At 37.2% G+C, this 135828-nt stretch overlaps 2 protein-coding genes across 2 annotated transcripts; both read left to right on the plus strand.

Moving 5' to 3' along the window:
• Window positions 1–14477: 14477 nt before the first annotated feature.
• Window positions 14478–78402, plus strand: LOC100014624 (zinc finger protein 845-like). The gene is made up of 12 exons (XM_007477054.2): window positions 14478–14857; window positions 14998–15073; window positions 16182–16317; window positions 16844–16939; window positions 32871–33015; window positions 33330–35109; window positions 68689–68927; window positions 69216–69291; window positions 71505–71643; window positions 72141–72236; window positions 75961–76105; window positions 76446–78402. The coding sequence occupies exons 2-12, from the start codon at window positions 15038–15040 to the stop codon at window positions 78400–78402; spliced, it is 4845 nt and encodes a 1614-aa protein (XP_007477116.2). The 5' UTR covers window positions 14478–14857; window positions 14998–15037.
• Window positions 78403–90821: 12419 nt separating this feature from the next.
• On the plus strand, window positions 90822–108499 carry LOC103103455 (zinc finger protein 883-like). The gene is made up of 5 exons (XM_007477059.3): window positions 90822–91356; window positions 93315–93450; window positions 93969–94064; window positions 103945–104089; window positions 104405–108499. The coding sequence occupies exons 1-5, from the start codon at window positions 91321–91323 to the stop codon at window positions 105840–105842; spliced, it is 1851 nt and encodes a 616-aa protein (XP_007477121.1). The 5' UTR covers window positions 90822–91320; the 3' UTR covers window positions 105843–108499.
• Window positions 108500–135828: the final 27329 nt, after the last annotated feature.

The following is a 135828-nucleotide window of genomic DNA, read 5'->3' on the forward strand; positions in this document are numbered from 1 at the left end:
AATGAATTGAACAGTAGTACAAATATGTAGTTATCAATATTCCCAAAATTCTCAATAGCCCAATTAATTACAATAGCAAACAAACACACTTTCACATTTCACATAAGTTGTATGACATTTAAAAGCCTATGAATTGATGGATATTTGTCACAATTTTTACAAATGTAGCAATCTTTCAACCTTGGTAATAAACATATTTTTAAACAAAGTAAAACTCATCTTGGGTTAAGAACATAATCAAGAAATCTATATATCATTCTGGTGCAAGTAAAGTAGTGAGCTGAAGAATATAAATAAAGGGATGCTCCTTTTTTTGAGGCTTTTTAGGGGTACAAATGCCCTGAGATTAACTGCCCAACTTCCATTCACATATTTAGAAATTTGGGAAGGTTGGGGGTTATAAAATGTATTTCACTTCAGCTACAATTGGCCTTACCTCGTGGTAGGGGCAGGCAAAAATAACCAGAGATTGGTAAAAAAAATTCCAAAAACCATATTTAAAAAACCCTTAAAATCATTTGAGGTATTTAGCACATTAAATTTTCCAGAGGTTTTATACAATTGTAACCAGTTCTGAAGTCCATCTATCCTCTATGTGACAAAGGCAAAAATAGAAAAAAGGCTGTTTTGTTTTGTTTTTTTCATATATGGGCTTATTCAATAATATTTGTTCAGCACAGTTATAGCGGAAAAACAACAGAATTTAACAGTAGTTAACTCAGTGCATTCAAAATAAATTCAATCAACCTTCAGTGTAACAGAATAATATTAAATCCAGTAATATATGAACTTAAAATCACAAAGTTAAACCTTAAACAAAAAATGCAATAGAATACAGAGATTTTTATAAACCATTAGAGTTTGAAATGCCTCAAAATTTATCCTTTAGTCTCTTTGAAGTTCTTTAGGTGTGTTTTTCCCCCTCTAATTATCTATTTAAATGTCTATTGTCCAAAGGCAGAGTGGTAAGGGCTAGGCAATGGGGTTTAAGGGATCTGCTCAGGGCCCCATAGCTGGGAAGTATCTGAGGCCAGATTTTAACCCAGGACCACATGTCTTTAGGCCTGGCTATCAGTTCGCTGAGCCACCCATTTGCCTCCCCAAAGTTGAATCTTTGGGCTGAATCTTTCTTCTGGCACATAGGTGAAATCAATGAAATTACCAGAAGAGTCAAAAGGTATCCTTTTAAACAGCCCATTGCTTTTTAAGTTTCTGTTTGAAAAGTCTGTTTCTTCTCTCTCCCTTTTCTCTCTCCCCTGCTCTGATACCTCCTCCTGCCCCAGTCCATGTGGAGCCCAGGCCACCCACGTGGGGCCAATACCGCTCCTCCCTTCCCCCCCCCCCCTGTTTTGTTACCAGCTGATAGAAATTAGTCCCGAGCGATCACCTCCAAGGAACTGGGTTTGTTGGGCAGGCAGGTCACTAGGTGATTGCAATCTTGGTTGAATCAGGTGGGCCAGGTGAGCGAGAGAAAGACTGTGGGATGAGTAGGGCTGGGAGCTGGAGCACAGACAAACAGGGCCAGGAGCTGGAGCACCAGGTGAGAGGCCAGGAGCAGAAGCAGGAGAAGCAGGCAGGCAGAACTTAGCAGCCAGGGGCCAGGTGGGAGGCAAATGCAACAGGTCTGGATTGGGGACTGCAGCTTTACGAGGGTAAAAAAAAAAAACTTGACCAGAGAAATGTGGCTCAAATTAAAAGCTGAACTAAAGATCAGAAAAGAAATCAGAAGATTGAGAGTTTTTTTCTCCCTTCATGGTCTCCACCTGTAAAGATTAAAATTTAGGGGAGACTGAGGCAGGTAGAAATTAGTTTCTCTCTGCAAGGAGTATTATATTTTTTAGAGGTTTATTAAAAGTTAAGGATTAAAAGAAAATACAGGATAAGGAAAACGTGGTGCCTAGGTCACAGAGGCCTAGACAAGACCTCACCTACATAATGGAAAGAGCCACGTCTGCTCCAAAATGGAAGTCCAAAAAAGAGCTCAAAAGCCTTTGCAATCAGGTTAAATCCCTTCTCAATCTCGGCCCAGGTAAGATTACAAGGCATTCTGGGGAAGTGGAGCAAAGGCTTGTGGGGATTGAAGTCCTGGATTCCAATCCATTTTTACATATATTTCCTGTTCTGTTAAACTGAGATATTTTTTAAATATTCATTCATTGACTGTCAATTTTAAAGGGAAAAGGACCCAATTGTACAAAAACCTTTTTGTGGTGCCAAAGAATTGGAAACTGAAGGGATGCCTATCATCTGGGGTATGGTTGAACAAGTTTTAGTATATGATAATAATGGGATTCTATTGTGCTAAAAGAAATGGTGAGCAGGAATATTTCAGAAAAATCTGGATTTACATAAGAGGGAAAATTATGAGACTGGCTACAGACTAAATGATTTTTATTTAATCAAAAAGAAATAGGGGGAAAGGGTAAAGAGAGAGAAAGATTAGTTTCCTTGTTACTTCATTTAGCTTACTATTCTATGGCCACCATTTAGGTCCCCTAGCCACACTCACAGAGAAGTCCAGCCAGCACCAAACATGGAAGAAAACAGGACACTTGCTTCCTGGTTCACCATTGAGATACCCTCCTGGCTCTGTCCACCTCTGTCCTGACATTCATATTTAGGCTGATGTCAGGTATGCAGGTAGTCAACAGGAGATGATCTCACCTATGTGACCCCAGAATGGGGAGAGGATAAATTTCCTTCACACAATCACATGAACTAATATAAACAGAGCCAGGAGAACATTGTACACAGTAACCGCAATACTGTACAATGAACAACTGTGAATGATTTAGCTATTCTCAGAAAAAAAAATGATCCAAGGACAATCCCAAAGGACTTCTGATGAAAATAACTTTCCAGCTCCAGAGAAAGAACTGATAGAATCTGAATGCAGACCAAAGCATGCCATTTTTCATTTTATTTTCTTTATTTTTTTTAATGTGTCTTTTTGCATACCTTTTCAAATATGGAAATGTTTTCTATATACAAGCAGCAACAAATCCCTATCTCAGGGAGAGGGAAGGGGAGGAAAAGAAGGAGAGAGAGAATTTAAAACTCCAAATGTTGAAAATGAATGCCAAAAATTGTTTTTATATGTAATTGGGAAAAAATAAAACATTACTAAAGGAAAAAAAAAGATTACTTTTATTGGCACATAGTTGGGTAAAGTAGTTCCAAACTGTTTTTATTTCTTCTTGATAGTGTATTCATCTTTTTCATTTTTGATACTAGTAATTTGGTTTTCTTTCTTAAAATCAAATTAATTAATGGCATCTATTTCATTAGGGATTTTAAAAAAAGAAAATCAGCTATCCAACCATTTTGGAGGGCAACTTGGCACTATGCATAAAGGACTTTAAAACAATGCCTACTCTTTGACCTAGCCATACCATTGCTGGGTTTGTACCCCAAATAGATAACAAGGAAAAAGACATGTACAAAAATATTTATAGCCACACTCTTTGTGGTGGCAACAAATTTGAAAATGAGGTGTCCCTCAAATTGGGGAATGACTAAACAAATTGTGGTATATGTTGGTTATGGAATACTATTGTGCTGAAAGAAAGGGATAATGAACTGGAAGAATTCTATGTGAACTGGAAAGACCCCCAGGAATTGATGCAGAGTGAAAGAGGCAGAACCAGGAGAACATTGTACACGGAGACTGGTACAATATGACACAAATGAACTTAATAAACTTTTCTACTAGCAGCAATGCAATGACCCAGGACAATCCAGAGGAATTTATAAGAATACTATCCACATCCAGAGAAAGAACTTTAGGAGCAGAAACACAGAAGAAAAACATATGATCGATCATATAGTTCAATAGAAATATTATTAGAGTTTTAATGTTAAAAGATCACTATTGCAAATATGAATAATATGGAAGTAGGTTTTGGAAAATGATACACGTATAACCCAGTGGAATTGCTTGTCAGCTCCAAGAGGGATGAAGGAAGAAGGAGGGGAGGAAATTATGAATCATATAACCATGCAAAACTATTCTAAATTTTAAAAAAAGAGAAAAGAAAGGAAATCAGCTAGTAGTTTATATATTCAATGGTTTTTGTCATTTTCAATTTTGTTATTATTTCCTGTGATTTTTCAGGATTTCTAGTTTGTTGTTTTAATTAGGTTTTTAGTTTGTTGGTTTTCTAGCCTTTTTTTTAGTGGTATGCCCAATTAATTAACCTATTCTTTTTCTCTATTATTAATGAAGGCACTTGTAAATATACATTTCCCCCTATGTGTTGCTTTGGTTTGGCTGCATCTCAAAAATTTTGATATGTTGTCTCATTGTTATTAATTTTGATGAAATTATTGACATTCTATAATTTGTTTTTTGACCCACTTATTCTTTAGTATTGTAAAGATTAAAATTTAGGGGAGACTGAGGCAGGTAGAAATTAGTTTCTCTCTACAAGAAGTATTATATTTTTTTAGAGGTTTATTGAAGATTAAGGATTAAAGAAAATACAGGATAAGGAAAATGTGCCTAGGCCAGAGAGGTCTAGACAAGACCTCACCTACATTATGGAAAGAGCCACATCTGCCCCAAAACAGAAGTCCAAAAGAGCTCAAAAACTTTTGCAATCAGGTTAAATCCCTTCTTGATCTCGGCCCACGTGAGAATTCAAAGCATTCTGGGGAAGTGGAGCAAGGACTTCTGGGGATTGAAGTCCAGAGTTCAAGTCTATTTTTTACAGTACTAAGTTATTAGTTTCAAATTAATTTCTAGTCTTTGCTTCAAAGGGCCAATAATAAATGCAATTTTTATTGTACTATGGTCAGTAAAAGATGCAGTAAATATTTATACTTTTCTGCATTGTTTTGTGAGTTTTTTTATGCCCTAATACATAGTTTTTGTGAAGATATGCATAACTAAGAAATAGGCATATTCCATCCTAATCTCATTCAATATTTTTCAATGGTACATTGTATCTAGCTTTTTAAAATTATATTAGTTGCTTAACTTTCTTGTTTATTTTTTATTAGGTTTAACTGACTTAAAGGGGTAAGTTGAGGTGCTCCACTGTTTTAATTTCATTATTTCTTCCTGTAACTCATTTAACTTTTTCTTTAAGAATTTAGATGCTCTGCCATTTGATGCATATGTTTAACATTGATATTAATTCATTGCATATTGTGAAGATGAGATTAACTCTTCTCTGCCCATTTTTAAATTTAATTACCAGAAGTGTGTTTGTATACACTCCACTTACACTTGAGTGAGGGAGATCTGTGATCCACATGTATGAAAAGTGGGTGACAAATCAGAAACCATTGACTACCCTCTGGACAGTCCTAAGCAAAACTATAGACTATAATTTGTCCATGTAAAAAGTAGAGGAAGGCACAGGAAGTGATGCAAAGAAGTATCTTTAAAAAAAGTTCAGTCAAGTGATCAGAGCAAAGACAGCCAGAGAGACTCATACCAGCAGCATTTTACCAAAAGCACAAGCTCCAAAAAAAGAGCCTCGCAGCATATAACTAAGCATGTAACTAAGGTACATACAGTTTTACACAGGGAAAATACAACAACTTGGAGATAAGGAAAGAAAAGGGAATCAAGAACAAAACCAATTAGGGGGCAATCCCCTTTGGTACAACAAAGTACATATAAACAAATGTATTCAACCCCCCAAGGTTCAATTCTGCACATTCAGTTTTGCTCAGAAACTTCTGGACCAGCGTGCAGTCTCCAGGGGCATCTCCATGGCATCTTCCATAAGGAATTTGGTCTCTGGATTCTGGGAGGCAGCAAATGTCTTACCTTAAGAAATTTTTTTTTCTCAGAAGGAACTTAAAACTTTTCATTACAAAATAAAAACACATCCCCTCTTCCCCCACCCAGGAGGATATCAACACATACAGGGAAACACATAGGAATCACATGAGGATATATGGTCAAATCATAAGGCATATCTATTATCAAAAACATCAAAGAATCCAAAGAAATTTAAAAATAACCTCTGAGTGAAATGTAGAATATCAAAAAACATGAAAAAATTCTAGGAAAGGGGGTGGTGGGGATTCACAAATCAGGGAAATAAAAAAGAAAGAGAACAAAACCAATGATTGTTACATTGACAAAAAACCAATTAGGGGGCATTCCCCTTTGGCATAAGAGTGTACATTCAAAATAAATGAGTTCAACATCCACACTTCAAATCACCACATCCCAAAATTCATTCTGGATTCTTTGGTGCACTGTGATGTTTTTGTAAGCATTTCTATGGTACCTTATCCAAATAGTTTACTTTCTAGATTCAGGGAGGTAGCAAGTTTCTTATTCTAAAATTACTCTCAAAAGAATTTAAACTATACATTATAGGATAATAATACAATCCCCCATGAGGAGGGTGTTGCCAAACACACAGATCAACCAGGGATCCATGGCTGAGTTATGAGGTATATGAATCAATTTTCAAAAGAAACTTTAAAAAATCCCAAAATCCAAATACAAGAGAACAAATAACTTCCAGATGAAATACAAAATAGCAAAGTCTTATGTGTAAAAATTCTAAGTAAGGATACATAAGCCTACAACAGATCCTTGAGTCAGGGCCTGATTAAAGTTGTTTCTATCCCAGAAGCCTGTAGTAGTAATTATGCACTTACCCAATCAGCATCCAAGACTACAGAAAAATGTCACACTATGGAAGACAGGAAAAAGGACTAGATTTTGAAGCAGACAGGAAATAGCATTCCCTGGTCTGATTTTACCTTTGCTCTCAGGGATAGGGGAGCCAAAATGGCAGCCAAACTAAGGTAGTTGGTAGAAGTCTAGATCTGGCACAAGGGAATCCTGCATCTGACTTGGCAAACAGCCATTTCCTCAAACCCCCAAATAAATTCAAGTCCCCTGTCTTGGCATAGAATCTCATCAACCTCACTAGGATTGCTTGGTCTCCTTGATCTAGTGCTCATAGGCACTGTGTAGGTTAACTTTGTTCTCCTTGACACGGTGTAGTGGCTCCTTTGTGATGCTTTCTCCTGGAATCATATACAATCATTAATAAAAGTACCATAATATTTGACAATCAATGACAGGTTTTCATAGTTTAAAGCTTTTAGGGCTAATGGACATTTTAAACTTACCCTAGTGCAAAAAACAAAACAAAACATTAATACTGTTAACATGCTTCAAGTATAAAAAATGAGAGAAAAAAGAAAACTCAAATACTCTTGCACATACAAGGAAAAACAATAATAAAATTTAAAAAATCAAAAGCATATAGTTCACAATCAGTGAAAAAGTATCATCCAAGTAGAGGCAGAATAGAAAGATTTCTTACCCAAAAATGAGAACCATTTCCTTTTTTACTTGGCCATGATCCACAGTGTGAGTGGAAATGATTTTCACTAAGTAACAGCTTTATGAAACAGTAATACACCTGGTAATGCACATTCAAAGAAGTATCAAAATCCCCCAAATCAAAAGAGCCCATTTAATGACAATCACAAACAAACCCACTATCATTAGGATTTATATGAGTCTCTATAGCCACTTGCTGTGTGACATTAAAAAAAAAAAAACCTTTGAAACTCATGGATACTTGTCACAAGTTCTCCAGATCTATCCAATCTTTTAACCTTGGCTGAGATATTTTTAACAAAATCTATTACTGCCATCATTCCAAAGTGTGGTAGAGGAGCCCAGAAAAACACAAACCTTTGTACTGCTGATGAAAACCTTTTGGGTCTAAAATGTCACCAAGAATCTAGATAATTTTGGTGGAAGGGTAGAGTAAGCTGAAGAGTTACAATTATAAAAAACCATCCAGGACCCACTAGGCTCCATTGGAAAATCCTTCCCACCTCCCAGATGAGATTATAACCCAACACAGGGTAACTAAACCCCTAGAGAAACTTTCCTCCTCTGGTATGAGACTGTAACAGCATAAAAGGCATGTCTTTATATGTCCCAATCATTGCAATGTGGATGCAAGGACTACAATAGTGAAAATTGCTTCAGATGTCCTGAAGTCTATGCTTTTGTCAAATATAAGATTACTATAATCTTTGACTACTGTTTATTGTCTGTCTGTCCTGCTTTGCTGATTTACCTTTCTATTTCTTAGTCAGTATCAGATAATTTTGATATTTGAAGCTTTATAATGTAGGTGCATAGTTTTTTGTATGTTATCTCCAGGGCAGCTAAGTGGCACAGTGAATAAAGTTCTAGGACTGGAGTCAGAGGGACCTGAGTTCAAATCTGGCCTCAGATACTGAAGTAATGCAGGTATAACTAAGGTGGATGGATGTTGTCCACCCTAGTGAACTGGGTTTGATACTTAATGGGCTGGTTATAAGTATCACAATCCCCTTTAGTGAAGTAAGGCAGATTGAGCCTTGCCACACTAGGGTCAGAGTGCAAACCAGTCTTTCAAAATTTCTTGGTATAACAGTAACTAATTTATTGATTAACAAAGGGTAAGGAGGGAGGATTTAGAAAGGAGGATGCTCTAATTTCTAAGTTCTAATACTTCCCTATTCCCTCTATGCCCATTCTGAGATGTACTCTTCAAGATCTTGAAGCTCCCTATCACTTCTTGCTTCTAGCTAAGTATCCCCAAGCCCTCTCTATTCTACCTTACACTAAAATTCTTTTGTTGGTTTATCTGGTTGTTAATAGTTTCTCCAAGTTGACTAAGGATGAATTCAAATTGACTGAGTTAACTCCAGGCTGGACCTGGCCTGAGTTGAACGCCTCAGCCCCACACACCAACAGACTTTGGATAAAACTTTCCTCTCAGTCAGGTTGATAGAATAGAGAGATCTTCTTTAGGTGGGTTTCTTCTGTGGAAAAGGTACCTCCAAAGGAAATTGAAAGGTTTCCCTTCTTTCACAAACAGATTTAGTTCAAAAGACTCAGCAGAGAGCAGGCTCCTTCCTCTCTGGGCTTCAGGACAGGAAGAGACAGTTGTAACTTCCAAACTCTTCCTCCTCTGCCCTCTGCATTCCAGAATCCTCTCTTCAGAGTTTCTAGCATGTGCCCATGCTAGTCCCTTAAAATGAACCTTCAATTTCTCTTAAACTCACTCTTATTTCTATAATTCCATTCCTACAATACTTATAGGTTGTGTGATCCTAGGCAAGTCATTTAACTGTTTGCCTCATCTGTAAAAAGAGCTTCAGAAGAAGTTGGAAAACCACTCCACTATCTTTGCCAAGAAAAGAAATGGCTTTTGTGAAGATTAAATTTAACTTTCCCCTGATTATAACAATGAAATTGATTAACTCTCCACTGATTGTGAAGATTAAATTGTAACCTCTGGCTATTTTTAGAACACCCTACTTAAAGTTGAGTATGGAGACCTGCCAATTTTTAGATCTTAACAAGTATAAACATCCCACTTAATCCTTGAGTAGGAGGTCTGTGACCTACATTTGAGATAGTGGATAACAAATCAGAATCGACTGACTGCCTTCTGGGCAGTCCTAGAGCAGAGAGTCAACTGTTATTGGTAGATGTAAGAGAAAATGTCTTTAAAAGGGAGTGATAACTTCCTGAAGCAATTCAATTCAATTCTTCATGCTTTTGAGTTGAGGCTGGTGAAGAGGGGCAAAAGGATCTGCTGACTGGACCTGAAACCTTGTTCCTTAGACTGACACTTGGTGAGTGAAAAGCTGACTCTTAACTGTTGGCTTTTTCTAAAGAGATTTCCTCATGTCCTGGGCTACAAAGGCAGAGGCCTATCCGGTTGAGGACTAAACTCCCCTGCCTTGGTTGAGCCAGGGGGCCGGAGATAAATTACTTAATGTTTAGGCTAGATAGCTTACCTTATCCTCTCTCTGATTTCTTACTTCACTCTTTCTACAATTTGTAAATAAATTATAAATAAATCTCTTTGGAATTACATTTCTGGTGACCACACTCTTAAACAATCAAATCCTACCTTTATATAAATAAGCCCATTTTCACCCTTACATTTTGACTAAACAACTCGTTATTAGACTCTGAGCAACTTGAGAGCAGGGGCTTGCTTCTGCTCTTTCTTTTTATTTGCAGGACTTAGCACAGTACCTGGTATATTGTGGTTAAATTGTGTCTACTCTTTGTGATCCTATGGACCATGGCTGGTGAAATAAATGGTAGGGATTTGGGGATGGAATAGGATGTTATTTAGGCCAATATTAGAAGAGTAACCTGGTTTTGGGAAGGTCACCCAAGCCCAGTGCAGGCAGAGTCAGACTCTGAGAGGAGACACACACAGAACCCTATGTTATAAAATAACAGTTGCTTAATAAAATAGGGACAGTTTAGAAGGGATTTGGATATGTTACTCTAATAATAACTATCTATCTACACCTCCCTAGATCTACAAATCTCTTCACAGAGATTGTTTCTCAGTGTTCCCCTACTCTACTCCTATACTCTCTATATAACCCCAAATTACTATACTCAGCTGAACTAACACTAAAACCCTGTTTTGATAATCTAAGGGAAAGGGTCTGTGTGCAAGTCCAACAGGGCCCAACAATGGTCTCACAGTCAGCTGTTAGTTGTCACAAGAGCAGTATAGGAACTCAGCAGATGTCAAAATAGCCAACAGGATAACAGGATAATCCAAACAGCAGGTAGGATGTGAAGAACAAGCATTCAAATGCCACTGGGAAAAAGCTAATCTACCCCAGAATTCCAGAACTCTGCACTCTGCTGTCAGTCTGCCTCTGCTCTCTGCACACACTTAACTTTACCTATAACACAGGTCAACACTATCTATGAGGTTTTCTTGACAAAGATATAGGAGTCAGGAGTGGTTTGCCATTTCCTTCTCTACTGAATTAAGGTGAACAAATGATAAATGGTTTGCCCAATGTCACACAACTAGTGGGTATCTGAAGTCACAGTTGAACTTAGGTTTGCCTGATTCCAGGTCCAGATCTCCATTCACTGAGCCACCTAGCTGTCTCACCTGAGTTATGATTAAAATTCTCTGGAGGCAATATCTTGACTTAATAATTATTTATTAAATAGCAAAATGTAGGTCAGAGAGAGAGAGAGAGAAGAACTAATTGCTTGGCTGGCTACCTGGAAGCATGAGAGCTTGGGGCCAACTGGCCAGCCAGTACTTCTAGATGCTTTCTATATGAATAGCTGAGCAAGCCCAAAGTCAGACTCTGAGCCTCCTAAGTGCATGGTTCCAGAAAAAAAAGATTGACTTTCTTTCCCCTCCATCAATTTATGCCCCTCCTGAGGTCCCTTTTCCAAGCCTCTCTGGAGGACTTGGACCTCAATCAGGACAAGAGGTAGGTCTTTCAGAGACACTATGCATGATGACATGACTTTTAAAAGAGTTGAACAGAGTTGAAACATGTGTACTTTTCCCTATATGTTTCCCTACAATGTTTTCCAGTAATGCACCTAGCTGACTAACTTCAGTACCTAAGAGTATCCTTGTTTACAGATAAAACAAGGAACTTGTCTCTATCTTACCAATCCTTATCAAAGATAAAATATATAGACAAGAGGCAGGAGAACTTTACCTATTGTTAAAAAGGGGACTTTAAGGGAAAGTGGAAAAGGTTTAGGAAAGGGAACACACACAAGTAAATATATAATTTTATTAGCAAAGGGAAGGGAATGGTAGGAAAGGATGGACCATTTGATTATTTCCCACTCAGATTCTTAACCCAATAAAGTTTCTACACTAATCTTAATCTAACTAAACTAAACTAATCTACAAGTTAAATAAAGGATAAAGTCCAAACAGGGAACCCAGATTCTCACACTCTCCTGAGTTCTTGGTGGGTCAGACTGAATCCAGTTGAAGGTCCTTAAAAGATCCAGGAAGTAGAGGAATCCTCACCCAAATCACTGTCCACCAGAATGAATGGGGGAAAACACAATCAACTTTTTCTTGGTGATAATCCAAGGCAGGCAGTCTAAGAGATGGTTAATTCAGGGAGCCTCTCAGATTCACAGTTTCTGTGTTGAATCCAGGTTCAGAGACAGACAGTTGAAAAGCTATCCAAGAATTTAGAATCTTCACCCAGCCAGCTCTTAAGAATCTAGACTTAGGGCTGTCAGTCAATCTTTGTAACTTCCCTTGCTACACTATGGTCTCAGGGAGATATTATTTGAGCTTCAGCCCTTAAATCAAATGTTTTTTAGATTTCAAATCAAAAGAATGTTTTGGGAGCCAAAAAGGTGTACAAATTAATATTAACTTTCCACCCTGCCCCCTCTGATTCACTGGGGAAACATATCAGTCTCCCCAATGAATCTTTCTATATATGATATTGATACATTTCAGAATTGTCTCAGCTGGATATATATGGGCCCAAAGGTATAATACATTTCATGGAAGATCTAAATATTCTTGGGTGTTTCTTAATATGGTAAAAATGATTGATAGATGCATGGAGAAGGTGCTATGGGGAGCATTCCTCTTTGGGGTACAATGGCTCTACAATTAAAGTAAAATATTGGTGCATGGGGAATATCAAAGGGGATGGGTGACCCAACTTCCATAGTTCAGTTCATTATATCCAAGGGTTCACTCAGATCATGATGTAGTGTCTGATTTCTGGGGGTATCTCCTATTGTTGTCATCTTCTTGGTCCATCTGGAATCATGATGGTCCTTAGAACATTTTCTCCAGGAGATGTTTTCCTGGTCCAGGTCAATGGCAACATCTTTCCTGTAAAAGCTAAAATTAAATCTCAAATAATAAAATATTATATTTTAAGGGATTTATGAATGATCATTAGAAATCAAGGAATAAAGAGGATATAAAATAAAGACCATGTGCCCATGGCTGATTAAGTCATTTAAAATCCCCATGCTTAGCTTACCACTGCCACCAAGCTTGATGCCATCATGCCAAAGAGGCCCAAGAGTACTGCCCACTTGCTAATATCCTCTGTCTACAGGAAGTATAAAGCAATAGGAAGTCAGTGGACTCCCGGGAAATGTAGTTTTTTTTTAGGGTAACAGATTTTCAATCATACATTGTTTTTAAAAAATATATCTTAATATAAAGAATCTGTGAACCTATAGGATTGTTTCACATTATGGAGATCAATTTGGAACTATGTTCAAAGGATTCTAAAAGTGTGCATACTCTTTGATCCATCATTAGCAAGATTATATCCCAAAGAGATAAAAAAGAAGAGGAAGGGGGAAGGACCTATTTGTAAAAAATATTTATTGCAGTTATTTTTGCAATAACAAAGAATTGAAAACTGAGGGATTATCCTTCAATAGGGGAATGGCTGAACAAGTCATGGCATATGATAGTTATGGAACACTATTATACTGTAAGAAATGCAAGCAGGATAAAGTCAGGAAAAAAAATCTGGTTTTACATGAACTAATGCAAAGTGAAATAAGCAGAACCAACACAACATTGTGCACAGTGAAAGCAATATTTCTTAATGAACAACTGTGAATTCCTTGTTATTCTCAACTATACAGTGATCTAAGATAGTCCCAGAGACTCATGAGGAAAAATGCCTTCAGCCCTCTGAGAAAGAACTAGAGTATGAATACAGACTAAAACTATATTTCATTTTCTTCTTTTCTTTGTATCTGAGAACACTTCCACAAAACTAATAGGGAAAATGTTTTACAAGATTATACATGTAAAAATCTATACCAGATTGCTTGCCTATCTCAGGGAGTGGGGATGACAGGGAGTGAGAGGGAGAGGGTCAGAAGGGAGAGAATTTGTAACTTGAAACTTTAAAAAAAAGTGTTTAAAATTATTTTTACATATAATAGAGGGAAAAGTATTATTTAAAGGATAAAAAAGGATAGCTTTATACCTGGCACATAATAGCGGTTTAATACTCATGTCTATAGACAGCTTTTTTGAACAGTCCATTACCTAGATACTTCCTGCTCTCTCTTGAGCAGTTATTAATTTCTCAAAAACCGTTTATTAAGCACCTGCCCTGGGCTCAACGTTATGTTAAACTCTAGGGATACAAAAAGCTTATTGTTCATTTTGTTGAGTTAATTGTCATGAAACTTCACACAGCATAGACACTTATAATTTTCTCTTTTTTATTTTAAAAGCTAAAGAAAAATTTATTTTCTCTCCCTACCTTCCAATTCCTCTCTTAAATGAAAAGGAAAAATACCCTTCAAAACCGGGAATTTAAAAATTTTTTGTGCACCCTGAACCCTTTAAGAGTGTGGGGGGATCTAATGGGCCCTTCTTGAAATAGCATTTTTTAAGTGAACAAAAGAAAATATATAAGATTACAAAAGTAAACAATTGTTTAAATATAATAATAGTATTTTTTAAAAACTTAGTTCATGGACCTCATAATAAGAAAGTCCGCTTTATACATTTAATGTGGTGATAACTTAAAAGCCTCTAGAGCCTTCTTGTAGTTGCCTTCCTTCAGTCTTTCTAGACATGCGCATAAATCTTTCAGGACCTCCGACTCCATTTCCGGAAATATGGAGCCAGCTTCTGTCAAAATTAGGCAAGATACTCAGTTGAAGTTGCCAAGGAAACGCTGATTGACACTGAATAGGAGGCTTCCTAGTCGAAGTGCTCCGTCCCGGAGTAGGGCGAGAAGGCCTGGGAGGAAGTTCTTTCTGACGTCACTTCCTGTCCATCTTCGTTTGCGCTCTGATGGCGTGGCTACTTGGACTTTCTTTTTGTCTCTTCTTTCCTTCTTGTGGCAGCATTGGGAGCTGAGGCTCCTCCTGCTTTCGTCCTTCCGTCTGACCTAATGCCTCCTGCGGCATCGTCCTGCTCCTGCGTCTCCTAGAGAGTTGAGCTGCCCCCAGGAATCGGAGGTGTGCACTGAGGGGAACCGGCTGACCGGCCCTGCCTCGGGGGTCTGTGTGGGCGCAGGGCCGGACGATTCTCTTGGCAGGTGCCTGGTGAGGCCTTTTTTCTGGGCTTGGGGTGTTGGTCGGCTCCCTTGGCGGGGAAAGTGGGGACGTGAGGCTGGTTCAGCCCACTGTCTGCAAGGGGCGTGGTAGTAGACTAATGCTTGTCTGGGGTCGCTTTTCTTTCCCAGTTCTGCCTTCCGAGCCTCGGTCTTTCTTCAGGAGGACGGGATGGCCCCCGTATTCCTGACAGCGCCAGGCTTCCAAGTGAGTTCACTTGACCCTTTCTGGAAAAGAAGTTAAAATTCCCAAATGAGGCAGTTCGAACTTTTAAAGTATTCTGTACGTTCAGAGATGGAGGATAATAGAGAATCTAATTGTACATCTGAATATTTTCCTTCATAACAGTCTTGCCTCCTTGAGGTGATAAAGGAGTTGACAGTACAGAAAAAGGGAAGGTAGAGAAAACGTTAAGACTGACCCATTATTTCTAGGGTCAACGTGGTGATTGGGAGAAAGAATAACAGGATCCTTGTTACAATGCAGATCATAGTGTTTCTATTAAGTTTATTGTTAAAATTTAACGTTGTTAGAATGCCTATATATGGAATTCTATGGTGTTAAAGCCACAAGCTGTCCTGGAATTAAATTGGGAGGCAGTATAGTGAAGTGGATAAAGTGTTGACACGAATCTAGGAAAACTTTGATTTCACTTCTTAACACTGCAACTATTTCCACACTATTTAACATCATTGGATTTCAGTTTTCTCATTTGTAAAACAGAACTTTACAGGGTTTTTACCAAATTCAACCGATATAATATCAGTTGTATAAATGTACGCTAATATTAAAGATTAAAAGTCCATTTAGGTTAGCTATGGTAAATATGCTTGAATTAGCATAAAACGTTGCAAAAAGGACAAAATTACATTAAAGAATATTAATCAATAGAAATAATATTGAATAATTAATGGAGGATAATTACTTTGTTGCCTTTCAGGAATTAGTAATACTTGGAGTTTAATGATACATATTAGTATTGTGAGACACCTGATATCAAATTATGAATATTTGGAGAAAGTATATAATTCACATGTGCTCACTTAAAGAGATGATGGGTAAGGATGATTGTGCTATGTGACTTAGCTTTTTTTAGACTGTTTTCTCTACATTTCACCCATTAAATGACAATAAGTTCTTGTGTTAGTTATCCCACTTGGTTTTATTGGTTTTTGTAGAAAAACCAATCACATGCAGTACATAATAGGAACTTCTCGAGTTGTTTGTTCATAATTAAAAATATTTAGTTGATATTCCCCAAACATTTGGCTTAGAATCCCTCCCAAAAATTCCTTTTTGACGTCATTTCCTGAAGGTCCAGAGGGAATTGGTAACATTCAAGGATGTGACAGTGGATTTCACCCAGGAGGAGTGGGGAAACCTTGACACTTCTCAGAAGGAATTATACAGGGATGTGATGTTAGAGAACTATAAGAACCTTGTCTTCTTAGGTAAGTAGAGCCATCCCCTTTGACTCAGATTGTTTTGGTATATTTTGGTATATTTTTTAATTCATCTACTAAAGTAGCATTTCCTATGTGATAAACATTTGAGAATGTGTTTGCTATTCAGAAACTGATTTGCTGATTCTCTTATGGCTATCAATGGAGCAGAATTACTCCTTAATCCCAGGTGAAAGGCCTTTATCTTTTGCAGCTGGAACTGGCTAGTTGTGTTGCCTCTGAGGTTGTACCTTGCTATTATCTGTCCCTTCAGGTCAAATATTCTCCTCTAAAGGTCCAGTGTAAGTGTCTGAAGATGAGATAGTTTCATCCTTTTAGTGGGAGCAGGTTAAAACTAATTTTCTTTGTGGATAGCAAGTCTGTACATCTCAGGAAAACAATTCAGTGGATCTTTCAGAGGTTCCCTGTACCATCCTTTGGCCATCCTTAATATGCATGTTTACCTTAGATACTAAGGTGAATGATGATAGGATTATATGCCTGTCCTCAATGCTCTTTGATTTCCAATAAGCAGGACTTACAGTTTGGAAACCAGATGTAATTTCTCATTTGGAAGAAGGAGAAACACCTTGGATACAGGACCCAGAAGTACCTTGGAGCACCTGTCCAGGTGAGCCACTGAAAACCAAGCATAGGAAAGTCATTGTAAAATACATCTTCACAGGTCTTTTAGAGTAAATACCCATGAAATGCTAGACTTTGAGCTCTACTTAAAGGGCAGTTTTGTTGCTGTTGCAGAACTGAGGCTGTCTGGCATAAGCTGACCTTTCTCCCCTCTTATGCTTCTATTTTGGAGGAAAGAGTTTCCTTTAATCAGGAATCTATCTTTCTCTTTGATTTTTACTTTCCATTTTACTTTCCTTTGATTTTTAATTTCTAACAACCATTCTTTTACCTCTTTTCCAATTATCATTCTTTTAAAAATGTGTTAATTTTAATAAAAAAATAAGGGGAAATATTCCATTTTTTCTGCTTTTTCCCCTTCTCATCTTTCTTTTCTCCATGTTCTCTAGAGTTATGTTCTATTTTAATATATTTGTGATTTAAGTGCATATTCTCTTTCTCCATTATCCTTATAGTTTTTTTCCTGGTTTTGTGTTCTTAAGAAATTACATTTATGATGTTGTAATAATGATCCAATTTTAATTATCTATAATACATTCAACAATACCCCAATAATAAGTTATTTCAGACTGGATTTTTGTTATCAGAAATAGAACCTCTAACTATTTGCATGGTGATTTTTCAATACTATCCATAGGATATTTTCAATACCTCTTTTTTTCCCATTAAGTATGCTGTCAATGTGGGGCAGTGAGGTGACAAAATACTGGAATTGGAGTCAGGAAAATCTGAGTTCAGTCTTTTCCTCAGACAGTTTAACTGTATGATCCTAGGCAAATTGCTTAACTTCTTGGTGCCTCTCAGTTTACTCATCTGTAAAATAAAGGAATTGAACTTCCAAGGCCCCTTTGAACTTTTAATCTCTGGTGCCATAGACCTATAAGTAGTGGGATTACTGAATCAAAAAGTCTGTGTTGCTTTTACTATTTGTTTTGCTTTTAAAAAAGATTATTCTGTTTTATTGGTAAAGTACTTTTCCTGGTTTAATTAGTCTAAAGCATTGAAGAATTGCTTCCATGTACAATATTGTACATAGTAGAAGTTGAATAAGTTGAGTGTTTATAATTTTGTTTTTAGAACTGCCTTTTTGTGTGCTTTGACCTTGTTTCCATGGGATGTTCCTTAAATTTCAGATGTCTGGTTTGTAATAGAAATGTTCATGGCAGATTTTTTCCCATTTTCTTTCCTTCTTAGTAGGCTGATTTATGTAATAGGCTAAAACTGATTTATTTCTTTAAAGGCCATTCTCTTTCCCTGCAATCCTCCATTCTTACCAGACTTCTTCCTTATTAAGTGTGACACTTACCACCATCCTCCTAGTCAATCAGTCTCACAGACTCAGTGTCATTCTCTGAAATTAACTCCATATATCCAGTCTGTTGCCAAATCTTGACATTGTTACTTCCATATCTCTCATATACTTCCCTTTATCTCTGATGACACAACCCCAGGGAAAGACTCTCATCACCTTCTGCATGAACTTTAGCAATAGACTTGTGCTGGCGAATTTATGGTACACATGCTGGAGAGGGCTGCTCCCCTACCTCTCCATCATGCCCAAGGACATTTCTCACATGACCTGCTCCTCTGCCCAGCAGACCAATGGGAGCGCTTCCTCCCTCCTTTGTTTGGAGTGAGGCAGAGGGCTCACATACAGTGTGAGGTTTGCAGTTTGGCCACTCAATCTCTACAAGGTTCACCATTGCTGCAATAGACTAACCAAGGATTGATTTCCCTGTCTCAAGGTTCTTGTAGCATACCAGGCATCTTAGCATCTTGGAAGTATGATTTATGTATTGATATTGTATCCTGTATATTCATTTACCAGACACATGGTCAGACCACTTGATGTTCATTGTATGGAAAGGGACAGTCCAAAGGACTAGCAAATTCCTGGGCTGGCATTGACAGTGTCCTGGCTCGGAGTACATTCATTTGCAAAGTGTGGGTTGGATTAATCTCTTCCTCTGTGATTCCATCATTGTCAATGCTACCAATGTAAAAACCTATGTCATGTCACGTATTCATTAATCACCTCCCAGTTGGCATTCCTAAGGTCCCCAATAAAGGCTGGGGAGCATGTGCGAGCTTCCTCTTCCCTTCTCTTACACCTCTTACTCTCACAGGGTTTGCTTAGTATGTGCAGAGTGCTAGAGATAACAGTTGGAAAAATAAGACAGTCCCTCTTCTCAAGGAGCTCACATTCCATTCAGGGAAACAACATATATGGAAGTTTTCAGCAGCAAGTCAGATGGGAAAGTCCCTTTTCTTGGGTATTTGGGGGGGGGAATGAAAATTTTTAAAAAAATCAAAAGCTCTTTGGAGCTTTTGCCTAGTAGTGGAATCTCTTTGCCAAATATCATGGCTTTTTCTCAGTCTTCATCTTTCAGCCTTAAAACCTTGTCATTACTTTATTCTACTTAATATTCCCTTCTCTCAAGTTTTTCACAACAGGTCTCTCTTGGTTCTCCATCCACCTTTCTGACTATTCTTTCTCAGTCTCCTTTGTTTTCTAACAGTGGGTGACCCTGGGACTGTCCTAGGTGATTTTCTCCCTCTACTTTTTCACTTAGTGATCTCATCAGCTCCCATTGACTGAATGACCATTTCTAATCTGATGATTCTCAGATGTCTTTATCCATCTTTAACTTGGATATTTTGAACTAGACTTCATAGACATCTTAAAGTCAGTTTGCCAGTAACTGATCTCATCTTTCCCCCTAAGCCCTCCCTTCTTACATATTTCCCTATGGTCCAGGAGACTACCATCTTTTTAGTCTCTTAGTAGGCTCACAATCTAAGTGTCATCTTTAACTACTCATTTTCTAACACTTCATATACAATACGCAAATTTCTATCAGTTCTACCTTTATAATATCTCTTATGTAGTCCCTTCACTCCTCTGCCCTGCAACCACCCTTTTCCAGGCCATCATCACATCATAACTAGACTATTGAAGTAGCCTTCTGTTTGGTTTCCCTACCTCAAATGTCTCCTTACTCCAGTCCATCAACCACTCAACTTTAAATTGGGCTGACCATGTCACTTTCCCTATTCAGTAAACTCCATAAAATTCTCTGGCATTTAAAGCTCTTCATAACCTGTCCTCCAATAACCCTTCCAGCCTTTTTATACCTTACATCTCTTTACATTCTTTGGGATCAAGTGACACTCTCCTCCTTCATGTATCCTACTTGATGTCCCACATGCCTACAGTTTGTTCCTTATTTATCTCTACTTCTTAGAATCCTTTTTTTTTTTAAAACCCTTACCTTCCATCTTAGAATCAATATTGTACATTGGTTCCAAAGCAGAAGAGTAGTAAGGACTAGGCAATGGGGGTTAAGTGACTTGCCCAGGGTCACACAGCTAGGAATTGTCTGAGACCAGATTTGAATCTCCCATCTCTAAGCCACCTAGCTGCTCCCCTTAGAATCCTTTAAGATATAATTAAAATTTCACCTATAAGAAGCCTTTCCTGATCTTCTTTAATGGTAATGCCTTTCCTTTGAGATGATTTCCAGTTTATTCTGTATATATATTTTTTGTATATAGTTGTTTGCAACTTGTCTTGCTTCAGGCAGCTACATAGTGCAGTAGATAGAGCACTGGGCCAATAGAAGATCCAAATTTAAATTCTGCCTCAGAAACTTATCTGTCTGCTTTAGTTTTAGCTTCTTGAAATCTTTGTTGTTTTGGTCTTTTTTTCCCCATTCTATTCCCATCATGCATTTTCTGACTCCTTCCCTCTTGATGATGCATAAAAAACTTATCCCTATTACTCAAAAGTTGGTGTTAAAGGTAGGATTTACATTTCACTATTGGTTTCTGCCCTTAGCTGCTAGGGCAGAGTCAGAACTGACCTCAGCTGGATTTTTGCCCCTTTTTCTTCAGGTTCAATCCAACTTCTCATAATAGTCACTCTCCTGGAACTTTGACCCTCACTATTGTGCCTGGGTAGAATAGACATGAGTGTCTATTCCTGTTTGTAGGTATTATAATAGGTTTCTGGAATCTCTAGCCTAAGTGTTAGCCCAAATAAAAAGCAGATTAATCCCACAATTCATTCTGCTGAGCCAAATCACTTGTCTGCCTTAAGGAATAAGCCAATAATATCTGCAGAAGAGAAGAGATCCTATTATGAGTCTCAGGCACAAACCTGTAGATAATTTATGTGTTCTTGAGTGCCTGCAGCATGGATCTTGAAGCTATTTGAGAAAGGTGCAAAATGTGCTCTTTCTCAATTAATCTGTTTTTAGTACCTAAGACAATTAGTTTATCAGAATTCTTCCTTTCTTGTCCTGGAGATTTATCTGTAATTGTTCTATGGTGCATAATTTCTCCTTGTTAGGGGAGGTGGGGAGCAGTATTCCAAAATTACTAGGGATCAGAAAAAAATGTTTGCTCTTTATTGTTCACATGACCTAAAATTCTCATCTTCAAACAGTTTTTCCTGGCAATTTTTGAATAGGCAATCCTCTTAGTTGTTTCTTTTTGAAAGTTTATCCAATACTGAACTATCTTATCAATATGAACACACACATACATATAACACACACAAATATCTCTTGGTGTTCTGCTTCACCTTATCTGTTATAATGTACCTGTTCTAAAATACTTTATTGATTTTTTTATAATAGACTTAGAAATCTATTATTGTTAGAGCCACTTCATTTCCATTTGTTTGTTTTCATTAGTATCTTTGCTATTGTTGACTTTTCATTCCTACCTCTAACATAACCTCTAAGACATGAGCAAGCATTTGTTAAGCACCTTAGATTTTATCTGGTCTAGTTCTCACATTGTCAGATCAGGAAACCAAGGCCCCAATTGATTAAATAGCCCACAAAAGGTAATATAGGTACTAAAAGATAAGAAAAGGCTTCATACAGAAATTATGTGTCAGCTGGATCAAAAACAAACTAGGATTCTAAGAAAGTAGAGCTGGGAGTGGCATGAAAAGGTATAGAGATAGGAAAATGAAGTTCCATGTGGACAAATTATGAAGGACTTTAATTGAAAAATGGGGATCCCCCCAATCTTAGCAGAAATTGTGGCCTACTGGAGTTTATTGAGTTAAAGGGATGATGAGACCAGCAAGCATATGAGGGGACAACTAGATGGCTCATGGAGTAAGAACCAGGCTTAGAGATGAGAGGTTCTGAGTTCAAATATGGTTTCAGCATTTCTTAGCTATGTGACCCTGGACAAGTCACTCAATCCCCATTGCTTAGCCCTTACTGCTCTTCTGCCTTAGAGCCAATACTTAGTATTGATTCTAAGATGGAAGGTAAGGTTTTTTAAAAAAGCCATTTGAGTAGCTTTGTACAGAAAGGTTTGGTGTGAGACATAGGGCAGGAAAAATAATTATGCTACTTCTAGTAATCTAGGTGAGATTATATAGTAATATTCCTTACTAGAGTGGTATATGTGTGAGCATATATAAAGGATCATATGTAAGGGATAGTATGTTGATTTAGAAAGAACAAGGTTTTACAGTTAGGAGGTAGAGAGTCATGAAGAATCAGAAGTTGGAATGAAATTGAAAACCTAGGTGAGTAGAAAGATCATAAGAAGATAGTAGCTTTTGTTAAAAGATAATAAACACTTCTTGAAATTAAGTTCATATGATAATAGGAAATTTTCCATAGGACTGAACCTCAGGTGAGAGACTAGAGATGAATGGATGCATAGATGGATGGATGGATGGGTAGATAATCTGGGAATTAGCTACATTGAGAATAATTGAACCCATGAGAACTGATTAGGTTACCAAGAACAAGTACTAAGAAGATAGACCAAGACAGAAACTTGGTATACCCACAGTTCGGTGGCATGATACGGTTGTTGAACCAACAAAAGAAATTAAGGAGTGGTTAGATAGAGAAAAAGCCCAAGAAAGTGTCATGAATGCCCAAAGAAAGGGAAAGTACCTAATAGAGGAGGGTGGCATAGTGTAAAATGGTGCAGATGGGTCAAGAAAGATATTTGAGAAAAGACTTGTCAGATTTGGCAGGTTGTAGTTAAGTCAGGAACTTACAAGGTGTTAATAGGAACGTGAGAAAAGAATTTGAAGTGACTAGTGTGGATAAGGTAAATTCTGACAGGCAATGTTCTGAGCATGATCCATTTATTTGTAAGTAGCAGTTTCTAATAAGTGGTGTCAGTGACCTCTCAATGACTAAAGACCTTGAGTGAGGTCTGACAGGGTCTTTTATAATAATTAGCAAGATGGCAGAGCAAAATCTCAAGCAACATAGGTGTGTCTTCTGGTTGGTTTTGGATGACAGAATCAGAATTGATATAACATTATTTAGACCTCCCCTTCTGAAACCCCTTCAGCCATTGCCAAGACATGATTTGAATCACCAGACAAAGGTCCTCATGCCATGGATGTAGCCTCTGCAGTGGTGGGATGGGGAATTTACTGCTGTTGTTCAGTTGTGCCCAACTCTGTAACCTCCATGGACCATAGCTATCCCTGTGGTTTTCTTGGTAAGAATTCTGAAGTAGTTTGTCATTTCCTTTATTCAGTGGAACCTTTAGTTAAGCAGAGGTTAAATAACTTACCCATAGTCATATCTAGGAAGTTTCTGAGGCAGGATTTAAACTCCAATCTTTCTGACTGCAGGCCTAGCAGTCTATCCTCCTGGGCCATTTAGCTTCCTCCTAGGCGTATAGGAGTTAGGTGACTTGCCCAAGGCCACACAGCTAGGAAATTTTCTTATTTGATTCTTGGAAGATCAGACCTCCCATAAATCATTTATACTCCTGATTAAAGTTACAAATCAGAGTATGATAAAAGTCATTCACATGTATCCCTCCATAATGTTTAATAAAGCAGTGATAATAGAAACAAAATTATGGACTAATATATCTCCGTTGAAGTGTCAAGTTTCTGGCTGCTTGTTCTAATGCTATAACCTTAATATATGGGAGTTAGGGCTAAAGAAATTTCATCCTAGATATTCTACCTTCATGGGATTGATTTGAGAGGGAGTGGCCCCCAAACCATTAGGCTTAATCTTTCAATAATTCATCTCTTAGTCTTTGAGCTATGACCAAAAAATTGGTGAATTCTGTCAGGGGCAATCTCCTTCAGTAAATAAGCCTTAAAGAGATAGTGGTTCCTGGGGAAGGAATAAGAATGAAGGGTGGACATTCATTCTCTTTCCTAGTAACCCATTTGCAATATCCATTTCATTATCACATCATGTCTCAGGGCCCTGGTTTCCCATGCATTTGTCCAATTACTGAAAACATCTCTTCTTAGGTATTCTGGAATGGGCTTGTTCTCAGAATAGCTCTGAAGGGAAGGATTTCTCATAAAAGGTCTGCTCCTTTAGTTTAGGTTATTTATAAAGATTTTTCGATGTTTCTACCAGACTTGTTGCAGTTTAGCAAATCAAGCCTCTTAAATTTTGCTTTCCAATACCTAGTGGTGAACACAAGCTCAAACCTTTGGTCCTACTCCTATTAACAACAAAGCTATAAGAACAACATCAAGTTAAGAACCCATAGTTCTCTGAAACTTTGTAGATTTTAAGTTTTTATATACTCCTTTGTTGTGTCTTATCTTTATCTAAACCTTGTACCTAATATAGACACTGTCAACAACAGGCTGAAGGAAGAATTTTTAAAAGAATCTGTGAGGATGTAACTTGTAAATGAGTCCTTCTGTATCAAAATTTTCTTAAGAACTCAATTTAGATAAATTGAGTCAAATTCTCCAAGCCAGGTAATTATTTATGTTTCTTGGAAGAGGGCCAAATCCTCCAACAAAAACCAGACTCCTGGTTGATATCAGAAGACTCAGCATACTGGAAGAGACCTTCTTTTATAACTTTAAAAGAACAGCCAAGTTTTCCAGACAGTCACAAAAATAGTATTAAGAATAGTCATAACTTTCAAAGGATAAAGACACCCAGCAACACTGTTTATTGGTTAGTTCAACTAAGGCACAACCCTTATTTGTGGTTAGGTCAACCAGGAAGCACCCCTTATTCAGTGAAAGAACTCTTCTGATCATGACCTAAGGAGTCACTTGATGGTTATCTAGGGGAGAAGGATGTTCTCTGGGCCTACTCTGGATAAAGATGGGTGGTAGTGAAAAATACCATATCTGGTTATAAAACTCAGGTCAAAGCCAATGACACATACCCGATCATAAGTTAGGGTGCATTATATATCAATTCAGAAGGGTGGGGCTGACTCTAAGGCCTAAGCTAAAGCAGTTTTAAAACTTTACTAAAATAGTAAGAAAAACCTTCTAAAATCATGGCTTATACTAATTTAGAATTACAATGATGGTTATCATAAAACTACTGCTAACATTAATATATAATCATGTATAAGAGGGTAGGGGTATTTTCTCACTCACACTTACATTAAAAATGTAAAATTTAACAAAGTAGACATGTAAGCCATTAAAAATACTTTTCAAAATTGACATTGACTCCATTATCATTTAACTTTTTATGTCTGACATTAATTTATTTCATTCTTTATTTTAGATTTAAGTTTCATAAAGAGAGAAATTTCAGTTTCACTATTTATAATTGTCCTGTGATGCAAATTAGCAAATTATGTTGATATATTTATGAAGCTCAAATAATGACTGAGAAAAAAATTATGCATTTTAAAGTACCACAAAAGACAGAACTCTGAAAAATCTTTTAAATTGAGTGTTTAAAAAAAGACCTAGGAAATGCCAGGATTGTGTGAAGGGTGAACAATACAATTTATATAAGTCTCAAACCCAGTTTTTAGAACTTATTAATAGAACATACTTAAATCCTGGCTGAATCTGTGGACAGTTTTGCCATTTTGATCTAGCATTGGCTTTTTTTATTGGAAGATTAGGTGTATTATATTCTGAGAAGCAAGGTATTATTATCCCTTGTTGGATTAGGGAATTCAATGATTAGTCTGATACCCTCTATTTCTTCTTTACTTAAGGGATATTGAGGTACACAAGGAACTGGTCCTTCCTTAGTCCTCACTCTTAACAGGAGTAGCTGATTTCAATAGACCTACATCTGTGGAAGACTTTGACCATAAATCTTGAGGGGTATCCTTAGGAATAGGATAGATGGAATCCAACTCATCCTCTTTACTGACTGAATCTAAGAACAGCAGTGGAAAAGCTTTCAGAGATTCTTCTGGTAGATGTAATGATATATACCCAGTATCAGTACATTGGATTGTTGCTCATAATTTACACAATAAATCCCTACCAAGAAGATTCATGGGGCAGTCTGGCATACAAAGAAATGCATACTCCACAGATAAAGGACCTAAAGTGATCATTTTAGGTTGTAATTTTGCTATTCTCTCTGGTTTTCCAGTCACTCTTTTGCTTCCATGGTACCAACAGCTCTACAATCTTTAGGAATACTTTGAAAAACTGATTTGCTGGCTCCAATATCAACCAAAAGATCATATATCTGATCACCTGTTGTAACAGATACATATGGCTCTGTGCTGTTTGGAGATTGAAATGTTTCTAATATTGGCACTAGCACAGTAACATCAGTACAAAGCTCAGTCATTTCCTATCCATCCAAGTTTACATCTGCTTAAACTACATGATATTCCCAGGATTTTGCATCATCAGCTTTTACACTACTCTCATTGGTCCATATATTCTCCATGTATCATTGGTCTCATTTACAATTTCATTATTATTCTTCAGTTTATATTCTTCATTAATTTCCCTTATTTTAAATTCACTAGGATTTTCTACTAAATTTATATTATAATTTTATTTTCCCTTATGATTATTTACACTAATCATATTATTCTTTGATTCATTTAATTCATTTATATCTCCATCAACCTTATTATCATTTCATTCATTTTCATTTATACTCAACTCATTGTCCCTTAATTAAATTACAGATGTATTCTTGGTAAACAACCTTATTATCATTACATTCATTTTCATTTATTTATACTCAGCTCATTATCCCTTAATTCAATTACAGATGCATTCTTGGTAAACCTTCATAACAAACACGCACCCTTGCTGTGGTCTCCCTTGACAACCTGGCTATACTTTGGCCTAGCTCCAGACTTTACCCACTCCTGCATAGTAGTCAGATCTGGGGCTTGGGCTCCTTGGCAACAGGCATTTTGGCACTGATTTACATTTCTCATTTGATAATTATTATTATTATTCCACTGGTTATCATTATTCCAATTATTATTACTATATTGTCTATTAAATCTTCCATTTTTGTTTATCTGTCTATTGAATTGGCCTCTATACCTACATTCTGACAAAGTGGCCAACTCAATTACAAAGGAAACAATGTTTGGGAACTGATCTGCTGTCCTTAGGCCTATAGTTCTTCTTAGACTGCATGGATCTCAAAGCAGCCACTGCCTTGACCTCTTTTATCTCACTGTCTTTAGCTTTTAATTCTGCTTCCTTAAGCTTTCTTTTTAGGTCTTCCACTATAGTATCTTTCTCCTCATATCTATCCTCAGTGTCAGTGGTCAAGTATGTTGCCTTACGTCTTAGGTCTTCCAGTTCCATCTCTTCCCAGTCAGGGTAGTTATTTGTAAAAAACAACTTAATTTTGGGGATTGCATTATTAACAAAGATCCTCTTTATATGAGCTATTGTCCCTTCCTCGAGTACATCCATGTTTAGGAATGTCTTGGCTTCTTCCATGATTCTGTCTAAAAAAGGCCGTAGGTGTTTCTGTGACCTTTTGTTTTATGTATTCAAATTTTGACCAGGCATTTGGTCTCTTAGTGTGTCTCCCCATGACTTCAATAATTAATTGCCTACACTCCTTCATTCTATCATATTGTACTTTGCTATTCATATCCTCAGGGTAATGCTCTGGCCATGATGGTAAAATGGGGTCCTTCCTAGTGTCATCAAGAAATCTGTTTCTCTCTCTCTTTGTCAATAGCTCCTTCATTAATAATGCAAAGTCATTGTAATCTGGGTCAAATAAATCTATTGTCCTCTTCATCTCTTTTATTACACAGTTGGGCTCTTCTAGAAAGCTAGGGGTTCTTCTTTTTATGGACTCCAAGTCCTCTAGGGTAAATTTTTTGTATGTCTTGACCTGAAATATCTCATTCCTAGAGACTACAGGAAGATCCCTTAGTGGACATAGGGTAGCCATCTCTGCAGCCTCTTCCTGTTGTAACCTGTTGAGATTTTCTTTTCCCCAGTGTTTACATTATTCCCACACCCATATTCCGTGTTTAAAACTTTGTGTTCTCTTATATATAATTCCATCTGATCAAGTTGGTATTTCATTTGTATCACCATCAGTTTAAGTTCTGAATCCTTAGTTACTCAGATCACAATTGCCTTTAACTATTTGCCGTTGAAAAAGAAAGCCACTCTACACTTGTACAAGACATACGGAAAGATACAACATATGGGGATATATGACAAGACAGTTTTCATCTTAATTTCCATAACTGGTTTCAGCCATTGATATTCCAAACCTAATGATGAACATACATTAGGGAACAGTACAAACAAAATGTAAGGGATATGCAGAATGCACTACCACAATATCATTAAAACATCCATTACTACATATCCAGACACTTTCTAACAGGAAAAATTTGAGAAGAAAAAAAATTTTTTCCCAAGATGGCTGTTTAGAGCAGGTGGCAATAGCTCTTTAATATTTAAATACCCCTAGTAGCTCAGCAGGAGTCTGAGCATTCAGCTAGCCCCCACCCTTGGGCTATATAACTTCTTAGAGTGAAAATGGAATGTTCCACTCTTAACTGCCTTTTCTCTCTGCACCCCTTTTATAAGTCAATATTATACAATTATACAATAAGAAAACCATAAAATTTAGGTTTTACAATCTAGCTGACTCAGCCAAGTGAAATAACCATATTAAGTTAGGGGGGTTTAGGATGGAAAACATAGGGATTAACATATAAATATTTTGTTTTTATTTTTCAGAGATGGAGAGGGTAGGAATGAGGGAAAGGGATTTCTGACAGCTTAGCCCCTATTTTAAGCCACTATCTAATAATCCTATCTTAGCTACAATAAACTTCTAAGGGCCAGTCCAACAGAAAGTTCGGAGATCTTACACTGAGGATTTCTAGATGGTCCAGAGAATGGCTGGAGCTCTCATTATTGTCCCTTAGTCCACCTAAGGATATTGAAAAACTCGTATCCGCTCCTGCTTCAGAGGGCTGCTTGTAGGATGATCCAAAGATGTCCCAGGAGCACAGATCAGCCCCCTCCAGCAGCCAAACCCCAAGAGAGTGACCAGTAAACTGTCTCTCCTACCATTTGGAATCTTTATCCTGCCAGCTTTGAAGATTCTCTGCCTGTCAATCATACTTATGCACTAAGCATTACATTGCAACAATATCCTATTAGAATAATTTATATTTGATATAATTGTCTGATCTTGTTGCTTTTTTCAAAATTTTCCCTTCTAGCTAATCAGCCAGTTACCCCCTTAGGAGTATGAGATACTGTAGAGATCTAATCCTAAACATGAACACATTTCTGTCAGCATTCTTTGTAAGTAAAAGATGCTCATTTAACTTCAAATTGTGATAGACAACAAAAGACTTGGAATGGGACGTGTAAATATACCAAGTATTTAATCTCAAATTTTATACAGAGAACAATGTATATGAATTATCTACATGTAAACTGTCTACACTTCAGGACATGCTTAATATACAGATGTTAATCCCAAATCAAACAATAAACCTAAGTAAAATTGGATTTCCCTTTGAGGTAACACAAGATAGTCCACAATTTTACTTTCCTCTAAGGTAATCAATTGTACTAAAAAATCTTTTCCTTATAACCAAACAGAAGATATTTGTGATTTTAACCATACTAATTAATATCTTTGTCTCACAAACTTCTTCATCTCTGTCTAATTATGCCTATATCATTCTGAGACATTTCAAGGACTTAATTTTATACATGAATATGTAATTATCAGGAGGTAGATGATAAGCATAATAACTCATTTATTTAAGTTACATAGGATATGGAGTTAACTACAAATTCCTAGTAAAAACAATGGAATCTTTCAAAATTGAATCCTATTATATTAATTCAGAAGTGCTCGGAAATCACAACAAAAAGATTCATCAAATTTTTAAAAAATACAACTTTATCTGCCTTGGTTAGAGAGATTTGCTATGAAAGGAAGAAGCAGGGACATGATTAAAATAGCATCAAAACTAGTCTTCCAAACCTAAGTCTAAGGGCACAGAATTACTCAATCTAGGTATAAGAAGATACAACATTTTTAGTTCTATTTGATTTTTACTAAGTGTCATGTTTACTATTTGAAACAGCCAATCATACAGCAAAGTTCTGCCCCGTTCATTGGGCATAATAACCAGGCCCATGGGAAACATTCTTCTCCAAAAGGAAATAACACAATGGGGAAATTGAGTCAAGAGGATCCTACTATTCCTATAATTAGTCCTACTTATTGACTCAAGAGGATCCTACCACAACATTCCAAGGCATAGCCATGTAGTAGTTCTCAGTCTGGACTCCCTTGAGCAGCTAGAGGCATTTTGCTCAAATAGTGGATTACTGACTTAATGATCATTCAGACAATTGTACCTGCCCAAAACTTGGAACAAATTAGATTACATTCCCAGAAGATTTTACCTCAAATAGCTACTTTTCACTAATCATAGTTTAGGGCCAGATAATTATAATTACTCTCATATTGTTGCAGGAAATTAGGTAGCAATAAAAAAAAAACTAGAAGACATACAAAACTAGAAGACATACTAGAAGACACTTCAATGACCTTTTCATCTTCCTCCTCTTAAACTCATCTGGGTGTCAAAATCAGTCATTAGAAATTAAAAAAATATTTATATCCTGTAATTCCACCTAGATAATAAATATATATGATGGTTCACTCAAAAATAAGAACCCTGAAAAATACTAATTATTGCAAATATCCAGACTACTGTATATTTATCTCTTAAGGTATTGTTTATTAACTCCTTAAGTAAAATTAAGTCTCCAGTACTGAAGTCTATTAAGATTAAGTTGGTTCATAATGGAACTTCAATATTTACTATTTTAGGTATAAATTCATAATTATAAATCCTCATATAAATTGCTGATAATATAATAAACCAACTTGCAAAAGGACTGTTTATAATACAGAAGGGGGTCTAATTTTTTTTAGTGAACTAATTCACAAATTCTTTCATAGAGCTGATAAGTCTTTATAACCTTGATTTAGATAGCTCCAAGAAACCTGGGAAGTTTACAAATCAGGAGATTTTTACAAGGTCTCGCTTTTCCTTTTCCACAAAATAAATAATTATTCTTCCCTTTTAAAATATGTCCAATTAAATGCTTCACAGGTTTTAAAATTTTGACAATAACCATTAATAGCTGCACTAATAATTTCATAGTATCTAAATGAAAATTAAGTTTTCCAGTGGAAAACATTATCCTTTTAATAGCATTTGTCATATAATTTCCCAGAATTTACAATATAAGAAAATTTAGAAACACAATAACAACATTCACAACATCATAAATTTAAAGCATGAAACAAAACTTATTACTAGTTAAGTGATATCAAATCAAATGCATTTCCAAATTATTTTTCTTAGAAAACTTCATCCAATCACCTTTGTACTAATCATGCTTAACCCAGTATAGCATTTAATTAAAGAGATAATAATAATTAAGATAAACACACTTCTCTGACTGAGCAAAATCAGTTTTTTAACAGTGACGTGTAACAGTTAACAAAGCAGGTCAGGCCAGCAACCTTCACTGAGTAGGGGGGGAACACCAAAAGCTTTTCCTCAAAGGACAAATGTTCAAAGGTTATGGAAAAATATCTTTAGGAATTATAGACTTAAGAACTATATGAAAGATTTTTCTAAAAAAGATTTTTACTAAGATGAAAAATGCAAATCAAAAGTACTGACACTTAAAAAATTGAGAGAGTAGAAACCATAGCCTAAAGGGAAATTGAGCAAGCCATAATAGACCATCCAAAAATTAAAATCCAATAAATGCTCTGGTTCTGATCATTTTAGAAGTGAATGCTCTAGGGGTCAGCTAGATGGCTTAGTGGATTTAAAACCAGGTTTAGAGATAGGAGGTCCTGAGTTCAAATGTGGCCTCCTATACTTCCTACCTTTATGACCATAGGCAACTTTCCTAACCTCCACTGTCTAGCCTTTACCTCTCTTCTGCCTTGGAACCAATACACAGTATTGATTCTAAGATGTAAAGTAAGGGTTTAAAAAAAAATGAATGCTCTTAAGTTTGCAGTAGTACAGAAAGGGACTCTACTAAATTTCTTTTACCAAATGCATATGATCCTCATAACAATTCCAAGAAGAAAATAAGTATAAAAAGAAAACTAAAGATAAATAACGATGCTAAAATGTTACATGAAATTTCATCAAAAAACCTAAATAGTCCAAATTCAGATTGAGACACCATTCTTCACTTTATTTCCTCCATAATTTTTTCTCTAGTGTAAGCAATGTCTTATTTTACAACATGATAAAAGGAAAATATGTATTATATGATGATATATATATGTGTGTGTGTGTGTATATATATATATATATATATATACACATCCTGTATTATATTGCCTTGCTTGTTAGGGAGGGGGAAAGGATAGGAGGAAGAGGAAAAAAAAAAGTCATTTAAAAAAGATTTTATATATAAATCACAATTTTCTATAGAATTTTACCAGAATTTTAAGGTTTCTTAGAATAGAAAACATGTAGGCATCTTATAAAATTTTCTATATAAAGATGTTACACATTAAAAAAAACCTATAGCAATGTTGGTAATTTTCTTGATGGCAAAGTCAGAAAGCAATTTACCATATTTTCCTTTGATATTTAGCAGAACATGTTTTTCATTTATTTTTTTCCTTCAGATTGGGATACTGGGCCTGGAACTAATCAGTTAACTGAGAAAAGACTCAAAAGGGAAAATTCCTATGTCTTTAAATTGGGAGATGCATTGGAATACTATGTCAATTTGCAGAGGCAGGAGCAGAACCATGAGGAGAAGCATTCTAGGCAAGTAAAAATTAATCCAAAAGAAAAATCCTAACAAATTACAGAATTTTCAGTTTTTTAAATAAAGTCTACTTTTCTTATCTGGTCTATATAAGAAACTATAAATGTGATCTATAATTGTAGAATTTGAGACATTATTCATACTAAAGCAGAATTTAGTAGGCTATTATCAAAGTATCAATTTTCTAAATATAATGAATGTGAATTTTCTTTCCTTTTGTAATTCATATATTTTTAATAGCTTTGATAACTGATAAATGTAATACATGTAAGTAAACCTGTAGTCCCAATTCATCCATTATTTCTCATCATAGAATTCCTATTGGAGAAAATCTTCATAAAAATCATGAATATACCAAGGCCTTCTGGAACACACACATGGCCAATCATCAAACAGTTCATAATAGAGAGAAGCCTTATGAATGTAACTATTGTGGAAAAGCCTTCCGCTCAAGTTCATACCTTATTCAACATCAGAGAACTCATACTGGGGAGAAACCTTATGAATGCAATGATTGTGGAAAAACCTTCCGCTGGAGCTCACAATTTACTCAACATCAAAGACTGCATAGTGGAGTGAAACTTTATAAATGTAATGATTGTGGGAAAGTATTCCCGAATAGAACATACCTTACTGAACATCAGAGAATTCATACTGGAGAGAAACCTTTTGAATGTAATGATTGTGGGAGGACCTTCCGCTGGAGCTCACAGTTTACTCAGCATCAAAGACTGCATACTGGAGTGAAACTTTTTAAATGTAATGATTGTGGAAAGGTATTCCCCAATAAGACATACCTTAGTGAACATCAGAGAATTCATACTGGAGAGAAACCTTATGAATGTAATGATTGTGGAAAGACTTTTCGATGGAGTTCACAATTAACTCTTCATCAGAGAACTCATACTGGAGAGAAACCTTATAAATGTAATAATTGTGAGAGGGCCTTCCGTAGCAAATTGCATCTTACTCGACATCAGAGACTTCATACTGGAGAGAAACCTTATGAGTGCCATGAATGTGGCGAGGCCTTCCGCTGGAGCTCACAGTTGACTGTACATCGGAAAATTCATACTGGAGATGCTCCTTACAAATGTGATGATTGTGGAAAGGTCTTCTGTTGGAGCTCACAATTTATTGAACACCAAAGAATTCATACTGGAGAAAAACCCTATAAGTGTAATGATTGTGGAAAGGCCTTTGGCTGGCTCTCACAGTTTACTCGACATCTAAGAATACATACAGGAGAAAAAACCTATAAATGTTATGAATGTGGAAAGACCTTCCTTGACAGTACATATCTTACTGAACATCAGAGAATTCATACTGGAGAGAAACCTTATGAATGTAATGATTGTGGAAAAGTCTTCCATTGGAGTTCATATCTTACTCAACACCAAAAGACTCATACTGGAGAGAAGCCTTATAAATGTAATGAATGTGGAAAGAACTTCTGCTGGAGATCACAGTTTACTCAACATCAGAGACAACATACTGGACTGAAACTATATAAGTGTAATGATTGTGGGAAATCATTCCTTAACAAGACTTATCTTACTCAACATAGGAGGACTCATACCAGAGAGAAGCCCTATAAGTGTAATGAATGTGGAAAGAACTTTCGCTGGAGCTCACAGTTTACTCAACATCAGAGACTGCATACTGGAGTGAAACTCTATCCATGTAATGATTGTGGAAAGTCATTCCTTAGTAACACATACCTTACTCAACATAAGAGGACTCATACAAGAGAGAAGCCTTATAAGTGTAATGATTGTGGGAGGACCTTCCGCTGGAGCTCACAGTTTACTCAGCATCAAAGACTACATACTGGAGTGAAACTTTTTAAATGTAATGATTGTGGGAAGGTATTTCCCAATAAGACATACCTTAGTGAACATCAGAGAATTCATACTGGAGAGAAGCCTTTTGAATGTACTGATTGTGGGAGAGCCTTCCGATGGAGTTCACAGTTAACAATACATCAGAGAACTCATACTGGAGAGAAGCCTTATAAATGTAACAGTTGTGAGAAAGCTTTCCGTTGCAAACTAAACCTTAATCGACATCAGAGAATTCATACTGCAAAAAAATAAGTGTGATTGTCAGTGTTCTTTAGCTAGCTTTCTTGACTTACATGACATCTGCAAACTCATTAAGGAAAGAAAGCCTATATTATTATGAACGCAGAAAGACTTTACTCAACAACACATTCATTACTGAAATATCAGAAAATTCATACTAGAGAGGAACCTTTTGAATGTGAGGATTGTAAAAAAGCCTTTCATACCAACCCACATCTTACTGGATGTAAGAGACTTCAAACTGGAAAAGAAACTTTATGAAATGTGGGAACATCTTCCATTAGAACTCACAATTTACACATTATCAGATAATACAAACTCTTAAGAAAATAATTGTGAGAATTTTTTCTCAAGTGACAGTTTTACTGAATATAAGAGAATATATACTTCAGATTAATGTTATGGATGTGGAAAGGCCTTTCATCAATAGTGAACTCTTTTATTCAACATCAGTTAACTCCTACTGGAAAGAAACTCTTTATATATCATGAGAGTGGAAAGGCCTTTAAGAGCAGAGCTCTAACTCAACATCAGATTGCTCATATTGGAAAAAACTTATGAAAATAGAAACTTGTGAATAATTGAGAAGGCTTTCAACTAGTTGAGCTGAGTCAGAAAGGAAATCAGGAATTAAATGAGCTTTGAGATTGGAGTGCAATTCAGATATGAGGTTCAGAGAATTCAAAGACAAAAAGTGATAATCTGGATCAGCATTTTATCAAAATTCTCCTGCTACTCCCTCCCTCCCCTCCTTTGCCATGTAGGTTAGGATACTTCCTGCCCTAAAAGGAAAGGAACCTAGCCTCAAGACTTAATTGGCAAGGTAGGCCAAGGTTCAAGCTCTCTGGCTATTGATGCAGCCTCCCCAATCTGTGTTAAGATGACTTCCTAGTCATCTAAGGGCATAAATAGACTGTATTCACTTCTTTAGGATTTAACACATTATCTTATGCTAACCAGACTTGTTTCCATATGTAGATGAAAGGTGGCCTATCTACCTAAGCTAAGTGTTGCACCTTTATTGAGTATTTTTTTTTACACTATGGCTAAGTAATTTTTTTAACTGTTGAATGAGTATGAGCATATCATTCCATTCTGATATTTGACTTAAACTAGTAGACCAGTGTGAATCAGACTTTGTCTTAACTCCCGATATATCTGGATCAAAGTACATGGAGAAGAATAACATGTTAGTACAACAGAGAAATAAAAGGACCTAGAGAGCTTTTAATGACAGAGAGGGTTATATTCCATAGGCACTGAAGAGCCACTGAAATTTATTGTTTACGAGGAGTAATATGATCAAACTATGGGGTAAGAAGATCACTAGGTTTGTCGAGCACGGATTTGAGTGTGGAGAAGCTTTAAGGCAAGGAAACCAAATAAGAGGCTTTTTATACCTGATGAGGTTTTGATGAGGACCTGAATTAAGGTAGTGGTTATATGTGAAGAAAATGGAAAATATGTGTGTTATTGTAGAGATAATTGATAAGAGTTGACAACTGAGTGGAATTTGAGAATAAGAGTAAGGATTGCACAGGGGCTGGGGAACTGAGTGACTGGAAGGAATAATTCTTGTACAATAATATGAACACTAAAATAAGCAATATGTTCAGGAAGGTGAAAAATAATGAATTCTATCATCTACTTGAGAAACCTGTGGGAAAATTCAGTTAAAATGTCTCTTAGATAATGGATGATGTATGGTATAGAACTGAAGCTCAAGAGAGAGTCCAAAGTTGGATATATGACTGGAAGTTTTCTATGTAGAGGTGATAATTAGACCCCTAGAATGTGCTGAGGTTACTAAAGAAGATAAGATAAAGAAAAGAGGGTCCAATAATATAGAACCCACTGTTAGTGGGCATGCCACAGATGAAGACTGAGCAGAGGAGAACAAAGAGTGGTCAACCAAGAAAACCAGGAGATAATATTACGAAAACCCAGGAAGGACAGTGTAGTAAATAAATAGTGTCAAGTGCTACAGAGAGGTCAAGAACCCAAATTCAGGTATGAATTAGATTAGATGACAGTTGAGCTCTCTTTGAACTCTGGAATCCTATAATTAATTAACTGAGTACTTTGACCCTGTGTGCCCTGATTTTTTTTTTACCATTTTAAATTATAGTTATCTATCATCAATAATCAAACTACAAAATAAATAAAAATTTTACATAAATCATTAACTTTGTTTAAAGTAACACTACATACATTCACAACATAAAGCAATTTTTTTCTTTTGGTTTTTATTCTGAATCTTTTTTTAGGACTCTGAAGCTGTTCTGCTTTTCATCCTAGTTCTAGACCTCACTGATTGTCTATTTGCAGTGTCAGTCCAAATATATAGAGTATTCCAGAAATCTTAATACAGTTTTAAATTTAAACAAACTTAGAATTTCAATAAGACTTTTGGGATACCCCTGCTCCTACATGCATTGATGGATTAGCACTATGGATTTCTATCTAATTTTTAAATCATAGTCCAGACAATAGATACTTTTATCTACTTTGGTTTTCTGTGTGGATAATTAGGCCAAAATTTCAAGTGATTAGGTATCTTATATAGGAGGCTCTTCAGTGCTCTGAGATTTGAAAATAGCAGTATAAAGATGGCATTCACAAGAGCATTTAAAGAGACTCACCACTTATTGGGAATGATAAATATTATATAAACACACTGATATGTTATACTATATTTCAGGTCAAAAGAGGGTTGTACTCAATCTATATACCACATTTTGTATCACTTGATATTCGACCTTTTCATACTTATTTTTGTTTTGTAATTTCTAATATAGATGGCTTGATTGTTTTGCATTAATATTATCATACTTTATTCAGCCATCTTATCATATGTTTATGTGTTTGAGTGTGTGTGTGTTTGGCATTTTTGCACTTATATATAAAGAGGCTTTGGATATTTTGGAATAGAGGCCCTATTTTCATTTTTATTATAGATTTAGTATTCCTTTTATGGAATTTCTAGGGTGAAATGTCTGGTCAATATTTTTATTCATTGAATAGTGATATATTATTAAATATTTGTAAGTTTACCATTTCATTAATTATTTAATGAAAGTCCTCTTTTCCCCATAATCTCTACATTATTGGGACTTTGTTCAAAGTTTGAAGGTATTATGTTCATTATTTAAATTAAATTTGCAATATGATGTGTCCAGTGTCTGAAAGGGAAAAAAAAGTCTTTCAATTGGGAATGACTGAACACATTGTATTAGAAGAATTGATGGAAATTACTGTATTATGAGAAATAACAGAGATGGTTTCAGAAAAATTGGAAAGATTTGCATGAATTTATGTGAGCAACAACATTGTAAAGATTTAATTCTAAACAATGCGTTGATCAACAAAAATTAAGAGTGGACTGATGAAGAAGAATACTATCAACTTCCTAACAAAGAAGTGATGAACTCAAGTTGTAGAATACATTGGATTTGAGATACTCTTTTATATACATCCAGCATGGGAATTCATTTTATTTAATTGCATATATATTAGGAAAAGATGAGACAACATCCTCTCCTGTTTGACTATATTACTTACATTTTAAAAGTAGGACAAGAGGTATTTAATTGTTTTTCTTTCCCTATTTTCTTTTGAAAGTATTATAACAGAGACATGGAGCAGAGATATAGAATGAATTAGGGCCAAGTTTCTCATCCTCCGTGCTCCCCAAACTCCCTCCAAACAGATCTAGAAAACATAAGCTTGACTCCTGAGAGGAAGCCCTAGAAAAAAGTCTCACCATGAGTCATTTTTCTAGCTTCTGTCTGCATAGGGATATATATCTCTGGACACTGGGAACATGCAGTCTGATCACAAGCATGCTATGTGCAGAAGCACTCCAGTGTGCAGAAAGGCTATGTCCAAGTTAAGACTTGGCCTCCAGCCCATACCAAGGCATCTCAGCTTTGTGCAGGCTTTAGGAATAGGTGCCATCTAGCAGTTTTGTTTCCTACCAAGTTACAGATTGAAGGCATACTAAAGAGGGAACTTTTGACCAAGGACATTAGAACAAGTACTGGGCTCTCTACTGAGAGCATTAAGTTCAGAAACAAAGCAGGAGCCAAATCTCAAGAGTAGAGTAGAGATTCAGTTACAGTCATAAACCCAATCTGACTCCTGTAGAGGATAACCATGACATGAATCCCAGATCTCACTCTAAACCAAGAAATCTTAACCAGCCTGCTGATAGTGACTATGTCAAGTATTATATCTTGTTTAGACCAAGGGGGTAACAATCATACATTGCCCTAGATCAGACTACTTTGGGAGCACTGGACACTTGTGAGTTACCAGCCTCAGCTTCCCTAGAATAGGACACTACTCAGTACCCCCAAGAAAGTAGCAGCCTTCCCTCCAGAAGTGCTGCAGAGCCTAGACAAGAGTGACTCTAAAATATCTACAAGCAGCCTCGGGGAACACAGCCCATCCACAAATAGATTTCCTGCAAAGAGATGAAAGAAGAGTTTTAAAATGTTTTTAGAAATGAGAGTACTTGAACAAATTTGGAGGAGAGCTATGGAAGAAAAAAACTATAAGGGGAATAATTGACATGGTTAAGAGTTATAAAACCTTCCTAAAAATCAAAATAGACTATATAGAAGCTAGCAATTCCATGAGACAACCAGAAGTAATCAGAAGTCAAAAGTCTGATAATATAAGAAGAAAAGTAAGGTATTTCATAGTTAAAACAACTGATCTGGATAATGGATTAAGGAGAGAAAAATTTAGAACCATTGACCAAAAAAGGAGGCTAGTTTTTAAACTGTTTACAACTCAACTCTTAGAAGCCTCAAAATAAAACTAGTCAAAATCCAGAAAAAAATAATTCAAGTAAAGGATTCTAGTACAGTGAGAAGGACCACAGCCAATTTAGCCACCATCACTATAAAGGATGGGTAAACTTAGAATACAATATTTCAGAAGGCAAACAAAATAAACTTCTAGCCAAGAATAACTTGTCTAGCAAAATAGCATCCATAGTGAGGGGAAATGGACCATAATGAAATAGAGGACTTCCAAACATTTCTGATGAAAAGACCAGCACTTTATAGAAATTTTGAAGTTCCAACAGAAGTATGAAGAGAAACAAAAAGGTAAACATGGATGAATAATCATAAGGGACTAAGTAAAAATTAACTGCTTACATTAAAATATGGAGAAATGTTGCATGTGCCCCCTCAATGCTATCATCATTAGCAGTCATAAAGAAAGTCTAATTAGAGAGAAAGCCTGGATGTGTGATTCTTTCTTGATCTTAAGAAAACAATGTAAAGGATGGAATAAGAAATACACTGGGGAGAGAAAGGAATGACGTGGAAAAGAATCTCACATAATCTGGTTGCATAGAAATATTGAATCTCACTCTTATCTGACCTGGTCAAGAGGAAAGAATACACATAAAATTAAATGGCAAAATTCATTTAATAAGAATAGAGACAGGAAAGAGTAAAAGAGAGAAATAGGTGGATTAAGAAAAAGTAATCCTAAACAAAGGATGTACAAAAATATTTCTAGTTCTTTTGATTTGGCAAACAATAGGAATTTGAAGGAATATTTATAAATTGGTGAATGGATGAACAGGTTTTGATATATTAATATAATTCTATTGTAGTATAAGAATTGAAATAGATCATTTCAGAGAAACCTGGAAAGATTTAAATGAACTGATGTAGTGAAGTAAACAGAGCCAGGTGAATATATAATAACAACAGTATGGTAAAGACAAACAACTTTGAAAGAATTAGAATCTCTTAACATAATGATAACCACAACTCCAAAGGACTAATGATGAAACATGTTTCCCACCTCCTGATAGGTTTATTCAGTATAGGACAAGATGTTTTGTTGGACATAGCCAATGCAGAAATGTTTTCCTTGAATATACATGTTTGTAAAAAAGATTTTGGGTTTACAAGGGAGAGGATGAATATTTGCTGATTGGGAAAAAAATTTTTTTTAAAGTGTAACAAGCATAAACTCAATAAACAAAAATACAGACTCTTCATTTGTGTTTATGAGTGTAAGATGTGTGGGGTACCTCTGACTCTTATACAGGCTGCTGGTGGAGGTGTCACACCCTGATATTCCTTTGATGTAAGGAGTTACCCAATCCATTTAAAGTTAGAAAAGAACAATAAGAAAAGCACTATAACCTTAAAAGTTGCTCATAATGTTAGTTAAGTAGATAGTTGAGGGCATTTATTGGGCTCAATATCTTCCTTTGGTATCATTGTTTAAAAAAATTTTTTTGTTGCCATTTTAGGTTCACTTTCAAAATGAAATAGTAAATATTTGAATATTTTTAAGCCATATGACCATAATTTAGGCTAACTATAAAGCTATCACTTTTGGTTTCAAAGCCTTGCAATATATCCACAAAGTCAGAGCCAACCATTGTTTGTACAAAATGGATCATCTTTAAATCTCCATCTCCAACTGTCTTTGATTTGTTCTGTCATTGTTCAGTACCCCATAAACAGAAAAAGTAGACATGAGTTAATATGTGATCTATTGACACTGAATTCCTTGCCCTTTTTACTGGTTGAGATGCTTATTTCCATCTCCCAGCTTTCTTCAAATCTCAGCTAAAATCCTTTATGCATAAATCTTTTCCTAGTCCCCCTTAATGTTATTGCCTTCCCTCTAAGATTATCTCTTAATTTATCCTGCTTTGAATATAATTGTTTTTACATGTCTCCCTTATTAGATTGAATTTTTTGAGAGCAGGAACTAGTTTTGCCCCGCCTTTTATCCCCAATACTTATCATAGTACCTGGCATGTAGTAGGCTTTTAATAAATGCTTGTTAACTTTATAGGACATAATTTTGATGTTTTCATTCCCTTTATTTTGAAAGATAATTGTTTTACTAAGGATTGTGTTTTGGAGTGTAAGGTATTTTATTCGGCAATACTTGTCCTTTTATGCTCATTGGAAGTAGACTGATTTCAGCATGTGTCATTTGCCTCCCAGGTGTAGTATTAGAATTGCTACTCAGTATGGTTTCTACATAAGACAGCAGCAGCTGGTGTTCTTGACTGTCATGGCCAGCCTCTTGACATCATCCTAATATATGGGAGACAAACTGGTGTGGGTTTGCCTTATAGCCCTGTGGAAGTTAAATTTTTGGTGAAGGATTCAAGGTGTAAGGAATATTATATGAAATTTCTTAATTGTATCAAAAACTTATGGTTGCTTTAATCCTATCAATGTATCTTCCTTTCAACTTCATTTAACCAAAAGAAATTCACATGGTTTATTAGATTTTGTTTGCTGAGTTAAATCAAAAAGTGAAAAAATATAGCCAAGAACATCTCTTTTCTAAACTCCCAGGCTCTTAAAGAAGCATTTCCCAGCTATTCTTTCCCTTATTGTCCCTCATATAAAAGTATAAACATTTTAGTCAGCATCAACTCTTGCTTCTGGTGCTTAAGTAAGCAGGGCAATGGATGGAAGCTTAAGAGCTGCCACACTGGGACAGCTGGTTCTTGTGTCCCCACGCCCTGAGACTTACTTGGTACAATGCTTACACTGCCTCTGCTTTCTCTCAGTGGGTAAAACTAATTTTCCATTGTCTATGCAGCTGAGGCCCAATTGATAGTCAGAAAGTTAACTGAAAACTATGTAGGCTTCTGGTGGGGGTGGTCTCTAGTACTATGCTACAGTCTGTCATTGCTATTTCTGTCTCTAGGACAGCACTGGCAAAGATGTAGCATGTATGCAGAGCTGGCACTAAGGGAGCTGCTTTGTTTCCCCTCTTCCCATTGCCCAAGGACATTCTTTTGCATGTGCCACCTCTCTGTCCAGCTGCCCAAAGCAAGCTCTTCCTCAACTCTCTCTTCTGGCAATGCTGGGACTCAGATAACTTGAATTTGCTGTCTGGGCACTTGAACTCAGAAAAGGTTCCTCAACGCTGCTCTAGCATATAGTCATATAATCAGTATTACACCATTATTAGACAACTCCCTTTACCCAGGGGCTGGATGACCCTGTCAGGTATGTTATAGTGGAGATTCCTTAATATGGGTTTAGTTAGAAAATTCCATAGGTCTCTTCCAAAGGTTCTGTTACTAGTTGAGAGCAATTCACGTCTTCATTTCTTGCCTTTGGCACTTAAAATACTTGAGAAGTTGAAGACAGCATAAATAACTACTTTTCAATATTCAGGTTACAATGAATGCATTGAAAGAGGCAAAAAAAAATAGTCCTTGCTTTTAGCTGTCTAATAGGGAGACAACATTAAAACAAAGAAGAATGTATAAATTAGACATATATATTCCCAAACAAGTGATGGGAAAATGAGCAGCCATTCTCAATGACCCTGAAGCATATTCTGTATGTACTAGGTAGGCGTTGTGCTAGGTGTAGGTTATACAAATTCAAAGAATGAAACAAGCCCTACTTAAAAAGTGCTTATGTTCCAGTGGAGATAACAAGCATGCACATGAGCATATACAGTCGATAAAAAGTATATGAACTTTTGAAGTACAGAGTTATGTGGGAATTATATTGGCCTTAGGAAAGCTTTCATATAGAAGAAGGCGCTTGTGTTGACATCTTAAATAAAAAGATTTTAGGAAATTATGAGGAAATGGTGCACTCCAGTTGGAGGTGATGAAGGGCTGTGTGAAGAAGAGAAGGCCAGATTGATCACAGAGTACAGAAGAAAATTACTAAATGCTTATTACCTATTATGTGCCAGGCACTCTGCTAAGTGCTGAGGATACAAAAGGAGGCAAAAGACCATCCTTGCCCTCAAAGATCTCACAGTCTAATGAAGATAACACAAATAAGGTATACAAGATAAATGAGAAATTATTAATAAAGAGAAGCCATTGACATTAAGTAGGGTTAAAAGATAGGATTTTGGCTGATACAGGAAGCTGGAGAAGTCAGTAAGGAGTTAGGGTATAATATTCTAAGCATCAGGACTAGCCAGAGAAAATACTTGGAGCCAAGAGATAGTGTCTTAGTCATGAAGCAGCCAGGAGGCCAATGTCACTTGATGGAAGAATACATGGCTGGGAGTAAAGCGTAAGTATCAGAAAGCTAGGAGGGAGCTAGGTTATGAAGGACTTTGAATACCCAACAGGATTTTGGAATTTGTTCCAAGAGGCAATAGGGAGCCATTGGTTTTTATTGAGTAGGAGATGGAGAATGTGATATGGATCTGTGCTTTAGGAAAGAAGTGAATATGGTGAGCAGTATGTGACCAGGCTTGAGAGAGAGTTTGTTGCCAAGTTGTGAGGGCTTTCAAAATGCAACAAGACGTTTTATATTTGCTCTTTGAGACAACAGAGAGCTACTGCAAGTGAGTAGAAGAGTGGCATAGTTGGAAGTAAAATTTACCAGGACTGCATAGGCAGAAAAACTTTGATCAGGGATATCTTTTAGAAGACCATTGTAATAACCTAGGGAAAAGGTAAAGATGAAACAGGGTAGTGTTGTGTGAGTATAGAGAAAAGGAGACAGATGCAGGATGTTGTGGAAGAGGCATTGGCTATAGTGGGAAGATTGACTAGATGGGTTGAAGCATATCCGTCCAAGAGAGTGACACTGCTACCATAGTGAGATTTCTATTAAAGGAGCTTATACCAAGACATGGCCTTCCCGATACCATTGATTCGGACAAGGGGTCTCACTTCACTTCCCAATTTCTACAAGAAATCTACAAGAACTTGGGGATTAAGTGCAATTACCATTCAGCATATCGACCCCAAAGATCCAGGCAAGGCATGAACAAAGAATTAAAAGCGCAAATAGGTAAACTGTTCAGAAACACATTTAAAATGGACAGATGTTTTGCCTCTTGCTTTGTTCAACATTAGAACCAGGCCTAGGATTGACCTGCACATATCACCTTTTGAAATGCTGTATGGTCAGCCACTTTGGCATGGTAGGACAGTAAGTAAGTAGGTAAGCCACCTTACTTGTCCATGTTAAGAGGGAATGTGTTCTTCATGAATACTTAAAACAGATACAATGTAGGATTGAAGAACTAAGGAAACTGGGTTTGCTTGTGCAAAGAATACCATTAGATTTTTTCTTTGCATAAGATAAAGCCTGGTGATAATGTCAAGAACTTTAATAGAGAATCTCCTACAGAACCAAGGTGGATTGGACCAACTATGGTCGTGATGACAACCCCAACGTCTATAAAGGTTGATCAGAGAGATCCATGGCTCCATGCTTCACATGTGAAATTGCATCACACCCATAATATTGAGTAGCCCTAGGAAAATAATCGATAAGCAATAATAGTCCCTACTGAAAACACAGGAAAGCACATGAGAGCCACCAGAATACAGAAGAGAGAGCCCTGCATAAGTTGTAATCATGAAAGGATAGCACCCCTGAATCAAATAGTACAGTTCCAGTAAGAAATACTGCCCGTAAAACAAAAGGAAGAATGCATTTGAAAGAGTAGCAGCCACAAAGAAAAAAAAGCCTCTATAAAATTTTTATACATAGCTTCTGCCTGTCACACAGTAACAAAACAGAAAGGAACAATGTTTATAAATGGATACATAATTTTTCTATATTCTATCTCCAAGAAATGTTTACAGTAAACATTCAATAAATCTTCTAGTGAAAGGTGAAACAAGATATAGCAAACTTGCAATCACTATTCTTATGCGTAATGCTCACCCCCATCCATGAAAAACACATGGTCAGCTTACTTGCATCCATGAAGAAATCACATGTAATCCTTACTTGCAGACATGAAGAAGATTGATAAATTCTGACATTAATGAAGATTCCATCTTACTTCCATGCAAAAGTAACTTTTCACTCTTACTTGCACACTTACGTAAAAATCTCACTTGCATACATTGTTCGTGTGTTCCCAGTTCCTGACTGATTTTACCAGTGGATCCTGATTTGAAGAACACGTCTTCAATCAAGATTGGACAATGAAGAGTGACATGCTGACCGGAGAGGAAGACAGAGTTCTACAAGCAACATGAAAGGACATGGAAGGACTTTGGAACTTTGGAACTTTTGATCATGTGGATATGTAAGAGTGCATCATACATGTTACATCACATATATGCATGCACATCCTCCATTGAATTACACTGTAGTAAGATATCTCATGGATTGGGTAAGTATACAACCTGCATAGATAGTTACATGACAACAAGACACTGATGAAAATTTCCGTGGTAAATTCAAACAGATGAAGACATTTCTGCATGAGTTTGCACAGAAATTTAGAATGATGTACATATGTAAATCTGTACTAAGTACGACCTATGTACACATGTAAATACTAAGTTACTAACAGAATAATTTTTAGAGTAATTTATTAATATTCTAACTACTAATGATAGTGATAGCCTAGTGAATTTGTCCAAGGTTTGAGGAAGTAGAGACGTAGAAGTTCAGAAGTATAGAAGTAGATTGCATCATAATGGTAGATGAGCATTTGTTAGTAGTAGAAGATTGTCCTTAGTGAATTTATAGACATTAGAAAATAGGACACTTGCATATTCTTAATGTTAGTGGAATTGTTGAGATGATTTGAAAATTGTTACATGATTTGTCTAGTAAAACTATGTTCATGTGAATCCCTTACCTGACCATTTTCCTATCCCATTCTTAGCTTAGCATCTATGTAGATAGAATAGCTAAGATAAGCTAGGATTTTGTTATTTGGGGGAGGGGGGGTAAGAGAATATTTAAGATAGCAAAGGGTTAAGGATGGATAGATAGAATTATTATACAGGTAAGTATCATTAAAAAATGCAGGTTGCATTTTTTGGAGAAGAAAAGAAGGGATTGTGGAAGAGGCATGAAGAGAGAGAGGACTTACAAGCCAAGTCATGCAAGAAACAAAGCTGGGGATCTGTCTGTCAATCAAGACAAAGATTCCAAACAGAATGTTCCCAGGAGAGGCAGTTGAAGCTGGCCAGGGGGAGATGAATGGAGGAGACTTTGGCTCTGGGTTTTACTGACCAAGGGAGGCAAACCTGGCTAAAGGGGGAAGAAGCTGAACTGATCCTATTAGCTTCTGTCCCAGGCTGAAGGACCCTAGAGGGGGGCTTCTGAAATTAGGCTGAGAGACCTTGGAAGTTTTGTGAATTGAAAGAAGAAAAGAAGACTTAAGTTATCCTCCATCTCTCTGACTGTCCCCTTGTCACAGCTGTGACTTCCCAAACCCTCATAATCCTCATTTTAGATTAGGGAAACCCTCAACCCTCTCACCTCAGTTTCCTTGTCCTGTTATCCCAATAAACCCCTTACCTGAGAAAAGAAAGGAAGAAATATCATAGTCTGCTCATGGAGGAGGGGCAAAGCCACAAGCTTCAGAAGAAACTGGCAGGGAGAGGGTGGAAGAAGGGAGGGAGCGAAGGGAGGAGGAGGTTAGGAAAAATATTGATTCATTAGCCATCAAATAGTGATCAGTAGACAGCTCCAGAGCGCCCCTCTAGCAGTATCTATCTCTCTAGCAGCATTATCTCTCATTCTATCTCTATAACAAATAGGCAGCCTCAGGGTGTCACCCTACTAGTAGCAGCAGCTCTATAGTCAGCCAGAGTATCCAGTCACCACAACCAGGCAGTTTCCACACAGATCATCTATTTTATTACAATGTGTTATAGAAGTTAAAATGTTGAGATTTAGTAATTGATTGGATATTTAGGGTCCAGAAGAGGAGTAGTAAATGCCAAAGTTACAAACATGATATGCTGGAACCATGGTGGTGCCTTAAATAGACATAATGAAGTTTGGTAGAAGGAAGTGTTTGTCAGTTAACTAGCATTTATCAGGGAAACGAATAAGCATTTAAGTGCCCTACTATGTGCCAAGCATTGTGCTAAACTTGAGGGATACAGAAGCAAAAAAGTAGTCCCTGTTTTTGAGGAGCTCAGAGTCTTACTAAGGAGACAACATTTTTTAAAATATGAATGTATAAACTCGACATATATAGGATAGATTAGATTAATTCCAGAAAGAAGGCAGTAAGATTAAAAAAGACTGTGAAAGGCTTTTTTTTTTTCAGGTGGGTTGTTAGCTGAGCCTTCTTAGAGGCTAGGAGGTAGAGATGAAGGAGGAGAACCAGCGAACACTTTCTGGAGGTGAAATGTTGCATTTGAGAAATAACAAAGAGGCTAATTGTCAGTAGATTGCAGAGTATGTGGAAGAGAATATAATGTAAGAATACCGGGAAGATAGGAAGAGGTCAGATATGAAAGACTTCAGAAGCCCAAATGGTATTTTTATATTTGATCATGAAAGCAAAAGGGAGTCAATGAAATTTATTGAATATGTGAGTGATATGGACAGATTTGTGTGTAGGAATTGATATTTGACAGCTTTATAGAGGATGTATACTTGAAGCAGTTTGACCAACAACAGACTATTGCTATCGCCTAGACAAGATGGTGAAAACCAATACCAGGGTGTTTGCAGTATCAGAGGGAAGCATAAGGTATTATTAAGGTAGAAATCACAGGACTTGGCCATTGATTGGATATAGGGATGTGAGGTGGGGGTTGAGAATGAGGAGTGAGATAAGACCCAAGTTGTGAACCATGGTAACTGGAAGGATGGTGGTACTTGCACATGCAATTGAGAAATTAGGAAGAAGGGAGGGGTTAGTGGGAAAGTAAATGAATTTTGTTATGGACGTGTTGAATTTATGATAGCTTTTGGGTGCAGTTTTAAATAACTAAATGACAATTGGTGATGTGCTACTGAAGCTAGGTCTTAACCATAGGATTGACAATTAAATTTATGAACTATCCAAGAGTGTAGAGAAGGCCTAAAACAGAACCTTGAGGAGCACCCACAGGAGGGAGTATGAATTAGATAACAAATGTAAAGCATCAGAAAAGGATCAAACAAATAGAACTTGGGGAGAGTAATGTCCTCAGGAGGGAGATACTTTCCTAGGAGGAGAGATTAATCAGCAATGTCAAATGCTAGAAGAGGATGAGACCAAAGAAAACATCAGGTTTGGACACAGAGATCATTGGTAACTCTTAGAAAATATTTCCAGTTTAGTGATGAGGTTTGAAGCTATATTGCAAGGGGTTTAGTAAGAGGAAATTAAAACAGTAAATGTAGGCAGCTTTTTTATAAGACTGGCTAATAGAGGAGAGATAACAATTTGGGGAGTTAACAGGGCCTAATGAAGGTTTAAGGATAAGGGGAGAAGATAATGTAAAAATGGAAATTTGAACCCCAGACTTCAATTCCCAGGAGTCCTTGGTAGCTCCCAGAGTTCCCCATAATCCCAGGTGAGGTCATCACCTGGGCCACGAGGAGAGAGGGGTTTTTAAACGGACTCTGACTTCAGGGTCTCTCCCTGCTTCTGCTTCCAAGTACACGCAGCTCCCATCTCCTGAGATGTAGTAAGTGAAATAGAATGGGCCTTTTGGCCCTCCTAGGCACGTGCTATCTTATTTTGTATTTTCTTTATTTCTTAATCTTTAATAAACCTCTAAAATATAATACTTTTATTACTAGAAACTAATTTTAACTGTTACAATAATTAGGGTGTTAACTTGCTGGAAAAGACAGGAAAATATTAATTAAATAGAAAGATTGATCTTTGAAAGAATTGCCTCATTGTCAGACATGGGGGGGAAAGGAGGCAAGAGTGGAATATTATCATCTTCTTATCCTTATTAGAGATCTGGAGAATGAAAAAGTGGGGAAAAAAGCTTATACAGCATTATTCATCCTAACAAAAGTAATGAAATTGATGTTTGGAATGAGACATATATTTTTAGGCTTGCTATTATATAAATTTATTTTACTTTACTTTTGCCTCCTTTTTTGAATGGCTGGGGAGGAGCAGGCAGAAAGGAAGAGAAGTGGCAGTGGCAAAAGAGAAAAGATTCATTTATAAAGAAACATTTACAAAAAGGACAGAAAACTAGAAGGTCTGAAAAAAACAAGGTCAAGCAGGACAGTTTTGAAAGTAATGAGACAAATTTATGTTGGGTTTTTTTTTTTTTCCAAAGCAAGTAATATGGATCAGAGATTCAGTTTTCTACAAAATCCTCCTTTTTGTTCTGCTTTGTAAATAGAAATGTCTTTTTTATTTTGGTGTTGAGATTTAAGTTAGCTGGAGAGATTGCATGGTTTTTTGGCTTGCCAAAATACAGCACCAAACCAATGGGACTTTACATTTGACAGATATGCGGAATAAAGGCATACCAGCTGCAGCCATCAAGAACACAAAGGAAATGGAGATCAAGCAAGGGGTAATTACTGTCATTAAAATTTACCTGTTCCTACACTGCTTGGATGTACAACCTAGTTTTCTTTTTAAAGTCTGCCCAACCTAGTTCTAGGAAGTAAAACTCAAGAGGTTTTTATTACTATTATTAATTAAGCCTCAATATTTTCCATGACTTAATGGGCCACCAGTGTAGAATTTTTGAGAACTACAATTTTTTTTAACCCATACCTTCCATTTTGGAATCTATACTGAGTATTAGTTCCAAGGCAGAAGAGAGATAAGGGCTAGGAAGTGGAGGTAAAGTGAATTCCCCAGGGCCACATAGGTAGGAAATGTCTGAGGCCAAATTTGAACCAGGACCTCCTTTCTGTAGACCTGGCTTTCAATCCACTGAGCCACTCAGTTGTCCTCACTATTTTTTTCTAATGTATTATCCTGTGCTAAATATTGACTGGATCTAATAATCATGAATTTCTATCAGTGGAGAATAAGTTAATGTGATTTAATTATGTTGATAGTTTAATCAACAGGACTCAAAACTAGTCCCCTATAGTGCAGATATTATCACTTTAATAGTATGCATGCATTCAAAGAAGGAAGATTATTCTGTATAGGTTTGAAAGAAAGAAAGTTTAAATTATATTGACCTAAATGGAATCTTACCATTACATAATGGTCAGAACATGGAGACTGTTAGATTTAAAATAGTTTTGAGTGTTAAATAGTTGTAGATAAGAGAGTGGGAGCCATAAACTGTGATAATTAAAATATTTGGGAGCAAGGGAAATATATATATCAATTATAACCGCTGAAATAGGTTTTGTTTACAAGACTAAAAGTAAAAACCCAATCATCATAATGTTTTTCCATGCCTAAATACCAAATTTTTCTATACCAAATACTAAAAATATTCAAATTATTAATTAATTATTTTTTTCCTTTTGGTCAGATGTTTGTCATTGCTAGGCATAAGCTCAAGTGTCTACTAGCAAAAATGAAGCAAACAACTTAGGAAATATAGAGTTTAAAACTTCAAATGCTCCAGAAGACTGCCAATTCTTTGCTCTCCTTGGTCAAAGGAAATCAATGAGTATTTTTATTAGAGAAAAACTAAGAATAGTGTCTTTCCAATTTTTTAATCAGTCAGCAAACATTTTATTAAGGCTCTGTGTGTGCCTGACTTGGTATACAAATGAAGGCAAAAAAAAAAGTCCTTTCTACTGAGAAGCTTCACAGTCTAGAGGAGGAGACATCATGCAAATAACTATGTAAAAGAAAAATATTCTAAATTATGCATAATTTCAGAAGGAATACAGCAAAATAGGGAGGACTGACAAGGCTTCTTGCAGAAGACTAAGTCTTACCTGAGACTCAAAGGTAGCCAGGTCTCAAGGCCAGACAGAATTCTAAACATGGAAGACAGCCAGTGAAAATACTCTTAAGGGTCAAAAGATGAGATGTTGGAGGAATAGCAATGAGGTTACTGGCACAAAGTCAGTGGAGAGGAGGAAGGTGTAAGATCACAGGAAAAGGAGGAAGGGCCAGGTTAGGAAGGGTGATAATGAAAAAAATATATGTAATGTGACTTCACGCTCTTTAAAGAATCAAAAGACTTTGAATTTAGTTAAGTGTGTGTTATTCTTTTAAAATTCTCATTATTCCAATCCCTGGTCCTTCATTTTTCCTTCTCAACTGCTGCTCCCAAACTAGTGGGCTTCAACATACTCTCTACCTCAAACACCTTTATCTTCCAGTTTCTTAACATACTTATTTACTATGACTTACTCCTTCACCACACTTCAGCTACACATAAAGACAGGTGATCTTACCATTACCCACAAATGAATCTCATCCATGTTCCCAAAACTCTAAAATTCCTTTATCTAGTCATCACCTCTTGGCTTTCAACCTTCAATACCACTGCCTGTTCTTCATCTGCACCCTCACCAAATGCCTCAGTCCTTCATTTCTCTTCCACATCATCATTCCTTTACTAGCTACATTCACTATCTTTCCCCATTTTGAGTCCTTGGTGAACCAGTTCAGTTTTAAATTGTCTTCTTCTCTTGAGTCCATGGCCCCTTTATTATAGGAGTAAATTACATAATGATTATGACTGGGCACACTACAAATTTATTTTATATAACCCAACTGGGCCCTATCTACTACTAGGCATCTTTTGAATATGTCCCTAATTAACTTTTCCATTTACCACAGCAGTTCTTTGAAACTTTTTCATCTTTACTTAAACTCCCTTGGTTCTCTACATTTTTATCCTCTCAACTGAGAACTGTCCTGAAATTCTACTGAAAAAATTGAGACTTTGCTGAGAGCTCTCTCTTTTCTATTCCTCAATATCACTCATACACCTTCTCCCAGTATCTTCTCCTTCGCCACTGTCTCATGAAAAAGTGGTGCTTCACTTTGCCAAAGCAAATTCATTTACTTACACAAGTGATCCCATTCCTTCTGATCTCCTCCAGAAAACTGCGTTTTCTGCCATTTTTCCTCATTTTCAGTCTGTCTACCATCCACTTGTTTGTTACCTATAACAGAGGTCTATGTCTCCTCCATCCTCAAAAATCTCTTACTTGCACTGTCCCTGTGGGCATCAGATATTTCTCATATTTTGTGACTTTACTTCTTACTAAGGCAGTCTATAATAGGTGCCTCCACTTCTCTTACTTTCATCTTAATTCTCTATAATCTGTTTTCTGACCTCATCATTGAAATAAAACTGTTCTCCAAAATTATCAATGACCTCTTAATTGCCAAAACCAATGGCCTTTTCTTAGTCCTCATTCCTCTATACCTCTCTTCAGCTTTAACATTATTGATTACAGTTCCCCCAACTAGTTAAGTATTAGTGATTTTTCCACATCCTTCCAACATTTATCTTTTTGCCCTTTTATCTATCATTTTAGCCCATCTCATATAGATAAGATAACAGAGTTGTTTTGATTTGAATTTCTCTAATCAATAATAATTTGAGCATTTTTCATATAGTTATGTTTTTTTAATTTATTCACCTCAAAACTGCCTATACATCTTTTTTTTTAAGTTCAGTGGTAATCATTTTATTTAATAATTTATTTTTAAGTTTTTTCCATTGTTACAAGATTCATGTTTCCTCCCTCCCCTCATACCTTCCCCCCTACCTGGAGTTGACAAGCAATTCCCCTAGGTTATACCTATATATATTATCACTCAAATCCAAATCCATTTCCATATTATTCATTTTTGTAAAAGAGTAATCCTGAGGATTGAGAAAAGGCCATTGGGAATTAAAATAGTGAATGGTTAATTATGGGAATGAGTGAGCTACATTGACTCCATCTTGTGACTCAATTCTAGAGCTAGCTTAGTTCCCTTTCTATTCAATTATGGGATCAGTCCATATTCTGTCTTGTGAGGAAAGTTTATTCAATTGTGGGAACTAGGAGAAAACCTTATTGCATTGTTCGAACCTAACCCTCTGTGGTTGGAAAACTGGACTACCTGTATCTGCTGTTTAGAGACCCTTAATCATGAACCTAGTTTATGTTGGTCAGAAATGCAGTTAGATCCCAAGATTGTTGTATGCAATTTTCTCATAATTGCACCTCTCAAGCATCCCATATGTATCAGCTAAAAACTGCCCATACTGATCAATCAGTTACTGTTTCCAAGTTCCTTTGATTGTTTTTAGATACTTGGAGAGGAATAGGACACCTCTTTTTCTGAATTCAGGGAATTGTACCTGTTCATTCTTCCCTTCCCAATTTGAAAAGTAAGTCCCTAACCTTTCCTCCAATTACAAATAAGATTAACTAATGTTATAGTATTTCCTTTTCATTAACTGGTCTTATTTGATTAAGTGTTTTTACTGTTTAAAAAAAGTCTCTCCCCCTGTTTTCAGGGTCCAGGCCCAAACTGAGTAAAGGACTAAGTCCTAAATTGCTAGTGTACTAGCAGGGGATCAGAAACCAAAGTTTGACAGGTAACTGAGAGGGAGGAAACAGAAAAAGAGAAACACTACTTCCCTCCCAGGCAGAGCCGTACCAGAGAAGGTGAAGGTAATCAGTGTCCAGAGCTGAAGGGTAAGAGGAAATTCCCTTCAGTCTCTGGTTTCTGTTCTCTTCTTTGGATGATTGTTATCTGTGATCCCCTTGGTACATTGAAGAAGAGATGTCTAGTTCTTCAGTAAGTTATAAGATCTATTTATTAGTTGATAAGTCTGGAATGGTAGGTTAGGAAAGAGGGAAACAGGAAGTCCCTATTCTATTTTCTACCTAAAGTTTCTTCAGGGGTTGAGGCTCAGGTCTAGGGACCTAAGTCCCAGAAGACCTTAGGATCTTTGTGATCCTGATGGTTGGTGTAATTTCCTGAGATAGAGATACAGCTTTGAAGGAAAATCTTCGGGGGGTGGTTGGGGGAGGGATAGTCTCTTGCCTTCCCCAAAGGGAAAAAGTCTCTATCCACCACTTATAAGGAAAGATGGTTAATCTGGGTCTCTTCAGATCAATGAGGTATTGTAGCAGTATAAGGTCAGCGAGGTTGCTCCTTCCCCTCTCAAGTCAGAAGGGACAAGAAAATATTTTTCCAACTGTCCACCTGCTTTTCTTAGCTAGAGATTCTAGTTCCATCCTCCATTGGCAGCCAAAGTTCCATTTCCTTCTTGCATGAGATTTCATTGTAAAATCCAGTCTTTGCAATATATATTGTATCGCTCTCATCTACACTAGGCAACTGGCATGCATTGCAATATGCTCAGAAGATCAAACCTTTCTTTCCTTAGTCATTTTATCTTTGGCTGGTTACAAAGGTCTGTCCCAAAGTATTTTATTCATTGTTTTTATTTATCTAGTTTAAACACATCCTGATATAAAAAGAAATTAAGAAAACATTCATATTCTGGAGGTTTATACATAAAGTTACTCTGCAATAATTCATTCACAACTCAGAACAAAAATCACTGGTCACTGTTAGCCTGAATGTATTAAGATATTTTAGGTAAATAAGTTAGCTAGGTGAGTTGGCTCAGAGGCACTTAAGTGGCTCAGTGGATAAAACACTGGATCCAGAGATAGGACGATCTGAGTTCAAATCTGAACTTAAGTACTTACTATGTGACCTTAGATAAGTCACCTAACCTTGATTTGTCTTAATCCACTGGAGAAGGAATTGGTAAACTCCTCTAATATCTTTGACAAGAAAACCTTATGGACTGATTTGGAGTGCATAGGGTCACAAAGTGTCAGACGTGACTAAACAACAACAAAGTCAGCTCAAAGATATAACATTAATATGTATTCTTCCAGATGCAATTTCAGAATTTACAGAATCTGTTTTGGGGGGAAAGGTTTATTACTACTCTTCTTGGGGTAGAATTTACAAAAACTCTTATAGTTTATACAGAGCTGATAAAAGTTTCAGAAAATTTAGCTCTTCTGGCAAAGCATCTCACAGACAATCAGAAAAGCCCTGTCTATTATAATATTTAACCCAAAGGGTGCTCTAATATCTGTTAGATATAAAGAAATCTGGACCATCATTCTAAGCTTAAGATACATTTTTAATTGTGGGAAATTAGAGCTGGTCTCACCACACCCCATTTGTGGCAAAGACCCCATTTAGATGTGTGATAGTGTGTTTTATAGGCTTTTGACAATTAATTAGCATAAATGATTTATAAGACAAAATGTTCAGAAAATGTTAAAATGTGTTATAACATTTGGTAACAAGTTTTGGTAACATTGGTTAAGAAGTAATAAATTCTAGTACAAGGTCAAGATAAAATACATTATAAAGAAATTTGATTACTCTTATAACATCTAGAATAATCATACTAACTCTGGGGGGGGGGGGGGGGAGTTAAGTCAGAGGAGCCTGTCTTTGATCATAAGGCTCTGAGGAGCCTGTAGTGGGTATAAATCTTCACAGGATCAAATAACATCTGGACTAGCCAAGATAGTTTCCCTATTATTTCATTAGACCAGCTGTGTATTCAACATTCCAAATAATACTGACTTATTTCCTGCTATCTGAGTTTCATCTTCCCTATATATCTTCATAGACTTGAAATTTTTATTCATCAAACAAGCTCTTAATCTAGTTATAGTTGCTATGTTTTAATACACAAAAATTATATGCTTTATAATACTATGGCTAATATTCTATTATTATAATTGATATCTTATACAGAGAGTTTACTAACTGGGTCTAGCTCTTTCTAAAGTCATAATTATGTAAACATTTGGCTATTCTCCACAATGCAGTGATCTGGGACAATCCTGAAAGACATGATGGGGAATGCTATCCACCTCCAGGGAAAGAACTGTTGAAGTCATCTTTTACATCAGTATGGTGTAAAGATTAAAATTTAGGGGAGAGGGGGAGACTGAGGCAGGTAGAAATTAGTTTCTCTCTGCAAGGAATATATATTTTTTAGAGGTTTATTAAAGGTTAAAGATTAAGAATATACAAGTAAGAAACATGTGCCTAGGCCAGAGGCCTAGACAAAATAACCTCACATCATGGAAGAGACACCTCTGCTCCAAAAACGCAAGTCCAAAAAGGGAGAGCCCTTCAAAAGCCTTTGCTTAAATATCTTCTCGATCTCGGCCCAGGTGAGATTACAAGGCATTCTGGGGAAGTGGAGCAAAGGCTCATGGGGATTGTAGTCCTGTATTCGAGTCTATTTTTTACATCCCCCCGTGTGATCATTTGTGGAAAAATTAATTTTTCCCCAAAAGGATCATAAAAACATAATAAACTTAAAAGATTACAATAGTGTGAGGATAAGAGAAAAAAGAATAAAACTAATAATTTCTGAACACATTGACAAAAAGCCGTTAGGGGGCAGTCCCCTTTGGCATAAAAGTATACATACAAATAAATGTTCAATCAACAACACCCAAAGTTCAATTTTGTGCAACTTGTGGTCTGGAGGCTTCTTCATGATGGCTTCTCCAACAGTTCAGTTTCTGAATTCAGGGAAGTAGCATCTTCTTTACCTAAAATTCTTCTCAAAAGGAATTTAAACTTTGAAATTTAAATAATGATTTTTTTACATTCCCCCGTGTTGTGGGTGATTGAAAGATTCAGAATCAGTTAGGGATGCATGGCTGAGGTATATGAATCAATTGGCAAGAGATATTAAAAAGACATCAGAAAATACAAGGCTTTCTCACAAAAAATGAGATCCATTTCCTCTTTGTATCTGGCCATGATCACTGTGAGTAGAAGGCAAATGAATTGAACAAGGTTAACAATTTTTCATCTTTAAAAATACAGTAGTACAAATATGTAGATATCAAAATCCCCAAAATTCTCAATAGCCCAATTAATTACAATAGCAAACAAACACAGTTTCATATTTCACATAAGTTGCTGTATGACATTTTTAAAACCTATGAATTGATGGACATTTGTCACAATTTTTACAAACGTAGCAATCTTTCAACCTTGGTAATAAACATATTTTTTTTTTAAAACAAAGTAAAACTCATCTTGGGTTTAGAACATAATCAAGAAATCTATATATCATCCTGGTAGAAGTAAAATAGTGAGCTGAAGAGCATAAATAAAGGGGTGCTCCTTGTTCTTGGAGGCTTTTCCCAAGGGTACAAATGCCCTGAAATTAACTGCCCAACTTCCATTCACATGTGGGAAGGTTGGGGGTTATAAAATACATTTCACTTCAGCTACTAGAATGGGCCTTACCTCGTGGTAGGGGCAGGCAAAATAACCAGACTGTTAAAAAAAATTCCAAAATCATATTTAAAAAACCCTTAAAATCAAATCATTTGTGGTATTTAGCACATTAAAATTCCAAAGGCTGTTAATACAATTATAACCAGTTCTGAAGTCCATCTATCCTCAGCAAAATAGAAAAAAGCTGTTTTTTCATATATGGGCTTATTCACAATAATATTTGTTCAACACAGTTATAGGGGGAAAACAACCGAATTTTAAAACTCAGTACATTCAAAATAAATTCAATCAACCTTCAGTTCACAGAATAATATTCAATCCAGTAATATATGAACTTAAAATCACAAAGTTAAACCTTAAACAAAACAATGCAATAGAATAGAGAGATTTTTTAATAAACCATTGGAGTCTGAAATGCCTTAGAGCCTTTAGTCTCTTCAAAGTTCCTTGGGTTGTTTTTTCTTGTTTGTTTGTTTTTAATTATCCATTTAAATGTCTATTGTCCGAAGGTAGAGTAGGAAAGGCTAGGCTATGGGGTTCAAGGGATCCGTCCAGGGCCCCATAGCTGGGAAGCATCGGAGGCCAGATTTTAGCTAGAGACCTCCCCTCTCTGGGCCTGGCTTCCAGTTCGCTGGGCCACCCATTTTCCTCCCCAAAGTTAAAGTTGAAGCTTTGGGCTGAGTCTGCTCCCAGACAGGCAGGTAAAATCAATGAAACTGCCAGAAGAGTCAAAAATCCTTTTAAATAGCCCATTGCTATTAAGTTTCTGTTTGAAAAGATCTGTTTCTTCTCTCTAGTCTTTTCTGTCTTTCCCCTCTCTGATCCCGCAGTGGCCAATACCCCCAGCCACGTGGAGGCTTAGCCTAAGGGAAAATTACCCGATCTCCTTTCCCTCTGGTCTCTCCCCTCCGCCCACGTGGCCAATACTGTTACCAGCTGGTCGCAATGAGTCCTGAGCGATCTGCTCCAAGGATCTGGGTGATGAGCCGGCTGGGTCGGGCTCCTGGGTCTGGGGCGCAGAAATAGGCAGGCAGCGGGCCGGTGAGAGGCCAGGAGCAGGAGCAGCTGCGGGGGTGGGCAAGGCCGGGACCAGGTACCAGGTGAGGATGATCAGGGCTGCAGGCTGCAGGCAGGAAGCGGCGGGGCGCTTTCTAGGTACTAGCTATTAAAACTGAATTTAAGATCAGAAAAGAAATCAGAAGACTGAAAGTTCTTTTTCCCGTAGTGGTTAGCCAAACTGTAAAGATTAAAATTTAGGGGAGAGGGGGAGACTGAGGCAGGTAGAAATTAGTTTCTCTCTGCAAGGAATATATATTTTTTAGAGGTTTATTAAAGGTTAAAGATTAAGAATATACAAGTAAGAAACATGTGCCTAGGCCAGAGGCCTAGACAAAATAACCTCACATCATGGAAGAGACACCTCTGCTCCAAAAACGCAAGTCCAAAAAGGGAGAGCCCTTCAAAAGCCTTTGCTTAAATATCTTCTCGATCTCGGCCCAGGTGAGATTACAAGGCATTCTGGGGAAGTGGAGCAAAGGCTCATGGGGATTGTAGTCCTGTATTCGAGTCTATTTTTTACATCGGTTTTATTTGGGGATTTGGGTTACATATGAGTTTGCTCTTATAATAATGACCAATATGAAAGTGTGTTTTGCATGATAATTAAAAAAATAAAGCCATATTTACAATTCCTGCCTAAAGGAGTATTTGTGATCACTTAATATAAAAGCAATAAATTCAATTTCCTTTTTATATCCAAATTTTTAAAAATTATAATATTCAAACTATGATCTCAAATTAATAGCATTTTTATATTATGGTTTCCTAAAAGCACGATGGGAGGAATTTATCATAATAACCCAATATGATAAACTTAAAACAGACTCAAAGTGAAAACAAAACCTATCACTGGTGTTGTAAAGGATTAGCTTTGCAAAAAGCAAGAAGCAAAGAGATCCCACAGGGAAATATCAGAGCCAACATTCCAAAGTTCTTAGGAGGTGAGGAACAGAACACAGAGGAGTTGCTGGCAGTTGGTGGACTCTGGAAGAGTGAGAGCCTGCTTTTCCTCTAGCTGTCAGGATAAACCAGGAGGGTAGCTGTCTGGTTTTCTGGGGTGGACCCAGTGAGCCATTGGTTGCCTCTCTCTTTGGCTGTCTTGACATTATGCCTGTTTCTACTGTTGGTGGTGACATCTTACTGGGATTTCTGTTTGGATCAAACAAAGGACTTCTGTCTTGTGAGATTTCTTTGAGCCCTTTGTCCTTGCCTCTACCAATCCTTCCTTAATTTTAATTAATTAGTTAGTTTAGTATAATTATAGAAAGTTTCGGATTTTAATATCTAGTGTGGGTTAGAAGTAAGTTAGTCCCTGATTCCCTTCCCTTCCTTTCTCCCTTTAGTTAAATAAACCTTTTATTTTATATATATGTAGCTAGTTTGAACCCTTCTTTTAAACCACTGTATAACACTGGGCAAATGACATTGATTCAATTAAATACATTTCTGTACTATCTTACAGGAAAAAAAAATAAATTGATCAGCTTCTCAAGTTAGGCATTCTAGCTCAGACATATCCAGAGGCCAATACAGAGTAATTAAAAATCCAGTTGTACTTATGGTTACAAAAGTGGCTCTTATTCTTCTAATTCATATAGATTTTACTTCAATGCCAAAATTGAAATGTATTTTCCATTAAGATTTGTTTTACTTGTACAGTATCAAATATCACAAACATTCTGGGAGGAGAAGGAAAGGTGGAAAAAATCTCACTCTAAATGAGATTTCAATACAATAATGTTACCAGCATTCTTGTTAAAAGTGAGCACAGGATACTAATAGGTAAGTTTACATCTTATTTACTTAAGATTAGTAGCACAATCCATAAGTAGGAGATGAACATGTGTATAAATTTCACAGATGATATACATTTTTTCTCTCGTTTGGAGTTACATGAGCTAGAAAAAGCGATATTTTTTTTCTAAGCAGATATGTGTAAAGGACACATAGGCAGGGAGACATTAAATAGAGAATACAAGGGAAAAATGTATCTTTAGTTAACATAAATATTTACTAAAGCCCAAAGGAAATAGACCTTTTTTAAAAAATTAGATAAGCTTGAAAGGAGACAAATTTTATACCTTTAAAGTTCTTCCTGAAGTACACAGCCAATTTGGGGAGTGCATTCTGAAACAAGGGAATTGCAAACATAACCCTTGGTACATTGTAAAAAAAATAATGTTTTGCATATTCTTCACATAAAGATACGAATACACTGGTCCTTCAAGGATAGAATTTTAGCAACCCTACACTCAAATAATTCCATTCTACAAATTTATTTCTAAATTTTTCAGTTGGTAAATGTTGTAACTAAATAACATTCTGCCCAACTTAAATCATGCTATAATTCCAGCTATTTTTCTATATCAACAAGAGAATCTAAATAGCTGAAATAAAATCCAAAGATCAGACCTTTCAAAATGTATTTTAACAAGCATATCTACAAATAGTATTCACAAATTTACAGGTCAAGAAATCTTCCTGTTCTCTGATTTCAATGATATCCCAAACTTATCCCAAATGATATCCCAAAACTGTTCTTTCCCTTTCATCCTATGGAATTTGATTAAAGCACCATCAACTTATTTAACATCTGGTTTACTCCACTTTTTCAGTTCCTAACATTTGTAGACTTCCCAATTATACATTAAAACTATTCTCAAAACTAGTTTACCTTTTTTCAATGAATCTCTTTTGCAGATTAGCACCTTTTGAATTAAACTAAATACTCTCCTCAGATGGAAAAGAAGCTTGTTAGAGATAAAACAATCACACAAATAGAGACTGTCTTCAATCTGGATGTTACCAAAGAATTCTCTCATGAAGATCTCCCTTCTCTTAGGAAATTCTCTGCCCTACCTGGATATTCTAGTAGAATTTACTAGATGCCCCCTGATCCCATATGTAAGATAAGAGAAGAGAAATATTACATGGTCAAGAGATCATATCTTAGAGGGACCTGCTGAAGGAAGAGTGGGAGAAAGGAAATAAGAAGCTGAGAATTCTAAGGAAGGAACAGAGGCTTGGAGATCCAGCTGACAACTCACTTCTGGCTTGGGGAAAGAGAGGAGAAAGGTGGATTCCCTAAAGCTAGAGAGAAACCTGTTTCTTTAAAGATTTACTGTCCTTTCTGAACCCCTGAATATCTCCAATCAAATTCTCCCTGACAGCAATCTAAAGTCCTCAGTTGGACTGTGGATTGAGACTTTTTGAAGAAAGCCATCCATAGAGCCTTTCCAAGGATTTCTCTCTCTGTCTCTCTCTCTCCCTCAACTGTCCCTGGACTCCTACGTTTAGTTAGCTTAAGAGTAGGGACTGACAGGCAGTTGGCAAAAAAATAAATAAATAAATAAATAAATAAATAAATAAATAAATAAATAAATAAATAAATAAATAAATAAATAAATGAATGAATAAATAAATGAATAAATAAATAAATAAAAGGAGGGATCATGGCTGAGAAGTCTAGGGGGTAACTGTAGGGCTTCCCTGTTTACCCACTTTCCTACTTGATTGCCACCCCTTCCCTGCTTGAACCCCAATACATCACCTGTTATTTCAAGATTTAGGTCTGGGTCAGTCTATAACTAACATAGTAAAGGGGATTGAGGATTTGGGGAAGGTCATACCTCTCCCCAAAAGAGGGATTGACTTCTAGATCTCAGGGATTCAAGTTTGCCTGACCCAAGGAATTGACATCTCTCCTTGGCAGTAGAGCAGCCCTAAAATCCTGAGAGAGACTGACAGTTGATGTCCCTGGGGGAAGCAGAGGCATAAGAATTCATCTTGCCTCTCAAGGATAGATTGGACCTGGGGGGGGGGGGGGGGGGGGCGGCATTTTGTTATCTCACTAAGGCTTCCCTCTCTAGTCTCCTGTCTTCCATGGCCCAGAAAGCATTCTCTGGGGAGACATACTCCCCTTTCAAGGAGACAGGATTTGGCTATCTCCCTTCAGAAAAGAGGAAAAGGATCTTTTCATTCTCTCAACTCCATTCCCTCTTTCTCTCCATCATCACTATCCCTTCTCCTAATTCTCTGTATTACATATACCAAATCTCTTTTACAAATCAGTAATTTTCTCACAGCAGCAAAATCCATTTCAAGTTTCTATTAGGTAAATTTGCTTTTAATTAAACAGTTTAATTTTGTTGAATGACCCACAGGGGTAAGATAAAATTATCCTAAAATTAAATTTTGTATTTACTTTCTAATTTAAATAAGCCTCTTTCTTTCCTAGATGTAGAGAAAATCTCAAGTACCAAATTAGACTTCCCCCACTTTTCTCTGGAAAATTGTTTAGAAGAGTATCTCCAGGGAATAAAGTATGACAGAGGGGTGTTTTATATGACAAAAAAAGCCTCCTTACCCTAAAAACCTACTGTAATTTACCCTAAAAACCTATTGTAATTCCAAATCACATTTTCATGGATAGATTTTTCTTTCAGTCAATTTCTATAAAGGGGAAATCTTTACCACTCTGTCCCCTTTTCTACCTTCTTCTCCACTCTCAACCTGGCTAAAATGAGGAGCATAAAGATGAAAGGGGGGAGGGGAGAGTTTCCAGACATGTACCTGCTAGGTCTAGAAATTTTTTCTCCCATCTAAAGTTTAATCAAAGAGTCAGTGTAAATCCCTATTTTGTAGGAAGAAAAAGTCAGCATCAGAATTGCAGTATGTGAATCTTGAAATTTCTCAGACTTATGAATGTTAAAAAATTCCCCATTGGGACTATTCCCCATTTTAAACAGTGAAGCTACTTAGATCTAAAATGTGAGAACTCTACTTAGATCAGAAATGTGAAGACCTCTACTCCACCCATACTTAAGCCTGCTTTAGGGAAAAAAATTCCTTGCTGAACAATGAAAAATACTTAAACCCATACTTAAGTCATGCCTATTTTTAGAATTAATACAAAGGGGTGCTAAGTACCTATAAAGGTCAGGCAACTTGTAAACTTACATGGGACAAAGAGGTGAGAAACTTACTCAGAGATTCTAGCCGACTCAGGTATGGATTACTAAAAGGATTAGTCTACTCAGGTGTGAATTCAGAATGGTCTGTCCTTTGGAAAACGTCTACTGTGATTGGTAGATGGAAGAACTTAGGGGAGGTGACATAGGAGAAAACCCCCTATATAAGAAAAGGACAGGCTATTGAAAAAGATCTCTGGAGCTCTCAAAGAGTCTCTTGAGAGACAATCTCTAAGGAGGTTCTTGAGAGAAGGACAATCTCTAAGGAAGTCTCTCAAGGGAGGCTGACTGGCTGGAACTCCCTCTGGGGAGACTCTGTCCCCCTGAATCCTCGCTTGGACAGATTTTGTGGTGAGTGATTAAAGATTGACTGATCTTTTCTTTTAGGACTTAGGCCTGGGTTGGCCAGGGCTGCCCTGGGCTGGTCTATCCTTTTCTCATTCCCCTTTTTCTCTCTTTCTCTCTTTAATTCCTCATTGTATTAATTAATTAAAGTCTCTATAAAACCCAGCTGACTTGGGTATATTCATAATTGGGAATATTTCCCTGGCGACCACCTTATATTTGATTTAAAACAAGACACTAGTAGAAACGTATTTTCTGCGGTCACAATTTACTCATCCACTCTTATATCTACAACAATTTATATCTTCCACTATTTTAACTCACTACAGTTTATGACCTCAACCATTTTAACTCTTACAGTTTATGGCATCCACTCTTTTAAATGCCACAAGTAACCATGTTCAGAATCAATTAAACTTAAGTAATTAAAATATATGAATGGTCTCATTTTTAAAAGTTCCTCCCTTGATCAAGGATTTATTTCACCTATTTTTACAGTTCTTGCATTTTCTTTTTCTTAAAGTTTACCTAGACTGGTGCTTCCATATCAGGAGTAGATTCAACAAATAATGACAACTTTTGAATCCACAGGTTATTGCCATGAACCAGAATTATCAAATCACTGACCACTCAAAATAGTTTATTTATGACAGATTTTAACCAGACCAGAGAAGAACTACTCATTGATTAAAGCAAATGACAATCTGATAGACAACACAACCTGAAATACCTACCAAAAAATGATTTCTGACTGATCAATGTTGAATTGAGGCTCATGTCTGCATTTTTTCAAACCAGACAAGGCTAGCCTATAAGAGATCCCCAAAATGACTGCTGAGCATTAGATATATCTGTTTTTAATCAGACTACATCAGAATTACCTATGTATGTGGACAGAGAGAGTAGTAGTAGTAGTCTCTCGGTAACCGAGGATGACAATTGTCTTTGTGCGTTTTCATCTATGATAGGTGAGTGTGCACAAAGACACTTGTGCGTGAAGGAAATTTAAGTGGAAAAGTCGATGCACAGAGACAGTCCCACTCTCTCGGCGTTGGAAGCCTGGGTCCAGTGGCACGAAAAATTGTTACACCTTGAGACTTCCTCAGCTGCATTGGATGGCCGTGTTGTCTTTTGTGCTCCAACATGCCCTAAGCACTCCACAGTGCCTTGCTGCGTCGCCATCTCAGCCGTTGAACCTTCTTATTGGTTTCTTCCGTCTGTTCAGCCAAAGCAGTCTTCACATGCTGGGTGAGCAAAGCCCTGGTTCACCAGGGGTCGGTGATGACCTGATGGCTACCCTCACAAGGTGCACCTACTTTTCCACTTAAATTTCCTTCACGCACAAGTGTCTTTGTGCACACTCACCTATCATAGATGAAAACGCACAAAGACAATTGTCCCACTCTCTCGGTGTTGGAAGCCTGGGTCCAGAGGCACGAAAAGTTGTTATGCCTGGAGACTTCCTCAGCTGCATTGGATGGCTGTGTTGTCTTTTGTGCTCCAACACGCCCTAAGCACTCCACAGTGCTTTGCTGCGTCGCCATCTCAGCCATTGAACCTTCTTGTTGGCTTTTCTGCCTGTTCCACCGAAGCAGTCTTCACATGCTTGGGTGAGCAAGGCCCTGGTTCACCAGGGTCTACAACCCGATGGCTACCCTCACAAGGTTTAGCCAGCCTGTCGAAGCCGTTGCCTGGGGAGTGGACGCTGCCGCATGCTAGCAGCTACTAGGAGCCACAAGTGAGAGCTGGGTGTCAGGTGGGGGTCAGAGGCTGGAGAGCTGCCCTAGAAGGGCATGACAAGCCCTCCATACCAGAGATACTACCCCTCCCTGAACACCCCATACACCCCACAGAGAGAGTAACAAGAAAGTATAGTCATGACAAATGAAAAATGGAGTGTTCTTGCTTACTTGCCTTTAGGAAAACAGGAGGAAAGGGCACAGAATTTGGAAAATGTCTAGTTTTAGTCTGCACAAGTATTCAACCAGAAAAAGAAGGGGTAGAGGAGGTTCATCTATTTAAGACCCCAGAGTTTCAGTCAAGCCTTTGCTTTTGACTCCTGAAGTGCCATGCTCATCAAGGAGATCAATGAAGCTTCAAATTCTAAAATTCAAGAGTATATATCATTATTTTGATACAAAAGATAAACATGAAATGCAGACAATACAGCCAAGAACACAGACATCTAACTTGTCTTGTGTTTTTCTACAAAGAATAGCAACTTTACTTGTATTTGAATTTTTCTGCTCAGAAATATTCCTAGGTAGATTTTTACCTTGTATGTTCTGGAGGGCTTCCGGACTGGAAGAAACAATTTTTCCAACCTATTCTTAAACCTTTGAGGTTCACAAATTTGTTAAAAAAAAAACTAAGGATTATTGATACGTACTACTTCCAACTGTATCAATGCAGAGAAATTTAAAAAAGTTTATTTAATTAATTATAGAATATTTTTCCATGGTTACACGAATCATGTTCTTTCCCTCTCCTCCTCCCACTCCCTCCTGTAGCCAATAGCAATTCCACTGGGTTTTACATGTGTCATTGATCAAGACCTATTTCCATATTATTGATATTTGCACTGGGGTAATCATTTAGTCTATATCACCAATCATATCCCCATTGACCAATGATCAAGTAGTTGTATTTCTTCTGCATTTCTGCTCCCACAGTTCTTTTTCTGAATGTGGATAGCAATCTTTCTTATAAGTCCCTCAGATTTGTCCTGGATCATTGCATTGCTGCTAATAGAGAAGTCTATTTTATTCGATTGTGCCACAGTGTATCTGTCTCTGTGTATAATGTTCTCCTGGTTCTTCTCCTTTCATTCCATGCAGAGACATTTTAGTATAACTGATTTATTATATGCTTTGAGTAGTTCCAATGGAGACAGAAACCAGTGGGCATCAAATAACATTTTCAGCAATCTTTTAAAGGTTTTAGCCACAAATCAAGATAGAAACAATTAGAATTTTACAGAGAAAGGTGAAAATTCATACATTAAAGGATAGGAGGAGTTTATCTGCATATCCTACATACATATCTGCATACAAATAATACACAGATTAACAAACATTAAGGCAATTTAAATGGAATTTACAGAAAAGCAGAGCAAAAACTAAGGGCTGTAATTGGTGCTTCACTTTCTAGTTGATGTGATTAGACGGTTTTAATTAAATGATATTCTTAAAGCCAATACAGATTACATCTCTTACCACTGGACAAAAATATTTATAGCAGATTTTTTTCTGGTGGCAAAGAATTTAAAGCTAAAAGGATGCCCATCAATTAGGGAATGGTTGAAAAGGTTGTTAAATGAATGCAATGAAATACAATTATGATGTAGGAAAAAATGTAAAAAAGATAGTTTCAGAAAAAGCCTGGTCACCGTATAAATTTATTAAAGTGAGTTGAACCAGGACAATTTGAAAAAGTAACATTGTAAACATAACCAAATCTGAAAGACTTAGTAACTCGGATCACAATAGCCAACCACAATTCCAAAGGACTCATGGAAACATGCTATCCACTACAGAGAATTAACGAACAGTGTGGAACATATTTTCTTCTCATTTTTAGTGTGTGTGACTATGAAATACGGAAACTACTTGTGTGAGTACATCTATCTGTAATGTGTATTGTCTTTCCTGCCTCCTCAAAGGTTGGGGAGGGGCAAGGAGGTTTATGAAACTAAAAAAAAAAAAAAAAAAAAAAAATATATATATATATATATATATATATATATATATATATATATATATATATATATATATATATATATATATATGTGGTTTTTTTTTTAAGTATGACAAAAAAAAAAGAACCTGTTCTATGTGATGGGAATACAAAGACAAAAAGATTGTCTGGCCCCTGCCTACAAGACGTTTCCATCCAATGGGCCAAAGCAACTGGCACGCTCAGGGAGAGCAAACCAAATAAACACTCAGTCTGGTCGGCGGCTAGGGGTGGGGTTGGGAGCCAGAAAGGCCCCACGTGAGAAGAGGCACCTCAATTGAGCAGGGAAGGAAGCTGGAAATCGAGGGAGCCGGATAAAACACACATTCTTACAGGCAGCTCCTTGGGTGGAGACAGGGTTTTCGCAGTGGTCTCGGTGTGCTCAGCGTTTGGCACAGGATCACGACCCAAAAAGAGGTTTCATAAACAGACTCTTGGGGTAACGGATAAGAAAAAGCCTTAGTAGCTTCCAGGAGGCGCCTCTTTCCGCCCCACGCATGCGCACAAAATTCCTCCGACTCCACTTCCGGATACCTGGACTCCTAGATCTCTTCTTTCTGGGTAGGTCCGGACTCTGCAGAGCGGTTGCCACGGAAACGTTAATAGGAATCAAAGTATCCTCCGGAGCTCGGGAGGCGAGTTAGGGACAAGAGCAGGAAGGGGCGGAAGGAAGTGCACTGACAACTCTTCCGGTTCCTCTCTGCTGTCACTCCAATATCCCGACTTCATGGACTTGCTTTGTGTCTCCTCCACCCTCCCTGTCCTGGACCCGGGAGCTGGTGTTACTCCGGCCTTCAGCCCTCCGTCCGTCCCTAGGCCTCTTGCGACCTCTCCCTGCTCCCGCCGCTTCTAGCTAGCTGAACTGTCCCCAGAGATCGGGGGAGGGGGGGGGGGCGGCTGCCAGGCCCCGTCTTGGGTTTCTATGCGCACGGGATCGGGCGATTCTCTTGACAGGTGCCTGGTGGGTCCCTTTTCTGGACGTGGGCTGTTGGTGAGCTCCCTCTGCGGGGGCAATGGGGATGAGAGGGTTGGTTCTGCCCATGATCTGCAAAGGTAGACTAATGCTTGTCTGGGGTCTCTTTTCTTTCCCAGTTTTGCCTTTGGAACATCAGCCCTTCTCCTGAAGGGCGGGATGGCCCCTGTATTCCTGACAGCACTAGACTTCCAAGTGAGTTCAGTTGGTTCTTTCTGGGTCGTCAAGGGGAAGAGATATTTGTTTTTTCTTCTTGGCCTGAAACCTCTCTTGAGCCAGGCATTAAATATATCTCCTTGGTCCTTAGCTTCTTCTTCTGTCATTGGAGGGGTTGGACTAGATAGGGTCCAGGGGCCTTCTCTGTTTGTACACCTATAATGGTATGATTCTAGGCTCATCAGAAGGTAGAATTTAAAACTATATTTGATCGTCCCATATTCCAATCCCATCATTTTAGAAATGAGGAAAAAGCCTTGGAGAGGGACCTAATAATTGGTTTTGGGGCTTCACAACTACCCTTTCTGTAGCTACTATCTTTATTTTATAGAGAATGAAGCTACTTAAGAGATGAGAATTTATTCCAGGTTTTACAGGCTCCATTTTTGCTGTTGATCTATATCATTCACCATATCTGAGATCACACTATTAGTAAGTAGCAGAAACACGATTCTGTTACAGTTTCTTTGAATCCCATTTCTCCTTCACTATACCATCCTGCCATTCTTTATAATATATATTACATATATATATATATATATATATATATATATATATATATATATATATATATATATATATATATATATATATATATATATATATATATATATATATATATACTACCTAGGGTGTACTTTCTAACTTGCTCCTCTCTTCACACAAAATTCACTCATTCAAGACTTTTAATATTAGGTCCACAGTTGAATGTTGTGAAGGATGAAATACAAATAATATAATATAAAATATTTAAATCAGTCTCTACAAAGCACTTCTTGGAAATGCGTAAGTACCATAAGCAATATTTCCCCCTTTAACTGGAGGAAACTGGCAGAGAAGGAAAATAAACTGCTCAGGATCATTCAGATAGGTTAAGATTCAAAAGAAAGAACAATACATTAAGTTCCCCCATGAATCAGTTCAGTCTTTAAATATTTTATGCATTCAGAGAAGGAATATAATATTAAATCAATAATCTGGATTTTTATAGCAACATGTTAATCTTTTTTTCTTTTCAAGATGACATAAAAGCCAACCTTATTGGCCTCAATACAAAATTTTTTGTTATGGGAGAAAGGCGGAGCAAAAAATTAAGACAGGAAGTAGTTGGCCTCCATTTTTATGATTAAATGAGACCCAAAGGGTAATTAAAATAACTCTAAGGCAGTTATAATAATGTAAATCATGTTTGTTTTTAATTTACATTAAGAGATGACTTTGTGAGAATCTTTCCATGTTATTAAAAAGTCTAGTATTGGGGCGGTTAGGTGACGCTGTGGATAGAGAGCCAGACCTAGAGACAGAAGGTCCAGTGTTCAAATCTGGCCTTAAACACTTCCCAGCATTGTGACTTTGAACAAGTCATTTAATCCCAATTTTCTAGCCCTTACCAGCTCTTTGTCCTGGGAACTGATACTTAGTATCAAAGTTAAATTGCTTGGGAGACAGTATGATAAAGTATTTGTACCTGAACAAATCTTTGCACATGATTCCAGGAAGACCTGACTTTTCAGCCCTTCTTTTCAATGGCCATTTTCAAATGACTTAATGTCCTTACACTTCATTTCTTCTTTTGTAATCTTTGGGGGAAGTAGTACCCACAGAACCTACTTCATAAGATCTATATATGTTAAAATAAGATAATGCCTATAAGGGAGTTTCCTAACTAAATACCATAGAGATATCAACTATTAATATTAAAGTACTCCAACTTGGGGGCACTATAATAAGCATGTTTGGATTAACTTGAAATAGTGCAAATAGGAAGAAATAGCATTGAATAATGTTATCCAACACAAATTAAATTTGATTATTAATGTAAATGTATTATGTTAATCACTCTAGGTGAGAATAATATGTTAATGTTAGATACTTAATTTAAAATTATGTTGATATCAAATGTATAAATTGGGCATTTGAGGAAAATGTATAACTTGTACTCTCAAATGTCACTTAAATTTCTTAAAATCAGTGTTTTTATCTGTGAAATGAAGATAGAACTTTTTATCCTGTCTCATGGAGTTTTTAATGGAGAAAGTATTTCATAAACTAAATGTGCAGTATACATATTGCACTTGCTTTTTTTCCACAATGAAAGATACATCGGTTGTATTCAATATGAATTTGATTTGGAACCCTAAATATTAAGAACTACCCTTAAAATTTTTTTTTACCATATTTACCACTCCCAGAAGATCCAAAAAAGTTTAGTGACGTTCAAGGATGTGGCTGTGGATTTTACCAAGGAGGAATGGAGAAACCTGGACCCATCCCAGAAAGAGTTATACAGGGACGTGATGCTGGAGAACTATAGAAACCTTGTCTTCTTGGGTAAGGAGAGCTGTCTCCTGTGACTGATTCTTTCCGTAGTGGAATCTTTGTTACTTTACTTAAATCAGCATTTTTTTCTACATTGAGAGTTATTATTTGACACATAGACTAGTTGCTAATCTTTTATTGGCACAGATTGAATTCTTTTGCTCTTTAGTCCCAAATGAAAGGTCTTTACTGTGGATAGGTAGAAATTGGCTAGTTATTTGTGTTCCCTGAGTTTATTTTTTTTCCATTCTTTGTCCATTCAAAGATTTTCCCCTAAAATTCTAGTATATGTGAGCATGAAAATGTTTCATTTTTTTCAGTTGGATCAAATGTAATTTTTTGTCCTGTGAGTCAAATCTTCTGTGTCTTTTCTCCATCCATTTCTAGAAAGCAATGTAGAGGATTATTTAGATATGTTTTCTACCACGCTGTGGACATCCCTTGCATGCCCATCTACCTCAGATAGTGATTAAACTTTACCCTCAACACTTCTCATTTCCAATGAGCAGGACTTACAGTTTGGAAACCAGATGTGATCTCTCATTTGGAAGAAGGGGAAGCACCTTGGATGCCAGACAGAGAACTACCAAAGAGCAACTATTCAGGTTAGTCATTGAAAACTAGGGAAATGGCACCTCAGAGGCAATCCAGACCACCCTCTTCATTTTACTTATTAGTGTGAAATTTAGATTACTCTACCCTACTAAGATCTTACTTTATGGAGAAGATGAAATTGTAATCTTCTGACTGAAAATGAAGGTACTTAGTTCTCATTTTATAGTGAAGCTAGAACTTTAAGCTAAGTCTATTTTAAGATCTTAATACAAAAAGGTGTTAAGTAACTATAAAGGGTAAGTTAATCACAAAAAGGTTAAGTAACTAACAAAAGGTGAATTTAACAAAGAAGTGTTAAGTAACTCAAAAGATATAATCTAATCAAAGAAGATGAGAACTAAAGAATGGGCAGACCTGAAAAAGCCTCTGATAGGATTAGTAGATGTGAAAATTTAGAGGAGGGGACACAAGAGTAAAAGGTCTATATATTTCACATCACTTCCTCTGCTGGTGACAGCGTGCTGGGCCTTTCGGCATCTTGGCGTGGCTACAGCTACTTTCTGGTTCAGTGGTGAGTTTCTGGCTGAGTTTTCCCTCCTTTACTTTCCAAACTTTATCCTCTTAGAAGCCTCTAATCTCCTTCAGAGACCTAGTGGCAGAAATCTGAACTCCCCCTGGCACAGGTCAGGTGGAGAAATCCTATACCCTCTTCCCTCTTTCTTCTTAAATCCTTCCCTCTATATTAATTAAAATTACCATAAATTTCCAGACTGACTTGGATATTTTATTTGGGATTTTCCCCTGGCAACTAATTAATTTAGATTTTAAGTCACAATCCTTAAATTATCTTAACAGTTGGAAGTTGAGACACAGAGTTGCTTCACATAGGCAGCAACTTTCAGAGGCAAATTCTATACCCAGATTTACTAACTCCGGAGCTCTTGTTCTACTATGGCATCTTGCCTACAGTGTGAAATTAAGTAGCTTGAATAATTTCTTTATCTAGTCTAGATAGAAGGAAACTATCTAGAGGAACCTAGGTCATTCAGAAGATAGAATCTGACCCAGAATCATGAATACCTGAGTTCAGGTCAGATATTTTTTAGCTGCATACTCTTGGCAAATCAGTTGACCTTTGCCTCAGTTTCCTCATCAGTAAAATGATCTGCCCCTGTTCCCTTGTCAGTAAAATAGTAATGATAATATCACCTGCTTCTAACTACCAGAGTTGTTTTAAGGATAAAATAATGTAAAACATTTTGTAAAACACTTTGCAAATTTTAGAGTGCTAGATAATGCTAGATAAATGACTACTACTATTGCTATTATTATTATTGCTCTAACTTTTCTAGCAATATATTGCATGATATTAGGAAAATAAGGCATCCTTGTTTTAACCTTGACTTTACCAAGAAATACTCCAGTATTATAATACTCTAGTTCATTGTAATTAGTGTTCCATCTTAATTTCAAATATGTAATTTATCATTTTTTAAAATCAAAACTAAACATGTCACAACATCAGAAACTTGATGTAATATTTCAAATCTTAAGTCTCTTCCCTCTGCAAGGAATGGGAAAGGTACTATCTTGTATTTTTTTTTACCAACTGTGGTAATTATAAGTTCATGGCCTCTATTTATGATTGCTTTGTTATTATTGTGTTTCCATTTAGATTAGATTTATTGTGCACTTTTTTATTCTAGTTTATTTTGTATTTGTTCCTTTGTCTTCCCATACTTCCATATAGTCATAAAAGGCATCATTTTTAGAAAAATTGACAAAGACAACACTGACAGATTCTTTGAGACAACTATAATTTCATTGTTTAAAACAAGAAAGAATAAAGTACAGAAAGAGAATTATAAACATATTAATGAAAATTGAATAAAAGATTTTTTTATCCTGGCAAGAATACGACAATATAGCCAAAATTTTTTTCATTAAAATCAAGTTGTATTTGTTCTAGAGATTCAAAGATGATTTAGTATTTGGAAAACAACATAATTGACCAGATTGTAAATAAAAAACATCCAAATTGCAATTATATCAATGGATATAGATAATACATTTGACAAAATTTAACACCTACTATGTCTAAACCACTTCCTCCACCCTCATACAAAACAGAGTGTAGAATGTATCTAAGACATCTTATGTCTAAAATTAAAAGCACTTTATTCAATGGAGAAATGCTAAATGTTTTCCATTACATCAAAGAGGAAAAAAGACTACCTCTTCTGTGCTGTTATTGGATTAAGAAAATAAAAGCAGGGGGAAAAAAGGCAAAGAAGAGTCAAAATTTTTCTAGTTTATTCTTAAAATGATGACTTACATAGAAAAATACAAGAAAATCAAATATTGAGCTTCAGCAGAAGAGTAGGTAATAAAATAAACTCATAAAATCATTAACACTTCTGCATGAATGAATCAGAATTGACTAACTGCCTTCTGGGCAGTCCTAGAGCAGAATGTCAGCTATGATTGGTAGACATGAAATTAAGAGGAAGTGATGCAAGAGAAAATGCCTTTAAAAAAGAGAGTGCTACATAGAGTTGAGGATTCTTGGAGCAGAGTTCAACTTGGACTTCCACTTCTGCTGGATGCAATTCTTCATGCTTTTGAGTTGAGGCTTGTGAAGAGGGGCAGAAGAATCTGCTGACTAGACTGACACTTGGTGAATAAAAAGCTAACTAACTGCTGGATTTTCTGAAGAGACTTCCCAGATCCTTGACTTTGCCGAGACTGGCTGAAACTAATTCTCCCTGCCCAGAGGGGCCAGGAGTAAATTACTTAATGTTCAGGCAAATATCTTACCTTATCCTCTTTCTGATTTCTTGCTTCACTCTACATTTTGTAAATAAATTGTAAATAAAATCTCTTTGGAATTAATTAAATTTCTGGTGACCAAACTCTTAAATAAGTCCAACCCTTTAAAAATAAACCCCTTTTCTTTCTTACACCTTAGAGACCACATTTTGAAACAAAATAAAAATACACAGACTAGGTCATTTTCGTTTGATGTCTATGAGCAAAATCTTACACAAATAACAGATCAAAGCAATCAGAAACTAGAAAATATACTGTTTACTAGAAAATAGATTGTTTCAGTTTAATTAAATTAAAAAGGAATTAATATTAACAATCACCTCAGTTAGGATAAGGGAAACATCCCTTGTGCCATATCTTTGATAATGGCATGCTGTTTTCAGATATAGAAAACTAACCTAGTTATATAATACCAAAAACCTTTACTCAAAAGTTGGATGATTAAAGGTAACAGTAGCAAATATTTCTCTAAATTGCTAATAAAATAAGAAATTTAAATCAAAAGAAAATTTAGAAACCTTAACCTAAAGGAAAATTGAACAAGCCATTATTGAACTTTCAAAGGTAAAACAAAAGCAAAACCTAACAGACACTCTGGTCCTGATCAAGTTCAATGGATGTTCTTAAGTTCTTAAAAGCAAATTGTATCTAATGTAAAGAAATGTTTCTAATAAGAGAAAAAGAAATGCCCTGTAAATAAACTTACTAAACAAATATGTTCCTTATGCTGATTTCAGGAAGAAATAAAGTAAAGAAAGAGAACTAAAAATAAATAACCCTGATACATATTGATGCAAGAAATATTATGTAAAGATTGAGCAGAATCCATAATAGCACATTAAAAATTATATGTAGGCAACTTTTTTAATGGAGAAGTTACGTATTTACTTTATGTACTTTGCTTTCAGATTAAGTAGGAAATGTTTACATTTTCATATCTTTCAGGTTGGAAAACTAGGCCTGAAACCAAGGATACACTTCAGCAAAGATTCAGAAAGAATGGTTTCCATGACTCTAAATTGGAAGAATCCTGGGAATATTATGCAAGTTTAGAAAGGCGACAGCATAACAATAAGGAGAAATTTTCTAGGCAAGTAAAAAAAATAGTTAAAGGAAATCTCCCAACATATAGTGGAATATTTTTTTTTTTGCAAAATCCAATCCATTTATCTTAGGTTATATCTATATATGAAAATATCTTCTTAAATTTGATAAATATTGATAGACCTTTGTATAATATTTAGACTGAAACAAATTAATGTAGCGAATATCTATATTTTTCATCACAGAATTCCTACTGGAGAAAATCTTGATAAAAGTCTTAAATACATAATGGTTATCTACAATGCATACCTTGTTGGATATCAGATAATTCTTAGTAAAAGGAACCTTTACAAAGGTAATAATTGTGGGATTGCCTTCCATTCCAGATCAATCCTTACTCAGAAGCAGATTTTGCATACAGGAGAGAAACTTAACAACTATGGAAATGCTTTCTGCTGCTCCTCACAGTGTACCCAACATAAAAATTTATATACTGGAGAAAAGCCTTATGAATGTCCTATATTTGGAACAGCATTGCCCACTAACAAAAACATTAACCACCATCAGAGAAATAATAATAAAGAGAAGCCTTATGAATGTAAAGATTGTGAAAAGGCCTTGAGTTCACATTTAACTGATCACCAGGAAATCCTTATTATAAAGGAACCTTACAAATGTAACATTTGTGGGAAGGCCTTCTGCCAGAGCATTCAGTTAACTGTACATCAGAGAATTCATACTGGAGAGGAGCCTTACAAGTGTAAACTTTGTGGTAAGGTCTTCAGCAGGAGTTCACAGTTAAGTGGGCATCATAGAATTCATTCTGGAGAGGAGGCTTCCAATAAATGTAATATTTGTGGGAAGACTTTCCGCAAGAGTTCACAGCTAATCCTACATCAGAGAATTCATACTGGAGAGAAGCCTTTCAAATGTAATTATTGTGAGAAAGCCTTCCGACGGAGTTCAAGGTTAACTCAACATCAGAGAATTCATACTGGAGAAAAACCTTATGAATGTAAAGATTGTGGGAAGGCCTTCCACCAGAGTTCAGGGTTAACTCAACATCAAAGAATTCATACTGGAGAGAAACCTTACAAATGTAATGATTGTGGAAAGGCCTTCCGTAGGAGATCAAAACTAACTCAACACCAGAGAATTCATACTGGTGTGAAGCCTTATGAATGTAAAGATTGTGGGAAGGCCTTCCACCAGAGTTCAGGGTTAACTCAACATCAGACAATTCATACTGGAGAAAAGCCTTTTAAATGTAATGATTGTGGAAAAGTCTTCCGCCGGAGTTCAAAGTTAATTCAGCATCAGAGAATTCATACTGGAGTAAAGCCATATGAATGTAAAGATTGTGGAAAGGCCTTCCACCAGAGTTCACAATTAACTTTACATCATAGAATTCACACTGGAGAGAAGCCTTTTAAATGCAGTGATTGTGGGAAGGCCTTCCATCAAAGTTCAGAATTAACAATACATCAGAGAATTCATACTGGAGAAAAGCCTTACCAATGTAACAATTGTGGGAAGGCCTTTTGCCGTAGTTCTAAATTAACTGCACATCAGAAAATTCATACTGGAGAGAAACCTTTTAAGTGTAATGATTGTGGGAAGGCCTTCCATCAGAATTCAGAGTTAACTGTACATCTGAGGATTCATAATGGAGAGAAACCTTACAAATGTAACCATTGTGGGAAGGCCTTCCACCGTAATTCAGAGTTAACTCGACATCAGAGAATTCATACTGGAGAAAAGTCTTACAAATGTAATGATTGTGGAAAGGCCTACTACTGGAGTTCAGGGTTAATTCGACATCAGAGAATTCATATTGGTCAGAAGCCTTATGAATGTAAAGATTGTGGGAAGGCTTTTCATGGGAGTTCACATTTAATTCGACATCAGAGAATTCATACTGGAGAAAAGCCTTATGAATGCAAAGACTGTGGAAAGACCTTCCGTATCAAAGTACACCTTACTCTTCATGAGAGACTTCACTCTGGGGGAAAGCCTTATAAATGTTATGAATGTGGGAAAGACTTCTACTGGAACTCACAGTTAACTATACATCAGAGAATTCACACTGGAGAGAAACCTTACAAATGTAACATTTGTGGAAAGGCCTTCCCCCAGAGTTCAGAATTAACTCGACACCAGAGAATTCACACTGGAGAGAGGCCTTACAAATGCAATGATTGTGGGAAGGCCTATAACCAGAACTCAGAATTGACTCGACATCAGAGAAGTCATACTGGAGAGAAGCCTTACAAATGTAGTAATTGTGGAAAGGCCTTCAACCGTAATTCAGAATTAATTCGGCATCAGAAAATCCATCCTTGAGAGGAATCTTATACATTTAACTGTTGTGGAATGGTCATAATTTTAAAATATATTATGCCAGACATCAGAGACTTCATACTAGAAAGAAGCCTTAATTCATAGTGGAGATGCACTTTACAAGTATATTATGAAGTCTACAGTTTATTGAACATGAAAAAATCCATACTGGAGGAAAAACTCTAAATGTAATGACTATTGGAAAGCTTTTCCCTGGCTTCTAATTTACTCAGCATCTGAGAATTTATATGGTAGAGAAACCTTCTAAATTATAGTAATATGGAAAAACCTACCTGGATAGCAAAGTCTTAGTGAATGTCAGGATTCACATGAGAAAAAATTTTATAAATATATAATTGGGAAGTCTTCCATTGGAGTTCATCCCTTACTCAATAGAATGTTTGTGGAAAAACATTCCCTAAAAACACATACCTTAAAGACCAGAAATAATATCCTTAAGAGAGGCCCCATGAGTATGATGAAACAGTTGTTGAAAGGCCTTCCATGAAAGCAGAATTCTGATTCAACATTAAATTGTTCCTATTGGGAAAAAACCCTCATGAAGATAGAGCCTTGTGAATATAATTAATATGGGAAAACTTTCAGACAGAATACATAATTGAGCTAAGTTGAGTCTTGATAAAATGAGGAAAAGATTTAGAAGAGGCTATTCTAAGTGTGATCAATGCAAAGGAGAATTATGTGTGAGGAAAAACAAGTGAGCCAGTAAATGGTTCAATATCTACCAAGATTCCCTCACTTCTTTCCCAAGTAAACTAGGCTGATCCCCCCCCCCCCCAAAGGCAGAAAATCTATCCTCAAGACTTGATTGGTCCAGGGAACGAAGGCTCAAAGTGTCTAGCTATTAAAATAGTTCCTTTCTGGCCTTTAACCATGTAGTTGTGACATCCTATTCACAGGATAGTATGATCCTGGGCAGTTCATTTAACTTCAATTTCCTCTTTTATAAAATAATAGCACTGATCTCACAGGGTTATTATGAGGATAAAATAATATAGTATAGCAATCAAAAAACACTTTAGCACAATCGCCAACATGTAATAGGCACTTGCTAAATGCTTGTTTCTTTCCTTCCTCAAGGTATTAAAATCCCCCACATATATAATATCTGCCCCTTCAGCCTCTTAAGACCACTGGAATCACCTTACATTCTTCTCCTTATTTCCACAAGAAAATAAAGGATGCCTTGTCTTTAGAAGATAGCTGCATTCTTACTGAGTATGCTTTCTGTGTTGTGAGGAATTAAATATTTTGTTAAGAATTGAATGACCTAGGAATAGCTCATTTGATTCCAATATTAGGGCTAAACTACCAATGGACTAGCTTGGATCCATCTCAACTGACAGAATTTGCTCATTCTTCCAGTCTACTTCTTGATTTCTTATCTGAGCTTTTCAAGTTTCTCACTCAGTTTTGAGTCAGTCAGCTTGTCCCTGTTTGAAAATGTCAGTAGACTGGTCCAAGGCTTAGCCAATATTACTTCATTTGGAGACTACACAAGTTCCGAGCGATTGAACTGTGGGCTCTTTGATCTGGTGACTCCTGCCCTGGCCTCAGACACTTCCTAGCTGTGTGACCCTAGACAAGTTACTCAGTTGCCTAGCTCTGTGGAAAGGAAACTAGACTGACAGTTTGTGGGGGAAGGAGCCAACTGGGAGTGGCAGTTGGGTCTTGTGACTAGCACTTCCTTCCTGCCGGGTTGAGACTTGCTTCCTGATGTTGGAGAGAGATTATTCAGCCCAGTCTGGAGTGGCATGCTCTTCTTGGTTCAGCTGGAAGACACAGGCTTCTGAAGGTTAGACCTGTTCTTGTTTGCTTTCTATCTACTGCTAATATTCTGAATTATACAAAACTGGACTGATATAGAGTAGACAGGAGTGGGACAAACCCTCCGCCAGCTTCTGAGGCCTGGCCTCAGGTCTGAAGCTGAGAAAAAACTAATACCAACTGGTTATTAAACTTTATATTATTTGAATTCACAGTCAGATAAGTGGACTATCTTTTCTGGTCATAGAGGGAGCTGAACTTCAGTTCAGTCATTCAAAGACAAACAGACCTCAATTGGACCCCTGCTGCTCTCCCTCCCTTGCCTCACCAAGAAATATACCCTCTCTCCCCTCTCTCCTCCATACCCCATACAAACCTCCCCAAATCCCCATTTTTCCAATCCTATTCCTTTCCAAATAAATATTACAGCTCTTACCACTCTTCTGCCTTGGAACTGATATTTAATATCAATTCTAAAATAGAAGGTAAAGGTTTTTTAAAAAAGAATAAAATGATTCAGGATTCCAGTGCAGGTAAAAAAAAAATCCTGGGTTAGAGGCCAGACCTGAGTCTTCTTTCTGCTCCTGGGATTAAAGCCACACAACTACATTTTGCTTTTGGAACTTGTATACTTGCTCAAAATACAACTAGGTTCCTTATTTTTACCACTCTTATCTGTCCCGACTTTGTGACCTGAACCTGGGCAGTGGGAGTCAGAGCTGCCAAATGGCACCTGTTCTTGTACCCTATACTAATTCAGGCTTCTGTGGAAGTCCCTTTTCCCCCTAGTGTTTCTTGCCCTGATGTCCGGTCTCAGACCTCTTTTAGTCCCTGGAATGTTCATTTTTCAGCATCTATTTACCATATCCTGTTTCCAGTGTCCTTAGATATCTTCATTTTCTGCAAGCTGCTGTCAGCTAAAAAAATAACTATTTTTTCTTGACTCAACAGAAGCAGTAAGGGCTAGGCAATTGAGGTAAAGTGACTTGCCCAGGGTCACATAGCTAGGAAGTGTCTGAGGCCAGGGCAGGAGTCACCAAATCAAAGAAGAGTTCACAATTCAATCCCTCTGAACTTGCAGAGCCTCCAAATGAACTAACCCCCATCATCAAACTTTCATCTAGTTTTGTTCTTTCTTGTGTCTTTAACCAGTCATGTTATTTACTCTGTTCTTTTTTTATATTTCCAGAACCTGTACAAGGAACCATATTTTTTCTCAGGGTCTTTGGCATAAATGGAAGAAAGCCACTGACCCTATTCATTGATAGGTAGCAGTTATCTGCTAATAAATGTTACTTTGCTCAGATAATTGCCTCCGGGTACCCTTTTATTAAAATTCAAATGCTATAGGTTCATGGGTGTAGAATATTGTATATGTTGTCTGATTTTTTAAATATATTTATTGGTAGTAATGATTTGTTTTCTTTTTCTTCCTCTTTTTATTTTAATTCTTATGAGAGATGACTAGGAGGTCAGAGAAAAGGTTACAGGGAGAAATTTAGGCAATGAGATACCAATAAAAATTAGTTTTTTAAAAAGCGTGTAGTAACAAGTCAATATGTAAAGAGATTTGATGAAGAAAGGGGTTTCTATTTGATTCTAGAGGTACTGGGAAGCCACTGGAATTTATTGAGAAGGGGTGGGGTGATATGGTTACATCTGGGGTTAGGAAAAGTATTCTAGTGACTGTATGGAAGATAGATTGTAGTGGGGAGAAGATTCATACAGAGAGACCAAATAGGCTATTGCAATAGTTTAGAATGAGAGCCTGAACTAGAATTGTAACTGTGTGAGAAAAGGGGACATCTATTTGAAATGTGAAAATAGAAATGATATAATTTGGCAAATATTTGGAAATGTGGAATGAAAGTGAAGAAACTGAGAATGTCACTGAGGCTAGAAACCTGAAGGAGTAGAAGAATAACACCTTCTACAATAATAGGAAAATTAAGAAGAACATAGTTAATAAGCATAGGCAAGCAATTCAGTCTAGGTTATACATATATTATCAAGCAACACATTTCCATATTACTCATTTAATGAGTGAATAATCTTATAAAACTCAAACCCCAAATCATATACCCAAATAAATAATAAATCATGTTTTGATCTGTATTTATTCTCCAACAATTCCTTCTCTAGAGGCAGATGGCATTCTTTTTCATAAGTCTCTCAGAATTGTACTGGCTTAGCCAAATCTGTCACATTGGATCGTTCCACAGTATTTCAGTTACTGCGTATAATGTTCTCCTAATTCTGCTTATTTTACTCTGTATTGGTTCACATCAGTCTTTCTAGCTCTTTCTGAAATCAGACTGTTCATCATTCCTAATATCACAATAGTATTCCATCACTATCATATACTATATTTTGTTCAGCCATTCCCTTTAGTTTCTAATTCTTTGCAACCACAAAAAGCACAGCTATAAATATTTTTGTACAAACAGGTCTTTTCCCATTTTTAAAAAAAATCTCTTTGAGATACAAACCTAGTAATGGTGTTGCTGGATCAAAATGCATTCTTTTATAGCCTTTTGGGCATAATTCCAAATTGCCTTCTAGAAGGGTTGAATCAATTTACAACTCCATCAGCAATGCATTAGTGTTTAATTTTGCCACATTCCCTTCAACATTTATTATTTTCCTTTACTGTCATATTAGCCAATCTGTTAGGTGTAAGGTTAGATCAGAAGTTGTTTTTTTTTTTTAATTTTACTTAATTAGTCAATTTAGAACATTTCCCCTTGGTTAAAAGATCATATTCTTTCCTCCCCTTCCCCCACCACTTCCTGTAGCCAACACACTATTCCACTGGGTTTTACATGTGTCCTTAGATGAGAAGTTCTTAATCCGGTAGATTCTGGAAATACATGGAAGGGGAAAAAAAAATCTTTACCAACTTATAACTGAAGTTTAGCATTTCCCTTCACATAAACTTTTAAAAATTAATGAAGTGTCTATTGTTTAAAAGAAATAAGAATCCCTACCATGGACCAATATCCCCAATTTACATTGATACAAAATGATTAAATAAAATATTAGCAAATAGACCACAACATCCTAATGATTACACACTATGATCAGGTTGGATTCATACCAAGAATCCAAAATTTGTTCAGTATGAGGAAAACTAAACATAATAGACCATATTAATAACAAAACCAATAAAATTATCATAGAATATGTGCTAAAGACTTCTAAAAATTTTCTGTTTTGAATGTTAGGATAGGAATAAAAACAGATTTTTCCTTAATGAGATAAACAGTGTTTATTTGGAATCAAGAGCAAATATATGTAGTAGTGAAAGTTTGAAGATCTTTCCACTAAGGTCAGCAGCAAAGCAAAAATGCCTATTATCATCACTACTTCTGATATAGTACCAGAAATATTAGATGGAATAGATATAGGCAAAGAAGAAGCAAAATTATCACTGTATGCAAATGACCTAGTCCCTAGAGAATCTTAGAGTTAAATTAACTGAAACAATAGATTTGGCAAAATTACAGGATATAAAGCAAAATCCACAAAAATCAGCAAGTGGGCAAAGAATTGGAAATTGAGGGGCTGTTCAATAATTGGAGGATGGCTGAACAAACTGTAGTACATGTTGGTAATGGAATACTATTGCACTATAAGAAATGATAAGCAAGAGGATTTCAGAAAAAGCTGGAAAGATCTGCAAGAACTGATGCAGGGGGAAAATAAGCAGAACTGGGAGAACATTGTACACAATAACAAAAATACTGATGGATGTGAAAACTTGGCCACTCAGCAGTGCAATGATCTGGGACAGTCCTGCAAGTTTTATGACAGAATGCTATCACCTTCAGAGAAAGAACTGCTGGAGTTATCTTTCACATCAGTGTATCTTTGGTTTTATTTTGATGTTTTGACAATGTATGAGTTTGTTCTTACAACAGTGACCAATATGGAAGCGTGTTTTGCATGACAATAAAATTTTTTTAAATAATAAAGTAGATAACTAGGGGAAAAATCATCGGTGGTTCTTTGTATTACTAACAAAACCCAAAAGGAAGAGATGAAAAGAGAAATTCCATTCAAGCAACTGCACAAATGTATAAAATAATTGGAAATCTACTGAGACATACACATACACACACACACACACACATATAAACTTTATAAAGTATTCTTTATGGAAATAAAGATTAACCCAAATAAGTTAAATATTAATTGCTTATAAGTAGGTTCTAACAATATCATAAGAATGGTTTAAATTTTTTTTAATATTGTTCATTATTGCGCCACTCTCAGGGTATCCTTTTTACAGAATTAATGGTTGCCAAGGTCCAGTTGCAGATATTTCCCAAATAGTGGAGGAGCCATCAGTAAACCTAAGCAAATAGCATTCCTTAAGAAACAATCAAGTCAAGGGGCAGAGCTAAGATGGTAGAGAAGGTATATCTGATTTCTACCAAATTATCCTCCAAAAAGCAAAGATATAACAACTCAAAATGAATTCTGCATTAGCAGAACTTACAAAAAGACAAAGTGAAGTAATTTTTCAGCCTCCCAAAATTTAGAAGGCTGGGTCTAGGGATCTAGTGTACTGGGGTGGAGCTGGTGGTGGAGCACAGTGCACCAGGGTAGGCCCCTTGAGGCAACAGGCCTTGGAACTCAGCAGCAGTCAAGGCTTTCAGAATTCTCAGTCATAGATGGTATGGGGGATCATACAACTGGATCATACAACAGAAGGAGATTGCATGGGTCTCTGCAGGCTCTGGGTGCACAACCCTTGTCCCATTGCCCATACACTGAACCAGGTCACAGTCTGAAGACTTAGTTGTGTAAAGATTAAAATTTAGGGGTGATGGGGAGACTGAGGCAGGTAGAAATTAGTTTCTCTCTGCAAGGAGTATTATATTTTTTAGAGGTTTATTAAAGGTTAAAGATTAAAGAATATACAAGTAAGAAACATGTGCCTAGGCCAGAGGCCTAGATAAAATAACCTCACATCACACAAGAGACCGCCTGCTCCAAAACGGAAGTCCAAAAAGAGCCAAGAGAGAGAGCGAGAGAGCCCTTCAAAAGCCTTTGAATCAGCTTAAATACCTTCTTGATCTCGGCCCAGGTGAGATTACAAGGCATTCTGGGGAAGTGGAGCAAAGGCTCGTGGGGATTGTAGTCCTGTATTCGAGTCTATTTTTTATAGTTGCTGGGTGAGGAAGAACACCAGCATATACTAGCACTTGCAAGTGCAAGTACAATCACAAGGGAGCACCTGGTCACAATTCCAAAAGGGAAGAGAGTGCTTGGGGTTAGTCATAGACCAGAGTGCAGGCCAGAAGAATATTAAACACAGCTCTCCTTACATCAAATCACCTTGGAAGAACTAAAAGCAGATAGATCCCAAGTGCCAGCTCTGAAGGCAGCTGCACAAAGAACTTGAAGGTTAGAACCACTGTTACAGAGCCCAACCTTAACAGTTTTTTTAAACTAAAAGAAAAGAAAAACTCAGGGAAATAAATAACAAAGGAATGCAACTCAATACAGTTATTTTGGTATAAGAAGACAACAAAGTCAAAACTGCATTCAGAGCCTCCAAGAAAAATATGAATTTGTTTCAAGCCCAAAAAAGAGTTAATGGAGCCAAAAAGAATTAATGTAGGAGCTCAAAAAGGATTTTGAAAAGCAACTAAGAGTTGGAAGAAAAATTAGGAAAAGAAATGAGAGTGATATGGGAAAACTGTGAAAAAAGACCCAACAACTTTGTAAAGGAGGCACAAAAAAGATTCAAGAAATTAATACAATAAATAGAATAGGCCAATTGGTATAAGAGACACAAAAATCCAAAAAAGAGAATTTCTTAAAAAGCAGAACTGGCCAAAAGGGAAAAGATATATAAAAATGCATTGAAGAGAAAAACTTCTTGAAAGAAAGAATTGGGCCTTTGAAAAAAAGGCCCCAAAAAGTTGCCATATGGAAAAGGAGGTATAAAAGCTCACTAGTCTTAAAAATTATACTAGGCAAGTAGAAGTTAATGACTCCATGAGACATCAAGAAACAATCAAACAGGGGGAAGTTACATGGCTCAGTGGATTGAGAGCCAGGCCCACAGATGGGAGGTCCTGTGTTCAAATCTAGTCTCAGACAGTTCCTAGCTGTAAGACCCTGGACAAGTCACTTAACCCCCAAATCCAAGTCAAAATAATGAAAAAATAAAAAGAAAATGTGGAATATTTCTTGGGGAAAACAACTGACCTTGAAAATAAATCCATGAGAGATTCTTTCAGAGTTATTGGAGTATGGGAAAACCATGAGAAAAAAAAAAGAGGATACAATCACCAGAGGAGGAAGGTAAACCAAGTCCTAATGTCCATTGGTATAGGGGATTCTTTCATTGGTGGAGATCAATGCCCAAGGCCTATGTGAAGGGCAGGGTGGTTTTAGCAAGAGTGGAAAAGAGTATCAGTTCTCCTGGGGTCTTCAAGTCATTTTATGCTTCTGACTTCCAGCTTTGAGGAAAAAAAGATGGTCAAGGGCAATCCCACTTAAGGTTGCTGAAGAAAAAGACTCCAGAAGAAGGCAATGTGGGAGAAGCTGACATCCCCAAATTGCTACCCTATATAGACTTTGGGGAACTTCCCTTTGAATATGATTTAGTACTCTCTTTCTTGGTTGAGCTGGATTATCTTCCTCCCAATAGAAGAGTCCCTTCACCCTAAATTAACTGGAAAATATTCTCCTCTGTATACTTTCTCTGAATTCTATTTTGTTTTTACTTGGATAAATGGGTTTCTTAGCTACCTGCTATGTGTATTCATTGTGGAACTGGTATTTGGTGGGAAAAGAGTCAAGCCTTTGATATAAAGCTTGGGGTTCTCTTTTCCCCAATAATGAAACAGTAATCAGAAGTTAAATTGAACCTGAAAACCACATTTCCTAGGCTAACAATATTTAAAGGAAAAACAAGTATAATTTTAGTCAAGTATCCCCTCTCTTTGAGGAAGGCAGAGAGACCAACCTCTGGTCCCAATTTTTTGCTCCATTCCTGGCAAAAATTAAAGTCTTCCTCAGAGGAAGGTGAAGGGAAGACAAATCTAAAGGTGTTTATTCTGTCTGCCTTTAAGTCGCATAATAACTGCAAGTAGGGGACAGATTTTGTCATATAAAACTTGGTAATTGATCAACACAATGACTGATCACAGTTCCTGAGGTCTCATGATTAAATATGTAGTTCTCATGATTAAATATGTAGTCCATCCTCTAAGCAGAGAGGTAATAGCCTCAAAGCACAGATCAAAACATTTCTTAGACCTTGCCAATAATAAATTTTGTTTTGCTTGAATATAATATGCTTGTAATTGTGTTGTTGTTTTTGCCTTCTTATTGGGGGAGAGGGAGGGAAGTAAGCAGGAGAGAAGGCCAATATTTGTTTTAAAATAAAATTTAATTTAAAAAAATTCCACTATATTTATTGTTTGGCAATTCCAAAAAAAGCATTTGACTCAACAGAACAAAAACCTTCTAATTTACAGTCTCCTTTACAACAAAATGTCTCTCATTAATGTTTCGTGATAAGTCAAGAGATTCCTTGGAAGAATTCACAACAGTATTAATCCTGTTCAATGACCCTATGTGATAATAAATATCACTAGTGAAATGCAAGAAGTCCAGCAAAGAGTCCACGTTATAGAGAGGATTCCCTATGCAATTCATATGCTCTGTTTTAGGGATGATATTGAATTGAACACAGTAAGCCACTAGACATTGCAGAGGCTCATGGAAAACATCTATAAAACAATCAAAAGAATTTGATCTGTCCAACACAGATTTCAAATGGATAAAATAATCTCTATCAACCAAATTTCAACATGCATTTGAATGAATATCCTATAGAGTTAATCCAACTGTGTATGTTTCTGGCTAGACAATACAGATGAGTAAGGAACTGGACTCAAACGTTGAAAACAGGAGATCAGACTGGTTTGTTTTAGGAAACTGCAAAGCACTTTTATTGACTCCAAGATTCCCAAAACAGCAAAGGCCCCTCTTTTCCTAAATATGTTAATGGTGTTACTCTAAAGCAATGAGACCTAGAATACCACTGCTTTTGAAGAATTTAAGATTAGCATCACACAAAGAACAATGGAAAGACAAATGGTTGATCAGAGAAGAGTATAACATATATCAATGAGGAACCCTAAAGAACAGAAGTAATGGTGATAATCAAAGAGCCTAATGATCTCATGTGTAGCTGACCTGTAGCTACAAGATAATCTTGCATGGGTTTGAGCACCTGAAAGGGAAACCAGGAACTGGGGGAATATGGGTAGAAGGGTTAAAGATTGAGGTAGGAAGGACTTAAAGAGAGAAAATAGACACAGAGACAAAGGACTCATTAGCTTTACATTCAGCTTGTCAGGTCCTTCTCCGATGGTGATCTGTTTATTAAGGATAGTTGCATGGGGGTGGGGGGGGGCTGGGTTTTGTCAGTCTTGTTTCCTTTCCACAATGTCCATCACCCATTTGGTACATCAAAAGTTTTTGTGGGAGCAGAAACACCAAAGAAAAACAACTGCTTGATTACATGGGTCGAGGGGATATGATTGGAGATATAGACTCTAAATGATCATCCTAGTGCAAACATCAACAACATGGAAATAGGTTCTGATCAAGGACACATGTTAAACCCAGTGGAATTGCGTGTCGGCTATGGAAAGGGGTGGGGAGAGGGAAGGAAGGGAAATAATATGATTCTTGTAACCAAGGAATAATGCTCTAAATTGACTAAATAAAATAAAAAAAGTTTTAACAGGTTGATGGCAAATCCAAAAGGATGGATGATAACACAACAGGTCACTAGGTATCCTAGCCAGGACTCTTCTCCTTTCTGGAAAGCTGGCACCAGTCTTATCTTATGAATGCAATATAACCAATGCCATTTTTGTTTAGGGTCTTAGAACTCTCCTTCCTTGAGTCACTGTAACTCCTTCCAAACTGGATTCCTTCTAAATGTTCATTTCTAATTCATCCTCTACTCAAATATTCAAATTGTTCTATGATCTCATCAACATTCCCTCCAATCACATATATTACAACCTACCCATATCTGTCCATCTGTTGTAGTTCCTGAATATATCTTCCAATAAGTTTGTTATAGAGTGAGGTTTCATCCAATGTACTGGAAAATTTTCTCACATCCTTTTGATATCACAAGGGTATGAAGTCAATAGGCTGTGCATGAGTTATGTTTTGATCTCCTTACATGCCTAGACTATGTAGTTAGAGGGTGGGGGAGGGGGAATTTTTATTGAGATCTTTTGCCTTCACATCTAATTAAGCAAAAGGATCTGATACAGTTACCACACTGGACAATGTATACAACATTCTATCATAGTAGTCCATCTGTGATGTACAAATTGGAATTTACACTAATTGTACTTTGATTCGCAGTTATGGTGCATTAGCCTAAAACCCTGTCTCTTTCAGACTTTGGCCAGAATCAGCCCTCCTGCTCTTATTGCTTCTTGAAGAGGAAGTTCAGGAACCGAGGTCTTGGATTTCAAGATCAGGCACAGGCACATGAGAAGCACTTACATTTCTAGTTCCATTCCCAAAAGGGGTGTCAAGGGGACCCCATTCAGGACGGACAGTTGGGAGAGTAGTTGGTCTGGGCCTCAGAACATGGGGTGTGTGGCTTAGCTCTTCTTCCCCTTTAGACTGAGAATAATAATAGAGGCTCAATGTGCCAGGGAGAGACGTCTAGCCCAGGCTGAAGGGAGGAACGCAGCACAAATGAATGGGATTTCCAAGTACTACTTCTTAGAACCTGAGCTAAGGGGCAGCCACAGGTACAGGAGAGAGAAGGCACAATTCACTGGACACCAAGTACACATACTAGGGAGAAAGAAAATCCTAATTACCCTCTGATGGAGTCCATTGGTTTAGAAGTCTGAAGTTAGTGACACCTGATGGTCAAATTTTATTTTATGCTAATTCTATTCCCCACCCTCCCAAAATTACAAGACAGTCAGGACACTTTGTACATGGAAGAAAGCAGAAGGACCCAGATGTAAGTGGATGCAGCACGAGTCGGTCCTGTATCCGCTAGAACCTGTTTTGGTGATGGACTATAAAAACAAAAGGATTGTCTATAGCCCTTACCTGCAAGAAGCTTCCACCCTAAAAGCCTAAGCAACAGGCATGGACTGGGAAAGCAAACCAAGCAAACAGTCTGATCAGCGGTGGGGGTGGGGCTGGGAACCAGAAAGGCCCCACGTGGGAGGAGGCATCTCAACTAAACAGAGAAGGCAGCTAGAAGTCAATGGATCCAAATGAAAGTCTCAATCCGGCCACGTATGGGAAGCTCCTTGGGTGGAGACTGGGTTTTCACAGTGGCCACGGTGTGCCCACCGTGTGGGTCAGGGCCTCACTCCTAAAGTAGGCTTCACAACCAGAACCTCGGAAGAGAACGGAAGAGAAAAGCCTCAGCAGCCTTCATGTACGGGTCCTCTACAGTTCTACACATTCATACAAACCGCCAACGACTCTACTTCCGGATATCCTGACCCTAAGACTTCGCTTTTGTCTGGGTAGGGCGGGACTCTCGAGAGTGGTTGCCATGGAAACATTAACTAAGCAAAAGGCTACATCCGAGCTGCAGAGGCAGGTGAGGGAGAATGGCCGGAAGGGGCGGGAGGAAGTGCGCTCTGACGATTCTTCCGGTTCTTCTCTGCTGTCACCCTGACAGCCAGGCCTCATGGAATTGCTTTGTGTCCCCTCCACCCTCCCTGTCCTGGACCCGGGAGCTGAGGCTCCTCTGGCTTTCGGCCCTCCGTCCGTCCCCACGCCTCCAGCGGCTCCCGCCGCACTTGGCTAGCTGAACTGCCCCCAGGGATGGGGTGTGTGCACTGAGCGGAGCTGGCTGCCAGGCCCTGCCTCTGGGGACTGTGTGCGCTCGGGACCGGACGATTCTTTTGGCAGGTGCCCAGTGGGACCCTTAGCTGGGCTTGGGCTGTTGGTGATCTCCCTATGCGGGAGGAGTGTGGGCGAGTGGTCTAACTCTGCCCGTGTTCTGCAAGGGACGCTGTAGTCGACTATTGCTTGCCTGGGGTCGCTTTTCTTTCCCAGTTTTTCTTCGGAGCCTTGGTCCTTCTACAGGAGGGCAGGATGGCCCCAGTACTCCTGACAGCGCCAGGCCTCCAAGTGAGTTCAATTGGTTCTTTCTGGGAACTTTAAATGGGTTCTCGAGAGAAAGAGATGTCTGTTTCTTCTTCCTGGCCTAAGAAATGGGAATCTTTCTTGTCTGAGTCAGGCATTGAATACATCTCTTTGATTCTTAGGTTTTCTTCGTCTGAAATTGGGGGCTTGCACTAAATGGTTTCTAAGTCCTTCTCTGTTTCTGTACCTATTATGGTTTGATCCTAGGCTCACCAAAAGGTAGAATTTAAAGCCAGAAAGGACCTCAGTAATCATATAGTCCAATTGCCTGTTTTTTGAGATGAAGAAAAAGCCCTTCATAGAGAATTAGTAATAATTATTATTTATGTAGTATTTGGGGCTGTATAGAATCTTTTCTAGGAGCCCTTCTGAGCCTCACAACAATCCTGTATATGGGATACTACAAATCCTACCTCATTTTACAGGAGGAAAGGTCTAGTAAGAATGAAATTTGAGTCTACATATTCCTGACTCCAGTTCAGCACTTGATCCACAATGTCATGGTCCTTATCTGAGATCACACTGGTAATAAGTAGAAGAACCAGCATTCCTTTATAGGTCCTCTTCACCCAGGGCTTTTTTCCTGCTCTAGTTGCTAATTCCTTAGTTAAGTGTTATAAAAGATAGAAAGCAAATAATAAAAATGGGAAATATTGAAATCAGTCTTCTGTGATTACAAAGTTCTTGCCCCCCCCACATGTATAAGTAGTACAAGCATTATTTCCCCATTTGACAGATAAAGAAACTGTCAGAGAGAAATTACTTTCCCAAGAGCCTTGCAATATTCATTGCTTCAGTGTAGACTTTAGTACTCTGTATTCAGAAAAAGAAGATAACATAGAATCTGGTGCTATCTGAAATTTTCTCTTCACATTAATCTTGTTTTTTTTTAGTTGAGTTTTTTAGTTAACCTTATTGACTTTTATTATAGGAGAGGCAGAGAAAAAAGTTTAGATGTATATGACCTCCATTTCTGTGGTTAATTGTGTCCCAAAGAGTAATTGTAAAGATGAAAATAACTGCAAGACAATTGTAATAATATAAATCATAGTGTTTGTCTCAGATTTATTATTAAAAGTTCACCTTGTGAGAATGTTTATCCATGAAATTCTGGTCTTAAGCTATAAGATTTCTTAAAGTTGAATTGTTTTGGGATCATTATGGTGGAATGAATGGTACTGCACATGGATCTATGAAGACCTGGGTTCCATTTCTGCTTCTTACTCCTATATAACCTTTTCCAAGTCAGTTAATTTCTTTGGTCCTCAGTTTTCTTATCTATAAGCTGGGAGAAGTAATACCCACAGAATCATTTCATAGAGGCTTTGCAAGGTTTAAAAGAGATAATTTCTATAAGGCAGTTTTCAAGATGAAATACTATACAAATATAGGCTATTGTATTAAATGGTAATGAACCACTTAAGAAATAGCTAGAGTAAGCTAGAGTAACCATTTGAATTAGTCTGAAATGGTGCAGAAAGGAGGAAATAGCACTGGATAGTATTATCCAAATGGTATATTTGATCATTTTTGGAATAATATTGTATTGTTGCTTCAAACTGGAATTACTACTACTTGGATCAGGATAGCTAATATTAGTTGTTGTGTATTGTGGCACTATTGATAGCAAATTATGAATTGAGCATTATCCGATTCACACATATTCACTTAAAGAGATTATGAATGTATGAATGTGAGTATGTGACTTAGTCTTTCTTATATTTAGTTTTCTAATCTGTAGAATGACAATAAATTCTTTCATTGTCTCAAAGGAATTTTGTAGAAAAGTACATCACAAACCAAATGCATGCAATATATGTCTGAATTGCTATAGTTGTTTGCACATAATGAGAGATGTATGGTTGGTACTCAGTATATATTTGATTTGAAGAACATCAAGAACTATTCTTTAACATTCCTACCAAATTTACCATTCCCCAAAGGTCCAAAAGGAATTGGTGACATTTAAGGATGTGGCTGTGGAATTTACCCAGGAGGAGTGGGGAAGCCTGGACCCTTTCCAGAAGAAGTTATACAAAGATGTGATGCTGGAGAACTATAGGAACCTTGTCTTTCTGGGTAAGGAGAGCTGTTTCTTATGTCTGATTGTTTCCATGATGGAATCTTTCTTTCTTCAATTAGTCAAATAGCATTTTCTATGTGATAAACATTTGAGAGTTATTGTTTGACATGTGGTCATCAGTGCTTTACTTCTGCTCTTTAGGCCCAGATAAAAGGACTTTACTTTGTATAGCTGGATACTGGGCACTTCTTTGTATTACTTCTCTGTCCTTCAGATTCTCCTCAAAAGATTTTCCTCTCCTCAAGGATTCTCTAAAGTTCCATTGGAGGTATCTAAGGACAAGAAAGTTTTATCCTCTTACAAATGCAATATTATTTGTGATGGCAAATCTTATGTCTGACCCCCAATCTGTCTAAGGAAAACAATGCAGATTATTCTTCAGAGGTCCTGTGGACCTGCTTTGAGCATAACATATATATATATATATAACCATAAGTGCCTCTTTATCCCAGATAGTGAATAGAGATAGGATAAGAGCCTTTGTACTCAACATTTTTCCATTTTCAATGAGCAGGACTAACAGTTTGGAAACCAGCTGTGATCTCCCAATTGGAAGAAGGAGAAGCACCTTGGACAGAGGACAGAGAAGTGCCAAAAGCCATCAGTCCAAGTGAGTCACTAAAAATCAGGCATATGGGAGTATGAGCCACACCTTAGATTGTCTTTCTGGGAAAGTATCAGTATTGGAGTTCTCCTTAAAGTTCTCTGTATCTCTGGAGCAGAACAAAGGCAGCAAGAGCTTTCAAAAAATTATTTTCCTGGTATCTGTTGGGAAAGTTTTTCCTTCAGTCAAAGGCCTTTCTCTTACATTTTTCCTTAAGGTTACTTAATCCTCAACAACTATTCTCTTGCTTTAACTTCCCTTAATCATGCTTTTTTTGTAAATTTTATTTAATTTTTTTCAATGAACAAAAGAAATGTTTTCTTTTCCTACTTCCTCTTTTTCAAAGGGTAAGAACTCTTGTAACAAATATGCATCAAGCAAAACAAATTCCCTCACAGGCCATGTCCTAAAAACAAACCTTGATCATTCTTTGTAAAAAATGTGAATACTAACTTGGGAGCAGCTAGGTGGTCCAGTGGATAGGGTGCTGACCTGGAGTCAGGAAATCCTGAGTACAAATTGTGTAGATAGAAACCACTCCCTAAGTTTGTCCTATCCCACATCCCATTTTATGTGCATACTTTGCATGATGGAGTAGTACAGAAGTAAAAAGGTGTGGTGAATGAGGGGAGGTCTTTTTCTCAGAGCGGGAGTGTGCTCATGCTGTTGTAGACTTGAGGGCTTTTGAAGGCTTAAGTGGTTCGGCAGGCTGGGGATTTCGGCTTTCTGATTCAGCTTAGGTATTTAGCTAGGTGATATTTTCTGTCTCCTTCCTATATTTTCCTCTTTTTGCTTTATCTCAACTTTTATTAAAACTTAATTGTTAAGTTACTAATAGATTCCTGACTTGAGATTTAATTTTGTAAACGGTGACCAATCTTTTTTTAAATTAACATTACATTTAATATTTCACTTTCATTATTATAAAATCTAGCCTTGAATACTTACTAACTATATGACCCTGAGCAAAGCACTTAACCTCATTTGCTTTAAACCACTCGAGAAAGAAATGGCAAAATATTCTAGTATCTTTTTCAAGACATCATTGGTGTGCAATAGCCCAAAGAGTCAGAAACAACTGAACAAAAAAAAACAATACTGATTTGAAGTAAAACACTTATTAACTGTTTACTGTGTGCTAGGCACTTTTTTAAGTTCTGAGGATACAAATTTAATTTAAAAAGCAATTAGAACTTTTAAAGAAATTTCTATTCTAATGGGAAAAAAATACAGAAAGAACTGGAAACCTTGAGGCAGAGAGAAGTCGGTTATGTAGGTAGATTGTGGGGAGTGAGGATTAGAGTCAGCAATGGAAAAAAACATAAACTAGATATCTTAGAAATGCAGTCTTGGCTAGAAACTAAAGATTCAGTAAAAAAAAGGCCTTCAGGGTAGAAAAACTTCTGGAGGAGTGGAGAAGATAAAACTATAATTATGTCTTGTTTTTTATATAACTTTCTTTAGAGTATATGTTCTCAAATTGCTTTTTTTGATCTACTTTACTGAGTGCTAGTCTTCACCTTTTTGTCTTCTTAAGGAAGAACTATTATAATGATATAATAATAATAATCCATTTTTAAGTATTCACAAATCTGTTTAGCCATTCCCCAACAGTTGGAAGCATGAGTCCTTTGTGGCTATGTTTTGGTATTACAAATAAAATTTCTGACTTTTGAGAGAGAGATTTCCCCTAATTTTTAAATATTTGAAAAATATAGTTATTAATATACATGGGACTCATTATAGTATATAATGAGATGTTTTTATTACTTGTCTCCATGTCTACTCAGTTTTTCCTAGCATTTTTATTGAGTATTGATTTCCTTCTCACTGTTTAGTAATCTTAAATTTGAACATCTCAAACTCAACATGTCTAAAATGGAACAACTCATAATTCTCCCAAAATTCATTTGCTCTTCTGAGCCTCCCAATTTAATGGATGCTATTCCATCTTTCCAGTCATCTAATTTTACAACCTTGGGTGTCATCCTTTTACTCTTATTAAAATAGAGAGGTTAGGAGATAAGTTTGAAGTTATACCAGTTTGACTCACAGGAGGCACTAAGGGAAAAGAGGATTCGATTCCAAAAGGAATTTCAGGACAGAATAAGAGAGGGACTTAAGCCTGGAGCTGGAGCAGAGTTCCTGTTTGCATTTGGAACTTTGGAGTGACAACTTCCAGGAGCTTAACTGACCTTCCCAGAGAGGAGCGATTGCCCTGCTGTTTGAGCCTTCAGATCAGCTTTTCAGCTTCTGGACTTAGCTTTCAATCAGTTCCTGCCTCTTTGTTCCTGTCCTGAATTTTAAGATACTTGTCTGTAATCAAGGAGACTTTCAGGCTTTTGGCTGAAGGCTCTGACACCCAATCACCATCCTTATTCAGCAACTGAACTATACTGCCTTTCCCAAAGACTGTTTTGGAGTGTCCTTAGGCAGAATAGTTAGAATTTAGGGATTTTGGGGTGCAGATAGAGAGTATAAGGTGATACTTAGCAGCAAGTCAAAGAAAACAGGGTTTTGCAGGCCTATTAGATTTGGAGGGTGGAGTAATTAAAGTTTCAGAGTTAGGGAATTACCTTGGCCCTCCTTATCCCATATCTTGTTTATTTACAATATTAAACCTTTTGTTAACTTAATATAGAAGTCAAATTGTGTGACTAAGAGATCCAGGTCTGAAGGCAGCCATTTTGGTCTATCAGGCTGGTACAGACAGAGACACTGGACTTTCAACCTTGATTTCTCTAGAAATATTATAATCTACATCTTCCACTCTCCTTTCTCCCTTAACCCTTCTATCTAATCAGTTTTCAAGTGTTATTAACCCTACTTTTATAGACTCTTCTCTCTCCTTTTTTCTGTACTCACCCATCCCCTGCCTTATTTATACCTTACTCACTTCTTATCTTTTAATTTGTATCTCTACATGATCTTGTGCCATCTACTATGTTCTCAATGCTACTGACAAATTAATATTATTCTTGACATCCTTCGTATATGCCCTCTTCTATCCTTGCAATACTATCATCACTTCATGCCTAGGTTATTTCAGTAGTTTGCTAGTGTTACAAGGGAATCACTTTAAAAGACTGATATATATTAATTTAAGGTCGCCAAGGAATCAGCTATGTAATTCCTAAATGAAAAACTCAAGTCAGCCGTCAGCCTTTTTTGGAGTTTATTTACAATAGGAGTAAGAAAGGAATTAGAGATAGCGAGAGAGAAAAAGGGAGAGAAGGGAATAGGGCTTAAATACCCCTTCTGTTTAGGCTGGGCCAAAAGGCCCAAGCCCTTAGATAGCTGGGGCAAAGAAAAGAGATCAGTCCCTATTACTCACGTGACCAAAATGGAGAAACAGTCTCAGAGGCCCCCACCTTCAGCTTCCTTCAGAGCAAGCTTCTCAGAGTCCACCGCAATCACCCCGACCAAAACTCCTCCATCCCCTCCAGTCTCCAGACCCTCCTATCTTTAAGGAAACCCTCCAAGTTGCCTCCCCTCAGTCCTCACATCTACCAATCACTCTTCATCAATTTCCCTGTCAATGGAGGCTCTCGCTTAACCCAGGACCGCCCAGAGGTTTCTGGCTTTTGCACATGTCTGTTGAAGGTCATATTTTTCAAATGATTAAATCTTTACTCCTTTGCTACAGCCCTTTCTAAATCCTGTTAACTTGAGTAGGGTAGAGATTGGGATAATTAAATTTTGATCTAGGCTGCAGCCCTTACTCAATCCTATTAGGACTGAATAGGGTGGAGTATCTCCATTGTATCAATTCTAAAATCAATCAAGACTCAAAGAAATTCCTGTTCTATGCTTAAGCATAGGTCAAAGTCCTTTCCATTGTTCAGCAAAAGGTTTCTGTCCTAAAGTAATCTTAAGAAGGGAAGAGAAAGAACCTCCCATGCCAATGGGGTTCCCATTCCAATAGACTATCAGTAAGAAATTTTCCAAGTATGAAATATCCCAATGGTGAAATTTCCAACATTTATAAGTCTAAGGAATTTTGAGGTTTACACTAGTCTATCCCCTACCTCACTCTTCAAAACCCTCTCTATTCCATTTTCCATTGAGCTATCACATTGATCTTCCTCAAGCCCAGGTCTAATCTTATCACCACCCAAGTCGTTAAAGTCCAGTGACACCCTGTTATCCCTAGGATCAAATATAAAGTCTTCTGTTTGGGATTTTAAAGTCCTTCACAGCTCAGCCTATTTTTGCCTTTCTAATCTTGGGCTTTGTTCTTCTCCACCTGTCCCATGATCCAGCTACCCTGACTTACTTGCTGTTCCTCACATGCGATGTTCCATCTCCTGACATTGATCATTTCACTGACTGTCCTCCATTTTTGGAACTACCTTCCGTAGTAGAATATTTATTAGTTAATTACAAGTTAATTAGGAAATAGGGTTAATTAACAAAATTTGTTGATAGATGATAAGAGAGAATTGAATGAATTGGATTTCTTTAAGTCAAGAATGGAATCTCAGAGGTATGATGGGAAGATAATGATCCCAAGGAGTCTTGGGAAGAACAGTTGGACCAAAGAACTGACTCTTTGAACGATCCTGAATAAAGAAGGTTGTTCAAAGAGCCTGCTCTGTGAATTGGGAGAATTTCTGGTGAATTTATTTCTTGAAAAACATCCTAGCCGACCAGAAGAGATTGTTGGGTGCAGTAGCTGTGCTTGCCCCAGGAGGTGGCAAAAAAGAGTGAGCTGCTTGAGTGGAGAAGTCAGTGAAGATTCTAACAAGTTGCTTTTCCAACTGTGCAGCAGGAAAGAAATCTAAGTTATTCCTCTCTGTTTATCAAGTTCATATTTTAGTTGTCGGATAGAAATATAGTTATTTTGGGAATTTAGGGAAAGAGAGTAGCTTAAGATAGGATCACCCTTGGTGATCACGAAGCATTTCCTCACAGGAAAGTTGGGTTTGGGATTGATTTAGAAATTATTAGTAGAGGGTATATTTTCTTATCCATATCTGACCTTCCTTTTACTTTCTCTTTTATACCAATTTTAAAAGTTATAATAAATAGGATTTTATGTAACGGCCTGAGCCAGAATCTTCTTCAACTTTCTTCAGTTTTCATCAGTGACAACTATTAGTAACACCAATACAAATAATTAAGAAAGGTCAATACCCCAAAATAACACTTCTCACCATCTAGTTTCCCTTCCTTCAAATCTCCTTTAAAGCAAAAAACTTTAGTCCTCCTTTAATCTTTATACTTTTCCTATGAGATTATTTTCAATTTATTCTGTTTCTAACTTATTTGTACATAGGTTGCATCTCCCATTAGACTATGAACTTTTTGAGGGATATATGAGGTGTATAGGCAAGACTAGCACCTCTGGTGTGAAGGCTTGGTGAGCCCATTTCAAGTCTGCTTATCTACCTTTGGTGTCCACCTTTCACTTAACTTAACTGTGGCTCCAAGAAGCTGTAGCATGCTCAGGGAACACACCCCAGCAAAATCATCTTGGCAGATGGACTATAGCCTATTGAGAGTAACTAACAGACCTCAAAATTGTTAGGGGATGTTTATCTCACATGTGAAGGCCTCCTTTTGGCAGAATGGGAAAATGGGAATAGTTTGTTCTAGCAACCATGGAGGTGGCTGAAGCAGGTACTATGAATCATTTAGAGCTTGGTCAGAAATCAAAGGCACTAAGATCATCCATTGCATGCTGGGCCATTACCAGTCTTCTACAGCACTCTCAAATGTAATCTATCTTTGGATCGAATTTGAGTTTTTTCATAATAGTGATTCCATTTGGAAACAGATGAATCATAAGTTATCTAAAGGAGTCTATATTTTCTATATCAGATTTTTGAAACCTGAATATACTATTAAACAAATTGAGTTGGCTCAGTTTTGATAGTCTTTTTATTTTATTTACCTTTGTACTCTTTTTACTATATCAATAACCATGTTTTTAGTGCATTTTTTGTTATTTAGACCATTATTCAATAATGTTACACGAGGTATAATTTCAAAATATGCACTTTATTTCCTTTTTAGCTAGAGAATGTCCCCAGTTAATGCCAGTACAGTAAAACTGGCAGTGGTTTTCATCATGACTTTATGTCTTTGAAAGTTTTTTAGTTTTACTAATTCTTTTTCATAAATAAGAATCTATTGCCAGCAGTACTTTGTGGCTACAGTCTTATTATTATCATTATTAAAAAATACAATTTTTCTGTATTTGCTACTTTACTGATAGCATAGGATCATAGGTTCATACTTATTTAAACTGGAAGAGTCCTCAGAGGTTATCTAGTATAATATTCTTGTTTTAGGTAAGGAAACTGAGACCAAGAGCAGTTATGTGACTTTCCCAGGCTTATGTAAGTAGTGTCTGAGGAAGATTTTCTTAATTTTAAACCCAGGGCTTCTTAACTTCAAAAACAGTATTTTTATCTATTGTAATAACCACAGAATGAAATTCATTATCCTGATTAACATCTTTCTCTAGTATTGCTTTAGTTTTTCTAGTCTTGAAGGATAAGGAGAAAGAAAGACATCATTTCTATATCTGTAAATGTGTTCAGAAAACTCCTGATGTTTGTCTAGTACAATTAATGCCATCTTGATTTAAAATACATGCTTATTTTATCATGTTAAAAGTTGTCCCTTATGCTTTAATTCTTGCTTCATATATTTAAAAACAATTTAAGTATGCATAGTATTTCAAAATTTATTTAATGTTATTTTGTTTTTCTATTACCTACTTTTTCTAATTATCTTCTCCCCTTTCACAAAGAATTATAACTTGAAGTGAAAACATTTAAAAAAACAGCTCAGGAAATTATAACAACATATCAGTATAAAAAAAAAAACATTGTCTTCTACTGAAGGGGAGTGGGAGGAGGGGTACCTTACAGAGAGGTAGGAGAAAGAGTTTTCTACATTTTTACTTTATTTTGAGACCAAACTTGGTCTTTATATTTTTGTGGCTCCCATTTTTTTTTACTTCATTGTTTTCCCTTTCCATTTAATTTATTGTGTATATTTCCTGTTTAAGCTTACTGTGCTTTAGTATGTCTTTAGAATTTCATAGATATGTGAAAGAATATAAAGACATATTAAGGCAAAGTAAGGTTAAACAGGAAATACCTTCTTTCTTAGAATCAATACTGTGTATTCGTTTCAAGGTATAAGAGTGTTAAGGGGTAGGCAGTAGGGGTTAAGTGACTTGCCCAGGGTCACTGTAAAAATTAAATTTAGTCTCTAGTAATAAAAGTATTATTAAAGATTATTAGAAATTAAGGAATACAGAAAATACAAAATAAGAAAACCACGTGCCTAGGGCTGATTAGCCCATTCACAGCCTACTTACTACATGTTGCAATGTTTCAAGTCGAGGAAGAGCAAGCTGCGTGTGAGCATAGAAGTGGAAGAGGCTTTTGGGAGGCAGAGAGCCCGTTAAATACTAAATTGTGATCTTGCCCAGGTGGAGACTCAGGTGAGATTATAGGAAATTCTGGGAAGTACCAAGGACTTCTGGGGTTTGAAGTCTGGGGTTCAAATCTCCATTTTACATCACACAGCAAGGAAGTATGTTAGGTTAAATTTGAAGCCAGAACCTCCTGTCTCTAAGCCTGGGTCTCAATCCATTGAGCTACCTAACTGCCTACGTAATGAACTTTTAAAGTAGAAGTATAGAAAAACTTCCTTTAAAGATAAACCAAAGAACTACAGTGTATCTCATATGCCTTATGTTTCATTTTGTAAAACATTTTGCCAGGTGCACTTTTTGGTTACTCCGAAATACCTAATTTGAATTTCCTTTCTGATTCATTAATGCAAACTGATTGGGCTGAACTAACCTAACAAAGTACCATTATGTTTTGGTACTAAGATAGTGATCTTTCAATAAAATTATTGAATTGCAAAATAATAATAATATAAGAGGTATATGTATAAAACCACAACTGGCATAATAATGCAATGGAGAAACTCTAGGAGGTTCCCAAATATATCTTTGTGCGCCTGGGGAGCCTCTTTCCTACTCGTACTTGATTTAGTTTTATAAATACTAATGATAGAAAAAAAACAAGAGCAAGGAATTTAAGCATAATAGTAATGGAAGGGGAGACAAAATCATTTCTGTTCACTAATGAAAGGCTTTACATAGAAAATACCAGAGAATCAATAAGGACTTATTGAGACAATTAAAATTTTCAGGGAAAGACCAAGTTACAAAATAAACCTAGAAAACCAATGTAGCAATAATAAAACCCAAGAGTCATTAATATATCTCATTCATAACAACTACATAATGTGTAAAATATATTTGTTAGGCTACTAAGGCAGACTCAGAATCCATACTCTTTAAAGATATGACGGATACTTTAAATAGTTGAAATATAGTCAGTACTCATAACTTGTTTGGGGCAATATAATAAGAAGACATTACTTAAATTAGTTCATAGATTCAAAGTCTTGCCAATCAAACTACCAAAAGGTTGCTTTATTTTTGTTATTATTCAGTTGCTTTTCAGTCATATCTGATTCTCTGTGACTCCATTTGGGGTTTTCTTGACAAAGAGAGTAAAGTGGTTTGCCATTTCCTTCTCTAACTCATTTTACAGATTAGGAACAGAGGTAAACCCAGGCTTACAAAATTAGTAAGTGTCTAAGGCCAGATTTTAATTCAGGAACATGAATCTTTCTGACTCTAGGCCCAGCACTCTATCAGGTCGGCTACCCAATTGTCCCAGAATTCCTTATAAAGCTAGACAAATAATACAATTTTTTCAAAGGAACAAAAGTTTCAAAACCTATAGGGATTTTTCTAAAAACTAGGAATGAAAAGGAAAGAGATGGGAAGATATCTTAATTATCATCTCTTATGCTGTAAAGCAATAGCCAGTAAAAAAAAAAATACCCAGTATTTGTTAAAATTATAGAAGTAGTTCAATGGAAAAGATTAGAGAGGGGCAGTGAGGTGGCTCAGTGGGTAAAAAGTCAGACCTAGAGACAGGCCCTGTTCAAACTTGGCCTTAGATACTTTCTAGCTATGTGACCCTGGGCAAATCATTTAACCCCAATTGCCTAGCCCTTACCACTCAGTATTGATTGCTTAAAAACAAATTAAAAGGAACTAGTCTAGGTAGATTTCACAGTGATGGCTGGGGATGAAAAATTAACTAAATAGTAGAGCAAGGCAATCCAAAATTATATAATAAATCCTTTCAACTACATGAAATTGAAAAATATTTGCACTAACAATCAAAGCAATTAGGATAAAAAGGGATACTCATATTAGGAAAAAACACCTGTACTTTATAGCTCTGATAATAGCATGCTATCTATGTAGAGTACCTATGTAAATATATAATGCCCTCAAAGTTTGAATGGTTAAAGGATATGAAAAAACTGTTCTCAGAAGACTTGTAGAGTATCATGAACAGAACCAAATATTTCTCCAAAATTCTAATTAGATATTAAATGCAAATCAAAAGAACTTATGCCCCCCAAATATGAAAAGAGATCAATGGGAAACTGAATAAACAATAATTGAACTTCCAAAGACAAAACAAAAACAACCTAAAAAGTACTCTAGTCCTGATCATCTTAGAAGTTAGTGTTCAAGTATCAATGTATATACCTTTTGTAAGTAAATGTTTTCAGTAGTAGAGAAAGAAAGGCATGATGCTAAATTTCTGTTTCCAAATAAATAAGATCTTTATAAACAAGAAGGAAGGAATAAAGTAGAGAAATAATTAAAGGGAAATATCCCTGATGAATATTAATGCAAAAATATTAAAAATTGAACAAAAAGCCCATGTCAAAAATAAATTTTTCATGGTGAAGAAGTAGAAAGACAAGAATTATTCTTTTTTCAGATTTAGGAGAGGATATTTACACTTTTTATTTCTTTCAGATTTGGAAACTAGGCCTGAAACCAAGGAATCTATTCATGAAAGACTGAGAAAGAATGATTCACATATTTCTAAACTGGAGGAAGCCTGGGAATATTATGTAGGATTTGAGGGACTGCAGCAAAACCATGAGGAGATACAATGCAGGTAAATAAAAAAATCACTCAAAGGAAAACTAACACATGATAGAACTTTCTGGCAAAATTCAAACCATTTACTTTATCTATCTATCTATCTATCTATCTATCTATCTATATATGTGTATATATATATGTATATATATATATATATGAAACATTATTCAGGCTTAAGGAAATAATCAAAAATAGCAAATAATAAAAATTCATTCAGCTTATAATTTTTTTCTTTTTTAATAGCTTATAATACCTATTAGAAACTTTATGAATGTAATGCATATAAATAAACCTATAACCACATTTCTTCAATTATTTCTCATCACAGAATTCCTAATGGAGAAAATCTTTATAAAAGTCATGAATACATAGAGGCCATCTGGAGTACACACCTCGTTGAATCTCAGACAATTCATAGGGGAAAAAAGCTGTACGAAGATAGTGATTGTGGGAATGCCTTCCATTCCAGCTCCTTCCTTACCCAACATCAGAGCCTACTTACTGGAGAGAGGACTAATGAATGTGGAAAGGCCTTCAGCTGGTACTCACAATTTATTCAAAACGAAAGACTGCACAATGTAGAGAAATCTTATGAATATCATGTATGTCCAGTAGAATTCTCCTATAGCCAATACCTTACCAACCACCCAAGAATTCATAATGGAGAGAAGCCTTATGAATGTAACTATTGTGGGAAGCCCTTCCGTTGGAGATCACAGTTAACTGCACATCAGAGAATTCATACTGGAGAAAAGCCTTATGAATGTAACTATTGTGGAAAGGCCTTCTGCAGGAGATCACAGTTAACTGTCCATCAGAGAATTCATACTGGAGAGAAGCCATATAAGTGTAATGAGTGTGGGAAGGGATTCCGCCATAGTACAGAATTAAATCTACATCAGAGAATTCATGCTAGAGAGATGTCTTACACATGTAACAATTATATGAAGGCCTATAGCCCACATTCAGACTTTATGCTACATCAGAGACTTTATATTGATGAGAAACCTTATGAATGTAACTATTGTGAGAAGGCCTTCCATCGGAGTTCACAGTTAACTCGACATCAGAGAATTCATACTGGAGAAAAACCTTATGAATGTAATTATTGTGGGAAGGCCTTCCGCCAGAGTTCACATTTAACTCGACATCAGAGAATTCATACTGGAGAAAAGCCATACAAGTGTAAGGATTGTGGGAAGGGCTTTCATCAACGTTCAGAATTAATCCCGCATCAGAGAATTCACACTGGAGAGAAACCTTATGAATGTAGCTATTGTCAAAAGGCCTTCCATCGGAGTTCACAATTAACTCGACATCAGAGAATTCATACTGGAGAGAAGCCCTATAAATGTAATTATTGTGAGAAGGCTTTCCACCAGAGTTCACAATTAACTCTTCATCAAAGAATTCATACAGGAGAGAAGCCTTACAAATGTAAAGACTGTGAGAAAGCCTTTCACCAGAGTTCAGAATTAACTCTACATCAGAGAATTCATACTGGAGAAAAGCCTTATAAATGTAAGGATTGTGGGAAGGCTTACAACAGGAATTCAGAGTTAACTTTACATCAGAGGATTCATACTGGAGAGAAACCTTATGAATGTAAACATTGTGCAAAAACCTTCCGCCAAAGTTCACACTTAAATCGACATCAGAGAATTCATACAGGAGAGAAACCTTATAAATGTAACTATTGTGGAAAAACCTTTCGCATCAAAGAACATCTTATTATACATCAGAGACTTCATACAGGAACCTTATGAATGTTGTGAAAGTAGGAAAGCTTTCCACAAGAATTCACAATTCTACATCAAGAAGTCATACTGGAAACAAGCAATAGATATATATTGATTGTGGAAAGACCTACACCTAGAGTTCATGATTTACAAAAAAATCAAACTTCATGCTGGAGAGAAGAAACATCAAAATTCATACTTTCCACAGGAGTAAACATTTAAATAGACAACAGAGAAATACTAGACAGAAAACTTATGACGGTTATTATTGTAGGAAGTTCTTTTATATAAAATGATGCTTTACTGTTGAGATGTCACAATTAGGAGGAACCTTATATATAAACTACATAATTGAATGTGGGAAAATCATCCACTAGATTTCAGAATTAATGTCAGATAAATTCATATTAAAGAGAAGCCTTGCAAATTGACATCAGAGATGAATACTATAGAAATGACTTGTAAATCTAAGTAACTATTCTGTAAAGACCTTTTGTATCAAAGAACATCTTATTGTACATCAGAGACTTCAGTTAGGGGGAGAAATCTTATAAATGTAATAAATGTGGGAATGTCTTCATCTGGGCTCATGCTTAACTATATACTAGTATTAGTTTTATGGTTGGACTGAATATATTTAATTGGTCGCCAGGGATTTAATTTCTAAATCCCAAAAATGAATTACTAAAGTAAAATAGAATTTATGGTAGTTTATTTTTCCAATAGAGGGACGATATTAAGGAAGAGAGAAAAGGGGAGAGAGAGAGAGCTCTGGCTTCCTCTGAGCCAGGTAGAAATTCTAATGCCCCAACCAGGGGAAAGGAATCTCAAGATGATGGGCCTTTCCTGGATGCTCAAGCCTCCAGAAAGGGCAAGGAAGGAAGTCAGCCTTTACACTCACCATGGTGTCAGTTCAATCAGCAGATTCTTTTATCAGCCTCAACTCCAGAAGGCTTCACTCCCAAGTGTGTCTCTTTCAAACTCCAAGTGTCCCTCTTCACTCCAAGTGTCTCTCTTCACTCCAAGCATCTCCATTCCAAGTGACTCCCTTCAAGTGTGTCTGTGTGTATCTGTTTCCACTTTTAAAGACCTTTTTCTCTTGTGTCACTTCCTCTAAATTTTTACATCTACCAATCACAGCTGACGCTCCACTCCAGGACTGCCCACTCTTTCACATGTGGGTCACAGACTTCCCACTAAATGTATGAAATGGGTGTTCACACCTTTTTGTGGTTAAAATCCAAAATGGGTAGATCTCCATACTCAACTTTAAGTACTGTGCTTTATACTTTGGGAATTCTAAAAATAGACAGGGGATTACAATTTAATCTTCACAATCAAGGAAGAGCTAAGTACATTCATTATTACAATCAGGAGAGAGCCAAATCCAATCTTCACACTAGATAACTCAATGTAGAGAAGCCTTACAAATGTAATAATTATAAGACAACATCCAGCCAGAGTTCACTGACATCAGAGAATTCATAACGGAGAGGACTTATTTAGGGGAGACTATATCAAAGTACCCCTTAGTAGACCAAGATATCACACTAAAGTCTACTGCCTCTCACAGGGGCTTATACATCAGAAATTCATAGTGAAGTGACACCTTTAAAGTGTATTTATTGGAAAAAAGTTATTGGAACTCATGGCTTACTGAACAGCAAATAATTCATATTGGAGAAAAACAATGAGCATAATGATTGTGGAAAGGCCTTTTGACTGGTTCAACAGAATTCTTGCAGGAGAGAAAACTTAAGAATATAAAGAGATCTTCCTGAATAGCACATAACTCATAGAATATCAGGGAATTCATGCTGGAGAGAAGCCTTTTGCGTTTAGTGATTGTGGGGAGATTTTCCACTGACATTTCATACCTTACTCAAAATCAGAAGACGATGAAAAGAAGCCTATTAAATGCTATGAATGGAAAATCTCTTCAGGACCTCAGGTTGTTTAACATAAGAAATTGCATAAAGAAATGATACTTTAAAATTATCAGGGAAGACATTCCCTAACAACACACATCTTAGGAAACATCATGAGCCTCACCCTAGAGAGGAGCTTCATGAATGTATTGTAATGTTTAGAGGAAGGTCTTTAATGAAAGCAGAACCTTTATTCAATACTCATTTCTCATACCAGAAAAAAACCTTCACAAAGATGGAATCTCATGAATACAATTACCTTGAGAAAGCTTTCTGATTAATGAACCAAGTCATGACAAAATCAGGAATAACAAGAAGAAATGTTTAGAAGAGGGCATTATGGGACTTATCATGTATGAGAAAAAGCAAGTAGGCCAATATGACAAGATAAGTATTTATTTTTCTTTGCCAAGTAGGTTAGGCTAGTTCTTTTCCCTTAAAAGGCAAGGAAAGAAATTATTGGCCAAGACTTTATTGGCCAAGGGAGCTAAGGCCTAAACTGTCTAGTTGATTGAAATGGCTTCCTGCTAGCCTCAATCCATATTGAAGTGGCTTCCAATTCAACTAAAAGCATAAAAAAGCCCATTCATGTAGACTGGCTCAAACTCCCAAGGCCATTGGAATCATCACATCCTGGTCTACTGACCTAGCTCATTTCTTTAAGGAGATAAAGAATGGCCAGATTAATTGTTGCATTTTTATTAAGTATCCTTTCTATGCTGTGGCTAATTAAACGTTCTTTTGTTAACTGCTGAATGACCTGAGTCTCTCTTTTCATTCCAATAATGGAGTTATACTACCAGCTTTAATCCAGCACTGATCAAAGAATTTTGTATAATCAGTAGTAAAATGAATGCAGGAAAATGCTTTCAGAGGAGGTACATTAATTAGGAGGTCTCTCCTTCCTTCATTGTTTTGAACTCATTGGAGAATTTGAGGTGTCAATATAAGAATGTTACATGTGAACTGGCCCAGCACATTGCCCAGAAGGAGGCACTTTCCTGTTTTTTAAAACTAAACTGAGATAAGCAGTTGCTGGATCTACTAATAAATAATACAAATGGAAAGGATAATGCTGTTGGAGGCAGGGATAAGCTTGAATGAACTCATAAGCAAATTATGAGAAGAATGGTTATTGACCAAGAAGTTTTGCTAGAAAATGTGCCATTTCTTCCTGAAATTAGTGTTTTTATGACATGGGATTGAGAATGGAAATGAGGAAACTTTGAGAACTGGAGGTTGAAAATTCATGGATTTATCCCATTACTCTTCATCCTCCCGAAAAGGGTTTTTATTCCATAGAAAGAATAGAGGGCGGATGGGTACCAAGGAACTGAGAAGGTTGCACATGAAGCTTAAACAGCAACCTGATGAAATTCTAGAGTGAGAGTGTAATTCAATAGGGTAAATTTGAAAATCCACATCAGTACCATGAATTTGGCAAATTGTAAGATTTACTTTTCCTCATTCAGTTAAATCAGTTATTACAAATGGAAACTTCCCTTTGTCCATTTTAAAGGAACTGCTGCCCAGTGGTGACCACGTTACTAGTATCAAGGATGACCCATTAAGTCCACCCAGTTTCTGGAAAATCAGTAAAGGAAGAGATATCAAGCTCTGAGGGAGCAGTGTCTGATTTGGCTCTTGGTTATTGTGGTTAGACCTAAATAGAAACTTGGCAGTTTCATTCTAACATCTCATTAACACCAAATATTTCCCCCCTTCATTTTGGGGTTGGGGATGGAATGGCAGAGAGGGAGTGGTAAAAAGACTTCCTCCAATGATGAGGATGGAGGAAGCTAGATTAATTTGCTTTACCAGTACTTCTCTGTGACTCATGAGGGAGGCAAGTGGTACCTGATAGTTTGTAGTGGACAACAGGGAACTAAACAGAATTGCAATGTTCATCTCATTGTTGTTCCTAACCTGCCAACGTGGTAGATCAGGTAGCATAGATCCAGGACATGTCCAGGGCTAACGCTATTCAGCAGCAGTTGGTTTTCACTTAAGGAGTAGTCCAGTATACTTTCGCTGTGCTTTCCTAGAACTTATGAACTCTCCTTCATATAAACACATTCTGATGGACAGGATCTTGGAGCCTTCCTTACCTGAAGGCACTGATATCCATCCATCACTGAACTGATGACATATAGATGACCATGCTGGATGAGAACCCACACAATTAATAGCCCATATGAGGAAAAAGGCTTGGGCAACAAAACCTAAAAAATGCAAGGTGAATCGTGAGAATCCAAATAATTCAGGATACTGTAGGACAAGCTTCCTAGAGTTGTTTCCCCACTATGTGTTGTAGGGATCTAGCTGCACAGTAAATGAGATGGAACCTGGAATCAGGAAGAATGAGTTCAAATCCTTTCTTAGACACCTATTATCTGTGGGACCTTGGGCAAGTCACTTAACTTCTTTCAACCCATTTCCTCCCAAGTAAAATGGAGATAATATATCACCAACTTCACAAGTCGGTTGTATCAACTGAAAATATGTGTTATGCTCTTCAAAACTTAAGACATTAAAATATTTGTTGTCAATAATAAACTAGATTTTTGGACTCTTGGAAACTTCTCTCAACCCCTCCTGATAATCTCTCTTTACAGGGTTTCCTGCAAGTTTAACTCTTTCAAGTGGGTCTTAGAATAAACTTCTGCCCCAAAAGACCTAAAGCAAGCTATACAACAGTATCTCCCCAAGACTCTTAAGATGGGAATGAGGACAGGGCATGCTTTTTGCAGGTCTCAATTCTTAAAGACCAGGTTAAGCAGGCTTTGGCAGACATCTTTCAGTGGTAATTTGATAGTATTTCCCCAATGTGCTTCCTAGAAAGGATGATGTATCATGGATGGTAGCTTATGGAAGAGAGGAACATGATAGTCCAAGACCAAGTATCGACACTGGAACTAAACAGGCTGAATACAAAGTAGCAATGACCTCTTTGTAATTTACCCCTAAATGTGATTTTTAAAAAGGTGACAGAGATGTCATCTGTTCAATAGTCCTGATATGTCTGGTACTTCTTTTGCTACTGCCAGCATTATATCAGGAGAACCACTGTGAATTGTATAGATCCCTTGGGTATGTTACCACAGATAATCCTGGATTCTGATGAAGAACTAGTCACTGTGTCAAATGTGTCATTTCCTGGTGCTCCTGCTCACTATCTCTGCCTTTATTGGAAGATTCAATATGAACTGAACTGACCACTTTGATCTCTTACTATAAATGACTGACCAGAGATGAAGAATCTATGCCTAAAATTTAATAGTTTATGCTACAGCCCTTGATATTCCTGGTGCTTCTCCTGCTTATGGTCATTACTTTACATCAAGAGATCCATTGTTTATTATAGATGTTTAATATCACCTTCCACAGGGTTCACACTATTAAGATTCAAGATTTGGTTCTTTTGAAGTGGGGAGACATAGCCTAGGATCTCATCTCAATTCTTTTCTATATTTGGTCACTCAGTGGAACATTAAATCTTTTGTTTTTTTTTATATCTTTCAAACTTCCTAAAATTTCTTTTTCTTCCAGTATTGTCTATGTCCAACTCCTTGTAATTCTAAAATTTGGGTTGTTTTTTTTAATAATTCTAAAGCCATTTAAATATTTGAAAGTCTCGTGGAAAATTTTAGATACCTTACTTCTGAGGAATGGAGTGTGACAGAATAAATATGTATCAGAATTCACCATCTTCCTTCATTCCACCAAAGTTGGGTTATTTTTTTCCCTGAAAAGCAAAGAAGTGGCCGACAGAACATGAATGACTCTGAAAGCTAAGAATCAAGCCCCATTTAGCTGTTCATACAGCTTTCTGGTGGGCTTAGGCCATGCCGTGATGCTTTTCCTAGTTCCCTACAGTCTTTTATGTCCTTTCAAGTTGAAGTAAGGGAATACAAATTGGAAAGTGTCTCAAAGCCTTGGAATCCCTCCAGCCTCTCCTGCTGACCAAAATAATTTCTATATGAACCCATGATGGACCAAATCTGCCAGATTATAAACTGAATTTTTGTTAAGTACTATGGCTACATAGCTAAGTAGTAACTGTTGAGTGAAAGCAATATTTAGCTTCCCTCCTTCTCCTTCCAACTCCCCAAGACAGCAATCAATCTGAAAGGGAATGCACATGAGTAATAGTGTAAAATATCTCTTTATATTAGTCATTTTGTGCCACAACTCAGTTTCCAATTCTTTGTCACCACAAAAAGAGCTGCTATAAATATTTTTACACAAACAAGTCCTTTTCCCTTTAAAAAAATTTCTTTCGAATATAGACCTAGAAGTGGCATTGCTGGATCAATGAGTATACAGTGTTGCTGGTTTTTTTAAAATTTTGATTCTAATGCACATTCTAACAATAGGAAAAAAGCATTGTTGGATTGGGTATGTTTCTGTTGGTCTTTCAGAAGCTGTTTTACAAATCTTTGAAATCTTTTTTATTTAAAATATTTAAGTTAAATATTTAAAATAATAAATTTATAGCATGGAATTATTTTGAATATAATATAGTAGAATTTTGGCATTGAGAGACCATTAGAAGAATGTACCCCAATTTTTCAAGCCCCTCTGGGATTAAAAAGAGAGAGATGAGGACTTCCGGGTAAACATGGCTGCAATCTAGACGCCACACGTTTCCTCTCCCCGGCACCAAATGAAATAGACTACATAAAAGGAGCATAAAAATCACCTTTGGAGGAACAGAAGGACTCCCCAGTACTCCCCGGTACCCCACAGAGGCGAAGGTACGTGGGATTTGAACATTTCCACACTATAATAAGAAGGAGGAAAGCTTGCACAGAAATGTGAACTGAGCCTCTCTTCCCCCCCCCCCCCCACCTCCCTGACCAAACCAGAGAGAGCTACCAGAGCACTCACTGGGACAGCGAGTGAGTGGGGAATGTCTCTGTCTGGGGGGGCACTCCAGGGTCCTTGGGATCTGGGGACTGCCAGGAAAAAACGTCTCAGGGCAGTTTCACGGGAGAATCCTGTGCTGAGCACAGGGGGCCCAGGGAGCTGTACTCAGGGTGGTTGCTCTGAGCATCTGGGAAGAGCTAAACACCAGGGGCGAACCACGCGCTGATTATCTGGGCGGAGCTTATCACCTGGGTGGTTGCGCTGAGAACAGGGGCCTGCGCTCTAAGAAACCTGAGTCGAGGAAGAACTAGTCTGAGGCAACCTAAATCCACAGAAAACCCGCCCATATTACCCAGACCCCAGACCAAAAAGGAAAGGGGAATAAAACCACCAAAGGGATGGCTCACATGTCCCAAAATCAAGCCTCCAGGAAGAAAGGGAAAAAGGTGACTATTGAAAATGTTTATGGTGGGAGTACCCAAGGAAAAGAAGAGAATGGGGATGAAATCCAAAAAAAATCAGAACATGCCTCCCCAAATGGAAACTATCAACAAGCTTTAGAAGATCTCAAACTAGAGCTTACCCAAAAGATGGAAACCTAGAAAGAAAAATGGGAGAAAGAGATCAGCAGTCTGACAGATAAGACTGTTTAATTGGAAAAAGAGCTGGAAACATCCAATAGAAGGGCAGACAAAGCTGAAAAGCAAAACCAGTCCCTAACGACCAGAATTAAGCAACTCAAAGAAAGTGAGATCACAAAACAGCAAGAATCAATAAAGCAAAGCCAAAAAATTAATGAATTAGAAGAAAACATAAAATATCTCACTGAAAAGGTCACAGACTTGGAAAACAGAGGAAGAAGAGACAACCTCCGAATTATTGATCTCCCAGAAAAACCAGAGATAAACAATAAACTCGATGTTATTCTACAGGAGATTATAAAAGAAAATTGCCCACACATTCTGGAGCAAGGGGGCAAAATAGAAATAGAAAGGGTTCATAGAACACCCTCTATACTAAATCCCCAAAAGACAACCCCTAGGAATGTAATTGCCAAATTCAAGAGCTTCCAAGAAAAGGAGAAAATCCTACAAGAAGCCAAGAAGAGGAGCTTCAGATATAGGGGGGCTCCCATAAGGATCACACATGACTTAGCGGTTAACACACTAAGAGACCGCAAAGCATGGAACACGATATTTAGAAAGACAAGAGAGCTGGGTCTCCAACCAAGAATCAACTACCCAGCAAAACTGACTATATACTTCCAGGGAAAAGTATGGGCATTCAACAAAATAGAAGATTTCCAAGCATTTGCTAAGAAAAGACCAGAACTTAGTGGAAAATTTGATATCCAAGCACAGAAAGCAAGAGAAACATGAAAAGGTAAATATGAAAGAAAGGGAAAAGGAGATATATCTTATCTTTTTCTTCAAGTCAAACTCTCTTCTATAAGGACTACATTTATATCAAATTATATATGTTAATATGTGGGGGAAATGTTTTGTGTAACTCAAAAATTGTATGCATCATAAGAGTAGTTAGAAGAAACATGCATAGGGAAAGATTGGGGCATCAAGAAGATTTGGGGAAAGTGGGGGCAAAGAAAGGAAACGGGAGGGGGGAACTGTCAATAATACTAAGATTTACTTCAAGAAATAGGGGGGGGACTTAATAGAATAATCATTCCCATATAAAGATACACATGGGAAGGGGAGGGGAAGAACTCTCATATGAGAAGGAGAGCAAGAGAGCATGAAGTGGAATTACTTAAACCTTACTCTCAGTGAAATCAAATCTGAGAGGGAAGACCATCTAGATCCAGTGGGATTCTGAATTCTATCTTATCCAACAGGGCAAGAAAGAAAGGAAAATTAAGGAGGGGGAGGGGGAGGGAGTATAAAAAGGGAGGGAAGGAGAGGGCATAGGGTAAGGGAGCATAAAAAGGGAGGGGCTAGAAAGGGAAGCATCTCAAGGGAGGGGACTGGGGGACTGACCTAAAGTAAATCACTGGTTCAAAAGGAGATAGCTAAAGAAGAAAGGTCAGAACTAGGGGAAGATATCAAAATACCAGCGAATCCACAAATGACAATCATAACTTTGAACATGAATGGGATGAACTCACCCATAAAATGTAGACAAATAGCAGATTGGATTAGAACCCCAAACCCTACCATTTGTTGTCTTCAAGAAACACATATGAGGTGGGTTGATACTCACAAGGTTAGAATTAAAGGTTGGAGTAAGAACTTTTGGGCCTCAACTGATAGAAAGAAGGCAGGAGTTGCAATCATGATATCAGACAAAGCCAAAGCAAAAATAGAACTGATCAAAAGGGATTGGGAAGGTAAATATATTCTGTTAAAAGGGAGTATAGACAATGAGGAAATATCACTAATCAACATGTATGCACCAAATGGTATAGCATCCAAATTTTTAATGGAGAAACTAGGAGAATTGAAGGAGGAAATAGACAGTAAAAACATATTAGTGGGAGACTTGAACCAACCACTATCAAATTTAGATAAATCAAACCAAAAAATAAACAAGAAAGAGGTAAAAGAGGTGAATGAAATCTTAGAAAAATTAGAGTTAATAGACATATGGAGAAAAATAAATAGGGACAAAAAGGAATACACCTTCTTTTCAGCACCACATGGCACATTCACAAAAATAGATCATATACTAGGTCACAGAAACATGGCACTCAAATGCAGAAAAGCAGAAATAATAAATGCAGACTTTTCAAATGACAAGGCAATCAAAATATTGATCAGTAAGGGTACATGGAGAGCCAAATCAAAAATAATTGGATATTAAATAATATGATATTCCAATATCAGTTAGTTAGAGAAGAAATCATAGAAACAATAATTTCGTTGAGGAAAATGACAACAGCGAGACATCCTTTCAAACCTTATGGGATGCAGCCAAGGTAGTACTTAGAGGAAAATTCATATCCCTGAGTGCATATATTAACAAATTAGGGAGGACAGAGATCAAGGAATTGGAAATGCAATTCAAAAAACTTGAGAACGAGCAAATTAAAACCCCCCAGAAGAAAACCAAACTAGAGATCCTAAAAATTAAGGGAGAAATTAATAAAATCAAAAGTGACAGAGCTATTGAGCTAATAAAGAAGACTAGAAGCTGGTACTTTGAAAAAACATACAAAATAGACAACGTACTGGTCAATCTAATTAAAAAAAGGAAAGAAGAAAGGCAAATTAACAGCATCAAGGATGAAAAGGGGGATCTCACCTCCAATGAAGAGGAAATTAAGGCAATCATTAAAAACTACTTTGCCCAACTATATGGCAATAAATATACCAACCTAGGTGATATGGATGAATATTTACAAAAATATAAATTGCCTAGACTAACAGAAGAAGAAATAGATTTCTTAAATAATCCCATATCAGAAAAAGAAATCCAACAGGCCATCAAAGAACTTCCTAAGAAAAAATCCCCAGGACCTGATGGATTCACCAGTAAATTCTATCAAGCATTCAAAGAACAACTAACCCCAATACTTTACAAACTATTTGATATAATAAGCAAAGAGGGAGTTCTACCAAATTCCTTTTATGACACAAAAATGGTACTGATTCCAAAGCCAGGCCAAAAACAGAGAAAGAAAATTATAGACCAATCTCCCTAATGAATATAGATGCAAAAACAGGATACTAGCAAAAACACTCCAGCAAGTGATCAGAAGGGTCATCCACCATGATCAAGTAGGATTTATACCAGGGATGCAGGGCTGGTTCAACATTAGGAAAACTATCCACATAATTGACCACATCAACAAGCAAACCAACAAGAACCACATGATTATCTCAATAGATGCAGAAAAAGCCTTTGATAAAATACAACACCCATTCCTATTAAAAACACTGGAATGCATAGGAATAGAAGGGCCTTTCCTAAAAATAATAAACAGTATATATCTAAAATCATCAACTAATATCATCTGCAATGGGGATAAACTAGATGCATTCCCATTAAGATCAGGAGTGAAACAAGGATGCCCATTATCACCTCTATTATTTGACATTGTACTAGAAACACTAGCAGTAGCAATTAGAGAAGAAAAAGAAATTGAAGGCATTAAAATAGGCAAGGAGGAGACCAAGTTATCACTCTTTGCAGATGAGGGGGGTGTATAAGTGGAAATTTTCTACCTTTGAACTAAATTCTCCCTAATTCCTTTTGTTTTTCCCAGAATTCTTCTCCTCTCTTCACCACATTGCAATTCATGTTTGTATATAAGTTTGGGGGACTCCTCCCTCTCTCTCTTTTTTCCCACATGCAAGGCTGGGAAAGTGGTTTTCTTTACTGAGGTTTTTTTCCTTTCCTTGCTTCAAGTTTATTATTAATAAATCTCATAAATATAATGCTATTCCCCAAAACACAGTTCATAGCTTAAGCTTATCTTACTCTATCACTATTCTATCACTATGCTAGCCTATTCTAACTAATCTATACTAAGGATAAAAAAGGAATATCAAGAAACAGGAAGAAAAAATCAAGGAAAATACTTGCAAACATGCAAGTCCAAATAGTACAATTACAGAATTTCAAAATGCAAACATTTGCAAAAATACAGTAATATAACAACAAACTATAGTCTATGCTATTACTAAAAACAAAAGCCTATCTATACAAAACATATGCAAAACAAAATCAACTGCATCTTACAAATACTATGGAAGAAAATTCAAACCAAACTTTTTAACCTATACTGAAACACTGTGCTAATATAGGAAACTAAGAACTATCTACAATTAAAACTCAAGATTAAATTGCAATGCTAATTACATAATCTAGTTAGAAACCTAACTATACACAAATATACAAATCTACAGTATTTACATGCTTTGTACATGCTATTTACATATTCTTTACATGCTATGTACAAACTATATTCATATTCTTTTAGAATCACCTCTTAGGAAGATATGAAAAGCCCCCTTGAAGTGGGTATAGAAAACCTTAAAGATTTTCTTTTATTAAAGATATATAATTTCCTTTGATGTTGTCTCATAGGAATATATGAAATGCTCCTTCAAGATAAGCATGTACTGTTTAATATTCATACCTATTGCAATGCTTCTACTATAATTTCATCACCTCCCATTTACTTTTGTGCCAAGGAAGCTTATTCCCTCCCCCTCTTGAGTAGCCTGTCCTGTCAGTAACATAACACAGTTACGCCAGGTTTTGAGTCCGTGAATGTGCTGTATGTTAATAGAAGTGAGAGGGAAGATCCTTTTGGGGCTTTGGGGGCTTTTGAACAAACTAGGTAACAGAGAAGGCAGGTAAGGGGGAAAGAGGAAGGGACTGGCAGGCTAGGCAACTCATGGTCAGGTTATTTAGGGGAATGATGAGATTTAAAACTATGATTGTCTACCTGTTCTAATAAACTTTATAAAATATAAATCTGGGTAGAAATATTAATTTAATTCTAACAGATGGCAGTCACTAGACTGGGATTTTTTTGGACCTTTAATTTTCTTCTGAGAGAAGTTTTGAGTAAGTGCTTAGGTAAGCATAGGTGAATAGAAGTGACTTCAGTTTGCTTGCCTGGCTGCATATACAAAATGTACCTTGACTGGGAGAAAAGAAGCAGAGCTGTCTAGTGCGACTCCCTGGATCTGACTGGTGAGACCCTCCACCCTCCATTCCTTTAGCATAGATACGAATGGGACAGTAGAGAAAGAAGTCCTGGCTTTTTGCCCAAACAAAACCAGAAGGGGGATGTGGGGGGTGGTTGGAGGGGGGGGGTTATGGTGGTGGTTAGGACCCAGGCAGGGGAGTGACTACTTTTTTCCCCTGGATCTTTAAAGACTCTCCCCACGTGGTTCCCCCGCCCTACCCTCCCACCCATTTTAGATGAGAGTGGGGTGTTAGAGGACAGGCAGGATCCCGTGAGCCTCCTGATAGTCTGACTTACCCCAGGTATACAAAAACGCAGACTCCTGTTTCTTCCCAGACTCTGCATTCTCTCCAGGGCACAATATAGGGGCAGAAAAATGACAGGGGCACCCAGATGCCTGCTGATTTTGCTCAGCTCAGCACAACTCAGCACGTGGGAGTAAGCCCCCCCCCCCCCTCCCAATGGGACCAAGCCTTTTGTAAACCAAGGGGCACTAGGACCTAACAGGTCTTTCCCAGCCCAGGACCTGCCTGACTTTCCCCATGTGCCCTACCTGCTTTACCTAGTTGAATCTTCCCTGCACTGACCTAGGAGGCACCCATTAAATTAATCCTGGAGGTACACCCAGGCGGTGGACTGGAATTAAGAGCTCACTGCTCTCCCCCCCCAACCCCCATTTTGAAAACATGTGGCCACTGACTAACCTCTGGGGGAGGGAAAACAGACTATTTTTACAAGGAAGTTCTCTTTTGAATTTTTTCTCTCCCTCCCCCACCCTCTGTAAACCTTAAAATTTCTTAGACATATGAATGTTGGAAATTTCCCTATTGGGAAATTTCATACTTGAAAAAATCTCCTACTGATAGTAAGAACTCTATTGGAATATGAAACTCCTTGGCATGGGAGGATCCTTCTCCTCCCTACTTAAGACTACTTTAGGACAGAAACCTTTTGCTAAACAATGGATTTAATTTAAGCATAGAAGAGGAAGTTCTTTGAATCATGATTGATTTTAGAATTGATACAATAGAGATATTTGGAATGACAGAACTAGGTCTTGGAAACTACAATCTCCACCCTACTCAGAGTAACAGGATTTAGGAAGGGCTGCAGCAAAGATCAAGTTTTAATTATTTGAGAATATGACCTTCGATAGACATGTGCAAAGGGGCCAGACCTCTGGGCAGTCCTGGGTTAAGCTAGAGCCACCATTGGCACAGGGGAGAGATTGGCAGTGATTGGTAGATGTGAGAACTGAGGGGAGGGGACTTAGATGGTTTCGTTAAAGATAGCGGGGTCTGAGGAGAGAGGGAGAAGGTTTTGCTCTGAGAGGTTTTGCTCTGAAGGAGGTCTGAGAGGAGAGGTCCTGGAGGAAGAGTTCCTGAGGAGGGAGTTTTTTGCTCTGAAGGAGGTCTGAGAGGAGGAGGTTTTGCTCAGAGGAGGTTTTGCTCTGACGAGGTGGGGGCTCTGAAGGAGGTCTGAGAGGAGAGAGGTCCTGGAGGGAGAGCTGCTGGAGAGGTCTTGAAGGAGGCTATGGAAGGAGAACTCAGGAGGAGTCAGAAGTAGAATTCTCTGGAAACATTTCTTGAAAGGAGGCTCTCTTGAAGGTGGCATGAGAAGCCTTACCTAGAGAGATCTTGGGTGAGTGACAAAACCAACTGACTGATTTATCTCTTAGGACTGAGGTCTAGGCTTTATTGGCTTGAGACCCTTCATTCTTATTCCTTTCTTACTTTCTCTCTTTTTCTATTGATTAATCAGTGTATTGTAAATTAAATTTCTCTATAAAACCCAGTTGGCTTGGGCATATTCATAAATTGGGAATATATTCCCTGGCGACCATCTTATATTTATATAAAACCAAGACACAGTAGAAAACATATTTCAGCAGTCATAATTGTTATATATTTCCCTTGCTACCAAACATTTTAATTATCACATTTTATGGCTCCCACTCTCTTATCTACAACTATTTAACGCTAAAAACTAATTTAAATCTAACACCTCAAACTTTCCTTGCAGACTGCCTGCTTCCTTTAGCATATCAAAAGCCACATTTTTTTTTCTTTCTCTTCCTTTATCTCCCTGCTTGCTTGGATCAGTCCTACCCTCAAGGGTGTTCCACTCTACATGCATTTATAGTGCCACTTACTGTTGAGAATTAAAACTGTAGGAAAATCAAAGGAAAATGTCTTTGCCACTGCTAATAGTAGTGGTAGTCTCTCTGCGACTGAGAATGACTATTGTCTTTGTGCATTATCATCTATTGATTTACCCTCATGTGGCTTTGAAGTCCAAAGGCTGAGGCTCAAAGTTTGTGGCACATGGGGCATGGGACGCCAGTTGTTACGGGAGGTGCAGTTGTGGTCTGGTGTCGGCGTTCTCACACAGCGGCAAGACATCGATGTTGTTCATCTTCAAAGGTGGTGGCGGCATGGTTAATGTGGGTTCGCCAGCTGCTTCTGTCAGAGGCAGCGAGTTCTAGTTGCTTTGGTGTGATGCCAGCCCACTTCAAGTTGGACTTTAGCTGATCCTTGAATCTTTTCTTTGGTCAACCTTGTTTCCTGAGTCCAGCTGACAGTTCACCATAGAATACCTGTCTTGGTATTCGCTGTGGGTCCATGCGGATGACATGTCCAGACCATCGTAGCTGGGTTTTGAGGACCATTACTTCGATGCTGGTGGAGTTGGCTCTGTCGAGGACTTCCTGGTTGGTGATTTGGTCCTGCCATCGAATCCTCATGATTGACCGGAGGGAGCGTTGGTGGAATTGCTCCAGCTGTTTCATGTGCTTTCAGTACAGTGTCCATGTCTCGTAACTGTACAGGAGCGAGCTGAGGACCACTGCGTTATACACTTTGAGCTTCGTCGCAGTGCTTACACCACTGTGTTGGAGGACTTTGGAGCGCAGCCGCCCAAGTGCCTGGCTGGCCTTTTGGATCCTGGCATTAATCTTGTGGTCTAGGGACCCATTGTTGGCAATGGTGCTGCCCAGATACTTGAAAGTGTTGACGTTAGAAAGCTGTGTGCCATCGATTGTAATGCATGTTTGTTAGTTGGCCTGCCTGGTGCAGGTTGGAAAATACCTCTGCTTTGCTGAGGCTGATGGTCAGGACAAACAGTTTTGTTGTGGTGGAGAACCTGTCCACAATGGTTTGGAGGTGACTTTCTTGGTGGGCCATGAGAGCACAGTCATCTGTGAAGAGAGCTTCCAGGATGAGTCTCTCTGTTGTCTTTGTTTTTGCAGTCAGGTGGCGAAGGTCGAATAGTGAGCCATCCAATTGGTATTTGATATAGACGCCCAGGTCTAGGTCCATCACAGCATGTCGTAATACTTAGGTGAAGGATAGGTTGAATAGCACCGGAGCGAGGACACAGCCTTGTTTCACACCATTGGAGATGTTGAAGAGATCGGAAGTCTCTCCACCAGATAGGACTTCCCCTGTCATGTCGACATGAAACAGCTGGATCAGTTTGATGAATTTTGCTGGGCAACCGAGCTTGCTGAATATCACCCACAATGCTTCCCTGTTCACTGTGTCGAACACCTTTGTCAGGTCTATGAAGACAATGGAGAGACTTAGGTTCTGTTCAAGGCATTTTTCCTACATTTGCCTCACCGTGAAGACCATGTCGATGGTGCTGCGATCTGGTTGGAAGCCACATTGTCATTCAGGCAGGTTCTGCTCTGAAACAGATGACAGGAGTTTGTTGAGTATAACATGGGCGAGGATCTTTCCAGCAGTGGAGAGTAGTGAGATGCCTCTGTAGTTGTCACAGGCTGCTCGTGAGCCTTTGTTCTTGTATAGGGCTACGTTGGAGGCATCTCTGAGTTCTTGGGGCATGCCTTCCTCTTCCCATATGCTGGTCAGCACTATGTGGAATGCCTGGAGCGCCTTTCCATTTAAGGCCTTGTACACCTTGGTTGGGATCCCGTCTTTACCGGCCGCCTTGCCTGTACTCATTTGTTGAATGGCTTTTTGGACTTCCTCTATTGAAGGAGGGACGTCAAGTTATTCAATGGTGCGGTTTTGGGGGATCTGGTCAAGGGCTCTTTAGTCAATTGAAGAGGGTCGGTTGAGAAGCTGACTGAAGTGTTCTTTCCACCTGTTGCTGATGCCTTTTTTATCTTTTATGAGAGTGTCACCGTCAGAGGATAGCAAGGGTTTTAATGGCCCATAGACAGTCTTGAGGGCTGAAAAATTGTTTGTAGTTTTTCATATCAGCAAAGCCCTGCATTTCTTCTGCCTCTTTTTCCCACCATCGGTCTTGCATCTTCCTGATCTCACGCTGCGCCATGGCTTGGAGAGACTTGAATCTGTCCTTTTTAGGAGCAGAGTTTGGGTTATTTTGCCACTCCATAAAGGCTTTGTTCTTTTTGCTCAATAGGTCTTCAATAGCAGTGTTGTTCTCATTGAACCAGTCCTGGTGGTTGTGTTGTTTGGGGCCTAGGACTGCCTTTGATGTTTCCTTCATTGCGTCTCTGAACTGGTTCCATTTCTCAGTTGCGCTTCCAGTGAGTGGTCCCTTGGCAGACAGCTTGTCATCCAGGCAGGACTGGAATGTTTGCAAATAAGATGGATCTCTAAGATGACTCACGTTGTAAAATGCACGAACTGTCTGGGCACGTTTTGGATGGCGAGGCGCAATGCGCATTTGAAGAGTCGCTCTAACCAATTGTTGGTCTGTCCAGCATTCAGCTCCTCTCAGGGCTCTGGTGATCTTTACATCCTGGATGTCTTGCCGGCTTACAATGATGTAGTCAATGAGATGCCACTGTTTTGATCGCAGGTGCATCCACGTTGTTTTATATTTGTTTGCCATTCTGAACACAGTGTTCGTGATGGTGAGTTTGAACTCTGAGCATTTGCTGAGTAGCAGTAGGCCGTTATTGTTCATTTTGCCCACGCCGTGTTTGCCGAGCACTCCTTTCCATCTTTCATGGTCCTGGCCAATGAGGGGATTGAAGTCTCCCAGTAGTATCAGCTTGTCATTTGTGGGCACTGATTGCAAGATGGCACTCAGGTCAGAGTAGAACTGCTCGATGGTCTCGTCTGTGCTGGTCAGTGTTGGGGCATATGCGCTGATGATTGTGGCATATTGGTCTTTGCTGAGAAGGAAAAGGATCTTCATGAGCCTCTCGCTGATGCCCACAGGCAAGTCTGGCAGCTGTTTGAGCAAACTGGTCTTGATAGCCACGCCAACACCGTGGATTCTGTCTTCATTTGTGGCTCTACCTTTCCAGAAGAAGGTGTATCCAGTGGTGGGTTCGCTGAGTGATCCCTCTTCTGGTAAGCGTGTTTCACTTAAGGCTGTGATGTTGATGTTATATCACACCAGTTCTTTACTGATTAGAGCTGTTCTTCTTTCAGGTCTTGGGATATTCTCTCTATAAAGTAATGTCCTGATGTTCCATGCTCCTAGTAGGAGTTTCTTTGTATTTTGTTTCTTTTGATTACGACTGCTTAAAGGGATGACCCGCCAGCTGCGGTGTGCTGACCGGGTGTTTGTAGGGCAGGCAATGTTTGGGACACCTTTTCTAGTCCCCTCCCTTGATTAGAGTGAGCAGTGCTGTTCTAGAGAGGGCTGCTCAGTTGCTCAGGATGCTGCTGAACGTTTTTGCTGCCCTACAGAGCCAAGTGACCACTCATCTGTGGGCCGCCTATGTGTAGGATCATGACTACAACTGCCAGTGGTCACCTCCACCTGTTGCGTCACCACTCCCCCATCGCCACAGGTCTTGAAGAGGGTGGATGGGGTTAGGATACATGAGTGTGCACAAAGATACTTGTGCATGAAAGAGATTTAAGTAGAAAAGTTCATGCACAGAGACAATCCCACTCTCGGCATAGGAAGTCTGGGTCCATTGGCACGAAAAATTCTTATGTTTGGAGACTTCCTCAGCTGCATTGGATGGCCGTGTTGTCCTTTGTGCTCCAACACGCCCTAAGCACTCCACAGTGCTTTGCTGTGTCGCCATTTCAGCCATTGAACCTTCTTATTGGTTTCTTCTGCCTGTTCTGCCGAAGCAGTTTTCACATGCTGGGTGAACAAAGCCCTTGTTCATTAGGGGTTGATGACTCGATGGCTACCCTCAGAAGGTTTGGCTGGCCTGTCAAAGCCGTTGCCTGGGGTGTGGCCGCTGCCCCATGCTAGCAGCTACTGGGAGCCACAAGTGAGAGCTGGGTGTCAGGTGGGGGTCAGAGACTGGAGAGCTGCCCTAGGAGGGCATGACAAGCCCTCCATACCAGAGATACTACCCCTCACTGAGCACCCCATACACCCCTAATAGTAATAGTAATCCTGAACAATAGTATTAAATTGAACACATTTAAATAAAAGGGTTATTAATAGTTAAATATTAATAATATTGAATTAAAATTAAAACCAAAATTAAAAGCTGACATTAAATTGAATTAATTACATGCAATATTAGGGAATAATTTTATAACACAAAGTAGTAATAATACTATCAATAACAATAATAATTAGTTTTCAATAACTATTATTAGTCACTACCTCCTATTATTAATTACTAATAATTATTACCAATGATTGGTACTTGTTGTTTATGATCGCTCATTGTTATGAATTATAAATAACAACAATTTTAATAAATGCATATCATTATTAATCATTAATAACAACAATTGTTACACTAAATACACATTCATTATTGATACCATTGCTGTGCTACAATTACAGTTTCCTTATATTAGCATTTTGTTTTAAACCTCCTCTATTGCCTTCCACAAGAACATTGAAGAAATTTGTGCCTTAATTTTTTTTTTTTGTTTTAGGAACTTTTCAATGTTTAAGTTGACCATTTAGCAATACTCAAATTAGCTTAAATAGGCAGATTAAGAAATAAGCCTAGACAATATGGGAAATATTGCAACACACCAAGGGAAATCAGAAAATATTCCTTCTGATTCACCCCTGCATATACTTTTAAATCATGGGGTGATCCTAATTTGCCTAAGGAGAATTGGATGATAAAGAAAGAAGCTAGAAAGCTTTGTAAGGCTTAGATGGAGATATCTTTTACATGGCCAAAATATGGTTCTTTTGACTTCAATATCTTAAAAGATTTGAAGTTAGCCATTAAAAATAAAGTCTCTAAAGATTATAAATACTGGTTCTTGTGGGCATATCATGTTGATAAATCGAAAATTCCCTCCAGTGAGGAAACCATTCTTTCTTTTGAACCAAACCACTCTACCTTACCTCCTTCAGTGGAATCTAGCAAGAAACCCACTATATCATCCCACCTGGCCTGTGAGGAGGTTTACTCTCATACTTACCCAAACCAGGAATTGAACCCCTCAGCTCCTCTCCTTATCAGACCTGTTAATGATTTTTCCTATGAAGCCTAGTAGCTTCGAAATGGATTTCTGATATTTGTAATTCTTCATCAACAGTACAGAGGTTTTTGGGGTTTCTCTCCTACCAAATTTTTGAATGATGGTAATAATAGGCTTTGTTAATAATATCTTTGCCAAGGTTGCAAGATTTGCTAAATCTGTAGAACTTGTGACAAGTATTCATGATTTCAGAGGTTTTTTTACATGTCACACAGCAAGTCATGTGAATCCTAATGATAGTTGGTTTGTTTGATATTTTCATTAAATGGGCTCTTATAATTTGGGGGATTTTGGTACTTTTTAGAATCTGTATAAGTTGTTGTACTACTATTTTTAAAAGGCTTTTACCTGGGGAAAAATTATGTACACTCACACTGTGGATCTTGGCCAAGTTAAGAGGGATATAAATTTCATTTTTGAGGGAACACCTTTTGTGTTGTGCCTCTGCTGGGCTAACACATTGTCACATGGAATATGAACTGTGAAATTATTATTTTTTTATTACTTTTTTTTCTATGTTTGTAACAGGATATTTGATTTTTTTCTTTCTTTTTTCTTATCCTTGGTGATACTTGAAATATATGAAGTCAGTATTAATGGTTTTTACTTGAAGGATAAAGTTTATAGTATAAATTTACAGTATCTATTAGCCCTAGAAACTATGCATACCCAAAGGCTTTAGACTATGGAAATCTGCCATACATTGAATAAATGTTATGGGACTTTGTTTAATGATTATGTCTGATTAGACAAGAAGGGAACAAAAGAGCCAATATACAGTGACAAGTAGCTCAAGGTCAAAAAAGGACCAAACTCAATCCAGGGAGGATTGTTGAACTTCTATGCCAATATGAAAGGACTTGAACCTAGTGTGAGTATCAAGATTGTGGTGCTTGACATATGTTAAGATGCAGGACTCCTTGTGCCACACTCCATGTGCAATATTCTGATTTTTCTCATTTGCTGCTGAAACTTAGTCCTTTCTCTCTTATAGTTTGGCAATTTTCTGTAGTCCTGGCTGAAAATGGGTGAAGTGCTGTATTGCTGCTATTGTCCTACAGGCTTTGGGACATAAGTCACTTTAATTGGTCCTTGCTGTGATTCAAGCAGCTGTTACAGGTTTATTTTTTACTCAGGATTTTATACACATGAGATTTTTATTTTACTTTTATAATTTCTGTATTACTTATTTGTATACAGAATTTCAATTTTTACTTTTATTTTGGGATTTTTTGAGTGGTTTGTTTTTGTTTTTCTCTTGGCAATTGTTTCATATACCTTATAACTCAGTCATGTATCCTGGTGTGATTCAGGTGTTGGTCAATACCCTTCTCAATGAGGGATTGTGTAATTATCCTAAAATCCAAGATTTAAAATTTTTTGGAGAAATTTCAGGAAAAGAAACTTGCCAACACCCAAAATCAAGAAAGTGGATCCTTTTATAGAAGGTGCTTAAAAGATGCCTAAAGAATGTATTTATTTATAATCTTGAATGATAGAGACTACATTTCCCACAATCCCCTTTTCCTTTCCTTGTTTGTGCCTCTCCTTATGTGGGGGGAGTTTTGAGTTTCTGTTTTCTGCCCATGTGGGCTCTCTGGTTCCCTGGTGGAGGAGGGAGGAGCAGCTCTTGGTTTTTGCTAACCTTACTTCTTTATACTTCAAGATAAATATTTAATAAATATTATTAAATATAACACTTGGAGTACTGGATATTAATTTTAATCTTTACAAGAAGCCACACAACACATCAAAAGATCCAGAATGAACTTTGGGATATAATGAACTGAATTAAAGGGGGTTGAACATACTTATTCTGAATGTAAACTCTTATGCCAAAGGGGACTGCCCCCTAATTGGTATTTTGTCAATGCGTCTATCAAATCAGTTTTGTATTTTACTCTCATCTCTAACTATTGTAACTTTCTCTTAGAAAAATGCAATATTGTATGCACTTTTAGCTAGAAGGTATTTAGAGTTATAAGATAGTTATATTTAAAAGATCCATTGGGGAGTTGGGTCTCCCAAAGGATCACAGGGGAAATGTGTCATATTAGATGGCAAGGCTGGAGCAAACTTATGGACCAAGGGTTTCTATAGCCCTAGAAATAGGGAATGGGTTATAGGTGATAGAAGTAGGTTCTGAGAGAAGTCTGTGTCATGTTTTTGGGTCTGCTAGTACAACCTCATTGCCTGTATCAGTATAAGTAAGGGCTATGCTATGTGAGCTAAGGACTAGTGAGCATTATCTTCTGGCTAAAAAAGTTCTTTTTGGATTTTGGGTGCCCTGCACCATGGAAATGGATGAGATTACTTTATCTTTGGTGCATAACTTCTGTTCTGTAGAGGTTGTTGAGTCTGCTATCTTATACCTTCACATGACTTGGAAGTCCAGGTTCATACTTTTTTAATATGGTTCCAATTTTTTTTCCAAAATGGTTGTACAAATTCACATTTCCACTAAGAGTGCATTAGTGTGCCTTATTCAAGAATCACTTACATTTATCATTTTATTTTTGTCATCTTTGTTAATCAAATGAGTATATCACATTTTAAAATTAATATAAACAGAGAGTCAAGATTCCAAGCATGATCAATTTATTAGTGAGGCTAGCCGTAACCAAAAAATTTGATCAATGGTCTCTCTCAAAGACCAAAGACCCTGAGTGAGGGCTGGCAGGTTCTTTTAAATGTAGGTTTTTAAATATGATTGGCCTAGAGTTACATCATTTGGACCTCCCCCTGCAAAGGTAAAACAATTCTTATTGGTACATGTTTTAATGAGGAGGTAGGTTGAGTCATCTCAGTTCCTCCCTATTACTTTATATTAGGGTGTTGTTCATGTCTGATTCTTTGTGTATACCAATACTGCCCATAAGATTTTATTTGACAGAGATACTGGAATAGTTTGCCATTTCTTCTCCAGTGGATTAAGACAGAGATAAGTGACTTGCCCAGGGACACAGTTAGTGTCTAAGGCCAAATTTGAACTCAGGTCTTCCTGATTTTAGATCCAGAGTTTTGCCCACTGAGCCTCCAAACTGCCTTCTCCTTGGGTGATGGGAGCAATCTTCAGGTGATAGGATTAATCTGTTGATATGGGTGTAAGTTTACAAAGGCTTTGATTGAACCAACTTGAATTCTTGTTGAGGGGGTGGTGGATGAGGTTACAAAGGAACTTGCATTTGAGTTATAACAGAGATACAAATTAAAATAGCAGAATTGAATCTTCCTTATTCCTTCTTGATTAATAGGTAGAGGATATTACAAGACAAAAAGCTTGACTTTAGGTAAATTTCTCCAGAATGTAGGTGAAGAGTGAAGGAGTATTAAGGAGTAAAGGATTAGTAAACCTTTGCCATCTTGACTATATCTTAAAAGTAGAATTAAAATCAACTTCCAATTTTACAAGTGGGAGCTGGAATCTCAGACTTGTTTTAATAAGCATTTTTCTTATTTGGGATTTGTAGCATTCATAATTTGCTCATCTTTTTTTTGAAAACTGTAATTTAAGCATTTATTTATTGGGAAATGGATTTTGTTCCTAAATATGTGTATCACTTCACTGAGTGTCTTGGATATCAGACATTTATCAAGTATTTGCTGCAAGAATTCTTTTCATGGGTCAACAGCTTCTCTTTATTTTATATACATTTTGTTCTTGCAAAAGCTTTAAAAGTCTTTATGAAATCAAAACTTTTTTACTTTTAAAAATGTGAAAGATACTTTCAGGTTCCACCCATCCTTCCATTTTCTCTAATAATTGATATTACCTTTTTATTAAAATTGCATATACTTTTGGAACTTATTGAGCATAGGATTGAAAATTTAGCCTAATACTTAATTTCTGCTAACTTGCTTGCTGTCAAATATTTCCAGCATTTCTTGTCAAATAACCCCAATAGTGTATGTGAACTACTGAACTCACTTTGGATTTATTGAACACTACTAGGTCACTAGGTTCAACTGCTCACTATCTAGGCTGTTCCATTTGTAGACTCATATACTTCTTAATTAGTGCCACATAGTTTTGATTACTACTACTTTACAATGTACTTCAAGGATTGTTAATGATAGCCTTCCAACCTTCCCCCTCTTCATCTTTTAAAAAAAATTTCATTTTAGAGTCTTTGACTTTTATTATTTTGTCTAGTTCAGCAACCCCCCCTTCCCCCCGTGTCAATTGGATAGCTATAACACTAAATTTGGAATTTAATTTTAAAAAATTTAAACTTTCACTTTAGAATCTTAGAATTAATTAATTAGAATTAATACTGTGTATTGGTTCTAAGGCAGAACAGTAAAGGCTAAGCAATAGGGATTAAGCAACTTGCCCAGGATCACATAGCTAGGAAATATCTGAGGTCATATTTGAACCTATGACTTCCCTTCTCTAGGCCTGACTCTAAATCCACTGAGCCACCTAGCTGTCCCCGAGGAATTTAATTTGAGTATTACTGCCACTTTATATTTGTATAACCCCTTCATGAACAGTCGAACTATCCCCAATTATGTTTCCCTTTATTTCTGTAGATGCTTTATAGCTGTATTCATATAGGTTATAATTATATATAGATAGTTTAGTTCTCTAATATTTTATGCATCTTGTAGTTATACTTTTTCCCTGCTATATCCTCCTAGGGTTCCTCCCCCTAAAATACAGATTTTGTGTTTAGCTTCTATCCTGCTACCTCATTAAAGTTACTGTTTAAATGTTTTCATTCAATCTCTGGGATCTAGGTAGAACATCTTATCTATAGAGAGTTTTGCCTCTTCCTTTGCTCATTTTCTATTTTCTTCTGGGCAGATGACTTAACTTCATAGTATTGCTATGCTGACCTATAGTAGTAGTGAGTATATTCCCAGGAATATGGAGGTCTATTTTTAGTGCAGAATTTAGGCTCTTTTCCTGAGGAGGGACGGAAAAATAGCATGAACTACCCATTCATCCTTTTGGACAAAAGGATGAACAGTGAATGCCCCAAGACGCTTAAGAACCAATGCTTCTCAAATCTTTGTGTACAAAACTAGGCTCACTTCTCAATTAGGTTTTTGTTTTCTTTCTTAGTTTTAGGAATGGTTAATAGGAAGTCATTTGTAATGTAAAGATTTTGAAGATTTTGATTTGGAGATTTTGAACCCTAGACTTCATTCCCCAGAAGTCCTTGGTATTTCTCAGAATTCCCTATAATCTCTCCTGAGTCTCCAGGTTGGGGAGCTCACAATTGATATTTAACTGGCAGCAACACCTCCCACGTCCTCTTCTTTTGCAAATGATGCAGCAAGTTTAGTGGTAAGTTAAGTGTGGGGATTTTAAATGGGCTAATCAGCCATGGGCACCTGGTTTTTATTTTGTATCTTCTTTATTCCTTGATTTCTAACAATCTCTAATAAACGTCATAAAATGTAATATTTTTATCATTAGAGATATAATTTAATTTTTATAGTAACCATTAAGCTCAGGCTAAAGTCTACCTTGATTTCTGCATCTACTGTGGCATAATCTCTACAGTTCTCATATCTGGAGAGGTCTGATTGGAACCTTCCCCACTTAGGTCATTATCATTTCTGCTTAAGGTCATTTTCTTCAAGTCACACCATCTGCCTATCTGAGGTCTGCTCAAGTAAGACATCCTATTTCCTTACTTATATCTCCAAGATTTTTAACCAGGCTTTCCTCCAATGGCTATAAGATAAAGACAAGTGGACAGTATGCTGATACTTTTACTTTGGGTGCAGGGGTGGGGTGGAGGAAATCATTGGCACTATGATAAAATATACATCTTGACAAACACTTAAGTTTTCCATCTGTACCACCCCCTCACCACCAAATGAACATAAGCACTTCCATATAGAGAGGACAGAAAGGAGAGAAGAAGAGAAAGATAACTGCAATTCAGGAATTCCCATTTCACCAATTCCATGTTTTGTCTTCTGGGTCAAAATTTGCCCACACACTTAAAAGTACTTAGAATTCCCTTTTCGCTTGAGCAAAGTATAAAATTCACTGGCAAAGTCAATTCTAAGAAGGCATAAATTCACATTATCTAGGTCTTTGTTGCCTTTTTTTTGGCATTGATGAAGATCAGAGTAATGAAGTGATACCTCATGATTGAGGCTTTGGGTTACAAGCTCCTAGTCATTCAAATACCTTCAGTATTATATTGTTATGCCTTTTGAATATCAAATAAGATACGATTATCGAGATAAGCTGACACCTTTAGATAGTTCACACCACCAATCACCTTTCCATCAGTTCTGAAAGGTAATAAGGCCTCAAATCCTTTGGGGTTATGCCACTGTTCTCCAAGAGCATTTGTTTTTTTCCTCTTTCATGAGTTGCCACAGCTAAAGAATTCATTACCCAGCAGATAGCCTTTTGGTAATGTCTCTTTGTATACAATAGATTGGTCCATAAACATGTAAGACATACATAGGTTGCTGGAAATATATTTGAAGTCTAAAATAGAGCCAGGGAGAACTTACATGACACTTAATAGCTTTCAAGAAACCATAATCAATCTATTCCATGATGTCTTCAGGTAGGATGAACATATAAAAGGAATATAAAAAATTCCAGCATTTCAATGGAGATCTATTTTTATTATTGATTAAAGTGGGAACATATTTGGATTCACTTCAGTCCTGAGGGTGCTGAGTTGGCATACAATGCAGAAGTGCAATTGGACCAGATCAGACTCAGAAAAAAGTGGACTTTATAAGTGACAAGATTTTGGTTGTTTTTATGATTTGTTCTTTAACCTGCTTATTCAAAATCATTGCTTAGCCTCCATTTAGGTCTATTACCCTGTGGAATTCCTTGTATTGATGACTAGTTTTATTGAATTAGGGCAGTGATGACGAGTCATGTGCCTGCCCCCTCCCTCAGACTGTGTACAGTGCTCCCCCCCACCCAGTCTGCATGTTCATGGGTGGGCCTGGCCTCCCAGTCAGCTCACCTCTGGGGGGAAGTTGCCTCCTGTCCCTATGGGGACCCACTGCTGTGTCCAGCCTTGCTGGCATAGAGAGGGCTGCTGCCCTGCTTCACTTGGCCTGAGAAAATTAGGTCAGGAAGGGTGGGGTAAGCCTAGGGGGAGAGGTGGCTTCTTATTACAATGTAGGATGCTTGTCTTTGTTGAGTCGGATTCAAATGCAGCTCCCTGTGGCCTCTGCTCAGCTCTGTAGCAGATGGAACCTCTGTACCTTTTAGGCTGCTTGTATTTGCATAACAGTGAGGTAATACTTCGCTGGGAGTGGGGCTGCCTAGTGGTCCATGACCCATGTGGGGGGGGGGGTGGGAGCAGGGGGTAGAGAGAGAGCTGTTAGCCTTTGGGGAATGGGGCCACCCCACCAGACTGGCAGCAGGTAGGGAAGGAATGAGAGCAGAGATCTTTTCAGACTGGGCTTGGTGGTGAGAGGAGAGACCCCCTCTTGACCTCCTGTAGCCTCCAGTCCAATGATAGTGAACCTATGGCACAAGTGGCAAATATGGCACGCAGTGTGCTCTCTGTGGGCATTTGCATGCCCCACCCCGTTACTAGAAAGGCAGTGAAGCTGCTCCTCTCCCCTTCTCCACCATGCTTGAGGACATCTTTTCACAAACTGCCCAGCAGCAGGAAACACACAGGGGTTAGGTGGGTGGCTCTCTCTGAGGACATTCCTCACTTCCCCCACCACCCCACCCAGCAGCCCAATGGGAACACTTCCTCCTGCCCCTGGGTGGGGCAAGGGGGGATGGGACATACCCAGCATTTGGTCTGGGGGGAGCAGGCCATACACTCCATCTCTGAAAGATTGTCATCACTGTAACCGGATAGGGGAGAGAAGTGGCCTGAGTGCTCCACTCAGGGGAGTAAATATAGAGGGATAAGCCCGTACAGGGGAGAGGGGGAAGGGAGCAGTTTCACTGGATACCCTCTGCCTTTCCAGTAACTAACTCTGCTGGAGAGGTCTCTGTGTGCCATCTTTGGTACTGTGTCATAGGCATGCCATCATGGAATTAGGGTCTATAAAGGATACATTTTTAATGTTTTCTATGTGCTATATAGCACTTTCATTTTTTTGTATAAATGTATCCCATGATGCTAAGAATATGTATGTTGGTTAATGTTTTAATTTCAAATCCAATTTTTACTTCATAATTTTTTTAGATTTAGCACTCTCAAAAAGGAAAATTGATCTGTAATCCTCTAATTACAATCTTTTGGTTGTTGCATGTCTCCCCCTCCCCAATTAATTTAAGCATGATGTATTTGATGGATAATTAATGTTGTTTCATTGTCTATGGTTTCCTTAAGCACAATGTGGCTTTCCCATTTAATCCTGCTTGACAATGAATTTTTTGTTAACTTGTTTTGAAACCTGATTGGCTTTTGGGGAATCAACTAACACAGTAAATTCTATTCTAGACCCTTATTTTCATTCTGGCAATTATTAATGCAGCAAATTGTTGGGTTATCTTGTTTATTTTCTAATTTTATCCCATTGGGAAGTTTAATAATCCACAATGCAAGGTTATGCTTCTTTTCAATCATTTAATGTGCTGCTCTCCCTTCCATTTTTAAAGTCAGTACTTGGTCCTTGCAATTAGGAGTTGCAAATAAATATTATTTTGTTTTTTTCATCAGGTCTTTTTCATTTCCTCCCATTTTCCTAACCTATTTTGAGTAATTATATATATATATATTTGTGTGTGTGTGTGTCTCCCCCCCCTTCCACAGCAATTCCTTTATTTTTCTGTTCTTCCCAAAGCTACTCTTTTATTTTGAGTAATGTTCATTTTTGGTACCCTTTTCTGAGAAGTGTTTTCTTTACTTCTCCATTTTTTCTCCTATTTTATTCTGAATACTTTATTCTGAAATCTATTTTACTAGTAATGGGCTCATTGTTTCTTTATTCTTTGTAGGTCATACAGGATGCAGCTCCTAGGGGACAAAAGTGAATACCTTGCCAACAACTTGGGAGGCATGACCCTTGCTCAAAGAAAAGATGTAGGGACAATCATTTTCAAACCTTTATCATCATTATTCTTTTACTAGTGTCTCTCTCCTTCCTCCTGTCCTTGTCAGATACCAACTAGAGGGAGTTCCATGTTAGAAAGAAAACTGACAAACTGAAGGCTATCCAGAAATAAAGAAATTAGGATGGTGAAGGGCTTTGAGACCATATGAAGATCTGATAAATTGGGAGGCTTTAATGTGGAAAAGATAAGACTTGGTGGGGGGAGAAAAGCATTTTAAAGGCTGTCATGTGGAAAGATAACAGTCCCATACCTATGTGCAATCATCCTGCTAAGTGTAGAGCTACAAGGATAAAAGTAAAATCATTCCTTTTCTATTCCTAAAGACTATAATCTCCTGGGATATATATATATATATATATATAAATATAAATATATATATATTTATATATATATATATACATATATGTTCATGAAAATTTCAGTAAGAAAGAGCACTAACAACCAAGTATTATATATCATGCAAATACTCCTATAGAAAATGATACTTAAACTGAGTCCTTAAAAAAAGAGACTACTAAGAAGCAGAAATAAGAAGGGTGTATATTCCAGGCATTGGAGACAGCCATGTAAAAGTATAGATTAAGGAAAGCAAGAGCTTAGAAAAAGAACTAAATCTTACTGAAAAAATGGACTCCTTGAAAATGAGAATTGGACAAATGGAAGCTAATGACTCCTGGAAGCATCAATAAGTAATAAAACAAAGTCCAAAGTCTGAAAAAAAAAATAGAAGAAAATGTGAAATATCTCATAGGAAAAACAACTTACCTGGAAAATAGATTGAAGAGATAATTTAGGAAACATTGGACTATATGAAGCTATGAAACAATAAAAAAAAAGCCTAGATGCCATATTTCATTCAAGAAATCACAAAACTGCCCAGAGATCTTAGAATCAGAGGGCAAAATAGAAACTGAAAGAATCTACTGAACAAAACCCTAAAATGAAATCTCCCAGTAATGTTATATAGTCAAAACCCAGATGTCAAAGTTAGAATTTCTATATTCTCCTTTAGAATATGGCCTCCTAATGTACTAGATTGTCCTAGTTTTTTTTTCTTAATGTCTTTTGCTCAGTATTTGAATTTATCTCATATCACCAGTGTTACTTTCTGTCTTTGAAGGTAGCACAGATTTAGACTATTGGCCTGCCCTACTTAAATCTTTCCAAATTAAAT

The sequence above is a fragment of the Monodelphis domestica genome, chromosome 1 (assembly GCF_027887165.1).
Source record: "Monodelphis domestica isolate mMonDom1 chromosome 1, mMonDom1.pri, whole genome shotgun sequence".
Taxonomy (NCBI): domain Eukaryota; kingdom Metazoa; phylum Chordata; class Mammalia; order Didelphimorphia; family Didelphidae; genus Monodelphis; species Monodelphis domestica.

Excerpts from the sequence above, each read along its gene's own strand:
- LOC100014624 (XM_007477054.2), top strand. The coding sequence starts at position 15,038 with ATGGCCCCCGTATTCCTGACAGCGCCAGGCTTCCAA. Across the intron at positions 16,318-16,843 it reads TAAGAACCTTGTCTTCTTAG|GACTTACAGTTTGGAAACCA; the intron begins GTAAGTAGAGCC and ends TCCAATAAGCAG. Across the intron at positions 71,644-72,140 it reads TAGAAACCTTGTCTTCTTGG|GACTTACAGTTTGGAAACCA; the intron begins GTAAGGAGAGCT and ends TCCAATGAGCAG.
- LOC103103455 (XM_007477059.3), top strand. The coding sequence starts at position 91,321 with ATGGCCCCAGTACTCCTGACAGCGCCAGGCCTCCAA. Across the intron at positions 93,451-93,968 it reads TAGGAACCTTGTCTTTCTGG|GACTAACAGTTTGGAAACCA; the intron begins GTAAGGAGAGCT and ends TTCAATGAGCAG. Across the intron at positions 94,065-103,944 it reads GCCAAAAGCCATCAGTCCAA|ATTTGGAAACTAGGCCTGAA; the intron begins GTGAGTCACTAA and ends TATTTCTTTCAG.